Consider the following 106,031-nt stretch of genomic DNA (forward strand, 5'->3'; position numbering starts at 1 on the left):
TCACTATACGTGTATTTTCAGCGAAAAATCGCTATTCGAAGCGCGGCTTGACGACATGAAAGTTTTCTGTAATGGCGTCCAGGATAGCTCGATTATATTGTAAATAATTATTGTGAATGAAAATACTACTTTTAAAACAGAAGAAGGGCTGTTAACTTGAAAAAAACATCTCATCTCGTAGACATTACCCCATAAAAACATTCTATAAATTTGAAAATTTCCTAAGGCTATAGCCTTAGTTTTTTTTTTTGAGAAATTTAGCAAAATTTTAAAAATTGTTTCATTTTAATGCGAATCGATTAATAAAAAAAGCTTTAAATAAAAAAAGAATAAAAAATAATAGAAAAATCAAAAAATCAAAAATTTTCAAAATTTCCTAAGGCTATAGCCTTAGTTTTTTTTGGAAAATTTAGCAAAATTTTATAAATTGATTTATTTTAATGCGAATTGGTTGAAACACGTTGCTTTTCACTCAAATAATGCTTTAAATAGAAAAGAATAAAAAATCATAAAAAATTTTTAAAAAAATCTAAAAAATTGAAAATTTTTTAGGTTATAGTCTTAGCTTTTTTGGGAAATTTAACAAAATTTTATAAATTGAGTAATTTTCATGCGGATCGGTTGAATTAACTTTCACTCAAATAATGTTTTTAATAAAAAAAGAATAAAAAAGCAAACGCGACTTTTTCTGTGTTACGCAATAGTTGAATGATCCCTAAGTCTAAATGGTCCAGTCAGAAACAGAATGAACTGCTGATTGGAAGATGTAAGATTAGCAAAAGGAAAATTAACTTCCTACACTTTAGTCCGTTTCGGTTTCTTTTGTTCCCGGCCATCTTTGTTTGTTTGTTTGATACCTAGAAAGTTCCTTAGCTATGACGCACTTTTTAAAATAGGAATGAAATTTGTAAAAGAAAAATGTGCGAAACAATTGTACGTATGGCTTTGACTTGACTAAAAATGTTTTTTATTCTCGTATTTTATTTGGTATTCTAAAGATTTTAATGCTTTATATTGACAAACCTCATCCGAAACGTTTCCCATGGCAAGGACTTACTATCCGGCAAAGTGGGAAAAATATGTATAGCAAGACTTATGTACATGGCCAGCCCGACCCTAGAGGTCGTTTAGACAAGAAGAGAAAGAGAATATTGACATAAAAAAGAATAGCTGAACTATGATATGAACCGTTTTAAATATTACTAAATACTACTTAAATATATTACTGTTTCATAATCATAACAGTTATTATTAAATGAGGACCTTTCGATAGGGATTCACAAAGTAAAACAAACAAAACAATAATTTTGAAATTATTTATTGTTAAAACATTTAAGTAACAATTATTCAAGCAATACAGAACATTATTGGTCTACTATGTATCTAATTCTACATCTATCGCTATTGCATTTTCCCATGACTCTAAGTAAATATTTTAGGCAAATTGTATGAATTACGAATGGTACATTCGGAACAAGCACACATTGATGACTTGCATGTACCGGTCCCACAGACACCGGATGTCCTGATTATCTCGCGGAACTTCCAGATCCAGCACACACTGTGTCATACACTGCATGAACATTTGAACTTGATCTCGTGTCCAACCGTTCTGCTTCCATGGTTCTATTAACCGTTCCGTCATCTCAACAAACAAAAGCCTTAGCTCTCGCGTTCGATGTAAATTGCACGCAATCATGATGATAGCCCGATAGTATGAGCGGAAATTATTCTCCACCTCCTGGTACGCTCGCTCCAATAGGGTTGGTTTCAAACGCATCGATACCAAGCTGTAATAGATTTCAACATATGAATTTGATGCTCATTTACGTACCTTGTTGCTAACTTACTGCTTAATTTCCTTCTCCTTGTCTAACAAATAGCGGATCTCACGCAGGTCGAGGAGAAATTCCTTATCCATTTCGGTATCCAAATAGTCCGCGCCCGAATGTTGATAAGTGTACGTCCAGAAAGTCATCAAGGCCTAGAACATAATCGAATGTATAAAACAATACCTTTTCCTAGCACGTAGTCCACCAACCAACCTGTGCACATTCGTAGAAATCCTTAAAATTAAGATATTGCAACTTCCGCTTGGTCGTTTCAAAGCGCAGACAGGCGATAAATACAACTGCCGCATATTTTTGTGCCAGTTCCTCCGGCAATAGGAACTGTTGGCGAATGTTACTCGCCAAATTGCCCTGCGTTTCTTCGACGGCTTTAAATATTCGTTTCACATTGTCAAACTGTCTTCGGCAAGATTTTAAACGCACCCCAGTCTTGTCGGCCACCTCGTCCAGATCTTTACGGTTGCGGGCATTGAGCTTTTTGCCAAACAGCTCCCGCGCAACCGTATCGTCAAGTGAGTAATAATGTTCGATTAGCAGCGAACGGTCCTGTGGACATATCTGAAACGTTGGCTGTTCCGACAACTTTGGAGGAGAGTGTAGAAATTTTTCCAACATTGCGTACGTACGATAGTGGTCCTGTACGTCCGACGCAATCAATTCTGGAGGAACGTCGGCAAATATGCCACCTTTCTGCTTCAGCGTTGTTACCGCTTCCACGACTGAAACGAATCACGCGAGATGGAATCAGTAATCGGGACAGCACATCAATCACAGTTTTCTACTTACATGTGTTCCCTTCAACCCATAGTTGATAAATTTCCGGATCGATTATTGTATAATTGCTAATAAAAACATCCACATTTACATCTGCAAACATAATTACTGCGAGATTTCTTTCAATTAACACAATTTCCACGTCTGGCGGGTCCGAAATATTTGCGTTGTTTTGATTTTGTTATGCTGACAGCCGTAAACATCGGCGCATGTGTGTGCGTGTACGATGTTGGACGGAACGAATACCCAAGTAACATTTTTTTAAATTTCTTGACACGTGCAAAAAACGCTTCGTTCCCAGCGGTCAAGCTTTCATGCGTTTCACCTCGTTTCATCCCCTTCCAACCCTCGTTGGCCTATACTTTTGCGTGTCAACACAAGCTATCTCTGTTTTTTCGTTCGTCAAGCATGTTCTTGTCTCGCTCTTTTCACACTTTGCCGAAGTTCGACGTGCTCCGCGTTGTGTATTTACACACCGAGCTCATGGAATATCTTTGTGTGTGTAGAAAACCATTTTGACAGCACCGTCATTCTTCGGCCGTCATATTTTGTGTTGCTTTCGAAGTGCAAGGTTTGGTTAGTTTATTGCATAGAATAGGGAGATAAAATGGTTATAAAAGGATAAAAATGGCTTCGAATCGAAAGAGCACGCGTTTTTTAAAGTGACTGGATAGTTTAGTTAGGGATGTGAAGTTGAAAAACTACTTGGAAATAGGGAAGATGCTTGACCAGCGTGCCTCCGGAACAAGGTGGTGCTGAACCTGTTTCATGGCTGCTGAGAGTCTGGTAAGGTGTTTAATGCAACGAATTATATGAATTACATGTTATTTACATTACGCTTTTACAATTGCAGGTACATCCGAAATAATTTATTGGCACGGGCCGCAGAAAACCACGCAAACAAAGTGTACAAAGTACCATGCAGAGAGGACAAAATTTTACACCACATAAGTAAGTACTTCGAAATATTACAGAAAACTTATTGAAATAACTGATAATTTCAACTATTTTCTGTTTACAGACCAACACATTTGCCCGCATTTTCCAGCAAGTGAAGTGTAAGCGAGAAATTTGTGAATAAAATTATAATAATAAAAAAAACATTTCATTTTATGTCCTTTTTAATTGATGACAACTTTCCACTATGCATAGCCAATAACGCACCCATACCTACGCGGCACTACACACTAACACATGCGCAAAAATGTTTTTCGTTAAGCGGCTTCTTAGTGGCTTCTTAATGTCCTTAAGAAGCCCCTAAGAAGCCCGCTTAACGAAGAATTTGACCGCTGGGAAATTTAAATAATCTTGGAAAACTTATGCATGAACACAACAAAAAAAAGCAAAAGAATTAGACAACTTAATTAAGAATTGGGGCGGCCCGGTGGTGTTTGCGATTAACGGCGCCGGTCCACACGGCAGGACCGGGTTCAAATCCCATCCGTACCGTCCCCCCGTAGCAAGGACTGACTATTCGGCTACGCGGTAAAAATTAGTCTAGTAAACCAGAAATGGCCGGCGTGATCTTAGGGGTCGTTAAAACCAACAAGGGAGAGAGAAATAAGAATTAGATACTCCCAACAATATAGTGCGTACGCTTGAACGTTGATGACCATAACTTACCAGAAGAAGAAATAACATGAAAATATTATTTTGTATTCTAAAGCAAGTGTTCTAGAACCCATCATCAGATATCTCTTCGAAGGAACTTCTTACAGCGTATAGCGCCATCTATTGATGGGTATTGCTACCAACAGACGGTAATTTCATTTTACTTTTACTTTACTCATGAATTGCTTAAGAAAAAGCTGTGTCATTGAAAAACGCAAACAAACAATTATGCAAACCGTTTTTTCTTCCCTTTGATTTCACACACACTTGCAATGGCGCTCCATTTCTAGTTTGTAAAGATTACTGATTACCGCTTGGTGATCAGTGATCTATGGTTCGAATGAATGAACATTCAAATCAGAACATCATTTCCTCGGTTACTTCGATCCAGTGCGCACGTACTTGTTCGGTTGAACAAGCATTAATCTTATTATAGTGATTGTTTTGTAACATTCTCGGTGCATCCCGGAGTGAATATTCAATTCAACATCAGATCAATCAAGTGTCGTTAACGATCACCATTTTCCGGTGCTGAGTGTAGAATATCGTCCTTTGTGCAGTGCAAAGCGGTTATTCATACGAAATCTAGATCGAATAAGCGTTCGCCATCAATCGGTGTAATAATGTGCAATAAAAACAAGTGCAATTCATAGAAAAATATTAGCATACAGCTTGATCCCTTGGCAGGAAGTGTTCTAGGAGAATGAAAATTACTATGCAAAAAGACGCCTTTATTCTTGCGATCATCTTGGGGTGCTGTGCAATTGCTGCTGGCAAAACACAGCACGAGCTTGATAACGATGAACTGTGGGATCGTTTGCTGAAACGAAAACTACACGAAACCAAAACAAATGTCCACGGTGAAGGCACCGAAGAATCCGCTGATGGAATCGCCGAACCAATGGCACTTCGTGGTGATCAGCCTCCTCCGGACTACGACGGTGGGAATGATGCTGGATTAATCAGTACTATCACCTACGACCACGCTGACAGTGAGCTCATTGATGCTGATAGCGCGGAACTGGCCGATGGGCATGATCAATTGCTCACGCTCAATGGAAACACACCGCCAAAGGTCGGCTTCTCACCGACCGACACTCCCCGCACCCCGGATAGCGGCTGGACTGAAGCTTCCGATGACGTCGAAACGCTTGCCGCGATCGATCCAGACCTCGTCAATAACGATGACGTGCTGGACGGAAGTGGCGAGGATTTGCTTCCACAGGCTGATGACCCATTGCTGTTTGATAAGGAAATTGTGAACATTCTGCGCAAGCGTCCCGAGTCACGCGAGATTCTGGACCTGTTTGGACTGGTGGCTACAAAGCCCTCTAACAACAACACGGTCTCGAACGATCCACAAGTGATCAAGGAGCAGCTTAGAAACATTCTAACGCTTCCTTTAGACAAGAGGAAATATTACCAACCACTTCCAGCAATTTCTGAAGAAGAAGAACTGAATCGTGCTGAACCCGCCTCACTTCTCGCTGACGGACGTAGTTTACCACGCTTATCGAATGTCCTACTGCCGGATCTAAACCAAACGCTTATCAAACATCGCAACTCATTGCTACCACCGAAGGATGGACAGCGCAGTTTGGTGATAGTGTTCGATGCCACTGGATCTATGCTGGACGATCTGCAACAGCTTCGAGAAGCCGCTAGATTAATAATAGCCGAAATCACACAGCGTGATAGTAATCCAATCTTCAACTACATATTCGTTCCATTCCGAGATCCGCACGTTGGGCCTCGACTGGTAACACGTAACAAGGATGAACTGCTGTTCGCTCTCGACAACCTGCAAATCATCGGTGGAGGCGATTGTCCCGAGGCAGCACTGGAAGCAATATCCAGTGCCATCGAAGCGGCAATGCCAAACTCGTTCGTGTACGTATTTACCGATGCCACGGCCAAAGATTTTCGGCTCGATCAGCGCGTGATGCAGCTGGTCCAGAAGAAACAAACTCCAATCACATTCCTGCTGACCGGTTTTTGCGATGGGAAATCTACCCCAGGCTACCAGGTGATGAACAACATTGCCGCCGCTAGTAATGGGCAGGTATTTGATTTACGGAAGGATCAAATCGAGGAAGTGCTGCTAGCGATACGCAGCACAATGGATATCGATCACGTGCCACTGAAAGCGATCGATTCCGCCCTTCCGAAGCAGCACGATATCGACCTCAACGTGGACAGTACGCTAAGAGAGTTCAGTGTAAGTGTTGCCGGTGTTAAACCAATGATCGAGATACTCGATCCACAGCACGAACCGTACAACAGAACACGCGACGTACTAAATCTGGAAAACATACGCGTGGTAAATGTGGCCGATCCGAGTCCTGGCAAGTGGAACATTAAGGCGACGTCGAATTCTTCACACTCTGTGCGACTTTCTGGCTTGAGTGAGGTACAGTTCAGGTTTGGATTTTCGCTGCTCGAACCACAAGATTCAGTTAGTCTCTCACATCAGCCAGTTCTTAACAAGGCGAACTATCTAGCAGCTGAGCCCACAGACCCGCAGCTTATCAAGACACTTGATTCCGTTACGATTGCGTCCCACAATGTCGGTACGCCAGGTGGTGCTAACTTTGATTTTACATTGCCACTCAAGCTGGTGCCTGGCACCGTTGCACTTTACCGTACCGATGCATTCGATGCACCTCGCCAGCAGTTCAAACTCAACATCAATGGAAAGAATGCCAACGGCGAAATGATTCAACGATTGCTTTCGACGGCTATGCAAGCGATCGAGGAAACACCTCCCGAAGTAACCGTTGGCTATGACCAAATGTTGGATCTGATCGAAGCTGATACGTTCATGCTGGATTGTCGCATTCAGTCCCCTTTCGCGGTGTTAACCACCTGGACCAGGGGCAACAAAGAGTTGGTTGAGAAAACGTTCGAGTAAGTAAATAATTAGAATTGGACTAGAAGCAGAAAAGGAGGGTTTGAAATAATTGATGTACATTATTATTTTAGACAATCGAATATACTATCGCTACGCCTGGCTAACGTGTCCACTATGGATAGTGGAAATTATACTTGCTTTGCTAAAAACGATATCGGCGAAGATAATAAATCGATTTTCGTACGAGGTAAGTACAGACTATCTCTCAAAGTTTCTAAGTTCAAACAATTGCAACTTACAATTCCTGTCTTTTAGTTACCGCACTACAAATGCCCACGATGCGTCTACTGCCCAAGCATACAGTCGCCATTGAACGGGAACCCTTTATTGCGCTTAGATGTATTCTGGAGCCCGCTGATGGTACGGCAGAAATTCATTGGACACACAATTGGGAGCCTCTAACAATGGCTAGTGGGAAACCGTACCTGGAGCTTATTAGTATCGATAAAACTCACGCCGGTAATTACAGCTGTTATGCGGATATCAATGGTCAGCGTGTATCGAGCGAGCAGAGCACGGTGGTGGTCGAATATGCTCCCAAGCTACTCTTTCCTAGTATGGGACTGGTTAAAGAGTATGGTACAGAAGTTACACTGAACTGTATGATCGATGCCATGCCTCTGCCGGAATACCATTGGTACTTTCAAACGCTAGATCAAGCCGATGAGCCAGAGGTGTACGATTCGACCGACAGTTCCATTAGCTTCGTGCTGACCCCAGAGAAATCAGGATTGTACGTGTGCGAAGGGAAAAATGCGTACGGATTTGGCAAACAAACCTTCGTCGTGGAAGGAGCTGCGAATGGTAAGTATGGGCTTTAACCGACATCAATTTAGCATGGACATGTAATGTAATTTCATTATCTGTTAGTTGCCCCTGTCATCAAGAAACCCGCCGAAACGACCATATACGTAGCTCCCGGTTCCTCGATCACGCTCGACTGTGCCTGCGAACTTTGCCAACCGCTCAATGAATACATCTGGACCAGCCAGCAGGGAACTTTCGAAAGCAGTCCGGAAGAAACGATCGACAACATTAGGGTGGTGCTTGATAACGATCAATCCCGTAATGCTGTACGGTATCGGCTTACAATTGAGGACTTTCGTCCACAAAACGTGGCTAGCTACACGTGCATCTTTTCCAACAAACATGGTGCCGATGCTATGATCCTTCAGCTTCGCATGATGGTACCACCGGAAGTGGACACAATGCTGGTTGATGGTGATACAGTGATACCCGGCTCAAAGCTGTTCAAAAAGGCGGGACAAGCTCACGGACTGAGTTGTGAGGTAGTAGGACTTCCGGAACCCACTGTACAATGGTTACTGAACGGAAAACTAATCACAGCTGCCGATGGCGATCTTTTGCGATTTGAAAATGATAACAAAACCATTATCTTCCGGGAACCCTTTGGAACAGCGATGCAGGGTAGCTACGAATGCGTAGCCAGTAATCCTCTAGGGTACGTGTCCTCTACAGTGGATCTTTTGGTAGGTGAAGCACCTAAAGCATTGCCAGCAGCCAGGCAGACAGAAGCCAAGGTCGGCAACACAATCCAGGTGCAATGTACGATCGAGGGAAACCCACAACCCACCATCCAGTGGCAACCGAAAGCGGTGTTTGAGGATCCTTCTTTGAGTGATCAGATACTACATGTGTCTTACGAAACTGCTGGACTTTATCGATGTATTGGAACGAACGAATTTGGTACAGCTGAGCAAAGTTTAACGCTCATGACGTACGGACCACCGGAAGTGAAGGGTCCTCTCGATCTATCGGTACAGCTCGGTGCCAATCAAACCGTCCTGCTGGAATGCAATGGATGGGGAATTCCGGAAGTAAGCTCTCCGAAAGCGATAACATTGAAGATACGAAATTAATATATTTTCATTTTATTCTCCATAGCCAACAGTCCACTGGAAATTTAATGACACGGCACTCGTGCTAGCATCAAACATGCGGATTTCGAACGAAGGACTTCATATTTCCAACATTTCATTTTCACAAAACGGTGTCTACAGTTGCGTGCTGGAGAATGAGCATGGCACGTTGCAAAAAATTCACTACGTCACTGTGCGTGGTAAGTACGTGGGAACTTTTGCATTTTGGATCTCTTTGCTCTCCTTGCACGCTCGTTATCTAGTGGGCATGGAACTAAAGTACGGTGTTCTGGGTACCGATAACAGTATCTGTTCCAGTGGTACACCAACAAACCGGCCAATCTCACCACTTGATCGTATTGGACGTTCGGGCCATCCATCGGGCGCCCGCCATATTGGTTTTTGCTGGCAGCAACAACGTTGTGTATAGTGTTTCATGGTCTCTTCGAATCGTTCTCTTGAAACACGCTCCGCTTTGATGCGTTCGCGGAACCAAAGATCCTGCTGGTAGAATGTCGGTAGCTTCATGGCGTAATTTTTTTTACTAGGGTTTTCAACCACCACACTCAAGCTGCGGCAATGATTGTAACAAGATGTAACGATTGCTTTGATTGAGATAGTAATCTTGGAAGATTCTTCTTCCTTGCTCCTGGATATATCATTGGTATCTTGGATGACTAAAAACCGATCGTTCTATATTTTTTCTCTCTCTACAGATGCACCGAAAATAACATCCTCCCTAGAACCACATGTCACCCTGCTTCCAAATGATACGGTTCGTTTTGAATGCTCTGGAACAGGAAATCCATCACCTAAATCATTTTGGCTATTCAACGGAACGGTAATCCTCGAAGAACAATTTCTTTATATTGCGTACGGTAATGCATCTATCGGCACGTACACTTGCCTGTTGGAAAGTTCCGAAGGAACAGATCGACAACACATGTTCGTCAACGTGTTACGGCCACCGCAACGAGTAACCGGAATGAACCATACCGACAGCCTTACACCATTAAAAGTACGCGCCGATGATCCATTGGTACTTGTGTGTCCCTTCGAAAACTTTAACAGCCTTCTGTGGCAACTGAACGAACGCAATCTGGAGGAGTACTTCGATCTTACCGATGTGAAGTTGAAGGAAAATTTGCTCATCATTGATCGTATACGATCGCGCCATCAAGGAACGTACACGTGTGTGGTGAAGAATCGTGCCGGAACCGATCAGCAATCGTTCGTGGTTGGTGTCTTAACGCCACCAACGATCCATCGTACACATCCGGAAGAGTTGAGCGATGAGTATGGGAATGTTGTCGAGGATTGGAACAGTGGCTGGATGACGGATAGGCCGGTTGACAGTGCGGTGGAAGTGAATCTCCTATCCGGTGAAACGTTACAGCTGCTCTGCCAAGCAAGTGGATCTCCCGAGCCTAACATCTACTGGAATCGTGGTGTCGACAGCGGGAGGGTCGTATCTCAAACGTTCAATCTTACCATTCCGAATGTGGCGTTCCATCATAGCGATTTGTACACGTGTGTGGCAGAGAATGAGCTGGGCAAATCGACACAGGTCTATCGGCTCGACGTAATGACATCGCCCCAGTTTTATGACGACCCGGTACAGTCGATCGAAGTGTTCGTAGGTGATGATGTTCAGCTGGACTGTGAGATGCAGTCGAATCCACCCGCTTCCTATCAGTGGCTTAAAGAAGAGTACGTACACATTAATTGGGCCAGATGATATTTATCTAACCATCCCATTTCTTCTAGCATTGCCCTTGAAGAGTTCAATACGATGCTGGAGTTTGTTAATATACAACCACAAGACACCGGAATGTATCATTGCGAGGCAGAGAATATTTTCGGACACAACAAAAAATCCTTTAAAGTGTTAGTCTACCGTAAGTACCGACTGTCTTAAACATTCTTCTTCATAATGTCTAACTATTTTCTTCTATTCGATTGCTCCCAATAAGAACCGGCGGAAATAACAATATTTTCTTCCAATCAAACGCTCCTGGCGGGAAACAACATCGAGCTGGACTGTGAGGCAACGGGCAATCCTATTCCCGTGCTAAGCATCATCCATCGGGGTGAGGTGTTGGCCTCTACTGCCGATCTCGAAGCGTCCGCCATGGAAATCGATCGTCAGTATCGCGTTAAGAACAATTTCTACAAAAGTCTCCAACTGTACAGCTTCTATGCCGTGCGTTCTGCACCATTCGAAATTCGATTCTCGTTGCGCCAACCGAAGGCTACACTGTTGGATAAGGGCAAATATTTGTGCATGGCACAAAATGCAATTGGATTTGATGAGCGTCTTGCACGGTTGGACGTCATGGTAGCGCCGTACGTGCAGATGGAAAAGCTCAAAACGGTCGAGCAAAGTATTCGGCTGCTGGAAGGATTACCGTTGTTTCTGTTTTGTCCGATCGAAGGCACACCGAAGCCTACAATCGGATGGTATCGAAATGGTGTACGGCTGAAGAGCACCGTCAGCACTTTGTTCTTACCCTCGGTACAGTTACGCGATGCCGGATCTTACGTGTGCTATGGGGAAAATCCTGTCGGTAAGACGGAGCTCCAGTTTGAGCTAGATGTGCTGGTGCCACCATCGATCATAAACAGTGTGCTGTACGGGGAACACTATCTGTCTGCGGATCAACCGGATCAGGAAGATATTTCCGTGCTGGCGGGTGAAACAGTGACACTGGACTGTTCCAGCCTGGGCCATCCCGTACCGGTGGTACACTGGATGAAGGTTGACTATTTGGATGAGCGTGCAAACGTGCTACTTCCCACGCAGGAACCGATTATCGAGCTGTACAACATCAGCGATACCGTCACGTACTCGTGCTTCGTCAACAATACGGCCGGATCGGCACAGAAACTCTTCCATCTGGTTGTGCAAGCTGCACCGAGATGGAAATCCGGCGTGGAATATGAGTACGAACAGCGGGTGTCGCTTCACCACAGTCTGGATTTGACCTGCGAAACTAACGGCTCGCCGGAAGCTTCCGTCATCTGGATTAAAGATGGATTGCAGCTGAGCAAACATGATGAAGGCTTTTTCTTCGGTGCTAATGGACAAACGTTACGCCTGCTGGCGGCCAAGCTGACGGATGCGGGTACCTTCCAGTGTGTGGCTAGTAATGCACTCGGTCAGATTAGTAGAGAGTTCCACGTCACGATTGATGGTAAGTAATTTCGTTTGGGGAGGGTTCTTTTCCATTGCTGGATATTGCTGGTTTATGTAATAAATTCTATCGTTTCTCACAGTTCCAGTTAGTTGGTCACCTTGGGGTGCTTGGTCAGCATGTAGCGCCACCTGTGGCAGTGGTACACATTTCCGATCCCGCATCTGTCTACTGATCAACGGATCTCCCGCTCATGGTGATCAGTTCAACTGTGTCGGCGAGAACGTGGAGATCAAACCCTGTGAACTACTGCCATGTCCCGTGAACGGTGGTTGGGGTAAATGGAGCAACTGGAGCAACTGTACACTTGAGTGTGTGTCCGAGTACAGCGGAGTCCGATCGATTCGTCATCGAAGCCGTGCCTGTGATTCACCGGTACCATCGCTCGGCGGTAAACTGTGCATTGGCGAAGAGTACGAAGAGGAACCATGCCACGTCAAGTACTGTCCGATCGATGGGGGCTGGACGGCCTGGTCTAACTGGACGGGATGTAGTGAGTCCTGTGGATTTGGACGCAGTTTGCGATTGAGGAGCTGTTCCAATCCCGTACCACGTCATGGAGGTCTTCCGTGCGAGGGCGCAGAGAGCGAAGTGAAAGCGTGCAAGCTGCAAGAATGTCACGTAGACGGTGGCTGGTCCGAATGGTCTCGATGGTCACAGTGTAGCAAATCGTGCGGCAAAGGCATTAAAAGCCGCAAACGGTTCTGTAACAACCCGGCCCCGAAAGCTGGCGGAAAGCCTTGCGCAGGAGAAAACATAGAGCACAGCCAATGCAGCATAAGACAATGCCGCAATGATGCACTCTTGAGGACGGGTAATACGAAGAAAAATTTCACACCTTTACTGACCTACGAAACACAGTATGCAGCCAATCCGGGTCCCTTAACGTCGAATGATTTCGACAGTTCTGAGTACGAGGATCGGGATTCGGAACGTGATCAAAATGTGAAAGTTTTTCACAACTATCAGTTCGCCGAAGCGCCTCCAGTGGAGTACGTGGACATTCCGGAGTCCGATCCCAATCCCGGCACGCTAAGCATTACGGTGAAGATGATGAACTCGGTGCGTCTTTCGAATGATACGACCGATTTTAGCTTAAACTTTGGCAACCCATCTATCGCCTTACAGCCAACTATAAGCTGCTTGGAAGGGTTCGTCTACAATGCATCGCTCGGTGGTTGCAGCGATGTGGACGAATGTGCCAACGGGATGTGTAGGCAGGTTGGACAGCTCTGTATTAATACGGTGGGCAGTTTCGAGTGTGACTGCATCCAAGGTTATCGCCCGTTGGTTTACGAAACCGACCAGTACGATGGTTCCATCGTACAGGAAATGCAGTGCGTAGATATCAACGAATGCCGAGATAAAACGGACGAATGTTCACACTACTGTACAAACGTTCCCGGTAGCTATGAGTGTTTCTGTCCCGATCGGTACCTTCTGGCGAAGGATGGCAAAACGTGTACGATCAAGCGGAAGCGTAACGAACCGGTACGCATGGTGCCACGCTGTCTGGAAGGTTACCAGTGGGAAGATGGCCACTGTCAAGACATTGACGAGTGTGCCCTTCAAGCGGATGAATGTGGTGACAGTTTTTCCTGCATTAATACCCGGGGTGGGTACATATGTGTACCGGCCGACTGTCCACCAGAGTATGAGCTAGACGGTCAGGAGGAAATGTGTGTGCTGAACTGCACCCATGGGCGGCATCTTTGTGCGGATGGTGCCTCCCTTGGGCAAACCTTTTCACACACCATCATCACGCTAGATCGCTTCCTGCCAAGACAATCGCTTGCTGTTGTATCCATACCAGCGGCACAGCATGCGATCGATTTTGAAACTAAATTCTTTTTCCGTGATCGGCGGTATGGGCACATTTTCTCGATGGAAACCATGCGCAAAACATCGGGAGCGGTACGTTTGTACGCTAATCGAAAGTTGCAACGTGGTACGCTGTATAAGCTAAATCTGGTGGCCAAATCATTCCGAAGACGGCGTCTAGAGTTTGTGCACAGTTTTGTAGTTCACGTATACTGGATGGAATAGCAGAAGGGCGTACGATCGTACAACAAGCCAAACAACGAACAGAAGGTACTCATTGAACAGTACACGGATAAAGTGGATGAAACATTAATTTAAATTCATTATCATTTGATTAAGGGAAGGTACGTTACTACTTGCGTAGTACTAGTAGCAGTAGTAGAATATCAAAAAAAAGGGCCTAACATAGGGTTATTCCTAGAGGTAGAATTAGAATAAACAGAGCAACGCGGCAATAGTTTTAGCGTAGGAAAATTTATTTTAAGATACTTTCTGTCAAACTGCAACTAAACTGAAAATGAAATGTTCAACTATAACTAACTCCCATAGTTTCGGACCGACGCGGACCGAGTAGTAGTAGTAGTAGTAGTAGTAGTTTCGCTTGACTACCGTCTTTTCTAACAGCTTTCGTTTTCGCAATAGAAAATATAAATAAATATATTCAATCTGTCCAATGTTTGGATAGTTTACAGTAGTTCACATAGACTGCAGTATAGTTGTGGGGTCAGTTCTATGCATTATCCTTCGATCTTTAGTGTTGCTTTCCCCCTCTATTTCCTTTTTACAGTACTAACACGCGGTTTTTTTACTTGTTATTTTTGTTAACTAAGAAAGAGTATTCCTAAATATGTTTCCTGCTCCTGCTTTAGGGTGCTTTCTTTTGCGAAGATCCTCCTTTCACGGGTTTCGGTTGTCTTCTTTGGTTTTGAGATAAACTACTTCTTCTTAGGCCAACAAAACAATTCATAGAATCATAATCAAATGATTGTTTCTTCTGCCACATACCGTTTTTTCCTTGATGGCTGTGTGTATGGTACGGGTTGCGTTACGTCTTTTTTTTTTGTTTTGTTTTACTGTTGCTGATCCGCGTGGAAGCACTGATACGAGAGTTTCTAACCTAGATTCACCCACCAGTCCATGGAAAGGCAGGACTGCGATGCTAATATATATACTACTACCGTTAGAGCTGTGTTGTCATTAGACGCTAAATAGTTGCATTAAAAAAGTTTCTTTTATACAAAACATTCAGCGTATTTACAGGAACAAGACAGCCATTTCATGTTTTGAGAATTAATTATGTATCAGCATAGTGGAACAGCACCCTTGAGCGATGCAAGAGCCATGACCTTATATCCTTTGTTAAACCTGGCTTATGTGTATATATATATACGCCACCGTACTTTGTAATGTGAGGGAAAGGCAAGATTAATGAGTTCCGGGATGATTTTGCGTTGCCCACAATCGGTTGTATGTTTTACTAAAAAAGCGTATCAGAGTTAGGGATATGGGACACCATCTATATATATATATCTTTATAAGCTACATATCCTCTCCACATCTTCTCTACTATTCACGCACCCAACTTTGGTAGTATTGAAGGTCCTTTCTTGCAAAATGGCGATATCAAAAATTACATCGTTGCCTCTTGCAAGTACGGATGCGTTCTGTTATTTTTTTCTTTTTCTTTTTTTTTTTGCTTGATATCTGTTTTATGTTTTCTTTTACATTATTTGCTTTCTATAAGCGTATTGAACATAACTTTTTCATTGCACTTACTTTCGCTACCAATTTGCCTATCCACCAAAAGACTAACAAAAAATTAACCAAATCCAAACGAACAAAATCATTTAATACAGTGCGTGGCCCAACCGGGTTAAAAAAGGAACAGAAAACATAAATTTTGTAAAATTGTTACTACCAACTGGAAAGAGAAAATCGTTCAGCAAGTGCCCAAATGGCATTATTGGAAAAAAGCAATGGATTTCAGTCCGGATGGGATGGATACCAGGTCCTATAGTGTAAGACCGGTGTCGATATCACATACATCACCGGGTCGCCCATGAAGGTTCAATAGCATATATTAAAAACAAAATTATATATATATTTTTCGGTTCGTGTCATTAAAGCTATGTCACAAAGGTAAGCCTTCGATTAGCCAACTGCTTCCGCCCAGCTGTCCCAAAACAAGGAAAGAAAGATTACGACAATAACAATGCTACGCACTGTATACCAGGGAAAACCATCGAATCAACAGCCGCTGCTGTGAAACATGTAAAAAAGGGGAGAAAAAAAAGATAATTTACACATCTAGCACCGGACCGAAAGAGGTTAATTGAACGTACGAAGGACAATCGGTGCGGAAGGACAATCGTTACATTGTAAATGACTCTACTTTAGATCAATCTCTTCACTGGTATCGTCTGCACTATCATTATTACTGTCCGGCTGTTGCTCCTGCTTCTGCTTAACCTCGGCTGATTTCATTGGCGTCGTTTGTTCAGAACAGGATGGTTTATCTACTGCTGGTTCTCCATTGTTGGCTGGAACATTCTCATCTCCGTTGGACTTTGCCGCCAGCAAAGGTGCTTGCACTTCTTCCGAACGTTCGCTCTCGCTTCCAGATGAATCGTCTTCCAAACGTCCATTCCCTGCTTTGCCGGTTCCTTCGGATGCTGGCGTTACCGAGCTGTGGCTTCGAACCGTATGTTCCTCAGCTTCACTTTCATGCGATCGATTTGAATGGCTGCGCCGCTTTTTGGAACGTGCTTGCCGCTTTGCGATGGCCTCTTTGCATCGATTGATAAGCTCCTCGTACGGTTGACCATGTAAAAAGCACACAACGATTACCGTCATGTTGTCGCCGCCAATACCCCCCATCTGGCAGTCTGGTGCCAGGCAGCGCATCATCAAATTTTCACAAATCTGCTGCGGATAGACACCTTGAGCGATTTCTTCCTGTACGAACTCCAGCACGGCCTGGCTAGACAGCACATCCCATATACCGTCGCAGGCGATAACGAGAAAGTCCCAGCTGTCCTCTACCTCACGTTCCTCCACATCCGGGTACGCTGTTACCATCTGCTCCGAGGGCAATATCTGTGTGTTGCGCTTTAGACCGAAATCTCCCAGTGCACGCGATAGCGCCAAATATCCGTTCACCCGATTGTACTCCACATAACCTCCGGCACTGCTTATTCGTTCTCTTTCCTTTTCGTTGGTCGGCTTATGGTCGAACGATAGTACGTCCAAGTGTCCATCGACACAAGCAATCGCTCGGGAATCTCCCGCATTTGCACAGTAAAGCCGGTTGTCTTTGATGAGCACTACAACAGCCGTCGATCCGGACATCTGTTCCCGCAAAGCTTCGTTGTTCAGCATCGCTTCGTCCAGATCAAGGAACCCTTGCTGCAGGGCGTGCTTTACGTCATTTCCATACTCCGGTCGGCGGGTAATATACTTGTGGAGATGTTTGCCCGCATATTCGGCCACCTTCGCTCCTCCGTGACCATCGTACACGGCAAAGAAGGATGTCCCGGGGTCGTCGGGTAGCGAGAGTATGTGCGTGTGCGAGTCTTCCATGTGCATTCGCCATCCCTGCATGCAGCTTGAACCGACCTTGTAGTAATCATTCTGACAATAGGCCGATTGTTTTGAGGTTTCTGGTTCCGACAGCGACTGTCCCATTTTACTTTTTTGTTTAACCGAGTAGATAGATGTGTGGTAGGTTCTCCTTTTTTCACCAGTTCCTAAAACGAATGCAGACGAAACAGACTTTAATAAGTGACTAATATAAAATTTCAATTATTGCAGTTCTTTTACAGACATTTATATTTCGACATGAAATCTAGATCACAAGACTGTGTTTACGAAGTACGTCAGTCTCTGTGTGGTCTTTTCCCTAACACTACGAACAACACAAAATTCGGCACAAATGAACCGATAAGTCTAATGAAAGGGAGATAAAAGTAATCTTTTCGTACGAAAAAGCAAACCATGATAAAGAAGCTAAACAGAAGGACATGCTAATCGTTTGTCGCATCGATGTAACATTTTCAGCGAGCTGCATGCAACTCTTATTAGCTTAATTAACTGTAAAATCACTGTTCAATGTATGGCACCGAAAACGTAAACATACCGCAACAGAGGAACCCAAACAACCGCTGTTTACGTCGCTTCATAACCAATGCCATATAACCCGCACCACCCTTCATGCGTGTGATCGCTAATGTATGCAGTAGTTGCAATGCGCCTCATAAGCATCATCATCCCCATTAGCTTCAAAGCAACAATACGCAACGTATGCTTCGATCGGAAAATTGTCGCCGGTGCATCGCATACTGTAATCGTACGGCTCGAAACTAAAAATACTCACCAAAACTTATACTCTGCTCAATTTGTGCACGGCCAAGCCACGGCTAACTATGCTGTTGGACACCACCGAATACTGCGTGAATGCGATTTCGACTGACAAAGACTAGCGGGTGGTCTGGCCAACTGACGAGGGGGTCAATCATCAAAGTGTGGTTCGCCGTATTCCATAAGAAATGTTCACTTCGGCCTTCTGGTTTGTCAGGGTTTCCGCACTATAAACACGTGATGCACGTCCGATTATGCTCCGTACAGTATCGGGCGAGATTGATAAAGCTGCTGATGAAGATTGTTCGTGATGTCAATGGTTTTACCGATGGGGATGATGATGCCGATGACAATGTACTGTGCCTCCGATGGTTGATATTCTCTAGAGCGCGATGTGACTGCGTTTTGGGAAGGGAAAAAGATTTAACATGTAAAACACATTGCGATGCTACTAATAAATGATAATCAACTGTTGACTTCCGCAACCGGTGCAATGTCGGAGTTGCTGGTTTGTTTTTACAGTTGCTCTATCTACCTCACACAACTATTGCTTTCTTCTTTGTCAAATGGCACTAAAACGCATTGCCCTTTTCGCTGCGCTAGCTCTCTGCTTCTCATTACACAGCATTCATTCGTTTAATGACTATAATTCAATCCACTCTGAAGCGAAAGCAACGATTGCCAAAGCTCAACGAAGTACTACTGATAACGCGCACTGGCCGTAGAAGCATCGAAACTGGTTCGATGCTATTTCGGTGCTAGGAACGATTGCGGTCTTTTCGAACGGGCCTGCTCAGATTGCTAAAATTCACACAAAAAAGCATCACAGCTCCACCGTTCAACAGTAAATAATCGGAACGCAAGGGCAGACGAGAAATTCGCTGCATGAAAATAATAAAAAAAAAGCACAGGTGATAAAAGCGCACTATTCACATCCACTCTTATCAGCACCCAATTGCGGTGAATCAACAGGAAACCTGCAAAGTTTGTCTTGCTATGGAGAACCAATCACATAACGGCGACTATCTTAACAGTATATCTCTATCCGCATCGATTATCTGTATTACTTCGGCACACGTTTGATAAACTTTGTACAAAGTTTGTTATGTATTATTGCTAATGGAGACGTATCACGGACATTACCTGCCTTCGCAGTTCTTGAGGAAATGTTTTTTCACTGTGTTTACCAAAATGCTTGGAACAGAACGCACTCAATCCGCGCACTGTGACAGATGGGCTCGAAAATATGAAATCATAAATGAGCAACATTTTGAATAACTGCAAACAAAGTGCAATGAACGCTACAAACAGGTGTTTTAATATATCTGATTGTTGAAGAACTTTTAAATTTTCCTTTCCGCTATCCAAAACAGTATCCAAATGAAAAAGAAACCATCCAGTACTTCGCAGAAATTGTAGTTATTCAAATGTGTTAATTCTATTAATTCAGCCATTTAAAGCATTGTCTTTATTGCGATGAACTCATTTAATATATTTCAAAATATTGAGTAACAGAAAACATATAAAAACATCCAAATTATTTACTTTTTTATTCTTTCACGTTTTCGTAGTTCAATTTTCTATGCTCCAGGAGCGGATAGGTTTCACTCACTGTGCTCAGAGCATAGGAGTCCATCACTACAGTGTGTCAGAAATTTTTCACGTTTGGCTAGTTTCTGTAATCCTGAAAAAACATATTTTTTACCGAAAACCTTTATTGTAAGTGAAGCACAGTAGTTGTAAAGTGTGACAAACGATCTGTTTCATGCAGAAAAGTAAAAGTTTTCCTTCCCAATTCACTATCTTTTGCAGAAAGCCGGTTCGAAAGAACGCGTCCTAGCGACGCGGTGTCATTTGACCATAATGGCCGGCGGTTCGGGTACAAAGGTGGTGCAAATCACCAATATTGCCCCACAGGCCACCAAGGATCAAATGCAAACGTTTCTAGGGACGGTAGGAAAGATTGACGAGATACGTCTGTATCCAACCATTCGGGATGTTTCGTGCCCTGTGGTGTCACGTATCTGCTACGTGAAGTACTTCGAGAGTAGCTGCGTTGCCGTGGCACAGCATTTGACCAATACCGTGTTCATCGACCGTGCCGTAATCGTTATCCCGGTGCAGGGTGGCGTTATTCCCGACGAATACAAGGCACTGGAGATGGCCGCGAACGGTACGCTTGTACCGGGATTGCATAGCTTCAATGTGCCGTCGAAGCTACCGCCGGAGGTCGTGAACAGAATAGACGGGATGATCCCAAACCAGGTGGTAAAAACGATCGACCCCAAGCTGGAGGAGAACGGTTTGCCTGAGTATCCACCCCTACCGGTGAACTTTGATGCGAAAAAGATCGAGGAAACGCGTCGCACCATACTGGTGCTGGACGTCCGCTCCGACTGGAGATTGGAGGAACTGATGGATCACTTCAAGCCGGCGGGAGAAATAAAGTACGCGCGGTACGCGGAGAACGATCGTACCAAGTTTGCTCTGTTGGAATTTTGCGATCAGCGTAACATCATCAACGCGCTCAAGATGCATGGAACGGAATTTCGTGGTTACCGGTTGAATGTACACCATTCGACGCAACCCATCGTGAAGCCGGAAGCGAAGAGCAATGAAGCTGCACAGAAGGAAATCGAAGAAGCCATGACGATCGTGAAGGAAGCCCACCATCAGATATCGAACATGGAACCCGTGGTGACCATATACCCGAAGGACAAGAGCAGTAGTCGCCGCAGGTCGCGGTCTCGCTCGCGCTCTAAAGAACGCCGTTCAAGATCACGCTCCCGCAAGCGCTCCAAGTCACGTAGCAAACGGTCACGGTCGCGCAAACGTTCCCGCAGCCGCTCGAAGCGCTCGCGGTCGCGCCGTTCGCCATCGAGAAGCAAGCGATCTCGCTCGAAATCTAAACGGTCACCATCGCGCAGCAAGCGATCGCGGTCACGGTCCAAGCGTTCGCGCTCGCGAGACCGTCGCAAACGCTCCCGTTCGCGTCGTCGCAGCCGCACGCGATCCCGCGAACGATCTTCGCGCATCCGCCGGTCAAGATCGCGATCAAAGAAACGGTCTCGTTCGCGCGAACGACGCGAACGTAGCCGTGATAGGAAGAAATCCCATCGTAACAAGGAGGAACGACGTCGCCGGTCACGTTCACGATCCCAGAGCCGTAAGCGCTCCACATCGCGAAACCGCGCCACCCGCACGAAGGAAACCGTCACAAAATCATCATCGAAACGTCGCAGCCGCACCCCCTCGGACAAGAGGTTGAAAAAAATCCTCGAAGAAGCGGTTAGTCGCGATTACGATGCAGAGGAACGAATGGATGCGGGTGGTGTCGGGGTAGAGGATGATGCGGTCAGCACTGGCAAGCAATCGGCATCACCGCCAGCTCAGACTGCCGGTTCCGGTGGTTCCAGTTCGTCATCGTCCTCTTCGGGTGGCACGAACACAGCAGCAGCTACCGCTGCAACGACACCGCGCGAGAAAACCGCCAGTCCAACGACGGAGAAATCTGACAACATGGACATTTCCAACTCCCCGTAAATTACTCTCTAAAAACACGGATATTCGAATCAGCTCCGGGCGATTCCGATCGGTATTCTTTTATCTGTCCTATCTCTTTTCTACTCCGTCAGTTTCTTCATTCATTGTATTTGTCCACGATTAGTTATTGTGTCGCCAATTTAAATTTCCCTAGCTACGGGGAAATCGTAAATGATTCACATAATTTCAAATAAATCTCTCTTGAGTCTTATGAACCTTAAACTTCTAAGTATGGTTGTAATTTTGGAGAAAGTAGATTACATTTAATTTTAATCAATTGATGCAATTTTGAAGCACCTTCGAATTTCTAAAGCAGTAAATAATATACCCTACCTACTACGATAAATTACAGTTGCGTTGCGTTGAAATCCATCCCCTATCAGATCAACGCATGCTTTTGTATACATTTTAATCAATAAGTTAAAATTCCACGTTTTTCCTTTGAAGGCGAGACACGTTTAATGCACTGTTGCCAGATTTGCTTTATTCTCGCTATGTTTCACCCCTGACACAATCGATTCGCTCTCTCTCACACACCCTCTCTCTCTCTCTCTCTAGCGCCCGCATACAAATACTTCTAGGGCCAATTCTTTGTGTTGTTTTGAATTGTTTTTATACCGTCTATGCATCAGATGATTTTTACCCTTTCCAGATATGTTTAGGGGTTGTTTATACTTCTCTGGAAACTGCTTCTAATATCGTTCCAGATTTTCGTTTCTGTTCTATGAGGACAATTCTTCCTACGCTTTATTTGTAGAATTTCTTTATGTAGCGACAACACAGCAAAATAAAAGACAGAAGGGGTTTTCATTATCATAAATGCAGCTTGTTATCTGCTGTTTTGTTTCGGCAAGCATGAGCTTTTTTAACTTGTTGCTACTTTCACTCATTTTCTACGTAGCCCAACCTCTAATGAAAAGATAAAACCGTGCCTTTGCTATGCAAACAGAATTCAGAACCATTTGAAAACGGGTTTAGCGTTTATGTGCAAGCGTATTATCTATACACAACAGTCTCCTCTACCACAAACGACCACTCACACAATCGCAACGCGTATATGATGTTTGGTGTAGAGCAAGAAAAGTGACCCCCATCAGCTGTTTCAATGACGTGGCATTTTAAAATAGCACACATTCTTACAATCGTTACAACAATCACACATCGTGTAGAGCGTTAATTGTGCAACGTTCTTATGTTAAAAAAAACCCTAAAATAAAACGCGTATATTCAGTAATTTACAAACCATTTCGAACGTTGTATCGCGAAACATTTAACATGGTGACGTCGGTTTGTAGAAAACTAATGACGAAGAGAAGAAGAAAAAAACGACAACACAACATTGAAACGCAATAACTTCCCCCATTTCCCTTTTGTCGTTTCCCTTCCGTGGGCAACGCAAGTCGAAGTCAAAGCAAGCTTTGTTTTCGTTTCATCTCTTTCCAACTGTGCCTAGATCGGAGCGAGAAGGCAGAAAAACAAAGAGCAAACAGTTCGCTCTCAACTGCGTATGGTTGTGTGTGATTTGAGGAGGAAAATTTATGCTGAGGGTAACTTTTTTTTTCTTTCCATATTGCTACGGTTTCATTTTCACACCCATACACAGTGGTACAAGTGTTTCTGGGGCAAGATTCTTCGAATATACTGGTAGCAATTATATTACCAATTTGTTGTTAAATCTATTCAACAGTAAAAGTTCTCCATTCGTTTGTACAAACTAAAAAAATACACAATTACGCAGGCAATGTCCTGCTGATAAGCTCAGCAAAACTTGTTTCGTGTGCACTATCTTTTATGAAAAGTCGTAAATTTCTTATTTGTAGGATGCCTAATGTCGAGACACATCAGCAGCCTTGATTTTGTCGAGCACACCTACATATTTGAACATCAGGGCTCAGGATATAGGGGTTGGTCCGTGCATACGTATGTGTAACGTACGTGCAGTAGTAGTGGTGTTTATTTTTTTAAGTGCCATTGTACTTTAATTGCGTTCCAGTTGATCGAATTCACAAAACTGTACATCGCAGTTAACATTGGTGTAGCAAAAACTAAAAAATAAAAACTCAGAAAAGAAATAAAAAAAAACTATGCAATACTAGGCATGATCGTGGGCTACGGATCATTTCGATCGGTACACATGGGTGACTAGATTTGGATATTTTAAAACGCAAAACACAGCTGAGATCTGTGACACGCGTATGTTTGCGCGAGAAAACAAAAAATAAAACCATACGTATGCGTTCATGCTGCTGTGAGATTAGATAGTACTGAGGGGTGGAATATGTTGCTTATCTTAAAGGAAAAGAATTGCATAACATTGATTTGAGACTGTCAAGAAATATGTGACAAAGGTTGACAAAAAAAAACAAGCAAACCCATACATGCATCGCGCCATGTTGTGAATATGAAAACAAAGAAAAACGCAACAGAAGAGTTGAACGAATGTAGCAGGGGTGTAGCAGGGGTAAGAGCAATAAAAATAATAGTCAAAATGGCTGCGCTGGCAGAACCAGGGCCCAACCGACAAAGCACTCATTTTTGGGATGAATGGGCAATGCCAACTACTCGATTTTTTACATTTACAATGCAGTAAACAGTTCACCTCTCATGATAATTTGGGACTTAAATATTTATTTTCGGAATGTTCAATTCATATTTTTTTGCTCGGTTAGAACGGCCTGGCCGTATCAATACTTATATTACCACGTAGCAGGATCGGTTCGATATCTTCAAACAACTTTTCCTTTCGGTTATTAAATTGCATCATTACTATGGCAACAGAACAAAAATACAATGATTTTGTTGAGCACATCTACAAAGGTATTTGATCAATAACGCTCAGGATATAGGGGTTTGGTCCGTGCATACTTACGTGCAGCGTTCGTGTAGTAGTAGTGGTGTTTAAATTTTAAATGGACCTTTTGCTGAATGGATTGAACCAAACTGAAACGCATTACAGCGTGATCTCGGGTGATGTACGCACATTTCAAAATGATTTTCTAGCACTCTCGCTATTAAGGTGTTTGTTCAGTTAGTCGGTTGGGTAGTCGGCTCTCATCGGCCCCGCTGTCGAGCAGTTCGTCATTTCGAAGCGTAGCACGGGCGGATGAATAAAAACAATCCACATTTGAAAAAGTGAACTCAACCAGTGAAGTTGTGGCACGTGCTTCGCTCCTGCGTGGATACGCTTTCCTCTCAAAAGTACAACCAGTTCTATTCTTAATACACCTGCTACTACGTCGCTATTTCATTCAGGAAAACAAAAAACAAACCTCATTATCAAAGTTTGATTCAGGCAGAGCTGAGTCGACTAGTGATATTGTGACGGGTGTTTTATTTTATTGGTTTGTCTCCATTCCTACAGCCTCAGTCAGTCTTCTTCAACAACTTCTATTCTGTTGCATTCTATGTTGCATTCGTGCAGTGCATCGAACGTTTTGTGTACGGTGTGTGCGTGCGTACGCTGCAGCTACAGCGTGTGCATGTGTGCGTGCCTGTTTTTTTCCTCAAGTACTTATGATTATTTTCTTTGTGTATGGATTGTTGACGGTTTTCTCTTATCAAGCAAATTAACAGTACCATAAACTGCGGTTCGTTTTGCATTTGCTAAATTCGTTTTCGTCTAACTTTTTTTTTACTGATAAAGAACGGTCCACATTTTTTTTTGTTTTTCCCCTAAATTGGAACTATTTGATTTTATTATTTATTTGTTTTGCGTTTTCCCCCATTTCAATACACCTTCGTCCTTAAAAAAAGGGGGTATTCTGCATTGGTGTAGGTTGAGCAAGACGTATTCGATTGCAGTGCCCCATAAACTAATGGGTTCTTTCCGGTTTCTCGTCGCGAATAATTTTCTGTCGAGGCATTTCAAGCATGACATAAGGCTGTGACGCGCGTGCGTGTGTGTAGAGCTCCTATTGGGAGCTCCATTTTTGCTGTTGGTTCGCGGTCGCGTGTAACTTCCCTTGAAAGGGCTATAGGAATAGGACTTCTTAAGATGGTAATACCAACCATCACACACAGCTAAGAACAAAGAAAAACCTCCAGCGAAAAAAAATCGTTGCAGCTTTAAAGGACAGAGGGAAGTGGATGCGACAGTGTGTTGGTTCGTCGTTTCCTGTTCGCTCGGTGACTCGAAGGGCTCTTGACATAACCTAGTTGCTAGTTGGAAGTATCGACAGGCGTACGAAGGCAGGCAAAATTAAACCCCTTTTTTGCATTGTGTTTTTTTCTCTCTCTCTTTAGCCATTTCTATTCCCAATGTGTCGTTCAGGACGGTGTTCCGTATAGCATAAACCAATACAAACATTGCATCAAAGCAATCAGAGTAGTGCAAGTGAAAAAAGAAAAAAAAAACAAACGTAGCAGGCAGTGAGGAAAAAAAGAATCAGTACAATTTTCTTTTGCTTGTGTCACGCCATTTTGTGCATTTGTGCAGTGTTTCGGGGATTTTTATAGAAAAGTAAAAGTTTTTTGTTTTGTTAATCGATCTACTGACATTCTAAAGGCTGGTTGTGCTGCCCGTTTGTTATCATGGCAGATAGTTTGGTGGAAACGCCCACAGCCAGTTCGGCTCATTTAATGAACCTTAACGTAATTAACACGATGTCGACCAGTGCGGGCGATCCGGGAAATTCCGCTTCCTCGTCGTCGTCGTCGTCGTCCGCTGCATCGTCGAGTGTGGCCACGTCGTCTGGTTCGAATGTGTCGGCCAATGGATCCGGCACAATCGAATCGCCCACTACCGGTGGTAGCAATAGTACTAGTGGACGATCACCGACGGTATTGATCTCGGTTAGTGCTACGACAAGCTCGCAAACTACACGCCAGTCAAGTTTGGCCTCCGATCTGCTGCTGAATGAGATGATAAATATCGCTCATCATCGTGCCTCTATCGCGAACAATGGCAACCAACAGCAGCAGCAACCGTCGTCCTCTTCGACCCCGATTGCCCCATCCTCTTCGTCCACCGTATCCTCCTCCGGTACGCCGGTCGTTAGTTCACAGTTATCCTCTGTACCTTCTACCGGCGAACTGACCCCAACCATTATCACGCTATCCGCGACCCCTTCGTCGTCGTCGTCCTCGTCGTCGTCGTCCTCCGTGCAGCAGCAACCGCTTGAGCTGCTGCACCGCGAAACTCCCAAACAGGCTCCGGCCAACCGCAATGTGGGCTCCACGATTCATGGTCGGTCCGCCGATGAACGGGGCAACACGGACGACTGCGGTGAACCGGAGGCGAAGCGCAAAAAAGTCGACAAACCTAGTGCAAAGGTGGAAAAGTTGGAGCTCCGTCTCGGCGGTATACTATGCTGCGCCGTTTGTCTGGACCTACCGAGGACTGCCATGTACCAGGTAAATACAACTTTTTAGGGAAAAAAGCAAAAATAACAACAACAAAAAAAAACAATAACATTTTACATTATCTCAATTTATCAAACAAAACCTCAAAATGACCTTCTACTCCTTCAAATGCTTTTGGTTATCCTCCCTATTTGGTCCTCGTTTCAAAAAACAAAAAAGAAAAAAAAACAACAGCAATCTTACTATTTCCTGTCGTTATATCTGCTTCCGTCAAACGTGAAGCAAATATCTGCGTTTTTCTTTTCACATTGTTACTTTATTTGGCATTTCCTTCGCTTCATATCTTGGTTCGTGCTTCAATGATCAACATTTGATGTGTTTTTTTTTGTTTCCCCTAAACTCTTGATAGTTTTCCATCGGTATACTCTTTTGTAGATTATTTCCTATCTTTCCGTACGCTTCTTTATCATTTTGTTTTTACAAATAAAACTATGCTCTTGCAGTTTCACAAACACAAAGAAACACAGTTAATCGGCCGTTTTCGAAATTCATAGTGTTTCTTTTATATGTTTTGTGCTATAGTTTTTGTATCTTAGCTCACCTAACTTAGATGGCTCCCTTTTTTCGCGGTTAATAATATAAGCTTTTTTTCCTTGTCTATTCTTTCTATTACATTTCAATTCTTTTAAGTTTTGGATTTTATTGCATTTTGTTTTGTGCTCTTGCCAAACACCAAAATTTCGCCGACATTTTCCGCTGTATATTCGTTTCTTTTCAGGTATTGGGTTGAGTTGGGTAGATTAGTACAACAGCACAAAATAATTCCAATTTTTATTACTGTTTTTTTGGAATTATATTGCTGGTGAGAGTGTTTCAAATTTACAAATGGAGTGATATAGTTAGAATTACGACATCATCTACAAGAGAAAAAAAAATCAGTTAAACAACCTTTTTCCTTATTTCATTGTTCATATATTCCTGAATGAATTATCCCACAAGTATGTGCTGGTTGCGAAATGAAATCATGGTGCATCTTGGTACATGGTACACAGATGTCAGATGTGTGCCATACACGTGCAACAGAGTTTAAATTTAGTAGCCCAACCCAGCTACTGCAAATCGCACATTGGTGTATGCGAGAGTGCATTATGGTTTGCTGTACACATGCCGCCATCTTCCTTAGCCCGTGACTATTGCGATAAGCTAATGTTGGATGTAGAATGAAGAAATTTGAGTGTCTTTTTTGTTTGTTTATTATAACACGTCTATATGAACTCCAATAGACGCTTATCAAAAACTAAACAAAAGTTGTAAACGTAAGATCCAAAATCAATCCGTTGGCCTGGGAAAGAGGCACAAATTTGTAGACGCGATTGTCTAAAAGACACAGCTGAGCGTTTGCAGAAACTTTCGTCTAACAACACCACAAGTAACAAACGATTAACCATCACCAAAATTGGAAGTTGAACGGGAAAAGCGGGTTATAACGGATGATCGATCATATCTATACCATCGCCGTGCTGACGTGAAGATCGCGTGTTTCTTTGCGACTTTCTAATTGTAACAGGTGTGCAAGCCAAACCAATACTGTGATGTGATTTCTAGTCCGGCTTGATTGTTGCTCAGAGATGCTGCGGAGATGCTGTTTCCTTTGCTTGCGTTATACAAAAATCGTTAAAATAATGCGAGAATAATATTACGCTTGTGTTACGTGCGCTAAGAACAGCTTTTTCCTTGTTTTTGATTGTTTATTTGCCTTGCTAAAGGATACAATCAATCAATGTACTTTACAGAGACCGTACCAGAATTAATGGATAAAAAATCGTTATTTTTTGGGAACGGGAAAAGTTACGATTAAATAGTTTAAACACGGGTCACGTTGGGCCAATTTCGTTCACACTTTTGAAGCACTATTTTTAAAGCGTACGAACGTGGAAACGATTTTCTTCACGGCTTGAAGTTTAGCTTCTCCCCAGGCACAGAAAAGAAAACAATGCAAGCACATGCGCACAAGCTGTGGATGATTTGCTTTTGCTCAGACCGTTTTCGAATGTCGGCTGAATCTGCTTACAAATATACCGTCACCGATTCGAACGAAGCCCGTCCTTCGTTCTGTCCTATTCGAATAGAACCGTAAAATTGGTTACAAAAAAAAAAACACTCACAATCAACTTGTCTGACAGACGGATTATGCTGTTACATTTCAAGAGCGTTGTCCAAGGACGTAGCCTTTCGGTTATTTGCTATCTGGTTGACCCAAACCATGCGCCACATTGTCTCTTTCGCTGAAGATTGGAATATTTTGTGGGCGTTTTATTGTGAACGAACGGTTGACTGTAATTTATTCCAAGCAACTGCTTCAATTAACATATTTCACATTTTTATAGTGAGGTTGCATTGTTGTGTTGTATGCATACATACAATCAGAATGGCAAATGTGTAATGTTTCAAAATGGCGTCATATATTCACCTTGATCGGAGATCAAAGTTCGCTCGATTATCAGTGTTAACAGCTGCGGTACGGAAATTCGCACCATTTGCCGTATGATGATGCTCCATTCCCATTCACCGTATCGTTGGAGACCGCAAACACACAGCTGATCGCGCAACGGGAATGAACGGAATTTCTTCATGTTCTCGGAATCACCCTTCAACCATGATAATTCATGCGTACTGGGAAGTGTGTCCGCTAGTATTGGTGCATTTTGTGGCTGGGGAGCTGGGGAGCTGGGGGCGAGTACAAATGTTTCGCTTCAGGGGCACATAAGTGCATGAGAGCAAAATGGATGCCAAAAGCTTCGATGTATAAGCTAGTGTGTGAGTGACTGTGTTTGTGTGTGGCTACGATTGGGCTCTAGCCAGACTTCAACGGTCCATGAAAGAGGCCACGAGTGAAAGCACAATAGTGGGCAAATTTGAGGCCAGCAGTAGTACTCGCTATGAGCAAGTTCAGTCCCGTTCTCGTACAGCTGCGCAGTAATAACCAGGGGCAGCTTTTTACCAACCCTCAATCGTAGGTGTGTGCGTATGATATACGCACACACCATGCCTTTACAGGGAACAGCTGATTCGAGCACAACCCTGATGAACGTTTCCGTCCGGTGGGGACCACAGCTCAGCAAACCACGTGTAATGGTATTGGAACCGTACGTTTCCATGAGAAGTGTGCGTTTTGGGGTGACGCATTCACAAATGAATGGTGCAAAAAGGCAACAACGCAATTACGTTATAACTTCACCATATTCTTATGCAGGATCTCAACGAGGAGCACATGGGGAGATGGTAATTTTCTGCTACCAACAAATGTAAGAGTCACTTTGCACTACTGATTGGTTTACATTTTATGTTGAACATTTTAAATTCAACCCTACACACACACGCCTTCCTCTTGCACGGATGCGCTGACCTTCTTTACGCAATGGGGGCTTAGACATGCTGACGCCTTCGCTGAGGGGTTGATCTGAATTCATGCAATTATATGAATTCGCGAAACGATTGCAAGATGTGCAAAACTAGCGAACTAACTGGAATTAATAGCCATGAAACGATATGCGCATTTTCCCTCTTGCATCCCATACCCATCCTCCGATCCCCAGTCCCCGTCGAGGATTCCTTTTCCAAAAATAGTAAAACACTCCATAATGGGGAAGCCTCTGATGTCAGCGCTCCAAAACCGGTACTGGGCGGGACCGGACCAACGTTGTACGTTAGTGTTACGGAATTTCTAATGTAAGCACAAGCCAGAGTTGCCGCCGGTTCCTGCAGCAGGAAACAACAGCATGTTCAGACCCGATATGTGTGGTACAATACGAAATGAGTAACACTAGGGGCCAAGGCAGCGTTGGGAACTTAGGTTGGGTGTGTGGTGGACCAGACATTACTTTTGAGATCTCAAGCCAAACCAAGTGCTTCATGGTTTGATGGGTGCTGATGCTAAAAACATGGTGTACGCTAGTGAAACAAGAGACTTATGGGTTTCTACTCTATTATTAGCAGCATCTTCTACTCCAAATATCTGTACTGCAAACACCCAACGTCTTGTTTTCTGTGCACCGTGTCTGACTGCTACGGTTTTTTTTCAGCTGCGCCTATAATACGTACGGAATCTCTACTTCTTTGTTTAAAAAAAAAAGTAAATGCTGCTGCACTAACGGCCCACCATCGTACAATGTTCTTTAGTTGCTACACATGGTCGAGTTCGTTTCTGTAATTGGCTGCACAATGGATTTCGATTGACTGCACTGGTCCATTCATTCGATGTGGCTGCATGTTACTGGATTTTGTAGACGATGAAGTCCAAAGAAATCCATTGCCGCTCCAGGTGTGTTTATGGGATTTCTACACGTCTGTAGTTTCAACATTACTCACACTAAATCGTTAGGATCTCATATGCTATGAATACTCCGAGTTCGAGTTTAATAACCTTTCGAATTCAACATCAAATCAGGGCTTGTAGAACTCCGAATTAATTCATTTTGTAACTTTTCCTTGAAGATGATTGCGCTTCTTTACACAATAGTTTCTCTAAGCTATTGCTAAGGAATTTAAGAGTGAAATTGTCATTTACTGAGTTCCAAAAAAAGAGATATGAAACTTGGAAATGAAACACGGTGTATAATTTCGATATGGAGATGCACGCGTTTATAATGCTTAGATACTTGAAATAAACTTGAAACGCTGCTCAACGCTGAGCATCCTTGAGATGCGCTAAGTTGTTAATAGACAGCCTCGACGATGGCTTTCAGATGATAATCTTCCTTCCATTTTTATCATCCCTTTGCTTGATCGTGCGTTCGCTTCTTGAGCGCTGACTTATACTGCAATGCTCAAGTGGATCAGTCAAGGTCACGGGTGTGTTACTGTTTGGTGTCGAACTGTACGAATTCGGCCGAGTTTCCCACTTTGCTCATCCACTTCATAAGCGCTGACTTTGCCCTTGCTTTCCAACTACGGGGCCTGGGTAAGATCATTGTTGTGAAGTGGAGTTCAATTTCAAACCCTCTAGTGAGATGCATGCAATGCGATGGTATGCGTGTGAATGTGTTTGTATGTGTGGAAGTGTGAATGTGTGTAAGTGAGAGTTTTTTGTTCGCTCAAAGGTCAACTGGAGTACGGGATCGGAACTGGTGGGGAACTAGCGTAAATGCGTGTTTGGGGGGAAGGTTTCCACATTGTTGGACGACGTTCCAAGAGGGTGGTAGTAGATGGAAAAACTGCTGAAAGTATTCAGCAGTATTGGATGAGTGTGCGAGCGTGTGTTTACCTGAGTGTGACAGGGTGTAGTGTGCTAGGAAGAAGGTATGTTAAGCTGTGCAGTACTGCAGCAAGGCGAAACGTGGTGACATATTGTAGTGATGCAATAGCGTGTTCGTACGATCAGTGACGATGTATAGCAGCAGCTAGTAGAACACAGACTTCAGCAGGTTGAAGTTTAGATAAAAGAATGGTTCTTTAAGAGCCGAGCTTCTCACTACATCAAGTTAGTTTATTTAGCATAACAATACCTATCGATAAGGGCAATAGTAAAGGCAACCAATAAATGAACACACTGATTAGGCTACGTTTCTTTAAGAAAAACTGATGAAAAGACTTGACTATGCAATCTGACAATACATGCAGAACAAATGATCATCAAATGAACAGAACACTAGTGTAAATGATATAATATCTTCAGGATTCAGTCGATACTTTGACTTTGTGCCAAAGCGATGTATACACATTTAAATAGTACTCGAATGTTATGCGTTTTGAATGTAGTAATTTCAAACCAGTTTAGCCAATTTTAATCGATCATTACTAGCTGTTAGTTTGTCAGCCTAGAATTGAGAATCATTAATGTAAGAGGAGATTTTGGTTATAGCTTATTTTAAGTGTGATTAATTTGTCCAGTTTAGCTCGCCGCGTCAAATGCGTCATTTTAAGTGGTGAAATTAAATATGAAACATGAACAAAAAAAATCCAAAACAACAAAAAAAAAACGAACGTGATAAACGACCAAAAAAAAGTGCACAAGATTATAATCTGTAAAACTTCTGTGTAACGAAGTGCAAAAAAACTATAGTAATCACAAAACAAATAGTTAAAATAAAAGATACTAATGAAAACAGGCTTAAATGGCCAATACAAAACAGAACTGAGACTTGTTTTCTTTTCCAAAAAAAAACTCGTTCCTTGTTGTGTCCTTCGGTCCACCCAGCTGCTGTGTATTCATACGTCCGAATGAAAGTATCCGCCCTGCGACGACGTGGAACATGAAGCACTAATTCTTGTTGAGAAATCGCCTCCCCAAAATCGTGTGTTGGCTTCCGCTCACTCGACAGTAGGTAAAATCAAACGACACAAAAAAAAAACAAACCCATTAGGTGTTTGTGGTTCCAACATTTATTTACTGCAAACTGTTCTTTGGGGACATCGTGGGTCATAAATTGGGCAAAATCTCCGCAAAATCAAACAAACAAACAAACAAACAAAAAAACAAATTTAATCCAGTTGTCTTTTCCTTTTTCTTTCTTTTTCTTTTTCCCCCACAGGTTGTGTATGTTTTGAGAAGATAGGTGGTGCGTTGTGTCTTTGGGATAAAAGAAAATGGGTGCGGGAAAACATGGGAATCGATAGACACACGCTCCAAAAAAAAAAAAACATTGGTTAAATGAGGGTTATCGAAGAGGGAACGAAATGATAGTAGTTTCTCGCAAATTTATTGCGATATGGGAAAATGTACCATACACACAAAGTTGCTCATAAAGTTGATATGTAAATACGTTGTAAAGCTAGGTTAGAACACGTGATAAATGTTGCCCAATGTGTGTATGTATGTGTGAGTGTGTACATATGTGTTTGTGTGTAAAATCTTGCGTGCCTCGTCCTTTCGGCATTTTTGTTCAACAAATATTTGTAATGAAAATGCGCGCAAAAAAACCCAACCCGAATACGCAAGAACACACATAGTACTATGGGATTATTGGGCTTGTTGTGAGTCGCGCTAAGGCAGTGCGATTTATGATAGTAAATAAACAAAGCAAATTAAATAATCAACGTTCTACGTACACTTTGCAGGGTTTTCTACTTTTTTCTCTCTTTCTCTCTTTCTCTTCTCTTATTGCAGCGATGTTTGTTAGAGTAAAGTAAAGTAAATGATTGGCACAAGATTGGTTTTGTTTTCATTTTGTCAACTGAATGCGTCGTTTCTTGTCATGTGCTAGTTGCGTCGCTGCAAGTTGATCTGATTTTTCAAACATTTTCAGGATACGCAACAAAGCGCCAAAGGGGCTTTCCAACTTTCAGGAGTACACTGTATCTCGACTGTCCGTTCGGCTGTGTGTTTTGCTAATCGATGTGTTTCTTTTTTATTTCTTTTTCTCTCTACTTCTTCATTTTATTGTTGTGCCCATGTGCTAATGCTTCAGTGCTCCATGGGACATCTGATGTGCGCCGGATGCTTCACCCATTTGCTGGCCGATGGAAGGTAAGGCGGATGGAATGATCCCATTGATGCGTGGATCATCGACAGTAAATGTATACACACCGTTTCCATATCTTTCCACTACAGACTGCGCGATCAGAATGCCACCTGTCCGAACTGTCGCACAGAGATAAGCAAGAACAACTCGTCGCGTAATTTGGCGGTCGAGAAAGCCGTGTCGGAGTTGCCGGCCGAATGTCAGTACTGTTCGAAGGAGTTTCCGAACAAATCGATCGATTATCACGAATCTACCGAGTGTGAAGATCGTCCAACGGATTGCAAGTATGCTCGGATTGGTTGCCAATGGCGTGGCCCAATACATGAGGTGTCAACGCACGAGGGAAACTGTGCGCATCCGAGAAAGTCCGGCGCTGATGTGATGGTTGCCCTGCAGGCACATGATGTTAAGGCGGCTGAGGATAAGAAACTGTTCCTCACTCTGATCGACTTGCTGAGCTATGAGAAGATCATTTTTAACGGTACATGATATAGTCTGTGTAACGCACAAGAAATCCCTTTAATTCCAAGTTACCTTCAAATAGTTCACTTACAGTGTATTGACTTTTTTATTGATTATTCCTAAACAACTCTTCTTTCATTATCTAGATTTGCAGCTGAAACCGTACCGAACGGATGAATACGTCCATCGTTTGTACTATGAAACGAGTCGTTTCTCTGCCTTCAATCATCAGTGGGTAGTGAAGGCGATCATCAACAAAAGCCAGCGCGATCCACACGAGTCTTGTGAGCGCGACATTACTTATCAGGTGGGAAATGGAAGCTGTTAGCGAACCATATGATACAGAGTTACTAAGTTACTAATTTGTTGCACTCTTTTCTAGCTCATCCTGAAATCGAAAACAACAAGTCCGTTACCGATGCACTTCTTTGTGCTTCGTGGTCCATTTTCTGATATTAAGGTTGAGACACAAATCTACAAGCATGATTTCGCCGACACGGAAACGGAAAGTCCGTTCAAGCTTCTGCCCCTGCCGGACACTGCCGAGTGTAACCGGCTGCTAGCGGCAAAAGCAATCAATTTCCGGTAAGTATCCTGAAAAGAAGATGGAAGAATGAATTGAAATCTAACTTATTGTACACCTTTTCGTGTGTTCTTCTGCAGGTTAATTATGTTTTTAGCCTCCAAGTAAAAAAGGCAATGTTGTATCGCGTACTGCGTGGATTAGACAACGCGAGGAACGCATAACTATTCTGCAGCTTTGGAGTTTTGATCACCATACATACACATACTCTTTTGATAACTTTACTTCTATCCCAAATTAAGTTGCGTGCACATATGATCATTGACTCGCGTGATATTCAGTCCCATTTCTGGAAGATGGTCTACAAATGAAATCCATTTTTGCTATGCTAGTTTATGTACTCTTGAATAACGTGAAATGTAAAAGAATCTTTAAGTTTTCATCGTTTTATTTTGCGTAACATATTATGAAATGTGCAATTTTGCCCACTAGGAAAAAGGACCAAAAATTTGGACGCTGTCAGCGGATAGCATTTTTTTCTTCTCTGTTGTTCAGGTATATATTGGTAATCCCTGCAGTGAATGTACTTTGGTTTGCAACGTAAAACGACAGTTTTAAGCTGTTGATAAAAATGTAAACAATTCAAACTAATATAAACCAACCTATAATGTGCTATAGCCCATCAACAGTGAAAGTAGGATCAACTGGTTTTATCTCATTGCTCGAAGGCCGCAGCTAAAGCAAAGGTATCGTGAGATAAAGATTAGTATTACGTTGCCATCTTCACGTTTAAAGTAAAATAATGCATGCAAATAATTAGCAGTAAACTAGATTACATTACAGCGAACCCCGTTGTGGATATAATTCGATTAGAATCGATGATATCGTTACAAATGGAACTCCAGTTTTGTTTGGAGGTTTTTGTTTTTTTTTTCATCTCCCTATGGTAATACTTGTTACGGTTATTGGAAGGAGTTATTTCTAATCTATCTTAACAATTTACTTCGTAAGCATATATTAGAAGTCGATAAGCTTATATAAATTCAGAATGTGTGATACATGAATTTTGCAAAGATTGAATAAGCAGCATCCAGCAGGTTTCCAATGAACCGAGGAGGGGAGCACACCTTGAAGAAACCCTTTAATTTGAGAATAGTTGCGAAGTAGAGAAGTTTGAACTTATTTGATCACTTTGTTTGTATTAAAATGATTATCTAGTTTATAAATTTATGATACAGTTGAAACCCATAATGAAACCATACAAACACCTCGGAAAAGCAGTTTTGAAAGATAAGTGAACAGAATTACTCTACAGTGTTCGTGATACAAAAGACGAAAACATCAAAAGAACATGTATAATGTTCCGAAAATAACATCAACGTACCAACTAAAAGACAACTGACCGTTAGATTAAACGAACGTTGATTCAAATTATGGTACTTTTCGCGCACACAACCGATCGGTACAAGCGAGTTTCAACTGTTACGTTCATAATTTTTCAATGTAAAACATGCATTAGGTGATAAGATGTGCCCAAGAGCTTTTTATATTCATATGTATTTTTTGCCAACTTACCCAAATTTGTCTGTAACATAGTTTTACAATATTCTCTTATCGCTGTCACGCATCTAATTGCTAGGAAAATAAGAATAAATATATTTTGTTTCTTTAAATGTTAATATGTCTTTTGGATTTGTTTGTTTAATGAAAGAAATTATTTTGAATGTACAATGTTTTTACATAATATTTTCCTGTAAGGTAAAAACTGTTTAGTAATAAAAAAAATACAGTTGATCTCCATTTTTAACAAAAATGTCGATGGTTGACTTTCAAATGTGTATTCTCGGAAAAACCCCTATTTTTTGAAGGATATGATAATGAAGGGACAAACAACCTGGAAACGTTTCTCAATCTGTAATAAGAGAATTTCTTAAAAGCATTTCCTTCATATAACCCTTAATTATTCAGACATGAACGATTTTGTTATTTTTATGATGATTTATCTATTGCTGCATTGATCAAGCGTATTTTATTTGGCCAATTCAAAGTTCAAGAAAACGTACGAAATAAAAATTTGAAAATACTATTTCGAAAACCGTTAATAACGGTCATCCAGTATCGAAAATGCACGAATGCTTCGGCTTTTTGAATTGTTCGCTTCGGCTAGATTCGGCGAACTTCGGCCATTGGATTCCAGCTGTCAAACATTGCGAAATGACACAACCTTTCATTTGAACAGTGTGTGTTGACGTGTGAACCGCAACATTTCCCGAGTTTTTAGCGTTCTGGAAGGTAAAGAAGTGGGAAAATTCGCATATTAGCGTAGCTCTCAACAGCTGCCGATAAGTTTGGTGGGAAGCTGGTGGTGATTAAGTAACAAGTGCTATCTCAAAATAGTTACCATCGCGAACCATTGCTGAGAATCCGGGTTAAAGATCAGATCCGGTCAGAGTCGTGATAAGCACCGTGAGTGACTGTGAAGCAATAGATGACCATTTTTGAGCAGTTATAGCACGAAAGTTTGGACGGTGGGCATCAGACGATTGGGTGAAATCCAAGAAATCGATGAAAATAGGTCACCTACAACCCTATTTTCCCGTATATTTTGAACGTGTGACTGCTGCGTGACTCAGAAATCGATCCCAAGCACACGCACATGTACACACACAAACACGCAAGTGAAGGGTGTTTTTAGTTGTTGCTATTGCGCGGCAGCACTTTAGCCATCGTACGATTGTTCTCGGAACCTCTGGCAACCCAATCCGGGGCTTGGCTTTACTCTAAGGCAGCCAGTCCCTCCTTTACCCTGTTCCCGTCTTGTCTATGAGTTGGTACACGACCGGTAATAACAAATACAAACATCGTCACAACAACGGCTGACTGCGCGTGATGGCCGTATGACGCAATCGTACGATTTTTCCATCCCGGCCACCTCTCGACCGTCCGCCTGCCTTCCTTGGTATTATGTGCAAAGCGCAGTGAAAAAGATGCTGCAGCTATGGTTACAAAAGTCAGCTGCTTTTGTTCCAAAAATTGTGTATCCAAACATTTCAGCGATCTTATCAATCTTACTCTAAACAGTAGTCATCTCGAGTACGAAGATTTTGAACATGTGCCCTTGGTGATAATACGTTTTAATTGTGTTTTAAGGGGTTTATTAATGTTTCTGCAAGCATCTCGAAACATCAATCACAATACTTCTGCCCGGATTGTGATACAAGATGCATTAAGCAAAGCAGTTCTATGAGGATGACTGGACAGCACATTTGCGGAAATATGTGAAGGAAGTGAGCACTCAGTATAAGCTAAACGTCCTCGATGGAATTGCTCCGGAATCCGCATTCCATCATCAATGCAGCGAAGGAGTCATCCAGTGTCTTTTTGGGTGGGAGGTAGTATGAACCGCTTTCGTACGGCATTTGTTTGAAACTGGTTCCTTGCCCGACGAGTTCATGGTCCACAAGGTCTAGTGTAGGAGCTGCTGAGTGGATGCACAGAACTAGTCCAACCGGCACGTGGTTTTTGAAAAGCAGATTTAGGCATATTATGGATGAGTCACTGACACAACTCGTCAGCTCGGTTAATAGCTGCTTTGAAAATTCTCTTTTTAAAACTGTTGGACTCCAAAGAAATGTGTAGTTGTTTTACTTCCTATGTTTGCCGTTTGCGTTTGATAATTATTTACCTTTTTGCTATGCTTTTCGTTTTTATGGACATATGTTTCGATAATCATAAGTATTGATTTTTCCCCTTTTCTCGATCAATATCTAACTGATAAGAATGTTTGTTGAAAAAAAGGACAAAAAACATGGTTACAGTTAAGCTAATAGCTTATTATTCATCAGTAGATCAGCGTTCTTCATGAACAACTAAGCCTATATTGTGACCAGATTGCTTTTGATTGGTTCAAAAATTACTCTGTTGTTCTTTAACAAATACTACATGCAGCTACAATTGTGTATCTTTGTAGAACATGCTGTATCCGGATCAAAATTTAATGCATTTCATGATCCTTTCATGATAATATATGTAAATGTCTTGCAAAAACGACTATTTGCTTAAGTATGAGTAATTTAAAATTGATACTAAACCGGCGTTACTCCGCTGTCGGTAGAAATGAGAGCGCAACCCACAATGAAACGAAGAGTTGGCTATATTTATTTCAAGCGCGGATGTTCCTCGATAAGACACACTGCTGATAGCTGTTGCACCGTGTAACGCCAAGTGATGAGTATGCGTGTCCTGATGATTGCTCTGTGCTCAGTGAATGCTAGTAGCGCAGTGTCTTCCATCACTCTAGTAGCTAGGTTTGTGTTAATGAACGAGATTAAAATTCGTGCTAGTCATGCGAAAGGTGATAATTTTGTCGCGAATAGCATCCTACTGATGGTGGCCAATTGGTGAGGTTGTGTACGTTAGTTCTGTTAGTAAAGCAAAGTTAGCAAAGTATTAAAGAATTATTCGAATGTCTTCGTCAGGCGGCAGAAAACGTCACGTGGCGTCCAATCAAGAATGCATGTGTACCAGTAGCAGGGAAATTGCTGAAGCTGCCTCGTACATGTCTGCCATTTAAATCAATCAGGTTCCTTATGCATTGCGAAGGTTTTATTCCTAATAGTTCAGGCGTATGATCACATTAAAATAGATTATTTGTCACCAACCGTCTAGCGTTGCCCATTTTCAACGCACTTTTGCCAAGCCAAGCCTTTTGCCATACCCTAAAAAACACTCCCCTGTTTCATCATCAATTATCCAATTATATTATGCCTCTGAGCATGTAATAAAACTGCACAACCATTCCTAACATGTTTCTTGTTCATTTTGTACAGGGATTAGTGCCGGATCCTGTTTTGAGGACAGTTCCTGCTGGGGTGTGCGCATAACATTTCAATTACGTCGTCTGGTGTCAGACCACAGGCAGACAAGCGTTAGCTGTGTACTGGGCTTTTGTGTGAGACTCGTGGTAGAACCAACGGTTTGGCGTTAAACTGGCATCGTCCACCACGACACCGCAGCAGACGCCCGCGAGAATGTCGCGCAAACGGCCACGTGACAGCTTGGATGATATGTCGGCCAGCGCTAACAGCAGCACCGGCCGCTTGACAATCGACGAGACGGTTTCGATCACGATCGATCCAAACGGGGAATTAGAGGATCGGTTGGCTACAAATGAGGAGCAACAGCTGCCGGCGCCACCGCCACCGCCCCAATTACAAGTTGATGCCACGGCTGCAGCTGATGGTACGCCTGATAGTATGAACGGTAGCAGCAAGCGCTTCAGCAGCATCCGACTCGTGGACGAAGGCATCGAACCCGGCCATGGTGATCACTTCTGGCCGCCAAACAATGATGGTGCGCTGAATGGACACGTTAATTTTGCCCAACCAGCAGTCGAACGTCCCCGTTCGTCCGATCCAGCATCGCCTCCATCACTTTCGTCGAACGGTTCATCTTCTGTGGCCACATCCTCGGGATTCGTCAGCCAACAGGCAACGAGTGGAGTCGAACATAGCCCACCGGTGGTAAGTGTGCACGTAAGAACGGGCCGCGTATCACGTACTATTTCGCATTGCAAACGCTATCTTAGGTATTAACAGCATCAAAAATTCGTGAATGCTACGTTTATCAATGGACTTCGTGGATAAGGAAGAACCAGGGAACGAAATCGAAGACTTTTCCCAATGGCTAATGTTATGAAAACAAACCAGCGTAACCTTATCGGAGCGTCACTGGGAACGCAGTATCGGTATCGTGAAACTGTGGTGCATTTCTCGGGTACGATGGTAATTGCGCGTTCACATACTTTTTATGACAATCTAAAGCTCCTGCCAGCGATTGTGTACTATGAAATGGGCCCACGTATCTTATCGCTCCGGTTTAGGGAATGGAAGGTTATCCGAGAAACCCTGGTGTGTTCTTTTTTCCCCTTTTATTTTCTCTTGTATATGCATTACTACGCCGTTACGTCAGGCGTAGGCAGCTCGGGGATTGCTCACAACATCGTACGATAGATGACCCAGCAAACAGCAGGAAACCCCAACGGCATAAAGCTGATAAGCGTTTGGTCCGAAAAGCTGACGAAGCAAACGACGCTTTTGTTTCATTAACGTCTCGGTGACTTAGCGATCGTAGGCATGGACAGATCAGCGCTGCAACAGAAACTTTGTTACATGTGCCATGAATATGGCCATGTTTAAAGTAGATTTGCCGAAGATGATGTGCATTACATTAAGCAAATATCACGTGCGTGTGCGCTGTGGTTCGGTTTAGCGAGATGACTACCAGTTGTTGTTTTGACAATGATAACGCTCAAATAGATAGTTATCGCTTAACGCTACAAACCATTTATGGCGTTTATCAATTTGTTTCAATATCCATTTATCATAATTGTCTAACGAAATATTGAATAGCATTTATTATTTTCTTCATTGTGCCACTACATCCTCGGAGCTCCTCGACTTGCCAACTTGCCCGCTTAAAGCGCGATGAGTGAAATGAGTGGGAAAATGATTAACAAAGTTATAAGAGCGAAATAATTTTCATTCATGTTACAGAAGATGTAGATGCAAAGTGTTTATTTCCACCAACCAATAAGAGGTGGAAAAACAATGTAAATTAATTTAACTAGCGAATTTAAATCAAAATCGCCTCATCAAAGCAGATATAAAGGTCTGGCCTGCTGTTTACTGCGTGTGTGTTAGACCTCCACCAATCCCAAGCGCACACCCGTTGAAGGCGATTAGCTTTAGCAGACGACGGGATTGCGCAAGCACGTTTTCGGGTACTTTTTTCCCTTCCTTCAGAAGAACACGTGCTGCCTGTAGTATGTAGGGTGTATTGTCACTTGTTTTTCCTACCACCCATACCACACATAACCAGCCACTAATGTGCTTTGCGTATCTGTCTACGACCGTCAGTATGCGTCTGATTGCGTCATGGCATGAGGTGATACGTATTGTGACACGTTTCATTCCATTCTGTCCGGGGTGAATCATCGATCATGCGAGCTCACAAGATAGAAGAACGCGTATATTCGCACCCGTCTGCAAATAACACCTGTAGTGCAATTAATTATTCAAACAAATCGATATACACTATAAGTATAAGACGAGAGCAGCATGTGTGCGTAACGGAAACTCTTATCAGCATCCACCGTTCGTATGTTTAGTTTTTTGGGGTTGCGTGTGCGTGCGTCTGTGTGAGTTAGTTCCGTTTTGAGGTCGACCAAATTCCAACTCCGATCGACGTCATCACCCTCGTTGAAGGCGGCTTTCTTACACTGCCGTCTCTGATTGGCTAGGCGTGCAACATGTGCGTAGATCGCGTGATTTCTTTCTACTTTAAGATTTATGTGTGTGAGAAATTCGAGACCGGTACGGCATGTTGCGGCTAACATTCTGTATTCCGTTAGCGTGGTACGGCTTCCCATGTTTTTTTGCGTTGCATATAAAAATGATGGCCATTGGGAAATTTTGTGTTCTAAAACATATTTCTGTATAGCAGCGGTTTATGTGGATTATTTTTTTTTTGTTATAATTTTTGGTTTGGAAATTGTACTTGAATAAGTTGAAATGCATGTGGTTCTTTATATATATTGCTCGTGCATATTTAAACATATGTCCTTTTGTGTTTTTGCTGAACAAAAAATCACATAATTGTAATGAGGGCGATTTCAGTACCCCTTTTTTGTGTGCAGACTGGTTCTCCAACACCTGCCACAACCATCAAGATGCAATTTGTCGTTTTTTTGTCGTTCACCATTTTCAACGAAATCATACGATCGTGCCACATCGACCAAGAGTGCAAAAGTGGTCTGTTTTGTTTCCGACACTGTCCGAAGATAGTGTGACGTGGAGTTTTTACCGTGGTGCGGTTTAGTCACAACAAGAAACGGAGGAAACGAAAAATACAACCTAATGCTCTCTGAGCAGCAATGAAGCTAACAGCAGTCGGGAAACGTGTAGAAGTGGATGGATTTTGCGTTAAACTCAGTCACACGATTACGAGGTCGGTTTGCCCATGAATATTTGAGACTACTCGTGCTCACATTTCTTCATACGGGAAGAGTATATGAACAAAGCGTTGAATAACGTAAAGCTTGGCTCATTTGGAAGTATCTTGCTGAGAGTTTTTGCAAGCTATTTTAGTAGCCAATTCAATCGATAGCGAAGAAAGCACTTGCTTTTAGCGTATAGCCGTCGTTATTCCTTAGCTCTCGGGTTAAGAGCCATGCTCAGTTGTATTCCTTTTTGTTAACTTCTTGTCGCGTTTGCAACTTTTTCAAGTTCAAGGACAAACGCGTGCACGCGAGAAGAACACACGAGAAGCATTAATATATGTAGCATGCGGGTGTGTTGCCAGTTAAAAATGATAACAACTGAATATTTGATAAGAATTGTACGAACTGGTTGATTAGGTAGTTACGTTGGCGAAGGCGGAACAAATCATAATTGAGAATAATTGATGATCGCTTCAAGTGTTCCAACGTACATGGGAAGGCAAGTGTATCTTCTCCAATAATCGTTAAAGCAAACGGGTTTTTGCAAAAGGGCTATCCAAATGCTTGAAATGCAAACTTAAAAGGACATGGATAATGACTGTCATTAACTTTTCTGGGGTGTGTCTCACATGAAAACGAGGAAAAAGCAGTATTGAAATGAATCTTCTTCTTGGCTTAACGACCTTACAGGTCACGCCGGCCATTTCTGGCTTACTAGACTTAGTTTACCACGTAGCCGGATAGTCAGTCCTTGCTACGGGGGGACGGTCCGGATGGGATTTGAACCCGGTCCGGCCGTGTGGACTGGCGCCGTTTATCACATGCTCCACCGGGCCGCCCCGGTGAAATGAATTGAAATGAATATTGCTTCGATTTTCAGCGACATGAATCATACACATTTCGGTTCCTTATGTAAATAAAAAACTTTCTGTTCATACATACAAAAGTGATGATGCAAAGTGGTACCATTTAGCAGGAAAAGATCCGGTTGATACCAACCACGTTACCACTTCTTTTCCTAGTTCTTTTATGGCTAGCCATATACAGTGGCGTCCCTGAAGATCATTAGCTCACGACAGTATTATGACGTCATGCCAGGATGAAATAAGCGTAAATGTTTTGCTTCAAAATTGGTTTAGATTTTTTTGTTATGTTAAATGCAACTGTACATCGTACGACATGTGTTCGTTGCCTTCAACGTGGAATGCTCTATTCCTCGTTTGATTAGAAGTTGATTTTCCTTTTGCGATTTTTCCAACCCGATCATTCGATCTATTCACAGTGAGCGAGCAAAGCTCACGTTGCAACCTTGCACCTTGCGCGATAGGCGATGCTCACGCGAAAATGGTCGTGTCTTCTCGTTGCTTTTGTGTATTTGTGTACCGTTCCGTCGGTGCTGTGCGTCCTGCTATGTAACGTACGCGTAAGACAGAGCTGTCTTGTCAGCGCCACATCGAGTGCTAATGCACTGACGTCGCCTGACCAACACCGGCTTTTGCTCGTTTGCTTTGCTTGCGGTACGTTGTTGGCGCGAGAGCTATCGCAAGCCGCTACGCTACTCGGCAGAAACAGTTTTTCCTTGACTGCGAATACGAACGGGTGGTTCTACTGTCAGCGTGTTATAGGCGAACCTAACTCCACGGACATCACACACGCTTCATGACGATATCCATTCAGTGTACGTGTACGGCACGATAGTTTAATTTTTTGCTTTGGGACATCTCACTGCTTGTGTGGAGTGTGTGCAAACAATATTTCGGTGCGAAAGTTGCACAGTTTTTCACGTACAACCGCAGCAAACAAAGTTGTAACCCGTCGCATGTGTTAAACGATTTTGTTCCGTTGTCTAACAAACGAGGTCGCATTCCTGAGGCTTCTTTCCTGCAGTGGAATCCAAATCAATCCAATCTGTGTTACAGTGATTACGTGGAACCCGCGGTTGACGTATTCCACCAATTGGCAGGCAGTATTATTCGCACAGCGTTACTTTTTGTGTGCATCGTAGTAAACGTGGAACTTTCGTGGCATTTTACTGTGATATTTGGTGGCGCGTTGCACTGACTGCTTGATGTTTGTGTGTGGGTATCGGTGGTGAAAGTGCAGCAGCGAGTGGACAAGCATTTTGTACAAAATTTAGTGAAACATTAAACGTTACTGTTTGCAACTGAACAAGCAAATTAAAGATAGGAAAGTAAACGCAACCCCACACGGTACAACACACCATGGCACCCAACTATTTGCCAACAGAAAGCGATGGTCCTGTCACGATCCCCGTACACCGATTGGACGTAAGTTTGCTATAGTGAGAAGTGTTAATATGTTTACGGTAACATAATCATGATGGTAGGAATAAGAAGTAAACAACATAGGAGTGGATAAAGAAATATATTGTATTTCCTACCGTTAAGCTTGAGATTATCCTATACAAAAAAAATGGAATGTTGTACATCATGCAAAGCGTCAAAGGGGAAGTGTGGATTACATTGAAGATGTAGCTCTCAGTGTGGAATTGTTGCCAATTTATGTAACCCTTCCCATCACCACCTGACTGCATCATTATATGTATGTACATTGAAAGCATTTTCTGCACTGAAAGCATTTTCCGTTTTCGATCAGCATTATTCATTCGTATTGCTGCATCTAATGGCGTAGATCAATACAATGGTTGAACGGGAATGATATAAGATTGAAATTACTACCTAGTTTTGTTTTATTCTTTATCTTTGTTTTTAGTGGAAGAGATCGAAATAAAAATTCCCTTTGTACATCGCTGAGGCTAAATAAAACCAATAACAGTTGTGGTTCATTAAAGTTAACATCTTTCAAGAACACATTTGTATCCTTCAATCGTTTACCGCTTGATGGTTACTGATTTCTATCGCCTCACCCGGTACCAACAGTGGTAGATATTTTATATCTTAAGTATTTTATCATGGCGCTAACCATCCCTGCGTACTTGCTGTGCACACTGTCATAGAACAAGGCCATTGCAAAGGAATCAGTTTAAATGAAAGGGTTTTTAATCTTAGAGCGCGTTACCTCCTCCTCTACCGGCCATGAGGGAGATAATTATCGCTTAGCCAGAAGTAGGATGTTGCTAATCGTCTTCCGTTCTGTGCGCGCGAAAGCTTGTCCGGGTAGCTACTCTAATCAGTGGTAAAGTATTTGTTCACCAGTTATCAACGCTTCACTATTTGGTGGGTTTTTTTTCTTTAACCGGATTTTCTAAAAGAAGTTTTATTTATTTTTCTTTTATTAAATATCAGTGCAAAAAAAATCGTAACAAAGATTATCTCTTTTTTCGTTGATAGAAGCGTTCACTCATGCCATCATGTTTATGTTGCGACAAGACACGTTGGTTGTGAGTTGGAACTATTAGTTCCAACTCAGCTGCAAATATCATGCAGAGAGTGAAACCATGGTCGTGCATGGCCGGTCAAAGGTTTAGCATTGTAGTTGTGTGTAGGAAGGAATCGGTAAACAACCTCTGCTGCGTAACGTGAAATGAAAAGTTAATGAAAGCAAAATGTAAAACATTACCCATTCACTACCATTTGTTGCACTGTGATCGTGGTGCGATTTGTTGAATTCCATAATGTTATCAATAGTACATTAAATGTCAAGCGTTTTTGTTAGAAGATTACAAGCGCTATACTACCCGGCAGTTCGTTAAGTCAATGCGCCATAAATGCCAACAAACGGAAACCGATCAACACCCGTTTGCAGGGAAGAGATACAACGGTAGCTAATTTTAACGTAATGTTACTACAATTCGATGGAATGCTTAAAAATAGAGCCACTTGAAACGGGTGTTGATCGAACGGTGTTGATTTGTTGTTTTTTGGCATTGGTGTATCGTATGATCATGGTACCACTGGTACCAATTTTAGGGAAGATGTCAACACGATGTTTGGCGGGAATGTATTGTTGATAAATAAAAATGAGCTAACAACTCAACAAAAAAACATCATCATTTATTTTGATTAGATATGCCTCATCCACATGGATCGTCAATAATTAGCTTTTGGTAATCGAACGTTAAATATGAATATGTTTTGCTCACCCTTTACAGACTATCTGCAAACAGGCACCATACTCTACAGAATTGGACGCAATTAGGGAGCGTGAGCGATGCGATTACACACAAAAAATCACCTACCAGATGGCCCGTTCAGGCACTGCGCCGCGTATGATCCGCGTGTACGCAGACGGTATCTATGACCTTTTCCATCAGGGACATGCGAGACAGCTAATGCAGGTTAGTTTTGCAGTATTTTAATAACGCACTCATTCCCCCAGGGGGCGGCGCATAAGTAATCGCAAAACGCCCTAGAACAAAATGTTTCGTAAACGGTAAACATTGCCCCATTGCCTAACGGTTGTGTTCTTTATTTTCAGGCCAAAAACGTCTTTCCCAACGTGTACCTGATCGTTGGAGTTTGCAACGATAAACTGACCCACAGCCGGAAGGGTCGAACGGTGATGAACGATGAAGAGCGTTACGAAGCGGTTCGACACTGTCGCTACGTTGATGAGGTAAATGTCGGTGGTGGCGATGGGATGGCGATGGGATGATTAGTGAAGCAACACACAAAACACACAAGGCGTTGTTGGGTCGTAATGTATCAAACTAGAGTAATGTGTCGTACAAAATGGGTTGTGGCGTTTTGTGACACGTTTGCCGGAAGTGATCACGATTGAATGGAATTGAGCGAAATTGCTCAATTGAAATGGATGGCAAAAGAGGGACACGAGTTTGGCCACGCAAATCTACCATCTCACATGGTTTGTCTCGCGTTGTTAAAAAAAAACAGTGCACCTTGTGTCCGTTGGCGACCGCTCTACAAAAGACTCAATCATACGATCGTCAATTGGTTGACCGTCATGTAGACTCGTGGCCGTCATGATTTAATTTTGTAGCTCTATTAAATTGACGCATCTTGAAGATGTCACCAGCGGGTTTTTGCAAATATTTTGCATGCTTTTTTGTAGAAGATATATTTCAATTGTGTTATAGTTTTATGTAGTAAACAAAAGATTTAAGTGATGGTACTGAAAAGCGAATCTTTTTTGTTGTAATTTCAGATCGTACGAGATGCTCCCTGGGAGTTGGATGATGAGTTTATCGAGAAGCATAAGATTGATTTCGTGGCTCATGATGAAATACCATACAGCACGGATGACTGCAACGATGTGTATGCAAAAATCAAGGCCAAAGGCATGTTTGTGGCAACCGAGCGAACGGAAGGTGTTTCCACGTCCGACATAGTGGCACGGATCGTGAAGGATTACGATATCTATGTGCGTCGCAATCTAGCCCGCGGATACACAGCGAAGGAGCTGAACGTGTCGTTCCTGTCGGAGAAAAAGTTCCGTTTCCAGAACAAAATGGTCGAGTTGAAGGATAAGGTGCGAAAGGGCAAAGACGATTTCATTACCAAATGGGAAGAACGATCGACCGATCTGATTAAAACGTTCCTGCTGATGTTTGGCAAAGAGCGAATCTCAATGTTTCTGTCCGATTCGAAGCAGCGCATCCGTTCGGCACTCAGTCCACCGGGCAGTCCGGGCAGTGGCAGTAATCACAGCCTAAACGATTGTGACGATGATTTGGAAAGTCCCGATTCCGTGCTCGATTCCCCGCCCAGCAAGCGCTCAAACATGTTGCTACGCAATAGTGACGATGTGATCCGAAGCCGCCATCATCTACTATCGGAGGAAGATGATGAGGAGCACGGTTTGTGTGGATCTCATTCACCACCACCGGTGCTCGAAGACGACGAAGATGACGATGACGACGATGATGAGGCGTACCTGGATACGCGCTCGCGACCATCATCCAACTACAACATTTCTCTTATGGCTGGCGGTGACGGAAACAGTGCCGGTACGCTGAACAGCAGTAGTAGCAGCGGAAGTCGAAACTATGGCAATCGTAACTACTAAATGCCACAGTGAAGGAAAGAAAGAGCGTCCACTTAGGCGAAGGTGTGGGGAAATGTACCGTTAGCTACTCTCAAGTGTACTACGAATTTTCCCGGGGGGAATTGCGTTGTTGCCCGTTTGCTATTACCTGAACTACCAGCGCACCGTTTGCAGAACTAATGGCGTCCCGTTTTTGGTACACAAAAGCAAAACAAAAACAAAACAAAGAGAAAGTTTGTAACTAAACGCTTTGAAAACCCTTGCCCGCCAAATTACAGCTACCTATAGAATATGACGCTAAATCACATTTATCGGTCACAATATACAATCCTCCATCGTGTGTCTCGCATTCGGCAGTGAATCCTTTTGAGTATTATCTTTGGGACGACAATATAGGGAGAAGCTTGAACCGTTCGGATGCAATCACCAAAACGAACATTCTTTACACAGATTTGTTGATAATGGGGTGAATAAGTTACACTTCACAAAAGTGCAACAAAAAAAGGTAACCGAATCATTTAGCAAATGTTAGAAACGCTATGTAACGCATTCTCAGGGATCAAGTGAGCGAAGTGAAGGGATGTGCGTTCTAGTGATGGGAAAAATGAATTTTTCGCCGGAATCGATTCCGGCTAGCTCCGAAAATTTTCGGAATCGATTCCGGGAAGTAGGTCCGGAATCACTTTCCGGAATCGGTTCCGGAATCGATTCCGGAGTCGATTCCGGAATCGATTCCGGAGTCGATTCCGGAATCGATTCCGGAATCGGTTCCAATTCCGGAGTCGATTCCGGAATCGGTTCCAATTCCGGAGTCGATTCCGGAATCGATTCCGGAGTCGATTCCGGAATCGGCTTCGGAATTGATTGTTTTGTTTTCATTATTGTACATCATTCCATGCGTGCTTTAGTAATGTCGCTTCCAATGTTTATGTATGTGAGCAACAATAGATCATAAAAGTTTTTACCATTATAAATCTGAGTTAAAATTATTTACAGATTATTTCTAGACTACTACCACAACGCTTGTCAACAATTTGATTTTGATGCTCACACACATTAACATTGGAAGCGACATTACTAAAGCGCGCATGGAATGATGTATAATACTGAAAACAAAAACAATAAATTCCGCAACCGATTCCGGAATCGACTCCGGTATCGATTCCGAAATCGGAACCGACTCCGGAATCGGTACTGACTCCGAAATCGGAACCGACTCCGGAATCCGAAGCGACTCCGGAATCGGAACCGACTCCGGAATCGATTCCGGAATCGGAAGCGACTCCGGAATCGGAACCGATTCCGGAATCGATTCCGGAGTCGGAATCGATTCCAGAAGCGGAATCGGAATCGGAACCGATTCCAAACACGGAATCGGAACCAGGTAGTTCCGATTCCGAGTGCCCATCACTAGTGCGTTCATAAACAGTTGTGGCAGACCGCGCTAGACAAATGGCAAAGAAAGATGGATTTGTTAAGAAGGTAAAAAGGTTTACGGCTAAAGGAAAACGCAAAACAAAACAGCATGAATCATATGCCCAGCGTGCACGAATACAGAGGCAAACATAAGTAGTAAGGACGCGCGGGTTGGTTACGCACTAAATTATTAATCGAAGGTTATATCTATTACTATATTTATTGTTTCTATTGAGTTTTCCTTCTACTGCAATCGAAAATGGTAACAGCAAGTGAAAAAAAAAACACGATTTATATCTAAACATGGGTAGCATTCAGCTGTGAATGGAGCGTAATAATGTAATGGAGAGGTCGGTAATCGGTATGAAATTATTATCTTTTTTTACCGGGTTTGTGGTGTACGAAGACTATGCGTAAACGTGTAAAGTTAAGTAGTAGCAAAAGCACGTAACAGATATGTTGCTACTACATAGATAATAATGGAGAGAAAGAGAGAGAGCGAGAGAGAAAAAGCAAAAAATCAATACACACTGTCGAGAACAAGTTTACACATCGAAGCTTTCGGTGGAAGGTGTTTTGTTGAATCTGATTATTTTGTGTACCAATATAGTTTTGCACGCTGAGAAAATGTGATATCTTTGAGTGCGATCATAAGCAATGATTCTAGGGCGTTTTTAAACGCGAAAAATTCTCCATGGTACTATTTTTTTTATTGGTCACGAAAACAAACAAATCGGTCGTGAATAGATTCGACGACACTACTATTAATTGTATGCGGTTGGTTGCAGCGGTCGGTGTGCACTAGCTTTAATTGTTACTTTTGAGTTAGCTTGCAGTTAGTGTTAATTAATTTCCATGTTTCAACCTGATTTTTACAGTATTCTGTGCAGGGTTGAAGTACGGTTTCTTGCAATTGAGATTTGAACGGACTATAGTCGAGTTTTTTTTTTATTTATTGTTGCTAAACTTACAATATACGCTACTAGACGCCGCGTCTGATAGTTGATTTCTTTGCGTGACGTTGAAAAATTTTGTATTTCAATAGTGATTTTGTGATGAAATCGAAATGAATTCTGTGTGTCAGCCCACCGTTCGATGCTGAACCCCTTTACACCAAACACAAACCTTTGCAAGGAGACTAGTGCTAGTGAAGTGTTGCACCAAAAAAGGAAATCGAAAGTTAACTTTTTTCAAAGAATGTGTATAATGGAGGAGGTTTGCTGATAAACTTGGCTAAATTTGTTGGTTAATCATTAAACTGGTTCGCGCGTGTGTGTGTGTGTGTGTGTAGGCTAAAACGAAGAACGAAATTAACTAAATTAAGCACGGCATTACACTCCTTGTTGACTGAAACGATAAACATTCATTTTTGGCAAAAAAAAGGGCAATGCACTTTTTGCCAATTGATGATTCAGAGAAAATGACAACCACAAACTAACCTTAATTCCTAAATCTCACCCCCCCGTGTTACACCGATGCCCATAATAACCACGTAGTTTGTAGTGCAATTTGCTGCAAGCTCTAAAGATAACGTGCAGTTACGAGAATTGTGTCGTAGCGTAGAAATTCCAACACAATTCACAATTTACAATCCAAAGCAAATAAATCATTGCAGATTTCAACTGGCTAGTTTACAAAGGCTAGCACATTGTTATGAAGAAAGCATTAAAATAAAGATCAGCAAAAATCGTTCAATGGATGTGTTTTATTCGATTCGGCAAAGTATCAGCATGTTAATGTTAATTTTCCTTTCGATTTTCTGTTTTATTTTACTCATTTTGTTAATTTGTTTATTACTTGCAATGCTTTTCGAGCCATGGAAGCTATGAGTAGCAAATGATCCTCATTCGTTTTTCATCATTTATCGCTTCTTCTTCTTGGCTTAACGACCTTATAGGTCACGCCGGCCATTTCTGGCTTCTTCTTGGCTTAACGACCTTACAGGTCACGCCGGCCATTTCTGGCTTACTAGACTTATTTTACCACGTAGCCGGATAGTCAGTCCTTGCTACGGGGGGACGGTCCGGATGGGATTTGAACCCGGTCCGGCCGTGTGGACTGGCGCCGTTTATTACATGGACCACCGGGCCGCCCCTATCATTTATCGCTACGTGTACTAAAATGGTGGGACGAACACTAGTTCATATATATACGTTTTAGTAACCGTAACATCGATTGTGTAGGTAGGTCGGATGGAAACAAACACATCCTTCCTCCATTTTGAAGCGTTACCCGTTATTTTTTCAGAAACCGCCAAGTTTATGATTATAATAGTATTTATTAAAAATATTATCCAATTCCGAGAAAATCGGATGCATAAAAAATAATAAAAACCAACTGCATTTTGAAGTCAATATTCAAGTCCCATTGTTTATTGGCCACTGTTTGGGAGGTTTTTGATAAACAAAAGCAGTAGAAATCATGATTGACAAATCAATATTTTGCATCATGAACTACCAAAACGAGCGAATAGTTTCCCTGTGCGTTGTTGGATTTTGGGGCCATAGCGAATTGGTGCAAAGTTCTTTATTTTTCAAAAGATTCGCTACTGTACGATTCGCGGCCTTGGTGGCCGGCCTTGTACAAAACCGGAAGTGTGGATAATCAAAATACGTATTGAATATTCATCGAGACAAAATTGAATACTTATGTTAATCCTTTCACATCGTTGCAACGACATGAGAGCGTAGAACGAAAGCACCAATGCATGAAACATTTCGAATAGTGCAGCAATGTGTTGGTGCATCACTGCAAATGGAATGCGAAATCGTGAAAAGCGGCATTCTTTGTTTCGTAAATTGATACAGTAACACTGGTTCAAAAGATGATAAACGAACAGACGAAAATTTGTTTGATTCAATAGTTTTCCATAGAACTACAAAACAAAATAAAATTCTTCCTTAACTCAGCATGAAACATTGTAAATAAAAGAAGCTGTTTTTGGATACCTAAAGATGGTTGATGCGGAAATTCATCAAAACATACTTCCTTCATTTTAAATTGCTTTCCTGAGTGACTTTATCCGGAGCCTGAACCTTGACAATGCAAGCATTGCATTGCATTTCTAGCAACAATGTTCTCCTTTTTTTATCATTCCGACTGACAAACGTTTCCCTGGGGACAATTTTTGCAAGTGTGAATATCTGTTCGGTGGAAACTATTTTTAAATCACAGTCAAAGTGCTTGCCAACCCATGCCACCACCTGAATCAATTGATATTGGCAAAGTTCAATAGTTTCTGATTTTATTTGCTGACGAACAACCAGGTACCTTATATATTTTACTTTTGATTCTATAACGATTGCCAATACACTTCGATCATTTCTTATAACTGCATCTAGACTGAGGAAAGGAAAAGGTAAATTTGTGGACTTTACGGCATTTTTAATGAGGAACAATAAAAATACTTCATGTTGAGCTTTAGCAATCAATATTATTTAATAAAATTACTTAATGCATGTCTTTTTCATTTCTTTAAATATAACCATAACAATTGAAGTTAAATAAAACCTCAACAAAACCTAAAAGTAATTTACCCGGCACGTGCGTAGTATCGAACGTAGACTCACCCGTATTCAAATATTAAATATTCTGAAACAAACTGAAAAGTAAATTAAATGTTTATTTCAGTAACATTTACAAACGCAGAAAAAAACAATACACAAAAATAGGAAAGTATTCTTAAAAATGATTGGCTGTAAAGCAAAATAGAAGTCCTTTAAAATGTAATATTCAGAACACGTTTTACGAATCATTTCCATCACGTTGCGGCGCGGACGTCACGTATGAACTGTTCTCCATGCCGCCTCGCCATCACGCTCTGGACTGTGATGTTAAGGCTGATAGATAAATAAGAAGAATGAGTTGTCTTATTTCAATTTTCGCTTACGATCGTAGCACCATTTGCGGCAAAACCTTTGTACTCTGCGAGAAAAGCCAAACATATTGTTGCAGCTTTGAGTGCTGACAAATGCTTTTCCACGACGTGTTCGAGGTACTGAGCGTGTAGCACCCATCCATACAGATTTATTTTATGTTTTTTTTTGAATTATTTTTACTCTGAATAATCACATGTTTTTCCTACTTTCTTTATTTAGTGTTAGATCCGGCGTTACAAATTTATTTGATGAAGTGGTCAGTGTCAACGGTATTTAGCGAATGTCAGTTTTGACTTTATTTGAAGTGAAAAGAAACTTATTTCAACAAATTCGCATTAAAATAAATCAATTTATAAAATTTTGCTAAATTTGCCAAAAAAAGCTAAAGCTATAGGCTTAGGAAATTTTCAAATTTTTAGAATTTTTTGTTTTTTTTATTCTTTATTCTTTTTTCATTTAAAGCATTATTTGAGTGAAAAGAAACTTATTTCAACCAATTCGCATTAAAATAAATCAATTTATAAAATTTTCTAAAATTTCTCAAAAAAAAGGTAAAACTATAGCCTTAGGAAATTTGCAAATTTTTAGATTTTAAATATTTTTTTATGATTTTTATTCTTTTTTTATTTAAAGCATTACTTGAGTGAAAAGAAACGTAATTCAACAAATTCGCATTAAAATAAATCAATTTATGAAATTTTGTTAAATTTCCCTAAAAAAGCTAAGCCTTAGGAATTTTTAGATTTTTTTATGATTTTTGATTTTTTTATTTAAAGTATTATTTGAGTGAAAAAAACGTAATTCAACCAATTCGCATTGGTTCGCAAAATAAATCAATTTATGAAATTTTCCTAAATCTCCTATAAAAAAAGTTAAGGCTATAGCCTTAGGAATTCCTAGATTTGTTTTATTTTTATGATTTTTTATTCTTTTTTTATTTAAAGCATTATTTGAGTGAAAAGAAACTTTATTCAACGGATTCGCATTAAAATAAATAAATTTATAAAATTTTGCTAAATTTCCCACAAAAAAAGCTAAGGCTAAAACCTTAGAAGTTTTTCGAATTTATAGATTTTTTTATTCGTTACGGTTTTTTCAAGTTAACAGCCTTTCTTCTGTTTTAAAGGTAGTATTTTCATTCACAATAATTATATACAACACGTACGTACTTTAAAACATGAAAAGGCATTCGTTTTTTTAACTTTACAATATTTATGACACTCAAACGATTTAATTTTCCAATATGTATTTTTATACCTTGTTATTACCAGCAAAATCGAGCCGCCATTATAGAAAACTTTCATGACGTCAAGTCGCTCTTCAAATAGCGATTTTTCGCTAAAAATACACGTATAACGATTTTTCGCAATGTTTTTTTATATGGAGTTTCGCAAAAATTGAACCTGAATCGCGTTTGCAAACGCGACTATTGCTAAGCGTTTAGTGACGGGGTTACTCTCTACGTGATGAGGCGGAAATAGTGAATGAAGACAACGCGAACAACAGACTAACGGCAATTAGGATATTTCCGTTACGGCAGTCATAAAATTTGCTCTTGTGTAGACATACGAGAAAATTAGTTATCCTTCCAAATGAACCGAGAAAATCGAAAGCTGTATGAACAATAGTTCATACCGTAATCATTTGCTTCACATTATTTCTTGAGATGAAATGCTCTAAAAAGAGCATCGTATTTTATATAATAATATCCAAATATTCTGTTTTGATTCATCATATACCTTTAGTTTAATAAAAAATAATAACATTTTTAATACTTTTACAACGCAATGTATATTTTACTGATTTGAACAGTAAATTCTGCATAAATAGCCTCATATTAAATAAACAAAATATATTGTGGTGGAAACGTTGCTTTCTGTCCGAAAATGCAGTTAACCGTGTTGATGATAAACCCAACACGCTAAAGGTGAAAATGTGCACTGAAGCTTAAGGGCCCCCAAGACACAGTTCGGTGCGTTTTCATTCAAATTGTTAAAGGAAATCGTAGGTTTCATTTGTGGAAAAGTTCTACACCAACCACAAGGCTTTCTTTTCTCACGATGAAACTTCTACGAAGGTGAAATACAATACAATTTTACAGGAGGAAGTACATTTTATGCGCTTTCAAATGGGAATGGGCATAAATTGTTGGATTGTATTGAACGCCACATTTTACTATTATACAATCCATCAGAGTTTGTTTCGAAATGCAAAACCCAAATGCTATTTGATTTGCATGTGTGTGTGTGTGCTATGTAATCCTTGCTCGAATGTATGCCCCAAAAACCAATGATTTTTTTTTCAAACCATTACGAGTCTTCGATTCCCCGTTGGAAATCGAACCATCGTTGCATAACCTGTAGAATACAACACGAATAATGCTTAACTTTCTCTCTCTGCCTTCCCCCAGAGAAATCAAATAGACACTGCAAAACACGGTGTATATTCCATATTTGGCCAACAGATCGGCCGGGTAGCATTGAAGGCACAAGGGATGGTTATAAGTCATCCCCAATCAATCGGTGGAAACTTCCACAGATACCTCACAGAACCATCAGCGTACATATAGCATATAGCATAAGTCAGCGGTTTCGGTAGGGATTTATGTCTACAGTACAATACTTGGAAACAATTCGTATGTTAGCTTTTGGTAAGCATCAGCCCAGTTCTAGCGTACGTGCTATCGAATGGGATAATGTTGTTCTCGGCACGTTTGTTTGTATTGGCTTGTGTAGGCTTTAGTTTCAGTTAGTGCGATTTGTGTCTAATTATATACTAAAGTATCACGATTAGCTCAATTGTTATAACATAAATAGAATATTGTATTAGTGTCGCTTAGTTGTAGTTTTCCTATCGATCGACTTTTGTACTTCATTCGTAAAGATAATGTTTGGAAGCAACTCTAAACTACCTTCTTTAGGCACAAATAGTGATTAATTATCTTAAGCGATAGTTTCAACATAAACAGTAGAAACCATTTTTATTTACCTTAAAGCAGAAAGCATGTGATCTGCCATGAAATCTGAAGCTTGAGCATAGGGGAAAATATTTCCGTTTTATTAAGTTATACGATTGTCCTCTATGCTCTTTATGATAACGATGCATCCAGGTTCACAAACAAAGATTAATGAACGGATGGAATTCGTTTCGTGTTTCCGGTAGGGTTATATCGTATTTTACTTTCAAAATAACTTGAATGATTTTTAAAACATTTATATCGATTGCATTACAGGTAAATAATAAAAAAATACTTATGAGACAAAGGGTAACTGGATGTAGTTAATTTCATTATTCATTATATGCCCACGCCACCATAATTGAAAAGGAAAAAAAGTTCTCTTTAAAGAAGTTTTTTTTATTATTAAAGTTAACTATAAAACTAAAGACGTAGTGAGCAAATACCGTCTGTCATTATTGTATAATTTGTTGAATTTTTGTATAAAGCACAATAACTACCGTGTCACAGTTCAAAGGAATGAAATGATTTTCAGCTAGTGTTGTGTAATGAACCTAAGTAATAAGCTAATCTCATGAAACAGAGTAAATTAGTGTGAGTATTTTATAAATCCATAGAGGTACCTATATAAAATTCTCGTGTCGTGCTGTTTGTGTGCAAAATCCTCCGAAACGGCTACACCGAGTTGTTAGGTATGAGAATAGATTTTTCAAGGTTTTTAAAACACAGCAATGTCAGACTCTCTTGAAGCTTTAGGAGTAAATGAAGCAAAAGGAGTAAATGAACTTAAATCTTTCATCCTGTGATTGTGAACTATCAGAAATCATCAACGACAATTGGGTTGAAGTCAAGATCTCTGGATCAAAGGAGGAGGATTCCAATAAACAAATACACGAAAACTCTTCCAAATTGGTTAAAAATTAAAAACGAAATTAAATTAAAATTAAAAACGAAAATCGCTTTAAACCCTTGGTAGTTCTAGTGTTAAGCTAGAATCAGGCCCTCAGAAACCTCAGGAGAATTGTTTCTACAGCTACAGCCTTTGAAGAGTTTTCTTACCGACACAGATTATGATTGAAATGTTTTCCGATAATCTATGCGTTTGCCATTTGATTATTATTGAATATTTCTAATGAATTCTTCTGCAATAAATGTCAAGCGTTGTTAAGCAAACATTTGTAATTGGAAAATGTCGACTGGAAAACATTCATGACAAAACATATTTTGAGAGACAAAGCTGGGTTTTCGGGGTCAGTAAGTATTTTAATAAAAAAAACAGTTCCACATGGCAGAATTGGGTGTCAAATAACAGCAGGATCGTCCCCCCTAGCAAGGACTAACTATCAAACTACGTGGTAAAAATAAATCTTGGTCTAAAAAAGAAATTAAAAATAAAAATAAATAAAACAATAGCAATAGTTTGCAGAAGACAATTTTTACGAAACTCAACAATAATAATTCAATTTTGACATGAAAGCTAGCAAAGTTTTCTCTCTAAACAACTAAGATTACAGTAAACGGCTCAAAATCAACTATACGTTAACAATAAAAGCCAAACCACCCTCCAAAGCTCCATCTGAAACTTGCTTTATTATGCAAGCTTAAAAAAACAACATATTTAATATCTCTTTTGCATCTTGTGAATACATAAGGATTTTTATTTTGTTTAGATAAGCCAATAAACCGCGATCCATGCGCTCATCAGCAAACGGGCAAAGCCTTCGCTGCCTCGTGCATAAAACTCGTGGCACAACAATTTCCATTTCATACTGCTTGATGCAACCATCAAAACCGAACTTCTCAGCATCGTTAGACCCATTACGGCACATCACCCGGCGGGATGAAGTGGGAAATTACTTTACTTTCCAGTTCATGTGCGCGTGGGGGAGGATTTAATATGCAACACTGCAGAGGACCATTAAATTTCTTCATGCTGGCTCCATGGCGACTTGGGTGGGAAGATTCTATCCCCATCGCTTGGCCCTCACGATAGCCCCATTTGCTGCACGGTTCATATGTTTTAACGAGTGGAAAACAAAACTGAAAAACTATATCCATAGAAAATGGGTCCTTTCTTAGCCCTCCCTTCCCACTCAAAAGTTTTTGTTTTGGCGGCCAAATTCTTATGTTTATGGCACAGTTGTATCGGGAATTTGGTTCAGTTTTTTTTATTACTACGCCATGTGCCTATTTACGTTCCGTTTGCCAAGTTCAACCAATTTAAGATTGTCTTCATTGTTTGGATAATAAATTCAATGTTTTCATGGTTCATCTGGTAAAATAGCGCGTTTTATAACAATATATTTTACGCACAATTTTATAGGATTTAAACCGTTAATATTACAATATAATAATTGCTATTGAAATTGCCTGTACTATAAATTATACAGGCATGTCTAATAAAACGTGATTTCACAAAAAAAAACTCCTCAAAACAACAATTTTATGTTTGAGCACAAAAATCAGCTGTTTTAACGTGCGGTTTTCCGCTTTGCTAATGCTCAGAGAATGTACCTTAATGTGAAGCTTAATCTTTCTCCCACCGAAGGTTGATGCATTTCCTTATCCACGGTCTACCGTACTGTGAGTGTTACTTTATAGCTGGTGCTTGCTTGTTCTTCATATGCAATGGTAGTACAAACGATGAGAATGTACGGATCATTTTCCCCAACTTTTGCGTGCTCAGTGCAATTCTTACCGCTCGTGGCGAGTTGCGAGAGTTTGCTACTGCCGAGCGTTTCGTGTGTAATACAAAAGTTCAGTTTTCGTTTGAGCCGCTTACAAAACGGATGCGTTTCACAATTTTCCAACTTTCTGTTGCGCGAATACGCAAAGTGTTTTGTGTCGCGGCAGTGCGTGATGATGACATCGATCTCTACTAATCAAGTGTAAAGGTTGTAAAGAGGAAGCTGATTTTAACACTAGAAAGTTTTAAGCGTTTTTTGTTTGTGGTTAATTTTTAAACAATTTTGAAGAGTTGGAGTATACATATGTTATTGTTTGTTGGAAATTGTACTATAGAATATATCTATGTAAAATTCATGTTTCAACTACTAGAGGATTGTTTAACCCCAAAAAAAATGTGATAAAAATGAATGAAATGAAAAGTCATAAGTGCTAGTGTTAAATTGTTTACGTTTGTGTAAATCATTTTTTATGTGGAATATTTTAAAAATGAAGGTAGAGTTATTTGGATTCTAATAATTTTTTGTGTAAACCAAAAAAAAATACGTGATGATCAAAACAAAATTCTAGTGCTGCTTCGTTCGCTTTAGTACACCGAAGGTTGTGTATCGAACTGTGACTAAGCGTGGGTACATGGTTATTGAATAATTCTATAAACTACTCAATTTTCCTATATTACTTAACCTCAAAAAACCTCCTAATATTTAAACAGCGTGTATTCAACGTATGTTCTAGCAAAGAGGCGACCCAAGTTGCACTATTTCTTGTGTGCGTACGCGTGACTGCTTGCGGGTATGTGTACGTAGTAAAGCCATGAAAAGATGGTTTGCAAGACACTACAATCATCTTACGCCTTGCTATTCAACTTATTGTTTGCTTCTGGCAAACACACACACACACGTGCACGGTAATTGTCTTGGCTTTCAATAGACTCGTTTCAATGCTCGCTTGTAAATTATAGAAAAAGCTCCATTTTGAGTGCACTCTTCATGCAAAAAACCTTTTGTATGTTAAAATCAAATTGTTTCACCTTAGGACCATATGGAGAATATATGGTTTTTTGTAAGTACGTCTATTATACTTCATCTAAAGTAGATAAAATCACTACTTTAAAGAATAAACGAACAAAAAATGTTGCTTTCACATTTGTTGTAAAAAAACTCGCAATATTTTTTGTGTAAGAAATAGGATAAGAATGAAACAACTTTAAAATGAAATCTTTAACATCGTTCTGCAACTGTTGCATGTATACCAATGGAAGAGTTAACCACTATAAGGCACTTGATATGGACAGTAGAAAAAAAGAAGAAGAAAGGTTAACTTCACACGATGCTATTACGTTCCACCAGCCCGTGTATATGTAGTCTATAAATAACCGTCCGATGCATTACTTTCCGTTTGGTTGTTGGATAGGTCAGGAGAATAAGGGTCTGCACCAAGGTCCTGTTCACATATATCAACTCAAGCGAAAACAGCTAGAGCACGTGAGATCAATCAATGTTCAATTTCACTTGGCACTGGGATGGATTGGAACTGACGATCGTGTCAACAACAGGTTGCATTGGTTCGTGACTGTCACTTCGAGGGGAAAAAGAAATGCAAAATTTCAGAACAATTTTTATATAAATTTAGCGATAATTTAAAAAAGAAACCGCTCTTTCGGAAGTTAGAATATAACCAAACACTTTGGTCACAATATTCGACGGTGAACTTTTCCAACAAATTTTCCCAAAAAACCAAACCTGACCCGAAAACCGTCATTGAACCGTAAACTACATTGTATGATACAATGTTGCCATACCTGTACGGGTGTAGTGCACTTAACACGCACCGGTCCGGTCGCGCCATGTTGATTCCACACAAAAGCAGGAAATGAAGTAAAAGTGGTTTTGCATAAATTTAACTCGCCTCTCCCCCTTTGGGGGAAAACTTTTGTACGGTCAGTAGAAAATGCTTTGATGTGTGTCCCTGTTTGCTATCAAGCCAATCCCAAAACAAGCTCGATGCTCGTCTGTTGTTATCGAACAACAACAAAAAAACCGTACCCCCTTTTCTATAACCACGAATAGTTGTGTCGGTGTTTAGCAGGAAATGTTTGTTTTTACATCACTTTTTTCGTAGCTAATCACGTTTGCTGGATACAGTTTTACCGAGCTGTAATTAATTAAAGCAAAACAAAGCAACGTTGCAAGCACACACAAAAAAAACGTTTTAGCACCTATTTACACTATTTATCAGCATAAAAATTGGTTGCAAAAGACCTTCTTCCCGCGCGTATTCCCTGGCGATGCAGCCAATTTCGTTGTTAGTTGTTCAAGTGTCTCATAAATCATTCACTGCACCATGGGAAGTTTGTAAGGGGGGGAAAACAAAACAAAACCTCAAGTGTATCTAGACAGTAGGAAAATACAAAAATAAAATCCTTCAAAAAAAGGCGACGTCTGCTGTAAACAACAAAGTTTCTAACCCCGGCAACATACATAACACACATCTATTGCAGACAGAAGATTTTGCCATAGAAAGTTTCCCCCTTTTTTGTGTATGTGTCTTTTTGACCTAATCAACTGCCAAAGCTTTTGAGCGGGAAAGAAAAAAGTTTTCCCTTTTTTTCTATTCTGGCGCTTTCGTTATTCTTGCGAGAGAGAAAAAAGTGAATCAAAATAGCGCATCAAACTGTTGTTGCGACGAGAAAATCGCAACGTGGCGGTAGCCTAAATTGAATATTTATGTTTCAACCTTCCTTCCTTGCGTTTTGTTTTCCTTCCCTTCCTTTGCAAACGTAACATTTGCATTGACCGGCGAAAGGAAGAGACGCATCAAGGGAGTATGGTAAATCCCACATCTCGCACGTTCATTTTCGGTCACAAACGGTTACTTTCATAAATCACCCGGCAAGGCAAAACTTTTTCGCCAAGTCACACCGGTCCGGTAAAGCAATCGGGTAAATATGGTGCTGTGAAGTGGCCTCTATGTCTGTGTGTGTTGATAGCAGTGTTGAGATGTGTTTCTATTATCAACGCTTGATGCTTTGTTAAGTCATTGTAAGCTATTTAAAATGATACTTATAAATAAGCAGAGCATTTAACTAAATCAAAAAATGGACAACAAAAAAGAAAGAATAAAGTGTGCCTTTTGGTTCCATTTTCGCCATGGTTAATAATATCAATATTTTGTAATGATTTGTGTAAAAAACTTAACTTTTGGTACCTTTTTTGTTTGAATGCATTATTTGACGCTTAGAAACCATTTTCTGTACATGAAAACATGCTAACGTAGTTATATAAAATTCTTGACCCCAAATCGATTGCAATATCCTTCACCGAAGCAGAATGACTTGTGAAATACCTCCGGGTCAGAGGTGAGCTGAATCGTTGATTTTGATTCGAAGATTGATTGAGGCACATGTCTTGATCTTTCACTTCGAAATAGATGATGTTATTGACAGGTTTCTACGCATTATTCCACATTGATACACTTCTCTCGCACACTCACGAGAAGATGCGAGCTTTTGGGCAAAGAACCATTTATTTAATAAACTCACGTTCGTTCTGATTGCCACTGCTTGAAGTCTGTCGGACTGTCGACCAGACGTACTATCGGTGTAATCTCATCGAAAGCGATCGCACAATAATGGATTGTTTCAATTCCATTTTCGGGGATAACATTGTCAAATTTTGATTGATGCTGACACACAGTTTACAGTCGATTATGTTGTGAAGTGAATGTACCGTATAGGTGGTAAAGAGTGAAAGAGATATACATTTATATTAGCTAGTGATTTGTATGCTTACTTTCACACCGGTACAATACACCATGCGCCTCCATCAGTGTACAATACACCATGCGCCTCCATCAGTGTACAATACACCATGCGCCTCCATCGAAAGTTAGTATACGGATAAAAAAATCTGGAAACAAGAAAATAATACAAAATAAGAAACTTTTTGAAATGTTTATCACAAAATCACAAAACTAAAAGCTACCTCGGGTGCATTAATGAGAGTTCCTATGGATGGATCACCCGTGGTTGTAGAGTTGTAAGCAAGTTTATCGAAAGCTTTTTGTCGAAAGTGTTACCACCGCCTCGGGGTTGTTCCTAACCACGGGTGCTCTGATGAAAAGTGTTGGTCACACAACAACGATAGCATTGATTTTCCACCATACAAGCGTAATGTGTTTCGACAGGAAATTATAACACTCTCGTTGCAATGTTAATAACAGTCGACAGATTGAGTTATCTTGTTGATTTTTTTTGTGTTACCTAACGTTACATTGCATCCACTTTTATCACAACTTAATGCCGTAAAAAACTTTAAACACATTTAAGCGAAAAAACTGGCTTCCTTTTGTCAGTTACTGTTATGATTGATGTGTCAAAGAAAATGTAGCAAAAAAACACACACACATACACCCATTTAACCTGTGAATGAACTCACATTTCTGTGACACAGCTGTGCTGCAGGTAATAAATCTTTCCCTATCACCTAGGCAACCATTTTCTACACCATCAAGCGCTTACTCCCCCCCCCCCCCCCCCCCCCCCGAAGGCGAAATTATGCTGATAAGCGAGCTTAAAACTTTGGCAATTAATAATAATATTCTCGTTTCCCCAACCCGGGGAAAGCACAAATAAAACCGTTTGTGCTTGGTTGCGTCCTCGTAAATAATGAAGTCTTAGTGCATCAGTAGAGAAACTTATTTATCGTTTCTAATTGGTATCATTTGAGCGGACAGCGAAGTTGCCGTCTGTTGTCTGGATGTTTAGTGTGTAACTGTGAAACTAATATGTTCCCTTAACTTTTTGCTATGATTCGTTAATGCAGCATTCGGTTTCGTGGTGAGCCTGTGTTTATGCGTTTTGTTTTGGTAAAGTTTGAGAATCGTTTGAGAAAGTGTTGGTACTCGAAGATCATATTGATGAAGTTTCATTTGTTTGGGCTATAATTAGCGTCGAACGATAAAACATGGCGTGAATGAGTAAACAATCTTATTTCGTTAGTTTTAATGAGTTTGAGTATGTTGAAATTAAGCGACGAAACTCATTTTTGTGGTATATAATTTATGTAGGTTCGGTCGCAGTTTCGGAATCTTTGAATGAACCTTCAAGTCTTAAGGACTCTTTTATACTTAATATACGCAAGGAATTTTAATCCATCACAAAATCACAGAAAGAGAATTACAAAAAATCCCTTTTTCATATTTCTTACCAACTTTTTGTTCACGCTTACACAAACACTCGAGCGACCCTTTGCGCGTTATCTGTTCCTTAGTTTTCCTCTTCCGATCCTTCCGCAATATTTACTTCAACCGTGTCAATGCTTATCAATGCTCTGCTATCTCGAGCCCATTGCTGTATCGATCTTTTCCATCATTTGACGCAAACTGTGACATTTTCAAATGGTATCTAAAACAAAACTCTTTCAACAAACTTATTACAATTTTCTGTTACAGTTTATGTTAGTTAATATTGCTGTTTTCAGGATGAAATATACAATCACTAAAACCGTTTTAAAGCAAATTTGTTGTTTTGTTTTTCTATTTTATGTAATTCGGTCTGTGATTGATATGAAGAAGAGAAACAAGTATTAATGCTTCTTACTTTGTCTAAATTATCTCAGCTTGAGAGTTGCTACAAATGTCTTCTTTCGCAAATATTAAGTACAAAATGAAAATCACAAAAAAGTAATGTAACGGCTAGTGCTTAGAAGAACTAACATAGAGAAACTTTAAATTTCAAGTGACGTTCGAAGTTGTTGTATTACGCCATTAAAATAGTATATGGCGGGAGTCCATGGATGTGAATATCGATAACTAGTTAAATATTACACTTATAATGTACCGAATTTAAAACAAAACACTTCTTTTTAATCCCATATTGTAACAATACACATCTAAGAACTAATCCGATTATGTCAATTATACTTTACATGTCTTTACAATCACAATTTAATTATGAATTTCTATATAAACTTTCAGATTTATCTAATATCTTTATTAAATGATTAAAAAATTTAAAACTTCACCCCGTGTAGTATAAATATTGCATAAAGCTATACAAAAAGTAAAATGTTTTGAAAAGCTGTTAACAAATATACTGATTTTTTTTCTAATATTTCAGTTCAGTTGGTTTTAATATATATCGAATCCACACCAAAAAGTACCCAGTCCTTTCCTTTAACGTAAAGAGACGAATTCAAATTTTAAAGTAAAAAATACTTCAAATTTCAAAAAAATACAGAAGCTTTTGTTTCATTGATATACTATGGCAGGGATGAGCAACCTTTTAAAGCTTCGGGCCACATTCAAAATCAAAAACTGGTTGGCGGGCCACATGGCAGGATGCATTGATATAATAATGAATGTAGTAAAAGCTGTTTTTATCCAGGCTTTTTCGGACTAGATGCATTACTGTATTTTTGAAAAGTGAATTAGGATTAAAAATCTTTTTTTTTAGTTTTGAGTGTTGTATTAACCGGGTAATTTGCAATTTTAATTCTTAATAACATTTGCTATAAAATTTGTTAGTGGCTATTCGCGGGCCGCATAAAACCATTTCGAGGGCCGCAGGTGCCTCATGCCTGTACAATGGTATAATATGTGTATGTACATGAGTATAACGGACATAACGAAATAAATGAGCTTGAATTTAAAAATGAATTAACAAGGGGAATGACTAATAAACCAGAAACTAAAGTCAGGTTCAGTGGATTAAACGTTTTACAGTCAGTCTTTTTTTTAAATATTATATTATATGAAACAGCACGATAGCAAGGGCAATACAAATGCTTTCCCAAAAAAATATATTTTTCAATATTTTGAAATGTTTGAATAAGTATTTCAGTTTATTTATTCATTTTATCTTTACACATACAAAATAGTGGTTAATGGCAAGCGTAGCTGGTGCTGGAATTTTCATACCACGATAGACCAAAGCCGCACTTGTTAGCTTTTCCCACCTTGCTGGCAAATCTTCATTACCGAGAGAAAGAGCGTAATGAAACGACCCGAACCGAACCGGACCCGAACAGCCACAGATGGCGGCACAGTGGCCCTAAACATCGCTCGCGATCGCAAAAAGACACGAACATATACGCTGGCAGTTCCCTTTCTGCTCGCCAGTCATTCGCACGCATTTTACTGACCGGACACACCATAAGGCGACTGCGTTTTTAGTGCAATCCAGTGCAGGAAAGACCAACCGAAGATAAGGAGTGTAGTGGAAGATTTACTTACTGTACATACTTGTGCACTAGTGAGCCGTGAGTCGATGAAAGAAAGTGCAATAACACGATTAACGGTGGTGCGAACTGTGGTTGTTTGATAGTGAAATTGTGGCAAAACGGCAAATGCAGCTAATGCACGAAAGTAAGTGTTTTGTAGTGGAATGAAGTACGAGCATACTGTAAGAGAAGAAAAAATAAATGCAGTGTAAATGATTCAATCTGCTGCTGCAAAAAAAAGAAACAACGGTTTGCATCTATTGCAACCAAATTGCAGCACTCAAGGAAGTCGCAATGTAATGTGAAATGTGAGTGTTAGCAAGTTTCTTACCGCATTTTTGCAAGCTGCCCAGCTTCACGATCGTGTCAGTGAGGTAAGGGCATGGTGTTTGATGCATTGAATTACTAAAGTCCAAAGGGAGTTTCTTATGTGGTTTTACATAAATTCCTACAATTGTGTAAATCATCAGTTCAATAAGTATTAATATTACCTGCCAAAAAGATGAAGCATTATTGTACTAAACGTAATTGATCGTGTGATGTAGTAAGTGAAAACAAAACGCATGTATAAAGTGATAGTGTGAGTGAGCTACAAATAATTAACCAACATAATATAATATGCAACAAAGTGAATGATAAATTGATCTGTGGCTTTTTAAAAATGGAAAAAGTTTAATAGTGTACAGTGGCTAAAAAAACGTAAAAAAGCAACAATCATTAAGCTATTTATTAAATCCGTAAACCGGATCAGTCACACGACGGGGGTTTTGATTTGTGCTCCCCAAAAAAAGGGAACACATTCGCACTAAAGAAATAAATCGTAAAAGCTACAGCTGCAAAACTCACGCCAAAAGAAGAACAAAAAAACACACACAACACCACACCTCACATCTGATGACGATATCACTGCAGGCACGGGCAAGTATCAAGTGCTTTCCGATTAATGGAATAACAAATAAGCTGAGAAGGGGAAAATTATTCTGTGCGAATCGCTTCATCTTCTGTCCTCCCCTTTCGGGTGTATTTTTTTTTGTATTTTTTTTTTTGGTAATGAGTGTTTATTTGAAATGATGAAACGATCGATCGTCACTTGAATGTGATTTAAGTAAGTTTTTCAGTACTCACTTCAAACGAAACATCTCATTTCCCTCCCGTGGTTCGCGAAGCGGATGAACAGTTATTACGCTTGATTTGCAACATGACGAGTTACATGACCGAAGGTACCAACCGAGTGAGGATCATCTTCAACCACCAATTCAAAAAAAAGACCGGTTTTATTTCGCTTGCGAAGTAGTGAAGAGTGAAGAGTGGAGTCAGACATAATACATATCTGCAGTACATGTGGAATTGTTTTGGGATGAAAAAAAAAACACACACACACATTTTTTGTTTGTTTGCCACGTTCCGCGTTTGCGTGTTGCTCGACTGCGGTTCCGATTTGTTTGGTGGTGAACACCGGTCGAAAACGGTAGCGGAGGATGCTTCTTGTTTACCGCGCTGTTCAAGCTTTCCAGTTTATGCCGCCCATTTTGCCGAGGCACGACGCGGCAAATCGATGTGCCCCTTTGGTGGCACAGAACAGTAGAAGAAGGAAGCGAAAACTAAACAGCCAATGTTTTGTTGCTCCAAACTGCCGCGAGTTTACGGATGTAATAAAAGTTTTATCTTACCCCTCGAAAAAACACAGTTGACCCGAAACAGTCGAATCTAACTCATCGTAACATTGTAATATCAGATTTTTTCGCGATATTTCCTTTCCTTCCTTCCTTTCTTCCTTTTTTCTTTGCGGGATGATGATGCAACACAACAGACAGATAGTGTGCGAAATAAAAATTGGTTGTACAATACATGGGCCTATTGAAAGGTTAGTGCAATGTAACAAGGTTGTTTAATGCTGTTCTTATTTCTTTAGTTCCTTCCTCTTATGAATGAGAAACTTTTCTAATTCGAATACTGTGGAGTGCCGATTGGGGCAGCCCGGTAGTGTGTGTGATAAACGGCGCCGGTCCACACCGGGGATAAAGCAGGACCGGGGATAAAATCTCATCCGGACCGTACCCCCGTAGCAAGGACTGACTATCCGGCTACGCAGTAAAAATAAGTCTAGTAAGCCATAAATGGCCGGCGTGAGCTTAGAGGTCGTTGAAGCCAAGAAGGAGTGCTGATTATTCCGGTACCTTTTACCCGGCGGTCTCATTATCCGGGTTAGCTCGGAAACGACAGTTCCAAAGACGAATTGACATTTAAATTTAAAACCGATGAGGACAAGAAATGAAAGCCTCTATAGGGAATGATACAATTTGCTCAAATTCGACCAAACAGAACAGATTTATTGTGTGAAGTACAACTAAGAAAATTAACATCAATTTTTGTCCCACCCATTACACACTAAACCAGACATGTCAAACATACGTCCCGCAGGCCGGTTCCGACCTGCGAGGTCTTCAAATCCCGCGAAGGAAAAACGAGAATATTGAATATTATCTGGCTTGGGTGCGATTTAGCCTAGAAAACTCAGGACTAATTTGTATATCTTGTGTATATAATCTTTTACACTTAAGGAACGCGCTCTTGAATCCCTCTTGAAATCCAAACATTTTTATTTCCTTCCGATTTCTCCCTTTTCTGCGGGACTTATCTTGGCCCGTTTGTTTGTAAACCGGCCGCAAGCCAAAATGAGTTTGACATCACTGCACTAAACACTAATATATTAGTACGTCGATTCTCTGATGACTGATGTCGATTTCCACGGATAATAGTTGCTTAAACATCAAGATCATTTATTTATCTAGATAAAGCGTATATAGTATCTGTATACTATACTATGGTTGTCCTTTTGAAGCTAAAAATGATTCTGGATCAAGCAAATTATTATCAAATAACGATTTAAATTTAGAACGTAAATTAAAATCATTTCAAATACATAGTTTGGTGACGATTTTTATAATTTTAACCAACCTGACATCAGTACAAATGTTCACCACGGTTGAACAGTTGTCAATTTTCGGCGCACGGTTAATTCGCCCGCCGGTTAATTCGCCGCCGGATAATCGGCGTTCTACTTATTTATCAATAAAAAGAGTTGTGCCTATTATCCGTGCCTATTCGCTTACACGGAAAAGACGGAGTCCTGATGAGCACGGATAATCGGTTTTCCACTGTATATTTTTTTCACTATCGATTGTTAGAATTGATATTATTTTTTTTATTAATTAAAATATCAAATACAATCTTCATAAATTTCATGAAACTAAAAATTAACTTTAACTAACTTAACTAAAAATATAAAACATAAAACAACTAGAACAAATATTTCTCGGTTTGGGCTAACTTCATCTCTTCCGTGCACGTGTGTTGACAGTGATTTAATTGTAATGCTTTCAGTGCGCTTCATCGTGTTGTACAACATCGAACAATCCAACACTCCTCTGTTCGCCTGCCTTATTATGTTTAATTTTGTCCTCTTTCCTTCGTTGCTGCTGCCAGTGAACACGCCCGTGTCGAAATTTATGCTTCCCGTTGCCAAAATTCTCTCCATTCGGGTTTCGGACTTTTTTGTTTTATTTTTTCCACCTTTAACTTATTTTCTGTTGTGCTTGTCGGTTTTCTCCTCCCTTTTCTTGTTTTTCGTCCTCATGCTGTGAGTAAACAATGATAAACATGTTCCATTAAAATGATTTTATGACTGCAGATGTTGTAAAAGTCCACAACTTTACAACTTGTTTAATCCTTTGCCGTGGAATTATCGGATCAGATTGGCTGATTATAAGAGGAAGGTGAATTATATTTTGCAGTAATGTGATGTAAAGTGATTACTATTTTTTTAGCATACATTTTTCATTTAACAAATGATTAACATGAGCAAAAAAAAAGAATTATTTTACATTTTATGCGTTGGAATATTATTCCATTACCAGAATCAAAATGAGATTGAAATGTGTGTTGATTGCTTTCAATTAAATTCCTTTCCTTTCATACGAATACGCATCGATACGAGTCAATGTACGGAAACGATTGGAAATCCTCATTAAACCGTACCCTTTTCAAGAATCCGTATTCCAGCTTCTTTCGAACCTTCGATTCCGTCCTACATCTGCCGTTTAGCTAGCAATGTGGAAACAAAAGCTAAACAAATGAAGCGAAGTGTAATTATAAATACACGTTTCCATCGCATCGAGTAGAGCGCACGAGAGTTCACCAGGGGAACTCGATTCCCGCGTTTACCATGTAAATAAAACAATTATTATGGGAAAACGTAATAATGCCAAAGCCCGCCAAGAGAGTGTGTGTGTGGGCGCGGGCGGAACGAACGATGGAGGCAAGTTTGATGTGATGCCGTGGAGAAAGGTTGGCATGTGAAGCTAGTGCTGAGTTTTGCGTGGCAATTTTGCCTATAAATAAACGTCAAATGCACTTCCATCATCGCTGGTCGAGCGGGTTTCCCGATGGCCCCGCGGTGCGGTAATCTCGGTAAGGAACGTGCTGTAACGGTCTGTAACCCATCGGGAACAAAGTGACGGAAAGATCAATCAACCTTCGGATTTTACATCGCTTCAATGCAACGGAACCGTGGGGCATCGTTGGCAACAGGTTGTGTGATTTGCTCCCAAAAAACATTCGCGAAACGGAAGTGCTTCATTAATTCTATTTTTCCTTACCACGAGCTAGGAAAGGATGGTCTATCTTTTAGACAAGGATATGTTTCAAAATGTATTGACGTTCGCTTTGCAGAAGCCACTTTATGGCCCTCGGTTGTTTTGATTCATTGCAGGTGGTTTTGATCCTACCCCGTTAAATGGTAATGAAACGAAGTTACGTACAAATTTCACTCCCACAGGGTTTTAAGGTTTGTGAGCAACACAAAACACTCTGATTGGTTTTCGCTTTTAGTGCCAACACTATTTCCTGCTGTGGCATTTTGCAGTTTATTGCCGTTAAGAATTTACTAGCTTTGCGTCAAACAACACTGCTGACTAGCTTTATATCTACCTATAAATCCGAAGCGAAAAACACAGGGGGGGGTGTTTTGATCTGTTGCTAATTTTTTGTGAAAATTTAAAAACTTGTTGTTGGCGTGGAAGTGAAAGTACTTGAGAATTTGTTGAAAAACATTTCATGAAAGCAAGGGTGCTATTGGGAACAAAAATAAAAAAAATGCATTAAAATGTATTTTGAAACAAGAATAAATTTTTTGAATAAAATATTATATTACCAGGATATTGAAATTGTTTATTTATAAAAAAAATCGTCCTTCTTCGGGAAAGTTCTTTTGAATAACTTAACAAAAAAAGTTAATCCATTGAACTGATTGCTTAAAGAATTGAAATGATTTTATTGATAGTTTGCATATTTTTTAACTGCCCCGAATTGATTGCATCGATTTGTATGACATTTTCACTGCAAGATATTTAATATTCGGCTCATCCGAAAGTGTTCTTCGGTGAAATGGACCGCAAATGTCCACTTTGTTATATGGCGAAAATTAAACTAGAATTAGGTACTTTACGTGTTAAACCTAGGGAAAAATTATTCTACCTCTGAAGCTATTGAAGGATTTTCCTATCGACACAGAACATGATTAAAACGTTTTCCTATGAAATATTTTCAAAAATAATGTCAGTGCTTTTTAAGACGTTCTTCTAAGACGACGATGTCAAGAGCTGTTATGTGAAAATTAAACATTAATATTTTCGCTTGAAAACTTTAATTACAAAATATATTTTCAGGGTGTTAGGAGTATTTATCAATACATAGAATTGCAAGACATAATATGACTGTAATTACTAAGAAAAAAAAAACCTCATTAAGAAAAACTTTAAACCAACAAATGCTACCATTATATCCTACAATTCTAATGAGCTAACTATTTGTTAACACATGCAGAACACATTCTCGCAAGAGAGATGGAGAGAAAGAGAGAGAAGAGTCAATTCGAGGTGTCTAAATTATGTTTCCCCCTAATGTGTTTACTGATTAAGTACCTAATTTTATTTACTGTTCTAAAAGCTATACGAACATGTTCCATACACAAATAAGTAACTTCCACACCCTCTCACACCGTGCTAACCCAATTTTGTGCGAAAGTTTCGCCTCTGCGTCTGTCCCTTTTTTTACCAAGCAGTCAAACGATAGTGTGCAGCTAAGACATAACAAGCGACCCGCGGGAGATGTTTCTCTCAATCCAGCCGGTCGCGTGTGATACATACGTAGCCATAATTCTATTTGATCCTTCGCTTCATAAATTACCTCGGTCGCATACCGACCGACCGACACTCGCCATAGATAAGACAGCGCCGAACAGAGTGTGTGTCGATAGGAAGTTGTCGGAGAGACAAACGCCGGCCAGTGTGTGGGTGTCTGTATGAGGTTGTTGAGAAACACCGGCCAAGATGAGTGATATAGTGTTGCATCGGAAAGCTTAATTTAACTGGTAGAAATATTTACGCTCCACTAGACAGCCGGTTGAATATGTATGGCCAGCACAAGAGAAATAGTAAACGTTTTGCACTGGCAATTCTTCCATATGAAGCACTACACATTCGAAAACAGTAGAGAAAAGGTTTCGCGATAAATTTCTACTATGAAAGTAGATATGTAACGCAGTACATCTAGTTGTAAGATTGCCTGATAAATTCTAGTTATCTACCGATGCAACAAATAGCCCATTATTTAACAGCAAGCGGACTGACTAACAGTAGTAGAAAATGGTATGTTTGCTGTTGAATGTATTATGTGTCTCAGAGGAATTTTAATTACTTCAATTTTCATTGCTAGAGGTAATTGGGAAACGAACTGCTTGGAACTACCTTTTCCTGTTTTATAAAGTTAATCTTTGCCTCAAGTTAAATTAGAACGTTTGTTCCGGAGGCCATTACTTTTCTTCTCATTCAACATCGAAAGTAGATAAAGCATGTTCCGTTGCTCTTCTTCTTAGCATTCACAGCATCATTTGTCCATGTGAAGAAAGTGAAAGAACCGTGTGTCTAGACAACAGAGACAGTAGAAAATGCTTGAACGTGATCGACGATCTAGACATCTGTCGACGCTTCCTACATCGAAGCTTCTCATCTCTCACACGCTCAAAAATGGTTTCGTTTCGCACACTCATGCACTGATGATACGTGATGCTATAATAGTCCAACCAACCCCAAAACGTAACATCCGACACTGTGGTGGATTCCTGTATTTTTTTCTTACCAACTTTCGAACTGCCCAGTATTGACAGCCTTTTGTACTTCACAAGGGAAAATCGGCAAACGACAGCCTGAAAAACAAATGACATTCCTGCACGGGAACGACTTTTGGGCCCGGCACGAGTAATGCATACAGATGGCGTATAATTTTATACAGTTCCAGTAACTTTTCTTTCGGGTTTTGCTATAAGAGTCTCAGCGCTGTTCAAGTAACATCAGTAGCACTTTGATACAAATAAAACAAAAGAAGCATTAGAGTAAAAAAAAAGTTTCTCAACACACATCTCGATGAGTGGATAAACATTTTATCATCCGATGTAAGACGATGATCGCAAAAAACGAGAAGCGTGCCAATGTGTAATAGGAGCTGTTGAAAGGTGGAAAATGTTTTGTCTTATTATGCCTGTCTGTTGTGTTTAGATTCGTCCGCCATACATGCAATTTGTCATAACAGATAAAATCAATTGTGACATAAATTCTAAAATTGCCTTCCTGTAAACAATTTTATCATTTTTGTTTCATCACATTTTCTCGCCGTTATGCACAGTAATTACAAACACGAGTGACAACAAGGACGGAGTTCGTTTTTCACTGTCTAAGCCACACACAGCTTTTACCCTTTTGCATAAGAAATGATGTTTTGAATGTTGAAATTGATTGGCCATCATTAGTGTGCTCAATGTGTTCTGCTGTATCTTCTATGTTTCTAGGTAAAAAATCAAGTGGTTTATATTTGTTTTTTATCTCCAATATTATATCTCTTAACTTTTTGTCGACTTTTAACACCCACTAATTTGTTGTGTGTCTTGCTAATGATTGTTTATTATTTAATGTCAAGTAAATGTAAATGTTTATACTTTTATTTTATAAATATTACTTTAAACAGCTAAAAAATGCTGAGCTAAACAATCACACAGCTACATCGTTCATAATGCAATACTTTGATTGATAGGTGATCGAATGTTCTTGACATCCTACAGATGCATTCATGCAGTGAGACATGAATATCAACGTTTGGTATATGCAGTTCAACATTTCAGGATTCGATGACCGAACTAAAAAGCTGCAGTTTGTTATTCCCATAAGCATATTGAGTATTTGAAGGCTGAATGTAATGGAAAATGTCTATTTCATGTCCTAACCTTGATGTCTCATCGGTTTGATTTTTATGCGGAAGAAATGGGAAATATGTTAATGTAAGGAAAAATCTTGACACATACTTAAATGGATTTTTTCTCTGAAAAAAAGTATATCTACTATTTTATAACAAATTTATTTGATTAATAAGCAATATTGCCTAAGTTAAAATCCTTGTTGCTTGCACTGTTGGCACCTTGGCGCAAGGTGCAATGGAGGCGCCTGGTAAAATCCAATGGAGGCGCCAGGTGTTTTTTAATGCAGAGGTCAACCTTTCAACTTTCTATAAAAAAAGTATTTATCCAAAAATGAATTCTATAGTGTTTTAATAAAAACGCATATAAATAAAGTGATTTAATGTTTTGATTTAGTAGGTAGGGCTATATGGTGGATAATTAATATTACATTCATTACAAATACAAAATTCAAAATACGGTGGAACGCCGATTATCCGTACTCATCGGGACTCAGCCTTAGCCGGATAGGCGAATATCACGGATAATAGCCACAACTCTTTTTATTGATATAAGTGTTATAAGTGTTATAAGTGTTATGTTAAATATAAGTGTTCAGTGTGTAATGGGTGGGACAAAAATTAATGTTAATTTTCTTAGTTGTACTTCACACAATAAATCTGTTCTGTTTAGTCGAACTTGAGCAAATTGTATCATTCCCTATTGACGTTTTTATTTCTTGTCATACTTGGTTTCGTATGGTGATGTATGTGATAAATGGCGCCGATCCACCTGATAAAACCGGGTTTCAAATCCCATCCGGACCGTCCCCTCGTAGCAAGGAATAACTATCCTGCTACGTGGTAAAACAAAAATATAAATCATCGGTTTTGAATTTAAATGTCAATTCGCCTTTGGAACTGTCATTTCCGAACTGCACGGATAATGGGAGAGCCAGAAAAAAGGTACCCGGATAATCGACGCTCACTGTGTACACTGTACAAAAAAGGTTCAAAGTGACCATTTACGTTGAGGCAATTGAATTTACCTGATCGTCTGATCGTGCGAAAAGTTTGTTTATTACATTTTAAAATTTATCACTTCATTTCTTAATTTCACTAAGTAAACAGTAATTTAATTAATAACTGTCAATCATTCAATCTAAAGCGTGATATAAGATCTAAAACGAAAACAGGGTGCGATAGTAAACATTTTTAATGAATATGGTATCGCATCAATCTTGCATGAAATGGATTTTCCAACAACTTCAAGCCATCAACACAACTCTAAACTTTTCCGGCAACAACCAGCAAAAAAAAAATGGATCACCAATTTCGGCTCCCTCTTTTCCAGGTCCCCCACAAAAAAACAAACACGGTGTAGGTGCACAAGCGATACATAAAACCAGCCCGATTAACTACAATTCGCGTTCCGCGTTACAGCGGGATTTACGTGGCCGTACGATCTCGAGATAAGTGAACGGGCAAAACTCGAGGAATCGATTGGCGTGAAAGGAAAATTTATCGTTTGCCTTATCTTGTTGAAAATAATTTATCTAACGCCGGTCGCTGCTTGACACTTTCCGCTGACGGTGGCCGATCGATGCAACCACCGGGACCCGATTTTTTCCACTTACTGTGTTTTTTTCCAACGTTGAGAGATGGGAACTCGTCCGCTACCGTGTACCCCGGCCCTACCTTCCGTTGCTTTTTTATGTCCATGTGTGTTTTTTTTCAGTTTTGTATGTATTGTACCGGGGTGGTAAAACTTGCGTCCATCCATGTACACCTTATCGTGTGCTGTTTGTGTATGTGTTTTTTTTCCCTTCTATTCCTGGTGGAGATTCACCAGTTCTCTAGTGGCTTTGCCGGCGCTATCTGTACTGGTTGGTCTGTTAGTTATTTTTTCCTTTCTTTCTGTTACGCCCGTCCTATCCTGTAAACCTTCCGCTAATTTGCTACATCCTGTCAAGCTTATCGACCCTGAGCCTCGGCTATCTCGGGCGCGGTATCGATCTTTTTTCCGATAGGCTAACCTTTTGTCGATTCAGACTGTGGCATATTTCCATGCTATCAGCAAAAAACGGTCCTCCTCCCCTTGTGGTAGGAGACGAGCAAATGCTTAGCCTGGTTCTGATATCCGCTTGATGTGTCCTTAAAAAGGATTAAAATTGGGGTTTTTTTGGATTGAAATGTTGTCACAAACTTTGCCCGTTGACAAAAGTTAAAAGGAAGCTAAAATCATGCAAATTTAGAAACAAAAACTTTCAGCAAGATAAATCCTATGGGGTTTTTTTTCCTTTTCTTTTGTGCATTTCACTGTCTGACTAATTGATGGTTCGATGTTGTTTATCTTATCGATCGTTGATAGTGCACTATCACAATGTTTCCACTAACCATACAACCTAACTATCTTATCTAGGTTTGATTAGTTTAGTAAACCGGAAATTCGTTTTGATTCAAAACATTCAAAAGGCTGACATCTTTGTACTGTGGGGGGAAAACCCCAAAGCTTTCTGTACTGGACATAGACGGGATCGTATCCATTTATTTAGCCAAAAAAAGGAAAATTTTATGTTATCAAACAATTTTAATTTCATCCTTGACGGTATGCGTTACATTACTTATAAGTGTTATATGATGTTTTGCGTGAAGTAACTAAACCACATTTTGTTAATTGGTAATTGTTTCATCTTTATTGCAATTAACAAATCTGGCTCGGTGTCTTAAACATAATTTAATGACATTCAAAGCATTCTCTAGTTACGTGCTCAAATCGTTTCCCTCCACATTGAATGGTTAACCTTAACCAAATCTGCCACCTGAGCCCGGAATAATCCCTAGTAACAATAATATATGTGTAACACTTAATATGAACCACTATTTATAGAGGTAATAGTAGATACATACTTAATCTTCACTTGCCCTGCTCTGCTAACAATCACACCTCGTACGATGACCAACGACAACGAACAACACTATCATCGCCAAGCCGTGTAGTTCGAGCTGTAAGTTCACTCCGGACCGGGGTATAACGTTGTTCGCTTGAGTGTGATAAATTACCTCAAAGGATGTGTAGAAAAGGAGGAAACATGATAGGCACCGTAAGCATCCAGGTTTACCGCAGGGAATGCGGTCAATAATTATGCCTGCAGCTAGGGCGCAGAGAGACTGATGTCATCAGACGCTACTGACAGCCATTTTACTCTAATTAAATTTTATGATCGCGTCCTCCAATGCCATGCCAACACCGGTACACGGGACACTGGAATGGAAAGCTATGAGTTTCCGGTGTTCGTACTCCGTACGTTCATTAGTTCGGTTGACGGCACAGTTACCTTCAACCCGGTCAACATGATGTTGATCCCCAGCGTTTGTCGTCATGGCGCGACTCAGGTGTGGAGCGGTGCAAAAAAAAACCCCACCCGCTTGGACGACGGTAGTTCCACAAACGGTACATAGTTGCGTTTGGATTCTAGGGTCGCGAGAGACATCGTTATCGGCTCAAATCGAGAGAAAAGGCTGGTAGATTTTTATGACCACCATAAACTGGCCAAGGTGCAGCGGGCTATACAAACTAACAAGCATGCAGAACAAGCGGAACATTTTACCTTCCTTTACATCACTTTAACAGGGTTGTTTTTACCCTTGGCAACATTACTTTAATTATAGCTATTAAATTCTATTCGCCTCTGATCACTTAATTCATTACCAAAAAATGGTCGAAAGCGTCCGAAGATATGGGAATTAAATTAAGTGGAATTAGATATGTTTTTAAAAAAGCTTGAGCATCCATGGTTTGCATCTAGTCCGTTTTAAATTAAGCCCGATTTACGTACAAACAGGCCCTCAACCAACCACATAACAACTGACTAGTTACGTGGTTAACAAAATGAGTAGAAAATGTGTGCTTCATCAAGCGAACAACCTGATTTGTCAACAGTTGAACATTATAATGCTCATATACTCAATTGCATAAGGTTTGCTGGAATAGACACGGCCGAAGGAAACTGCATTCAACCATTATTTCATTAAATAATTAATATCCTATCATTACAGCTACCGCTCGTAGCCGCTTCATGGCGCAGCATGATCACGGACAGAAACCACAACTCACTTTTGTTCCGTAAAATCGCAGGCAAATGCTATCAATAGAATGCAACGGGATAATTTACCACTTCTGTGTATCATCCTCAAGTGTACTAAGTACACTCGATTTGAATAGATACGGCAGTCCACCATTATTCTTTGGCTATTGTAAAAGAAAACCGACCACTATTGATAGAATGGTGTGTTGACTCATCGTGTACACTCTTTGCTACAATCATCATCACAGTCTTCATCCAGATTTCAAATTGGGATTTTGAAAGAAAATTTAATTTATTCCATAAAATTATGATTTTTAGAACCTCAAAATCGAGATATAAATAATGAAGAAATCTCTGTTAACCTCATTCGCATTTTGGTTTTTTATGTTGTATCGTTGTGATGTATATGAGCATATGAATTGACAATCAAATCACGTTCTTCGCTTTTTTTTACATCGTGCCAGATGTTTCCAAGTCCAAAGCAGAAGGTAAAAGGAATGATTTAATTAATCGGCCCCCTTGGTCGATTAATACATTCCTTGGCGATGGTTTTTTTTTTATTTCAAATGCTTCATTCAGCTAAATTCATGCTAAATTTTATTACCTGACCAAATGTTTGCTCTGTGCGAATTACAAAAGCCAATAGACCTAGCCAACGTAATTTGATGAATAAAAAAAGTATATAAATCATTGTTATCCCGACGTTTCTTTAAAGTTTTTTTTTTTAATATTTCGAATTCTCTGTTCAATTTTTCATATTAAATGATTCTTTAACGTCAATAAACAAAAACAAAACAATAAACGAAATTTAATATCTAGCTATATCGTTCTCCTGAAAAGGTCGAGCAAAGGTTCGAATCTTTTATTTCATAATGTTCCGTTTCATCGGAAGTTTTGTTTTTGTTTTTTGTTTTTTTTTCTCTCTGTTGTGGTGTGTCGTTCGGTACCTGCGGATAAACAGGAACAAAAAAGGGTCCTTTTTATACAAGGCGGTAAGCGGTATAACGGACGGTTCCGCGAAATGCACACCACAGCGGAGGGAGTACAATTTTAGGGTTTGCACACGAGTGCAAACCAGTACGTGATCGATAGCGCTGGAGTTAAGTCGCAAGAAGCGAAAATAAAATAGTTCTTGTGCGTAATTAGATGTTCAGTGCCTTATTAAATCCGCTGAGATATCACATGGTCCTTCGAGCCGGATATTAGGTAGCTGAATATCAATAGAGATCGCTTCATCATGACTCGCACACCTCGAACGCCACGCACACCAGCCGTGAAATCGGTCGGAGAACCGGGCTGGGTGGATGCAATTATTGCAGCGAAGCCAAACATTCACATGCGTGATCTTGCATGTGAGGAGTTAGGTCGTATAATGGACAATATTTTGCAGGCGAAGAATGAGGGAAAGGCGCTGACCGCGGTACAGTGCAAAGTGTACGGGAAAAAGGCAGATAGTGCATTGGAAGAGCATAACAAGCATTATGCTGAAATTATTAAGCTTGTTGTTGGAGATAGTGCAGTGCATGACGCCAAGTATAAGGAAACTATTAAATTGCATGAGGAGGTGATGTTGGAATTAGAGAGTGCATCTGAAGCCTTTGTGGCAAGGTCAACATCATCTCAAGCAATGGTTCCAGGTCCCAGTGTCCCACCAGTGATTGTGCATGCCCCATTGCCTCGCCCCATACCTACGTTTAGTGGCAAGTATGAGGAATGGGAGCGATTCAAGACAATTTTTAGAGACATTGTGGACAAAAGTGGTGACAATCCGCGTATAAAACTTTATCACCTTGAAAAGGCCTTGAGCGGTGATGCGGCCAAGGTAATTGATCAAAAGACAATAAATGACGGTAACTACGAACGCGCGTGGCAACTCTTAGCCGATCGCTATGAGAATAAGCGTCGTATGGTGGACCTACATATTAGTGGACTGTTTAGTTTAAAGAAATTAACCGAAGAGAACTATGTCGGTCTGCGTAATTTAGTGGAATCAGTGGAGAGCCACGTGGAAAACCTGAAGTATTTAGGTGAAGATTTTGCCGGGCTTTCTTGTACGTTGGTGATATATCTAATATCTAATTCATTGGATATCGAGACCAAGAAGTTATGGGAAGCTAGCATCCCTAAAAGTGAACTACCGAATTACGGAAAAACCTTGTGCTTCCTAAAAGAAAGAGTTTCGGTGTTAGAAAGGTGCCAAGCAAATGTTGCAGTTGGACAAAAGGGTCGTTTCGTTGAAAAAAGGCCAAATTATAACGAAAATTCACCTATGAAACGAAATGAGGCTTCAACTTCGTTCGTTGAAAATGTGCCTAGTGAAAAGGTTTGTGATTTGTGCAAGGGACTACATGGAACGAACAAATGTCCGGAAATCGTTTTGTTAAATGGAAAGCAACGTGTGCAATACGTAAAATCAAAACGGCTTTGTTTGATTTGCTTGAAACCAGGACATTGGCGAAACCGTTGCAAATCGCGTTTGAAGTGTAGTAAGTGCGAAGGAGCACACAACACAATTTTACATTATGACAATAACTCGGTGAAGTCAGAACAAGCTTCAAGTGAACCCGAAAGAGTGAGCGCAAGCCAGCATGCTGATAATGCCGCTAGTTCGGGGAGTATTGTTCTATTGCAAACTGTTCTGCTTTACGCGGAATCAGCGAACAAGGAGTTGTTGTTGTGTCGTGCGCTGTTGGATAGTGGATCGCAGATCAGTTGTGTTACGGAAGCGCTTGCGGTGAAATTAGGCGTAAATTTGGTGAATGTGAACGTGCCAATAAAAGGAATTGGAAACATTGATTCGCCTGTAAGGCAAAAGTGTTCCTTTACTGTGAAATCCCGATGCACCGATTTTTCTATGGGTATCACGTGTTTTGTGTATCGCGAAATTACTGGTAAAATGCCATCTGTTAAATTCGATATTAGTTCGTGGAACTTGCCTGATAGTGCGTTGTTGGCCGATCCAACCTTTAACGATCCAGGCAGTGTGGACATTTTGCTGGGAATGGATTGTCTCTCGGAATTAACAATATCAGGGTCCGTGAAAAGAGCGAACACACTACCGATGATCACCGAAACCCGTCTTGGATGGGTAATAGGAGGGCGTGTTGCTGATTTATACAAGGAAAGTGAAATGTTTACCAACGTATCGACAAATGATCGTTTAGGATCAATAATGCAAAGGTTTTGGGAAATAGAAGACGTTACAAGTGAGCGTTCTGTGAAATCTGAGGACGAAATGTGCGAAACCCATTTTCTCGAAACACACTATCGCGAATCAACAGGCAGGTATGTTGGTCACTGCAGAGTGTTAGAGGAAAGTAAGAATGATCCAGCACCAAGGAAGTGGTATCTCCCACATCAGGCTGTCCTCAACCCGACAAAAAGCACCACAAAATGCCGTGTCGTTTTTGATGCTTCAGCGAAGGTCAACGGAAGGTCATTAAATGATGTTCGAAGTAATTTTTTGCCATCAGAACCCATGGAGGATCTACGCGATGAAGAGATTCCTGATCTACGCAAGGGTGTTACCTGCAGTGTTACAGTACCGCTTGATATTCTTCCGATCCTGGTAAAATTTGAATCTTTTCGAAAGACACAAAGAATAGTAGCATATGTTGTACGATTCAAACAAAATGCCAAACGACGTAAGGGTGAACGCATTAATGACCCAAAGCCTACAATTGCTGAGTTGCGGGAATCAACGCGTTGGATTGTAAGAGCTATTCAGCATCATGAGTTATCAGATGTAGTGTCGGCAGTAAAGCAAGGTAAACCTGTGCAACGATACCAGAATCTGAATCTCTTCTTGGATGGTGAGCTGCTGAGAGTTGGAGGTCGTATACGCAAGTCAGATCTGTCGTATGACAATAAACATCAGCTGTTACTGCCACATCGTAGCATCGTAACTAAGCGTTTGATTGCAGCAATTCATCGTGAAAATCTACACATCGGACCGTCTGGAGTGATTTCTATTTTGCGTCAGCAATTCTGGATTGTGAATGCTAGATCAACGGTTCGAAAGGTGCTGCACGAATGCATTGTTTGCTTCAGAAGTAGTCCAAGTACTATGGATCAACAAATGGGTGATCTACCTACCTGTCGAGTAACAGCTGCTCCTACCTTTCAACGTGTAGGTTTGGATTTCGCTGGGCCAATTATGTTGAAATCAGGTGTCCGTCGTGTTACTGCTACGAAAGGATACGTATGTCTATTTGTGTGTATGGTCACAAAGGCGATTCATTTGGAGGCTGTAGAGAATCTTTCAACTGGCGCTTTTCTTGCTGCCTTGAGACGATTTGTATCCAGACGAGGAATACCTGAAGAAATCTACAGTGATAATGCTACTAATTTTGTTGAAGCAAAACATGAGCTTCGTGAGTTATATGAAATGTTCAAGGATGAAACATCGAAACAAGGCATTTTCCAGTTCTGCCAAGAGAAAGAAGTTACGTGGAAAATGATCCCACCTAATGCTCCTCATTTTGGAGGGATTTGGGAAGCTGGTGTAAAAAGTGTCAAAAGCGTATTGAAAAGTGTTTATAAGTCTGCTTCGTTAACCATAACCGACTTCTACACGCTTCTGTGTCAAATTGAAGCTATGTTAAACTCGCGACCATTATACGCCCTTTCAAACGATCCACATGATCTGGACTGCCTTACACCTGCACATTTTACGATCGATCGTCCATTGATTGGAGTTGCGGAACCGTCATATTTGGACCTGCCGGAGAACCGTTTAGACAAGTGGCAGAGGCTTCAGCAACTTCGGCAACATTTTTGGAGACGATGGCAGAAGGAGTATCTGAGTGAGTTGCAGACCAGACATAAGTGGACCAAAGTGAAGGATAATATCAAGGAAGGAGCATTGGTATTAATGAAGGAAGACAACATGCCCCCGCAATTTTGGAAATTAGGACGAATTTCTAAAGTGTATCCAGGCGATGACGGGTTGATACGAGTGGTAGATGTGAAGACGAAGTACGGTTTATTTAAACGTCCGATACACAAGTTAGCGCCTCTTCCCATGCAGGATCCCTAATAATATTCGGGCGGGGAGGATGTTCCGTTTCATCGGAAGTTTTGTTTTTGTTTTTTGTTTTTTTTTCTCTCTGTTGTGGTGTGTCGTTCGGTACCTGCGGATAAACAGGAACAAAAAAGGGTCCTTTTTATACAAGGCGGTAAGCGGTATAACGGACGGTTCCGCGAAATGCACACCACAGCGGAGGGAGTACAATTTTAGGGTTTGCACACGAGTGCAAACCAGTACGTGATCGATAGCGGAGGAGTTAAGTCGCAAGAAGCGAAAATAAAATAGTTCTTGTGCGTAATTAGATGTTCAGTGCCTTATTAAATCCGCTGAGATATCACACATAATAATTTCATTAAAAAAACATTAAAATACTAAAAAATTAAATAAATAATATTAAAATACTACAGAAATATTAAATATTAAAAAACAATTAAATACAATACGTATTTACATAAAATATCTGCTATATTGTTGTATTATTTTATTTTCTAAGGAACGGTCAGGCCTGCTCCACACGTATCCTATAAATAGTAAAAATATAAAAAAAAATTTATTTCCATTAGGACGGCCAGGCCGTATGACTAGATAAAGTATTTAATACTAACATAAAATATTAAACCACTTTTTCCAACATTTTACACACAAATTAAGTAATTATGATACGATCTTGATTTGTGATTGTACTTGCGCCTTTTATTTACCTTACTTTAATAAAAAAAAAAAATAATAAAAGTATTTTTATTTTTTCCGTAAAAATTAAGCATAAACTTATTGTGAAATCATCCGATTTGCAGCAAAAGAAATCCGTCGCTGAAACTTTGAAACGATGGGAAACATTATCACTTCATGCGACCAATTTAGCGCTCTTGTTGAGCACACTTGTACTATCATTAAGATCATTATACTCGTACTATCCATTATGGCTTGCATACGTTAAGAAAATAAAAGACATACATATATCTAGCTTGCCGCCATAAAGCAGCAATCTAGTCTGTGACCGTTTTTTTTTCTTTCTTTTGGTAATGTGTTTTGCACAACTTAACTTTGGAGGGTATGTTAGATTGTTAGCTAACAGTGTGGCCCCATTATTATCCGGATCCCGAAAACGGATTATTGCGCTAGCGTATGATGTCTATTTCCAGAACCATGTGAACATGGAACCGTTCCAAAAGGGATCAATGGAACGTTTTTTCATCATGTTCACATTCCTTGCAAACACTGTGACATGTGCGTGATTCTTGGTGCCGCATTTTTCATCCTATTTTATGGACACTTTATTACTGCTTCTGTGTGTACATTGTTGGCATTGTTACGTAGGCTTAATTCGTTCGTCGCACAAGATCGGACACAGTTTTGCGTTTGCTCACTTCAAGCTTGCCCCAAAAGTGCTTAAGCCGTGTGTAATATAAGGAGCCAGCATATGAAACAACGTCAATGCAGCTTTTGCCAAAAAGTTTTTTCCTGCCCAAAAAAAAAACTGTGGGAGATGAGAGATGATAAAAAATGAGTCCCCTGTGGACGATCTCCAACTGGTGGGTTTAAAGAAAACGAAATAAACGACGCAATATAAAACATGCCACTGAACCAACAATGAAATTGCGCGATTGCATGCGTTAAAGTGTTTGGAATGATTCACCGGATCGATTCGTTCCCGAGTCATGTGGGGAAAGTAATCAATAAAAAGCTCATTTATTATACGGATTTAGTATACAAAACGAAAGCTCTCCTCATTGATGGGATATACATCGAACAATGCTTATATTTCCTGACTCGACTTGGGCTTACCTGCTAAACAGGGATATACTCTAATAGATTGCATGTGCGCGACAAGCTTTTTACAAAAAGCTCACCAAAAAATGAGTTGCTCGATTTTTATTCAAAATTTCACACCAACATTGACTGGCAAAATTGATTCCTTCATAAGAGGATGCTCTCTTTGTTTGGTGTAGAGGAAAAAGGCAAAACAACGAAACAACGCCGATAGATAGAAGAGCTTGCGGGAAAGCTCCAGTCCCGTGTCCGTGTGGCTATGGAAATGAATGAGTTGAACCCGAAGTTGGGCTACAAAAAAAATGTGAAAAACAAAAACCAACCAAAAACCTCTTACCGCTCTGGTGGGAAAAATCCGCCCATGGGGGGTTTATGGTTTATTTTTGTTTTTGAGGACTTTCACACAATTTCATTCCGGCTATGGTGGCAAGGGCTATTTATTCGATTCGGAGTCTTTACGGTCCATTGGCCACTTTCACAAGGATATACAACTTTACATCACAGTGTGGCGAAAGGATGCTGTTTTTTTTCGAGGGGTCTTTATGTTAAAAGATTTGAAAAGATTCCATTTTTCGTGTTTATGGTTTGTGTGTGTTTTTTTTCACGAGAAATATTCATCACAAATGGCATGAAAGCGGTTTGATTGAATGGCTTGAAGGAAACGCATGTATCCATTTGCTGCTGTTTGATGGGAAAGATTTATAGTTCCCATCATCGAGTAAAAAATTGCGCTTTTCGAAACGAAAATTTTACATCAATATCCCCTCAAGGATTAAGGATATATACGCTTTACAGGATATTGTTACGGTATCGTTTCTAATAAAAATAGGTAGAATGCAAAACGTATAAAGATTCTTCTCTGTAAATGCTGAAATGTTCCCTTCAGGCAATGCTGAGAGCATTGAATAGAAAATTGCATCGAAAATAAATAAAAAATGCGTTATGTAAACGTTTTTCTTTCGCAGAATACTAAGCCGGAATACTCTAACTCTTGTGTTCCATTCAACGATCTTCAATTTGTGCACTATAAAGGTTGGGTGGTCTGTATAAATACGGCCCTGTGTCAATACAATTTTAAACGAGTTTTTGCTAGAACTAAACGAAGAATAGCTTATGTTTTATGGTTTATTTTGTGCATTTCTCATAAGCGGATTGACGTACTCCAGAGAGTCTCTGTTTGCTGCTTTAAGTAACGACTGTAACGCTTGCACTAGCTGCAAGTGTTTGTGTGTGTGAAGCTTTCCGGCAGTGAATCAACAGTAGAATGGCACAAACAGTGCAACCCCAGTACGCCAGTTAGGACAATGGAGTTGTGTGGCTCCGGAATATGGCAGGCACCGTGTAGCAATAAACGAATTGGCGATGAAATGGGTAAAAACTTTCTACTCACACACTCGTACTGTGTGGCGGTGTAATTTGTTCAATCGCCCTCTGCTAGTGGTAAACCGAAACCGGATGCCGCCCGGTTTTTTGGTGCAACTACGGGGTGGAAAAAGCAAAAACAAAACCACGAAAAAACGGAAGTGCAAAAAAACGGAACAAAAGGAAGTGAATTAAATCCTTCACTCACCTGTCGTAAAGGTAAAACATAGGTCCTGTACGTAGGCAGATACATGTCAAAGCAAAATGGTATAAATAGCATTCTGTATGGTTAGAATGTGGTTTTGTTTATTCTTTTAATTCTTCTTCTTCTTTTTTTAAGTTTTTAATTTGTTTGTTTTTAACTTATGTTTCATTTGTATATTTTTTAAAAATTTTGTTATCCTTTTTTATATTTTTTATATATTATTAGTCAAGCGTGATTTTTGTTTATAAGTGATATTAATACATATTTGTAAAACATCTCTTCTACGAATTTAGAAATATTCATGAATGAAACATTTAGTATTTTACCATAATTTGAGTTTTTTGCTATAATTTTTTTTTCAACTAATATAATCTAATACAAAAATATAAAACACCATTTTCGTGTTTTAACGCCATTAAGCATTTATCAAGCAATACCAAACTGATTCAGATTTCATCATCATTATAGCAGGAAGCGCTGTGATACGGAACAGTTCTACATTGTCATCCTTATTGATGTGTATTGATTTTCGGTTCCTATTGTAAAAACATTCCCGCATCTAGAGGGCCTTTGTGTTTGTCTGGGGGAGGTGCATGTTTTTTTTGTATGGAGGGAAAACGATTCAACAATATCTGAACGTTCCCCACAGCAACAAATATCATGTTTCTCCTGGGAGTTTAGAATCAGCAGAATGTTTCGTGATGAAAAACTTTCGTCTTGCTGTGTGTTTTCGTTCCGCTGTTTAACACGTTCTATTACTGTTATCATTTCAAACCACAGCTGCTTAAATAACGTTCTTTCCAACGATGGAACTGCTTGTATCGCCGGATGCTGCCCGCAACATTGCTGCGGGTGTGCTGGATCAGGAAAGTTACGACCACCAGTGCCATCAGGGTGGTATTGTTAATCCGGCCGCAACGATTGATCTTGACCAGGAGCAGGTTGAGCATGGTGCCGTAATTAGTGACATTGCTAAAATACCGCGTGTCCCGGGAGATGGTGCTCAAGCACCAGACGACGACAATGGCGATGACAGGGTACGACCCACACCACCTTCTTCCGTGGTGCCACGTGGTGTCACGACAACCACCGACCGAAACGATCGATTGCGAACACTTTCGCTTGCGGGATGTGAACCAGAAGCTAACGGTGACCTGCCTAAGGTTGATCCGAATCGAACTGATGATCCCGGGGGCAATTTGGAAAGGGGTAAGTATTAGAATTAAGTTTTCCCATACAATGTACCGCATTAGCACTCTGTTCTGCTTGCGTATCGTGTGCGGTTTTGCTTCTCAGGAAGCATCTTCTTTTGAGCCAGAACAAAAGCTCCCACTCCGCATGATAATGGTGTGTCCACAAGACCATTCAGCTCGCGCCTAGACCAGCGTGGGGATGCAAATTTTCTTATCCAACCCAACCCAACACATACAAACGCCCGGCCATCATTAGATAGGATAATTTTCGCTTCGGTAAGCTCGTGAACACGCACGTCTTTATGTATGTAATATCCTGTGCGAGCAAACGGGCCCATCCTGTTCTGTGTGCAACGGACAAGAAAAAGCACACAAACACAACGGAAGTGCCTATTAATAAAATTCGTCCCTTTGGAGAGGGGCTGCAAAAGGAAAGTCAATCCCCATTCGCATCTTGTAATGCGGCCACCGCCAATCGTTCGCGAAGTGGCCAACCAAACCCGGCCAAATTGAATAATCGATAATTTGTTCTCCCGCAGCCATGTGTAACGAACTTCTATCACTACCCTGGGGGGGACAAAGTGGGGGAAAAGGGGGAAATGGGGGGAAGAGGCCTCAGGTGCCGTAGAACATATATTGATGTTCTTTATCCTATTTTTTCATTCTCTTTCTCTTTCTCTCTCTCTCTCTCTCTAGTTGAGGTCCTTTTTTTGTTGTTCTCTCCCTACCAATTGTCCTTTTGGGTGTAGCCATTTCGTATCCTATCACTCACGTCAGTGCCTTGACCAAAGAAGTGCTAAAAATAGCATCTGTGCCTTTGACTATTGAGCATGGTTGGCCAACCAAGGGGCGGTGGGGTTTTGGGGGGGAGAGGAAGTAAAAGCTAGACAAACGGCAGGATGCTTGCGTTTCATGAATAGTATTAGCACTGGGACAGACATTTTCACGCCTCATAGGCTTCAGGTCGTTCAGTCGCAAGAAGTAGAAGAAGAAGCAACACAAATGGTGCCGATGACACAGCGACTATTAAGGATAACAACAACAAAAAAACCCGATGCGGGATGTACAGATACCAGAACGTGTGAGCATATGAATGGCAGGAAAAACCCTGTCCTGAAGACAAATTACTTTTCTTTATGGAAAGCAATACGAATCGATTGGGATGGGAGCTGTTTCGTAAATTTAGGTTATTTTTTTGTCGGTTTTTGGATGTTGCTTATATGAGGTTGAAAATTTATTGCATGAGTGAGAGAGCTTAACTTTTGTTTATTTTTATGGGGAAGTCCTCCTCTGGAGACTTCATTTTTTTGGAGACCCTAGATTCGACCCAGATTCGACAGTTGTGTTTATATTGATTGTTTGACTTACAAGTTTACAAGCTGCATTAATGCACGAAAATTCGTAACGCTGTACAATCAAATTAATGAGTAATATTCGATATTCATTCCGTTTCCCAACAATCCCAAAACAGCTGACAATGAAAAACCACAACCGAACGGAGTAATGTCACCGTCATTCACCATCCAGCAGTGCGGCGGTACCGACGTCCAGGAGAGCAACAAAGGTGGCGATCCATTACCACCACCACCGCCGGGCGGAGGAGAACTACCAGGCCTTGGAACAAATCCTACCAGTACCCACAATCCACCGCACACCAACAACACCTACTCGGCGTTCAAGCGCGGCAACGTGGTTAAGGGCATACTGTGCCCATCCATGACGAACTCGTTCCGTGCACCGTCCCTCGAACGATCCTATCTGACCTATTCGCACCGCCAGCGCCAGAAGTCGCTGATCCTGGTGAACGTGGTAGACCTGGTGCTGAAGGTGGTGCTGGCCTCGGTCTGGATTGGCTTCAACAGTGGCATGGTAGGGGTAGCCTTTATCGTGTTATCAGTGATTCAATAAATAACGATAACACCCCACCGATACCAACCCTCGACTTGCTGACTGACTGTTTCCCTTGTTTTTTTTTTTTTTGTTTTGGTTTTGCTGATTCTGCTTCCACAGACAATCAAGCCGCACGAGGTAACCTGGTCCGTGTGCTGTATCATTTCGAACTTTCTGATCTGCGTGCTCGGGAGCTGGCGTCTGTTCGCTAACAACTATCTGCATTGGGCGGCCGTCTGCACCTGGCTGCTGCTGAATCTGCAGGGATTCCTCGGCGAAGGGTTGGGCTTTGCCGAGCGCGAATATTTGATCTGGTACGTGCTGTTCATTATCTTTGTGCCGTACGCGATGCTACCGTTGCCGCTCAAGTGGTGCATGATTGCCGGCTCGATGACTGCCATTTGCCATTTGGTAGTGACATCGCTTAACAAATTTCTGCACGACAAGGTAGGTAGTACGCGTGTGTGTTATGGTGGTGTTTTTTAATTAATTTACAGATGGGAAGGTTTGTATAAAAAACGCTTATCTGAAATTGGAATCGAAGTTAAGTAAACTTCTCTTCGTATGTAGGCTTATAAAGTGTAACTTTGGCCTTCAAAAAATCATTCTTTTTATTTAAAACACTCTTTGCAGAATATTGTATTTATGTTCCAAAAATTGAGATAAATAATTTGAGTTCTTTGTCAGCCACTTTAACTTAGACAATAGTCTTTCAAAAACTAGGAAAACCCTGGAAATAAATGAACCATTAGTCACTAGTGGCAAATTGAACCATTTCCAACTTTCCCAACCGAAAACGGTCTATGGATATTTCACCAGTTCATTCAAGCGATCATTTCCAATCTTCACCCTGGAGGCAGTCAAATACCTTACTACCATAAATCTACATCACCGTTCCTTCCCATCCAGGATCCGAGCTGCATCGTACGACAGATGATTGCCAATCTGTTGCTATACCTAGCCATCAACTTTGCCGGCATGTACACTAAATATCTGACCGACCGCGGGCAGCGGTTAGCCTTCATCGAAACTCACAAGGCTATGGAGCACAAGCGCGAATCAGAGAAGGAGTACCAGCGTACGCAACGATTGCTCGACTCAAGTAAGTAGCTTCCCGCTGGGGTGTATGGATGATGGAAAGGACCCGAAGTAATCCATCCCTCGACCCGTTCAAGTACACCTTCGTTAAGGGGAGTATCCGCTTTGAGTATCAAAAAAAAAGAAAAGCAGGAAGCTAAACTCAACGATGAATCAACGCAACAACAAAAAAAAACACAACGATTTTGTATAGGAAATCAATTTGAAGGATATCTTCATCAATCGCCAAACAGTTGGTGGCTTCTGGTCTCTGGTCGCTTTATTTTTGACTGCTATTTTTTATTGTGTGCTTTTTTGTTGTTGTTGTTGTTGTTGTTTTACTGTTCCATTTCGAAACAAGCCGTGAGCTCAACATCGCCGGCCAGATAGATGGATGCTGCGGCTTGATCGGAAATCAAATTAGTGAAGACTTTTCCTTCGATGGGGTTTTTGGTTGAAGGAGTTTTCGATAGTAATTTAATTAATGGGAAACGCTGTAGGCTTTTTTCTGTTTTTTTTCTGTGATTTTTTTTGTATTATGTCATGTCCATACAGTGACCGATCCTTTCGGTTCGCTTATTTCTGAAGTGCTGCCTACATGTCTGAACCATGTATCAACGAGTTCCGATTGAGTTCAGCGCTCTTCTACATAAAGAATGTTTTTTTATTTATTTTTTTCACTTCGATTGGAATTGGACTTCAGTAAAATATAGAAAAAAAGCGTTACCTTTTATTTGTTGATTCAAACACGAAGAAGCTCTTAAGTACAGTTCCACCGTTAAACCGTACCATCTGTTGGAAATATTTACGGAACGCATTTTGCACTAAACGTACTTCTTCTGCACGTACTTATTTTAATTTCTTCAAACCAAACTCCCCCGTTCGTCCATCGACATTAGTTCTCTCACGAGACGTTATTTATTCGCCCTGCCGCATACTAACTATTTGCTGACTTACTAACTAGCTGACGATGCTCGATGATTTGCATAATTATTCCCCCCCCGACGCGGTAAAATACTCCTACTTCCTGCCATTGTCTGACTAGCACATGACAATACTGGTTGATTTTTCACGAAAAACTTTCACGTAATTGCCGTCATAACAGTCGCCTGCATTGAATGAAAGTTTAGCAACAACGAAAAAAAAAAGGAAAACAAATGTGCACTAACGACGAACGGGTCACAATAATTAAGCGCTGGACTTTTTAATGGACTTTATACAGCTGCAGTTTAATATCTGTTATAATTTCACCTTCTTCTTCTTCTTGCTCCAAACCACAGTTTTGCCAATGTTCGTCAACAATGACATACGGAAGGAAATGTACAAATCGCCCGAACAGGCACAGGTTGATACGCAATTTAAAAAGCTGTACATTTACCATATGGACAACGTGAGCATACTGTTTGCGGACATTAAGGGCTTTACTGAGTTGGCGAGCAAAACGTCCGCGCAGCAGTTGGTAAAGATATTGAACGATCTGTTTGCACGGTTTGATAAAATTGCTGAGGTAAGTGAAGAGGAAGGGACGCTTTTTGAATAAAAAAAATGGATCGATTTCAAAGTGGTGATAAAGAAAATACAACAAATAAAATATTTAAATGGAACAAAGCTCTTTTTTGTCTTAACTATCAACTGACTTTTCTTGTTGAGTTATAAATGTCTGAGAATAGATCCTCAATTTTAGTTGCTTTAAAATATCCTCTATTGATCACATCCTAAGACCTTTGGGAAAGATGATAGTCTTCAACATATCATTTAGCTTTTATTAGTTCAAAAAATTCTCCTCACATAATGGATCGTAACGTGTTGACAAGCAAGTATCTTCCAGGAAACAGCTTTGGTTATCACTTGCAGAAGGGTATTCTTCAAGAACAACTTGAAGGTTTATATCCTTGATAGACCTGAAGTAGGTCTCATCATCCAATGCGAATACTTCGGCGAATAACTTCAACGCATAACTAAGTCCTTCTTGTTTAGATATTGCTACTCCGTTTGACTGGTCGTCCGTACGACCTCCTGTAAGATATCTTGCCTACAGTCACTTATTTTTAATTTCTGCTACACTTTACCGGCTGTACCGGCCATATTTGGTGAACACAAAGATCCTTTATCCCACAAATCAGTCCACTTTTTCAATGCGTACGTTCATGCATCTGTTCTTTTGAGAAATGTTTAAACCTAACATCTTCATCCACCTCCACAGGATAACCACTGTTTGCGCATTAAATTGCTCGGAGACTGTTACTACTGTGTGTCCATGTTCGACAGTCAAAGCTGGAAAAGCCGTCCCGATCATGCGGTGTGTAGTGTCGAAACTGGTCTTCATATGATTAAAGCCATTAAAGATGTCCGGTGTCAGACGAACGTAAGTGAAAAATATTCTCGATTTCCCGCATTGGGATGGGTGTATGATCCTTTGCTTTGTTCACCATTTTTAGGTGGATCTGGATATGCGTATCGGAATCCATAGTGGATCGGTAATGTGTGGAGTATTGGGCGAAAAGAAATGGCACTTCGACGTGTGGTCGAACGATGTGGTCATAGCGAATCACATGGAATCGGGCGGTGTCCCGGGCAGGGTACACATCTCTGAAGCTACGCTGAAGTGTCTCAACGACACGTATGAGGTCGAACCGGGCAATGGAGGAAGCCGAGACAGCCATCTAAAGATGATGAACATCAAAACCTTTCTCATCAAGCGAACTGAACCGTTGCGGCCACGTAAACGGCTCATGGATCGGCAAAGCACGGTACAGTTTGAGAAGGAAACAGCGGGCCGAACTGGTGAATCACGCTTCCGGAAGGATTCGAAAACACCGAGCATAACTTCGAACAGCACAAACACAACCGGTACGACGGCTACATGCTCGGGAGCGTCAGCAACGAGCCATATCACAGGAAATGCGGCCCATCAGCACACGAATAACAACAACACTAGCAACAATAACAACAATCATATCACTAAGCGCACAAGCAAATCGACAATCCACGAAGATGAACCGACAACCGATTGGATACCGGAGATTCCGTTCAAGAATCTGAACGAGTGCGGTGTGAACGCGGCGGAAAGCTTCCGCGACAAGAAACACTCGGATCGGGAAGATCCACTAACGTCGACGGAGGAGGTGGACGAGCTGATCGATCAGAGCATACAGATCAACTCGAACAAGGAGATCCGCCAGGAGTATCTGTACACGTGGACGCTCAAGTTCAAGGATTCGTCCCAGGAGGGTACATTTTGTCAGCTGCGCGAGGACATGTTCCGTTCGAACATGTTGTGTGTGTTTGTCGTATGGATCTTTATCGTACTGTGCCAAGCGGTGATCATTCCGCGCTGTACAATACTGATCGTTGCCCTGTCGATCACCACGTTTCTGCTGACGGTCGGTTGCATTCTCGTAATGGCGGAAGAGTTCTCCGGATTGCCAAAGTTTCTTCAGAAAAGCTCCTCAACGCTCGTGCACGATCGGAGCAGGCGGACGATTTTTGTCTGCCTCACGATCATCCTAATGTCGATCGCTAGCTCGATGGGGTTGATGATGTGCGATCTGGAGGAGGTGGAAATTACACCGGATCGTAGTACGGTAAGCCCGAGCTACGCTTACTGGCAGACCGGTGGACAGCTGAATGTGAACAGTACCACGGTGACATTCCTACGTCGTGCGCTCGGCGAATCGATGGAGCTGAACTTGATGAATCGTACCTTTAGTGAGTTAGATTCGAATGGCACTGAGACACCGATGGAACCGCAGAATGATGAGTTGCTTGAGGAGGATGGACAAACACCAAGCCAGCCCGTGATTCACGCATCCTGTGTGCATCCCGAGTACGTTGTGTTTACTTGGGTGCTCTGCCTGATCTCGCTGGCGACAGCCCTTAAACTGTACTACCTAGTGAAAACATTCATGGCCATTGCAATGGTGGCTTGCTACTCCTTCCTAATATTGCTCGTGTTCGAAAGGGTGTTCGATTCGTACGATTTGCAGTACATACAGGCCAGCGGTATGCCACTGGCAGGACAGATGATGATCTTGCTCGGCGTTTTCCTAACGATGGTTACCTATCACGCACGGTTGGTCGAGGTTACATCGCGGTTAGATTTCATCTGGAAGGAACAGGCCGAAAAAGAACTTTCCAACATGAAATCTAATCGCCATCTGAATGATCTGTTGATTAAAAACATTCTCCCGGACCATGTCGCCACGTACTATCTGTCCGAGGAGCGTACCGATGAGCTGTACGCTAAGATGCATGAGCTGTGCGGTGTGATGTTTGCCTCCATACCGAACTTTAAAGATTTTTACTCGGAGGACATTGAGAATGGGAAGGCATGCATACGCATACTGAACGAGATCATATCGGATTTCGATTCGCTGCTCGAGGAGCCACGGTTTGAGAAGGTGGAAAAAATCAAAACAGTCGGTGCGACCTATATGGCTGCATCGAATCTCTGCTCGACGAAAAAGGTAAGTGTCGTTTGGTGATCGTGTGTACAATCGTTTCCTAAAATAAATGATTTATGTTTCCTCCCAAAAAAACAGCAACACGTTGACGAACAGGACGAGGAAGCCGTATGTGATTTGGTAGAATTTGCCCTAGCCATGCGTCAGAAGCTGCAGGAAGTGAATAAGGATGCATTCAACACGTTTCAGCTGCGCGTCGGTATCAGTAGTGGCCCTCTGGTGAGTGGTGTCATCGGTGCTCGCAAACCGGTGTACGATATCTGGGGCAACACGGTAAACGTTGCCTCGCGTATGGATTCGACTGGTGAAAATTGGAAGGTACAGGTACCGGATTACACTGCCGCATTGCTTCAAACGAAAGGGTACACCTGTGTGGTAAGATTCCGAGTGAAGATACTCCTCGATCCCGAACCAATAGTTCACGTGTTTTTTGTTTTTCTTTTGTAGCAACGTGGTGAAGTGAATGTGAAGGGTAAAGGACTAATGCTAACCTACTGGGTGCTGGGCAAGAACATTTCCGCCAGTCAATTAACGTCTCCTGCCCTAGTGCCTGCCGGTGTCCCACAGGCACAGACTCCATCTTTACAGCGACAAACGTCCCAGCATAGTTCGCTAGCAGCGGTCGTGTTCGGCATGATGCAAGCATCCAAACGGAGTAATATAAACACGACACGTAAGTCTCCTAAGTAATTCACTACTAAACGTCATCACACGTTGTGTTGTCCAGAACGTGGCGAACTTTCAAAACGGTCTTTTTTTGCCCAGTTTTACCTAAGAAGATAAGCCCAGATAAAGTACATTAAGTACAAAGTGTATCGGTGAAAGAGCAAAAAGAAATATTTCTTCAATTTTCGTCTATATCTGTCTACTCACCAACCTATCGTTCCAACGTATTGACATGTGAAATTATCAAAACTCAAACATTATGGGAAAAATACAACCCATAAGTATATCCGGAAGTAGATTAGCTTCAACCCTATATCCTAACGTTTCCATCTTCTCTTTCATATCATCTATCTTACTTCACTACTATCCACACTATATAGTTATACATTGTTTTCTCTTTCTCGTTCTATTGTTCGTCTAACGTGTACCTGTGTACGCATTGTTGTTGGTAATTTTCTCGCGCGCCGTACACAAACTACTTGCACGCACGTGGTACTATTACTCTATATTACCGTATTTGCATATTGCAAATTTCTTCGTATTCTCTGTGTGCGTATGTGTGTCTCTCTCTCTCTCTCTCTGTTCTCTATGGATGTCGCCACACCTCGGCGTAGCCGAAAAGTGTGGCTGGAGTCGAGCGAAAAACTTGACCGTCAATAAGATGCGTTTACTGCCACCGTACGTAATTGCTGCTGCCATACCGAAACCGAATAACCTATATTGCCTGCAAAACACTTTCAAAAAACCACACTGTATGGAATGCTTTGCCTTCGGATGTTTCCTTTATCCAGTAAATGCGTATACATTTTAGAAAGCCTTACGATAACGAAATCTACTAAATCACGATCGCCACTAAAACTTAAGTAAAAAAAAAAAACATTACTTAGTTACTTAATCTGGTTTGATGATAAACGTCTATCCAATTGCGTTCTTAGGAATTTAATACTCACTGCCGCATGTATGTTCAAGTTGTTTTGATATTAGTGTGTATTGCCATTCCCTGTTCTTGGAAATTGAAATCTTCCTTACCGAATGTCGAAATACATCTGTGATCTCCGTGTAACACCCGTAACATTCGAAACCAAAACCGTATAAACCTGCCTGCCTGATATGACTAATCTACTCCCACGTCTATCTTCAGCAACCGCAACGCCTTCTCCGAGAACCCGGTTCGGGCGACGGGGAAGCACATTCAGCTCAGTGAGATTGAATCAGAGAGCGCCGTCTAACAATCCGGTACGCCGCAATACGACTCGTGTCCGTGGCCGTAGTTACACTATGAAGCGGGTAAGCTACTGGAGGACGGAAGTAACAATAACGATCAAGAGAATAACTAAAGATCGTAATCGTTTTTTTCCAGTATCCAACCGTTTCATCGCCCACGATGGGTTCGACGATGCCGGCGGAAGATTTTGGCATCAGTCCGCACATACCATCCTTTCGCCAATTGCACCAGGAAGCTCCCAAATCCCACCAGACAGGCCTGTGAATGTGTGCCACCGTTCATCGTAGGTCTTCCCTTTCCTGGACTTCCCGGAAGCAAACTCCCTCTCCCCGTGATGTCTGTGACGTTCTTAGCCAAATTTTCTAGTCAACACGAATGAACAAAGTATTTTAGCGAGTTAGGAAGTGAACTGTAAACGAGGATTTTCAGGATAAAGTGATTATATAGCTAGAACGGTTCAGAAGGACGCAACTAGTGTTTGTGCGTGTGGTTAGAATAGTTTGATCATATCTCACACGATCAGACAGGGATAAGTTCACCTGCATACATTAGCAAATCGAGAACCAGGACTCGTATTGTGCACATAAGTGTATACTGCAAAACCAATCCAATCCAGCACACCATTGGTATTTAGCATAAGTATGTTTGTGGTTCCTTTGCGACTTAATTTTGAATCTAAGCTTTTGTCGAGATAGGTTTGTAACAAAACAAAACAAAAAACGATGTGGTGTACAACAAAGCTTAGTGTTTTGAAAAGACATAGCATAAACAAATGGCAAAGGACTGTTGTCACGAGCGACCTTATTTGTAAAGTCCGCAACAAAGAACCGTGTGCATATAGCACGGTACAATGTGCGCAACAAATCTGTTTTGTTGCTATTTTCAGTATTTGTAGCTACGTACTATTGTAAGGACAAAAAAGCTTAATACAAACCACGGTAATTAATGTCACCGTCCATAGTCGTTGTTTTGTTTTACGAACTGGAACAAAAATGTGCAATAAAAGAAAACCAAAGAAAAATAAACCAAAACCGTCATGGAATAGGAAACTCTCGGATTTTTTCTGATGTATCGAATCAACTGACAAAAACACTGTATTTTAATTATTCATTTCTTGGAAAATATCGAAATACTTTCTATACACCTAATTATTAATTTGTTTATATTACTTATTGTACAATTTATGTAAAAAACTTATTTGTTTTTGGCAGTGTTCGCACATTTTCCTAAACCTTTTCATGGTTTGCTGTTTAGCGACATCTAGCGGCTTTTATTGGTACTACATTATCCAAGACACAGTTTGCATGGAAGGTGTTTCCAATTCGCATGCAAGGTTTGTTTGCTTGCATACTACTTTTTAAATTATTTTCATCATTTTCGTAATTATTTTTAAATTCTTCTAAATTAAAATCAATCTAATCAAACACGCAAACCGGTGTGTTATTTTCATCAGCATTTTACTAATTTTAAAATTCAAAACATTTATTTTAAATCTTATGGGTTCATGAAAGATCGAGCTGAAAGTAAAACAACAAACTAAAAACGTAATTGAACATCTGGAAAACATTTTATAGAATGATTTTTTTCCTGCACAGGTGATTATATAAAATCATCTAAGGTCATGTATAAAAGAATAGTCTTTCATACCTAATTCAAACTATCAATGACATCTAATCAAGGGAAAATTTAAGCCGGTATAACTTCGTAGCATTTCCCAAAACCCAAAATCCAAAACTCCGATGCCTTCTTTTCACATAACTGCAACATATCACTCGACAAGCTTTCTACTCCAAAATGGTCCATTCTGCATCAACACAAAACGGCGAAGAAAAAAACAGCAGCATGGTAAGATCAGCCAGGTTCTCCTAATGGTTCTATTTTTAAAAAGTCCTAACCAGACGCATCGGGCGGGAAAAATGTTTTAAAAACGCGCGAACACAATATCGATCGTTTGCATCAATTTGCCTACGGTTAATGAACGATGCGTAGAAATATTTATGTTTCAGTTTCAAACAAATGTGAGCAAATATGTGGTGAGGGGAAGTAGCGTGAGCAGATGGGTTTTAGTGTATCTAAGTAATTATTATTCCTTTTTTTTAGCCAAGTGAATGGGGAAGGTATATACGTTATGCTATTCCCTTGTGTAATTTCCTAACAGCATTTCAGGTCATTCATATTAGACACGCATACCTACACGCTGAATTGATAGGAATGGTAGACCTAATGAATAATAATTTTGATAATCCAATACCAATTTTCATCCATATTTCGATTTTCTAAATATAAAAAGTGTAAACATTTGCATCGATTTGAGTAGTTGTGATCATGGTTGGCAACTGGAAACACTATCAATCGCTCGATAGAAACGATCATGATGATGTTGATGATGGTGTCATTTCCGTTCGGTTCGCATACTCCATGACCATTGGCGAGGGAATTCCATAGTACGCTGCATTCTTCATGCACTGTCTGCTGGACGAATGAGCAAGAAACCAGCAAATAGAAGCACACAGTTATGCAGTGTTCCACTGTGCGAATGGCGTACAACCGATCGAATTAGACACGCTTTCGATAGTTACATTTGTTTGCCTCTTTTTTTTCATTTGCACAAAGTACCATTCACATTGCATAAAGTGCATTAACAGCTGTAGTATTTTTTTTATTTAACAGCATTATTTTATTGTGAGTTATATTGAACTAAACATGAAATATTATAATTCTTTTCTATTCCAACATTTAAAAAAATCAACTATGATAATTTAGCTACATTAAAAAAACAGAAACAAATAATTGTATGCTCTTTTCCGACCCTTTTACACAAAATAAACCACCCCTAGGGGGTCATTGGTCCGATGAGTTGATAAATAGAACACTAGTCAACAAAAAGGTGGTAACACTGGCACACACCGCTTCTCCGAACGCTAACGGGCCAACCCTCGTGGCTCTAAATTCGATAGGCAAACACGTGGTGACCGGAAGTAAAGCAATGAGCAAATAGAAACACACACATAGAGAGAGAGAAGTCAACCCAATCGGAAGCCTGGCAGCAACCGGAAGTAGCGCCACAGTAGCGGAACAGAGCGCACGGAACATCCACCACCGAAGTGCATTCGCACTCATTCGGACTTCCAAACAGCAGAACGTTGCATTTAGTGTGGTTAGTATTTTTGCTCGTAACACATTTATCATCATCATCATCATTATGCTTTCTAACGAAACGGCAAACGGAAAGCGGCAAAGAGACATATTTCGTCACCATTTTTCCGGTCAGCGGATGTGGAATGCGGGCCGGCAAGAACACCGCAGAGGCCAGTGGGCAGAAAGGCAGTGAAAAGAGCGTTCTTTTTTCTGTTTCTTTTTCAAGAAACGTCTTACCATCCGGATGTAGATGGGGCCCGGAACTTAGGAATATCGGGCTCGATAACGGTGGCAGTTGGATGCAGCCGTAGCATGTGTCACACAACCGTAGTCCGACCTATGCCATCGCCTTTCATTCGTTCGTTTTCGAATACAGATGATGCATTGGCTTCTTACCCTTCCTTTGCACTGTGCAAAATTTTAAGAAGAAAAAACTCTAGCGATGGCCAGAAGATAGCCTTACGGATTTGAAATTCGATATCGAATACTTTTTATCCTTTAGATGATGTTTTCGTGCATGGTTAAAACGAACACACACCTGTTCCGAAATGCTTCATGTTTGTGTGAAGTAGAGATTTAATATCCACAATATTTATTGTGTTGTTTAGAAAAGAAAAATAATAAAAAGACACGCACCGATTAAACAAGGTGTACGGAAGGAGTTGTTGTTGGTGTTCTGTTTTTACGAGGCTTTTGCTCATTCGCCTTTCATACGGAAGGAGAGATACATAGTCTTGAGAAGTAAAATCTTGAGAAATACGCTTTTCCTGAAGCATAAGCTAAAGCATAATCTCTCAGAAATAGTTGGTAAAAATCAAATCATAAATAATCTTATTCTTTCTCTTACTCTCTCTCTCTCTCTCTCTCTCTCTCTCTCTCTCTCTCTTTCTCTCATACATACTCTAAGGTCATAAGGCTTATTAGACTTATTCTTAACACATAGCCAAAGAGTCAGTCCTTGCTACGGAGGGACGGTCCGGATGGGATTTGATACTAGGTCGTCTAGTGTGGAACAGACACTGCTTACCCTTTGTTAAAGGATAACGATCAATATCTAAAATACCTATTAAATAAAACTAGTTTATTTAATATTGAAAGGTAATTTTTCTCTAATCAGTATTTTTTAGAAAATCAGTATCCAGAATTTCTTGAAGACCTAAACTGACAACTGAGCAGAACTTATTGACTTAAAGTATCCAGTATTTTTTGAACAATTCAGTAACCCGTGTCAAGAACTATTTTATTTGAATTAATTCCTTTTTGCGCTAATAAATTTGCAGTCACAAATCACTCTTTCAACTTTAAAGAGCTGTCATAAAGGAAACTTTTCAAACATTAACATCAATTTTGGTTTCCAACGATATTTTTGAATACAACCTGAAAAATATGCTCATTTTCATATTTTTTTTCACACCGTTTAATATGTATACTTCTTCGTAAAAATACTTCCAATCCGATTTCATCGTTTCAAAGAGTTCGTTAAAAAGATCAAGAATTAAAACTCCTCAGTAGAGTAAAACTCCAAAGTAAACATCAAAATATGATCCTTGATTGAAGAATAACAAACTGTTGTTCAGAGCATAGATGTTTTGCGCAAAGACTAAATCAATCCGCGCATTGCATTGCATTGCATCCCAATTGCAGCAATGGAGCAAACGCAACTGCAAAACAACCGCCCATTTGTTTTTCACATCTTCAAACCTTCTGCACAGGTTGGCATCTTTCGGAGATGCAAGACGAAACACAGACCCTCGCCATCGATCATGTTTTCTTCATTGTGTTCCGTTTGGCTTCGTCTTCTTCGTCTTTTTGCTATCGATTGTTTGCGAAAAATGTTTTCCTTTTGAGCCGCTTTTCCACTGCGCATACCATCGATGCGAACGTGGGTGGTTTTTGGGGGGAAGTTGGTTTGATTGCTTCATTTTCATTGCGTCTAGCTGATTGAAAGCGGGCCGTGATTGTTTTGTTTGGTGCTGTTGTGAGCTTTCGATTGTTTCCCAACATCTTTTACAATTTAACGGGCTACGTGCGTCGAGGCCGTACCGCTTGTTAGACACCGCGGCTAAAGCCAAACAATGTGCAATGTCGAGCTGGTGCTGGGCTGTTGCACTTATGCTTGCAAATGCATTGCACTGGATGAAGTGGCCATATCGAATATGTCGATTTATCGGGCGGATAAACAGTTGTCTATACTTTGATGTGACGAGCGTAAGGCTGTGAAAAATTTTGTTTCATACTAACACCAAAAGTTGGACCTTTTTTTAGTAGAAATTTTTTAACCTAAATGGCTTATTAAAGGATTTTATTGACTCGAGCACATTGACATTACCCTTTTATGATCGATCCATACGATCCGATCAAAGGGCAAACGCTTCTAAACAGTTGTAACGTTCGCTCACACGAAGGACGAGTTGGTTGGTCCTTTTTTGTAGTCAGATGTCTTTCTTTTTTCAGATCTCCACCCGTGGACACCTCCGTACGTACTGTTGAGGAAAAGGAACACAAAAGGTGACAGCTGCCGTTCACTGCCATGCTGTTGTGCTTGTTTTATTTTTTACGTAGCCTATGGTACTGAAGCAGTAGGCTTGTTATTGCATTTACCCGTTTTTCCTTGCTTGCTTAGTTTCGTTTTTGTTGGTTTTTTGTTGCGTTGCTACCCCACATTCTACATCCAGCGCAAAGCAGTCCGATTTATTCAACCGATTCCACGTCGAATGCGTTTCGAATCCAAGCAACTGCGCTGATCGAACACACAGAGTCAGAGGAGCCTTATTTGAATTCCGCTCCTTCAGTACGTTGCACCAGTAATGCACGCACGCACGGATGTACGCATGCACCGTGGGCAAACAAATGCATTGCGGCTGCGGGTATGTTAGCGCAAGCGTGGGAAATCGGTTGGGAATGACACAGAAGAGAAATGGTGCTGCGCGTGGGTCCGGAAGTAATGTTTCTACCCTTAATACAGACACACGCACAGAAAAAAAAACCACCCGAAGGCATCTAAAATGCTCTAAATGTCTTTACCGGTCTGTAAAGAGCGTTTGTGTGTGTGTGTGTGTGTTGAGAAGGGGGAAAAAATACACGAAACAACAAAAAATACGTAGAAAGAACAGATTAATGCACTGTAGACGCGAAGGAATAAAAATGAAGCATGTGTGCTGTGCTTATTTCTTCCACTTTGTGCAATCTCAAAGGAATGAAGGACTACAAAAATAAAAAAAAACCTATTTGCCTAGCATAATCACACATACACCGGCCTGTGCTGGGTTTAATAAAATATTATGATCAACATAAAATCATAAGACATTGGCGCCTTATTCATAATTCATTTGGCTGCAGTATAGAAATTTTAAAGAATTTATCAGGTTTTGGAAGATGTTTTATACTCATTTTGACGGTTGAGGGATTACTCAAAGCTGTTCAATTTGATATGTGCATAAATTTTTTTTATATTATGCTTTATTTCATTTTTTTTTTGCTCGGTTAGAACGGCCTGGTCGTATCAAGACTTATTTTACCACGTAGCAGGATAGTCAGTCTATATGCTACGGGGGGACGGTCCGGATGGGATTTGAACCCGGTCCCTGCCGTGTGGACGGGCGCCATTTTTCACATGCACCGCCGGGCCGCCAATGCTTTATTTAATATTTGTGTAATATTTTTATTATTTTTATACATTATTTTATTCTGCACACATTGATGTAAAAATTAATCCATTATTTAAATGTATTAATCTTACCATAAAGACGACATGTTTAAGAGCGAGAGCGAAAGAGAGAGAAAGAGACATAGCAATTAAAAGAGCATTGGTGTTTGCGAACGGAAGTGACGGCGAAGGCATGAGCGGAAGTTCGCGGTCATTGTTCATTCATACATA

At 40.7% G+C, this 106,031-nt stretch overlaps 7 protein-coding genes and 1 long non-coding RNA gene across 14 annotated transcripts; 6 read left to right on the forward strand and 2 right to left on the reverse strand.

Moving 5' to 3' along the window:
• Positions 1-1,302: 1,302 nt before the first annotated feature.
• On the reverse strand, positions 1,303-2,843 carry LOC125765811 (acidic fibroblast growth factor intracellular-binding protein). Its single transcript, XM_049431290.1, has 4 exons — positions 2,637-2,843; positions 2,046-2,569; positions 1,851-1,984; positions 1,303-1,790 (listed from the first exon to the last, which is right to left on the reverse strand). Exons 1-4 carry the CDS (start codon positions 2,725-2,727, stop codon positions 1,454-1,456), a joined length of 1,086 nt encoding a protein of 361 aa, XP_049287247.1. The 5' UTR covers positions 2,728-2,843; the 3' UTR covers positions 1,303-1,453.
• Positions 2,844-2,921: 78 nt separating this feature from the next.
• On the forward strand, positions 2,922-3,820 carry LOC125765848 (uncharacterized). The gene is made up of 3 exons (XR_007418625.1): positions 2,922-3,410; positions 3,478-3,575; positions 3,646-3,820. It is a non-coding gene; the product is annotated as an uncharacterized LOC125765848 (long non-coding RNA).
• A 760-nt stretch (positions 3,821-4,580) lies between these two features.
• Positions 4,581-14,735, forward strand: LOC125765756 (hemicentin-1-like). The gene is made up of 9 exons (XM_049431198.1): positions 4,581-7,142; positions 7,218-7,333; positions 7,402-7,950; positions 8,017-8,984; positions 9,052-9,226; positions 9,743-10,736; positions 10,794-10,924; positions 11,000-12,220; positions 12,303-14,735. The coding sequence occupies exons 1-9, from the start codon at positions 4,939-4,941 to the stop codon at positions 14,264-14,266; spliced, it is 8,322 nt and encodes a 2,773-aa protein (XP_049287155.1). The 5' UTR covers positions 4,581-4,938; the 3' UTR covers positions 14,267-14,735.
• A 387-nt stretch (positions 14,736-15,122) lies between these two features.
• On the reverse strand, positions 15,123-18,795 carry LOC125765808 (probable protein phosphatase 2C T23F11.1). Its single transcript, XM_049431285.1, has 2 exons — positions 18,414-18,795; positions 15,123-17,787 (listed from the first exon to the last, which is right to left on the reverse strand). Exon 2 carries the CDS (start codon positions 17,723-17,725, stop codon positions 16,430-16,432), a length of 1,296 nt encoding a protein of 431 aa, XP_049287242.1. The 5' UTR covers positions 17,726-17,787; positions 18,414-18,795; the 3' UTR covers positions 15,123-16,429.
• A 1,240-nt stretch (positions 18,796-20,035) lies between these two features.
• Positions 20,036-21,972, forward strand: LOC125765790 (probable splicing factor, arginine/serine-rich 7). The gene is made up of 2 exons (XM_049431262.1): positions 20,036-20,116; positions 20,210-21,972. Exon 2 carries the CDS (start codon positions 20,261-20,263, stop codon positions 21,938-21,940), a length of 1,680 nt encoding a protein of 559 aa, XP_049287219.1. The 5' UTR covers positions 20,036-20,116; positions 20,210-20,260; the 3' UTR covers positions 21,941-21,972.
• Positions 21,973-25,013: 3,041 nt separating this feature from the next.
• LOC125765792 (cysteine and histidine-rich protein 1 homolog) lies at positions 25,014-37,365 on the forward strand. Its single transcript, XM_049431267.1, has 7 exons — positions 25,014-25,138; positions 26,183-27,292; positions 34,648-34,706; positions 34,791-35,182; positions 35,310-35,470; positions 35,546-35,748; positions 35,827-37,365. The coding sequence occupies exons 2-7, from the start codon at positions 26,471-26,473 to the stop codon at positions 35,852-35,854; spliced, it is 1,665 nt and encodes a 554-aa protein (XP_049287224.1). The 5' UTR covers positions 25,014-25,138; positions 26,183-26,470; the 3' UTR covers positions 35,855-37,365.
• A 543-nt stretch (positions 37,366-37,908) lies between these two features.
• On the forward strand, positions 37,909-50,200 carry LOC125765791 (choline-phosphate cytidylyltransferase B-like). 3 transcript variants are annotated; one of them, XM_049431263.1, is made up of 5 exons: positions 37,909-37,978; positions 40,516-41,208; positions 47,758-47,943; positions 48,084-48,221; positions 48,771-50,200. In XM_049431263.1, exons 2-5 carry the CDS (start codon positions 40,717-40,719, stop codon positions 49,629-49,631), a joined length of 1,677 nt encoding a protein of 558 aa, XP_049287220.1. In that variant the 5' UTR covers positions 37,909-37,978; positions 40,516-40,716; the 3' UTR covers positions 49,632-50,200. The 3 variants fall into 3 exon arrangements, with proteins under 3 accessions (XP_049287220.1, XP_049287223.1, XP_049287222.1); XM_049431266.1 differs by having other exon boundaries at positions 37,939-38,214; XM_049431265.1 differs by having other exon boundaries at positions 37,939-38,152.
• A 10,023-nt stretch (positions 50,201-60,223) lies between these two features.
• On the forward strand, positions 60,224-100,065 carry LOC125765759 (adenylyl cyclase 78C). Of its 5 annotated transcripts, XR_007418623.1 has the most exons (14): positions 60,225-60,754; positions 67,424-68,683; positions 89,283-89,711; positions 91,167-91,564; positions 91,706-92,032; positions 92,495-92,687; positions 93,943-94,169; positions 94,866-95,027; positions 95,101-97,128; positions 97,204-97,500; positions 97,573-97,798; positions 98,406-98,469; positions 98,933-99,078; positions 99,152-99,266. XR_007418623.1 is itself a non-coding variant. In XM_049431207.1 (13 exons), the coding sequence occupies exons 3-13, from the start codon at positions 89,309-89,311 to the stop codon at positions 99,278-99,280; spliced, it is 4,536 nt and encodes a 1,511-aa protein (XP_049287164.1). In that variant the 5' UTR covers positions 60,227-60,754; positions 67,424-68,683; positions 89,283-89,308; the 3' UTR covers positions 99,281-100,065. The 5 variants fall into 5 exon arrangements, 4 of the variants coding, with proteins under 4 accessions (XP_049287167.1, XP_049287164.1, XP_049287166.1 ...); XM_049431207.1 differs by lacking the exon at positions 98,406-98,469 and having other exon boundaries at positions 60,227-60,754; positions 99,152-100,065; XM_049431209.1 differs by lacking the exon at positions 98,406-98,469 and having other exon boundaries at positions 60,227-60,754; positions 67,424-67,910; positions 99,152-100,065.
• The last annotated feature ends 5,966 nt before the right edge of the window (positions 100,066-106,031 follow it).

The sequence above is a fragment of the Anopheles funestus genome, chromosome 2RL, assembly GCF_943734845.2.
Source record: "Anopheles funestus chromosome 2RL, idAnoFuneDA-416_04, whole genome shotgun sequence".
Lineage (NCBI taxonomy): Eukaryota > Metazoa > Arthropoda > Insecta > Diptera > Culicidae > Anopheles > Anopheles funestus.

Excerpts from the sequence above, each read along its gene's own strand:
- LOC125765811 (XM_049431290.1), bottom strand. The coding sequence starts at position 2,727 with ATGTTTGCAGATGTAAATGTGGATGTTTTTATTAGCAATTATACAATA. Across the intron at positions 2,570-2,636 it reads ATGGGTTGAAGGGAACACAT|TCGTGGAAGCGGTAACAACG; the intron begins GTAAGTAGAAAA and ends GATTCGTTTCAG. Across the intron at positions 1,985-2,045 it reads ATTTCTACGAATGTGCACAG|GCCTTGATGACTTTCTGGAC; the intron begins GTTGGTTGGTGG and ends ATTATGTTCTAG.
- LOC125765756 (XM_049431198.1), top strand. The coding sequence starts at position 4,939 with ATGAAAATTACTATGCAAAAAGACGCCTTTATTCTTGCGATCATCTTG. Across the intron at positions 8,985-9,051 it reads ATGGATGGGGAATTCCGGAA|CCAACAGTCCACTGGAAATT; the intron begins GTAAGCTCTCCG and ends TATTCTCCATAG. Across the intron at positions 12,221-12,302 it reads GTTCCACGTCACGATTGATG|TTCCAGTTAGTTGGTCACCT; the intron begins GTAAGTAATTTC and ends CGTTTCTCACAG.
- LOC125765808 (XM_049431285.1), bottom strand. The coding sequence starts at position 17,725 with ATGGGACAGTCGCTGTCGGAACCAGAAACCTCAAAACAATCGGCCTAT.
- LOC125765790 (XM_049431262.1), top strand. The coding sequence starts at position 20,261 with ATGGCCGGCGGTTCGGGTACAAAGGTGGTGCAAATCACCAATATTGCC.
- LOC125765792 (XM_049431267.1), top strand. The coding sequence starts at position 26,471 with ATGGCAGATAGTTTGGTGGAAACGCCCACAGCCAGTTCGGCTCATTTA. Across the intron at positions 35,471-35,545 it reads AGCGCGACATTACTTATCAG|CTCATCCTGAAATCGAAAAC; the intron begins GTGGGAAATGGA and ends ACTCTTTTCTAG. Across the intron at positions 35,749-35,826 it reads GCAAAAGCAATCAATTTCCG|GTTAATTATGTTTTTAGCCT; the intron begins GTAAGTATCCTG and ends GTTCTTCTGCAG.
- LOC125765791 (XM_049431263.1), top strand. The coding sequence starts at position 40,717 with ATGTCGCGCAAACGGCCACGTGACAGCTTGGATGATATGTCGGCCAGC. Across the intron at positions 41,209-47,757 it reads TCGAACATAGCCCACCGGTG|ACTATCTGCAAACAGGCACC; the intron begins GTAAGTGTGCAC and ends CACCCTTTACAG. Across the intron at positions 47,944-48,083 it reads ATGCGAGACAGCTAATGCAG|GCCAAAAACGTCTTTCCCAA; the intron begins GTTAGTTTTGCA and ends CTTTATTTTCAG.
- LOC125765759 (XM_049431207.1), top strand. The coding sequence starts at position 89,309 with ATGGAACTGCTTGTATCGCCGGATGCTGCCCGCAACATTGCTGCGGGT. Across the intron at positions 92,688-93,942 it reads GCAACGATTGCTCGACTCAA|TTTTGCCAATGTTCGTCAAC; the intron begins GTAAGTAGCTTC and ends TCCAAACCACAG. Across the intron at positions 97,799-98,932 it reads GAGTAATATAAACACGACAC|CAACCGCAACGCCTTCTCCG; the intron begins GTAAGTCTCCTA and ends GTCTATCTTCAG.